Source organism: Erpetoichthys calabaricus, chromosome 11 (assembly GCF_900747795.2).
Source record: "Erpetoichthys calabaricus chromosome 11, fErpCal1.3, whole genome shotgun sequence".
In the NCBI taxonomy this organism is placed as follows: Eukaryota; Metazoa; Chordata; class Cladistia; order Polypteriformes; family Polypteridae; genus Erpetoichthys; species Erpetoichthys calabaricus.
The window spans coordinates 77,459,301-77,603,479 of NC_041404.2; the positions used below are offsets into that span (position 1 = coordinate 77,459,301).

General features: G+C 38.3%; 2 protein-coding genes across 2 annotated transcripts; both read left to right on the forward strand.

Moving 5' to 3' along the window:
- The first annotated feature begins 9,351 nt into the window (after nucleotides 1–9,351).
- LOC114644787 (scavenger receptor cysteine-rich type 1 protein M130) lies at nucleotides 9,352–90,258 on the forward strand. Its single transcript, XM_051934306.1, has 12 exons — nucleotides 9,352–9,429; nucleotides 10,218–10,247; nucleotides 35,280–35,600; nucleotides 35,805–35,906; nucleotides 36,258–36,461; nucleotides 50,362–50,556; nucleotides 52,298–52,600; nucleotides 56,787–57,065; nucleotides 57,477–57,776; nucleotides 60,528–60,833; nucleotides 85,606–85,902; nucleotides 89,791–90,258. Exons 1-12 carry the CDS (start codon nucleotides 9,387–9,389, stop codon nucleotides 90,120–90,122), a joined length of 2,712 nt encoding a protein of 903 aa, XP_051790266.1. The 5' UTR covers nucleotides 9,352–9,386; the 3' UTR covers nucleotides 90,123–90,258.
- A 7,686-nt stretch (nucleotides 90,259–97,944) lies between these two features.
- On the forward strand, nucleotides 97,945–111,483 carry LOC127529621 (uncharacterized). Its single transcript, XM_051933797.1, has 6 exons — nucleotides 97,945–98,213; nucleotides 99,874–100,005; nucleotides 103,693–103,797; nucleotides 104,172–104,243; nucleotides 107,683–107,805; nucleotides 110,041–111,483. Exons 1-6 carry the CDS (start codon nucleotides 98,072–98,074, stop codon nucleotides 110,166–110,168), a joined length of 702 nt encoding a protein of 233 aa, XP_051789757.1. The 5' UTR covers nucleotides 97,945–98,071; the 3' UTR covers nucleotides 110,169–111,483.
- Nucleotides 111,484–144,179: the final 32,696 nt, after the last annotated feature.

The following is a 144,179-nucleotide window of genomic DNA, read 5'->3' on the forward strand; positions in this document are numbered from 1 at the left end:
CATTTGTGTTTCATGGGTGCCTCCATTTTGTATGTTCATTTTCAAGGACGCCACCATTTTGGAGATTCAGCTTCTGTGATGTGTAGTACGTGATATGGTGACATCATGATGGCTACTCTGTCAAAGATGGTTGCACACATTATACATAATCCGAACTTTAAACAATCAATTTAAATTTAGATTGCCGGTTTTGGTATAGTCTTGTTCTTCAATTACAACTTTAGTGTAGCTCTTTGTACTTTGGTAATCAATCTAATGTTAAGGCTAAAACCTTTCCAAACAAACTAACTTGATTTATTTCATTCTAAAATTCTTAATATTCCAAGAGGACTGTATTTTAGTTCTCTTTAAACTTGACAAAGGGCTCTCATGCTAGCAGAACTTTGAAAAGATAACAATGAACTGAATTATAAAAGATAACAATGAACTGAATTATCGGAAGTATGCAGACTTGTGAAAAAATATAGCGGCTGGTTTTAAAGAGTAATGCATTTGTCACATACATGTAGTAACAGCTGTACAATAAAACATTTCTAAGCAAGCATTAAAACATTTTTTGGAAGTAATGTAAGAGTTGAATAAGCATTATCTGTCACCTTGATTAATATGCGAGAATCAACCAGGAAACAGAAATCATGAAAAGGAAATCTCACAGTTAATTCTTGGGATTTTTTTAGTGGTTCTGAAATGAAGTTAGTTTTCAGAAGTTAGTCAAGAACAGATTGTTCTGAACAGAATCACTTGATACAGGGTATGGTGAGGATAACTGGTTAGGCTGAAAACTTTTGCTTATTAATATGTCTTATTTTATATAACGAGGGACATTCAAAAAGTTTTTTGACTCTATTTATTAAGAATTTCAAAAACAAATTACATCACTTTTCTATTTTATCATGTTCGTGCGCTTTAGCTCACCAAATTCTTGTACTGGATAACTGGAGAATATTTATCTAGACCTCAGCACTCATGTTATGGGAGGTCATTTTCTCTATAAAAGGAAATGAAAATTGCAAATGGTGATATTTAATTTTACTTTTAACTTTTGCAACATCCTTGTGTGTAGACTTTAAAAAATAAATGATAAAAGAGAGATTGCGTTTTTCATTTTATAATTTTCATTTTCATTTCCTTTTTTGCATAAAATACCTGCCATACTCATGTTGGCTGACTTTTATATGCTTTGGTTATCATCTGCAATGCCTGAATACTATTGGTTTGCAGTATGAATTTGGTTCTATTTAATCTTGCTGCCCTAAATGGTAAAACAGGCAACACTATGTGACATATCAGAGTGTTAAAATTTTACATAGTATAAAAATATATGTTGCTTATTCGTGAAAATTCAGCACTTCTAGACAAACTTCAAAGATACATTGATATGTTATTTTTTCTGCTTACATTTAGCTTGTGGTTTTCTGAAGATAAGTAGACTTTTTCCTGCTTCTTTCCATTTTGGCCTCATCAGTAAGTATTATTTTGCATTTACTTCATTATATAGCCCTGATTACACAAATACTTGTTTTAAACTGTCATGTATGTTTTTTATTAAATGTCATAATTTCAGTTAATTAAAACAGAAAAGAGTAGTACATAGCATTAACTAGTAGGAATTTTTAAAAACAAGTGCAATGCCTTGAGTCCAATTACCTGTTTAGTTAAATTCCATTTTTGTGTTGTTTGTTTTATTCTAGAATAAACATTTTACCTTTTTTAACACAACATATTATTTTTAAGCCCAGGTAATCAATTTAGAGTCCTGTGGGCCAGAGGCTATTCCGTCTGAATTGAGTCCAAGCCAGGAATCAACCGAGGTTGGGACACTCATTGAACAACTTACTTACTTACACACACACACACTCACTCACACAGGGCCATTTATAGGAACTATTTATCCAGTTTCTACACTTACCTTATCATTATAGGACTGCAGGGAGTGAATCACAGAGCTTAAGGCAGAAACCTACTTTGGCTGCAATGGCAGTTTATCACATGACACACTCACTCATTTTTGGATTATTTTTTGCTGACACACACATCTTTGGTAAGTGGTTAGATACTGGAGCAACCACAGAAAGCTAACACTGTCACAGGTAGAGCATAAAAGCTCCACATATAGTAAGATGTGACTGGTAATTAAAACTTGGTCCCTGCTGGTGAGATGTAGCTGCTAGAGCACTGCATTACTGTGCTTCTCAAGGTTTAAATCAATGCCTTTTTGAATGATATTCAAGATGTAATTAAAGCATTGTAACAGTTTTTGGGGGGTGTTATTTTTCTTGAGGACTCTCAGGAAATAAAGTCTCTGCTGAGCCTTCTTCGCCAGCTCAGCTCTGTTCACACCCCAGGACAGGTCTTCCATGATGTGGACTCCCAGGAAGCAGAAGTCTGACACCTTCTCCACACAGACCCCTCCTATGTAGAGTGGTTTGATAAAGCTAGTGGCAGACGTCTGATGTGACAAAGAGCCTCTGAGACCAGTCACAATTCAGTGGGGGACGTGGAAGTGGTGCAGAGCTATAAGTACCTAGGGGTCCATATAATAATACTAATTATTATTATTATTTATATTTACATAGCACCTTATCATACATTTACATGCAACTCAAGATATACCATATTTACTTGGATTATTATCATTAATTAATACTATGATAATATCTAATAAATGTAAGAATACTAAATACAAAATCAACTAGGTATTGTTAATCAAAATTTAACCACTAAAGTACAAATCAAACCTTCACTCTTATCAGAAAAAGGTTTTCAAATTAAAATAGTTACACATTATGGTTAACAATAATAGAACAACCAGATATAATTAATAAATATATAAAAATAAATATATAGGCCTACAGTATATCTACATTTTACCTAGGCACATGGCAACCCATAGAGTAGAAACAGTTTAATGATATTAAAGTCAATGAAAAGATGCAAAAGCAAATAAAACAGTCCATAGTGGTTTCGGTTGATTTAAGATGTAGATGTTTTTTTTTTTTTTGATTCCTGGATGTAATTAGTTGACCAGCTGACATAGAGATCATAAAAATAAAAAACTCCTAGAGTGGGCCATAGGAGAAAAATAAACCTCTGGAGGGCCACGGTCAAAAGACAGAAGCGAGCAAATCAAATAGTCTGGTCTGACGGTAATCAGTTTATGCATTATGAAAGTCAGAATGACCTAGGCCAGCAGGTCACCCACCCTCCACTGGGCACAGTTGATACAGTTAACACAGTCGATAATAAAAGTATCCAAGCCCTCCTCGTTTCCTCCAGTATCCCAGGTGACTGCAGAATAGGGCACTTTGAGTAGGTGTGGGTGGTGCATAGCGCCACCACACAGGATGGGAGGCAAAAAAATAAATAAAAAAAGGAATGGATTAATGCTGGGTACTTATTAACACATCAAAGAGCTTATAATCAGATCACTATAGTATGATATCATTACTGGAAAGCCAGATTAAAAAACAAGGTTTTTAAAAGTTTTTTTAAATGTTCCATAGATTTAGCCTGGTGTATTTCTATTGGTAAATTATTCAAATTTTAGGTGCACAAGAACAGAATGCTGCATCACTGTTTCTTTTATGCTTAGATCTAGGAATAACAAGCAAACCAGAATTTGCAGATCTAAGATAATGATTTGGTACATAAGGAAACCAGCATTCTGAGATGTAGGGTGGGGTTTGGGGGGACGGGACAAGATTGTTTAAAGCCTTATATACAAGTAGAAGTATTTTGAGATTGAATGTAAACGACACTGACAGCCAATGTAAAGATATTAATATTGAGGATATATGCTGCTATTTTTTTCATTTTTGTTAAAATTCTTGCAAGAAACTGGACTGGTCTGACAGTGGCTCTGTATAATAAGGGTCACAGCAGCCTGTACTTGTTGAGGAGACGCAGGTCTTTTGATGTGTGCAGCAAGCTACTGGAAATGTGCTATCAGTCCATAGTAGCCACTGTGGCGTTCCACGCTGTGGTCTCCAGGGGAAGCAAACCGAGCTCAAAAGAAGCACAATGGCTGAATAAACTTCAGGAAAGCCTGCTCCAAAACAGGGCGAACCATGGACACACTGGAAGCTATTGTAGAAAAGAGGATGTTGGCAAAATTGAATACCATCATGAAAAATACATTCCATCATCTCCAGGGGGCACTCTCTTGGACCTCATTTAGCCAAAGGCTTATTCCACCACAGTGTGCAAAGAAATGCCTCTGGGGATCTTTTCTGCCCACTGCTATCAGGCATTTCAATGCTTCCTCCCATGGCATTCGTTAAGCTTATTTTGAAATATCATTTTGACATATCTGAAAAAAATCAATTTATTTATTTATACTTTTTTATTTGTTTTTATTTACATATCATTTGATTGATTGATTGATTGCTTGGCTTTTGTCTGCCCTTGTTTTTATGTTTCTGCTGCTGTATGCATTTGAATTTCCTCTTGGGATTAATAAAGTTTATCTAATCTAATTTTATCTAAATTAACCACTCTGAAAAGAGAGACAATAATGTATTTTGCTGGGTCTTGAGAAACATTGAAATTGTCATATTTAAAGGATTCATGGAGATCCAATGAACAAGTTAACATAATATTAGTCTAAATCAAGGCAAGGTCAAAATTAGGAAATCTGCTAATGAAGATGTATTTATCTATATACACCAAACAGTATCTGAAGCGGTATTTTGTTACAATTGCCTAACTGCATAGTTCTTTACAATTGAGTTGGAGTATTCTTTCTGTGACTTCCGAAGATCTATTGACTAACTACGGAGAGCACTTTCGTTTAAAATTTATCTGCAAACTTTTATAGAACCAGGAAGATGACATCAAACTCATCACTTCCGGAAATGACGTGTTAACATTAGAAACTCTCAAAATGGCAGCTGCTGTGCCAAAATAGTGTCGTAATAGGAAAAATATTTTCCTATAGAAAATTAAACCAAAGCTAAAAAATAATAAAAAAGAAAAGAATATGGTTCAAAACAAAGAAAGATGAAAATAAAGAATATTTGCAAATCTAAGTGTTAAAATGATAATTCCTGTCATGTCATATACGTTATGACATATTTAGCTTGAAAATCATTGTTCTCACTTCATCTACTGAGTATTTCTAAATTTATTATGGTCAGGAATTTCTTTAAATTGTTAAATTAACCTATTGTATGTATGCTTTTGTTATTTTATTCATTAATTTACATTTTATTCTCTCAGGCTGAATTGTAGTAGTTGCTTTCAGAAAATGCATTGTTGGATGGATAAACGGATTAGATGCTCATGGAGTTACTGTTTTTAAGACTGAAGAGACTGAGTATCCTCATTCTTTGAAAGTAGTATATAATTTATGCAGTGTGCTTAGAAGCTCTACTTGGTGTGTTTTTATTACAGCTGTGAGTTTTTCTGTATTTACCAAAATTAAGCAAAATGCTTTAGATGCAGTCTTTCTAATTCATTCAATGGGACATACCAATTTATGATTTTTTTTATCTACTTGTTTAACAAAATATATGGTCTAATATTTTACTAGCCTTTTTAATTGTATTTGCTCACTACACAGAGAATTCAAACACAATGTAATGGCAAATGAAACTTTTTTTTTTTAATAAATGAAAGCTCATCTTCACCAGTTGTGCATATATTAGAGGACCAAGTTATGTATGTGTATAGCTCCTTAAACATATTATTGTACTGGGGTGTTTTTATATCGTTATTTGCTACATTTAACTTTTTCAACTTCGTACAGTATATGTTCTTCAACATTTACATTTACAGGTACATTTATTTGATTAGCAGATGCTTTTATCCAAATCAAGTGTGGAACAAATGTTACAGGATAAAGTTACAAAATTGATTAACTCAAATGAAGAGCTCAAAACAAAATGCAAGTTAATTACACTTTTTTAGTTATAAGAACTTATCAAAGCCATTATCATTTATACATAAACTCACAGAACAAGAAAGTCTTCAAAAATATTTTGGTATGTCAGCAGTTCAAATAGAGGCAAGCAGCTCATTGCACCATTTCCCCATTTGGAGCTACACTTGAAAAGAGTCTGGATTGAGATTTGATGCCACACAGATATGGCTTAATCAGATGCTATTCATCAGCACATCTGAGTGGTCCAGAAGGGGCAAAGGAGCTCATAAGTGTCTCTATTTACATAGATGCTGAACTATTGACTATTCTGTAGGCATGAATCAATGATCTGAACCTAATGCGTGCTGCTATAGGGAGCCAATGTAATGATCACTAAAGAGAAGTGGTATGTGCCTACCTTGGCTGGTTGAACACCAGAGTTGCTGTTGCCTTCTGAACCATCTGCAGTGGCATGCTGCAGAAAGCTGCAGTAGTCTAGATGTGATAAAACCAAAGTCTGTACCACAACTTGTGCTGTATACTCCATCAGATGCACACTTTTAGATATTGTATAGAGTGAATCTAGAAAACTGAGAGACAGGTGTAACCCCAAGATAGGTACTGACTTGACAGGTGTTTGCAATAGTGAGCAAAGCTAAACAGAGATGGGATAAAAATGAGGTCTGTCTTTGCCTGGCTGAGCTGGAGATGGTACTCCTTCATCTAGGTTGCAATATTAGTTAAATGTGTAGAGATTCTATCTGATACACATTGGTACAACTACATATCATTGTCATAACACTGATATGAGAAACAATGGGACTGGATGATAGGGCCTAGTGAGGTGGTGTATAGAAAGAAGAAGAGAGGACCCAACACCAATCCTTGGGGCACCCCCATGCTTGCCTGATACACCATTGATATCGCTCCTTGTCAGGATACATGGTTTGATCTGCCCAAGAGGTAGGACTAAAACCACCTATAGGTGGTCACACTGATGCCAAGATCAAAATGTTAATCTAATGTTACTGAATTAAAATTATTCAATCAGTTTCAGTTTATTGCTATATAGAGGACTTTTCAACCCAGCAACATGGGATGCATTAACCAGTGTGTTTCTTTGTGCCAGTCCAATGCCCTGATAAATAGGGAGGGTTACGTCAGGAAGGGCATCCGGTGTAAAATTTTGCCAGGTCAACATGTGGACAACAATACAGATTTCCATACCGGATTAGCCAACAGGGTGCTGGCGGAAATTGGGCTGCTGTTGGCCAGAGAAGGAGAAGAAGAGGGGGAAGATGTGTCTGGAGGAAAGAGGAGAGGAGGAAGGTAAAGAGAGTGGAACTGAGGGTAGGAACTTTGAATGTTGGCAGTATGACTGGTAAAGGGAGAGAGTTAGCCGATATGATGGAGAGAAGGAAGGTTGATATATTATCCGTGCAAGAGACTAAATGGAAGGAGAGTAAGGCCAGGTGGATCGGAGATGGATTCAAATTGTTCTGTCATGGTGTGGAAAGGAGGAGTGAGTTGGATGAAGTAATGGACAGTGTACTGAAGGGATAGAAAGTGGTGATTAAAAGAAAGAGCACCACAGATGCGATGTTTGCTCTGAGGGTGTTGATGGAGAAGTATAGAGAAGGCCAGAAGGAGTTGCAGGGTGCCTCGAGAGGAGGTTTGGTATTGTATGAGGAAGTCGGGAGTGGCAGAGAACTACGTAAGAGTTGTAAAGGATATGTATGAGGGAAGTGTGATAGTGGTGAGATCTGCGGTAGGAGTGATGGATGCATTCAATGTGGAGGTGGGATTACATCAGGGATCGGCTCTGAGCCCTTTCTTATTTGCAATGATGATGGACAGGTTGACAGATGAGATTAGACAGGAGTCCCCTTGGACTATGATGTTTGCAGATGACATTGTGATCTGTAGCGAGAGTAGGGAGCAGGTTGAGGAGACCCTGAAGAGGTGGAGATATGCACTAGAGAGGAGAGCAATGAAGGTCAATAGGAACAAGACAGAATACATGTGTGTGAATGAGAGGATGGCTAGTAGAATGGTGAGGATGCAGGGAGTAGAGTTGGCGAAGGTGGATGAGTTTAAATACTTGGGTTTAACAGTACAGAGTAATGGGGATTGTGGAAGAGAGGTGAAAAAGAGAGTGCAGACAGGGTGGAATGGGTAGAGAAAAGTGTCAGGAGTAATTTGTGACAGATGGTTATCAGCAAAAGTGAAAGGGAAGGTCTACAGGATGGTAGTGAGACCAGCTTTGTTATATGGGTTGGAGACGGTGGCACTGACCAGAAAGCAGGAGACAGAGCTGGAGGTGGCAGAGTTAAAGATGCAGAGATTTGCATTGGGTGTGACGCGGATGTACAGGATTAGAAATGAGTACATTAGAGGGTCAGCTCAGGTTGGACAGTTGGAAGACAAAGTCAGAGAGGAGAGATTGAGTTGGTTTGGACATGTGCAGAGGAGACAGGCTGGGTATATTGGGAAAAGGATGCTAAGAATAGAGCTGCCAGGCAAGAGGAAAAGAGGAAGGAGTAAGAGAAGGTTTATAAATGTGGTGAGAGAAGACATAGAGGTGATGGGTGTGACAGAGCAAGATGTAGAGGACTGGAAGATATGGAACAAGATGATCCACTGTGACAACCCCCAATGGGAGCAGCCGAAAAAGGAAGAACAAAAACAAGTTATACAGGACACTTTTCAGAGGAGAGATTCAGAGTGCTTTAAAAAAATAAACCAGTATCATAAAAACACCAAAAAGCTTGTTACATTACTTCAGAAGAAGTACGCATGCCTATTTTAACATATCGTAATATGGAAAACAAAAAAATGTTTTTTTTTTTGTATTAGCTGCTTCCAGTGGCCAAACTTAAAATTTCAGTTTAGTAAATAAGTACAATTTTGAAATATAAAAGAATTTAATGTGACAGAAAATTATTGGGATAGAGTAGGTGAAATCAAAACCTCCATCTGATAATGCTGGATTAAATAAATTATGATGGTTTGGTGTAAGAAAAGTATTTGACTGTATCATTTATACTAGAGGTTGTCAACCATTTTGATGTTTAGTTTGATGGGAAGGAACAGTTGCACCAAGATGATCAAAAGAGTCTGTTGCTCCAAATATGGTAACAGGGATATTCTGGAATGACAAAGCAAAGAGAGAGACAGATTGACTAAGTTTCTGGCTGTGACATGTGTAAATAACAGGTTTAACCATAATCTAAATGTAATTGTAGTACATGAATATAACTTTTTATCAAGAACTTGCCACTCAGGCTGGCTGATTGTTGCATGATAGAGCTCTAGGATAGAAATTTATGATCATAGCATGCATTGCAAGACTCTTATTGGTGTAGCATGTGATTATACTTAATCTTTCTACCTTAAATGGTAAAGAGAGCACCACAGGAAATTACAATTAGTGACACATCAGAATATTAGCATCTCAGTCAGTGCAAAATGTTATGTTTTATTCTCACTCAAAAACACATCAATGTCTGACTGATAAGAAACTGAAATGTTGCTTTTTCAACTTACATTTAGCATGTGGCTTACTAACGGTAAGAAGGCCTTTTATGCACTTTTTTAACCACTGTTCAAATATTTTCTTCTCAATCTACCAATTAATAAAAAGAGAACTTGATTTAGACAGTCAGATACATATTTGATGATTAAAATGTAATTTTCAGTTTCTACAACTTGCAATTATTATAATGAAATAGACTAATGAATAATATCATAGATTATTGTGTTTATAAAGACTAGTGAATAATTCCTTTGAAAATATGTATTTTCTCTTTCAAATTACTTGTTAATCTAAGTAAAGTCCCTGCTAATTCTCTAACCTTTACTTTTTCTGATTTGTTTCAGTCAGATTGGATAAATGTCTCAAATTTTACTTGCTGTTCTACACAATTATTTTCTGACCCACTTTTTCCATTAAATTATAAAATTGAATTATGACAAAAATGAAATTAAATTAAACATGATCTATATTAAATACATTAGCATTTATTTGTATTTTGATCATAAGAAGATTTAGGATTTTTTAAAAGTTGTTATATTCATATTGTTCTTTAAACTAGAACATTTCTCCCCTGTGTTCATTTTTATTATACCCATTAATATACAACGCATCTCATATTTATATTTCAGTATTAGGGAAAATATATTATCCATTATGCCACTGTACCTATAAATCCATTAAAATGAATGTATTCTCCTTAGGCAATGAATTTTTATTAAAACTAGTAACTACTATTCTTTATAATCTGCGGAAACTATAGTGCTGCATGGGGTCAATTATGTCAGTATATTTCATTTTGTCATTTGTTTTTATCACTTTTAGGTCCTGCAGTGGTAGATTCTCAGAAGCAGGGTAAGTCCCAAAACATAATTTTCAGACAATAAATTGGCAATAATCCAATACATATTTGCATATTTATTAATTTAAAATGAATGTATTGTACTTAGGCCATTGCACGTTTAATAAAATCAGTAACTGTAGTTTTCTTTAAATATATATGCTATGCTAACATTTTTATAATAAGTACACTCATATAGCACTGTTTCCGTACAGCATCTGAGCCTAGTTTTAATATCTTGACTTTAGTTCTGTTTGTGTGGAATGTGTTCTCCACGTCTCTTCATAGGTTGTCTAAAGGTACTGCCTGTACATCCCAGAGATACAAATGTTAGGCCGACTTTCTAGCGTATCTCTGAGTGAGTGTATTCTGCAATGAACTTCTCACTGTCTAAAGCAGGGGTTTTTAATGTCAGTCCTGGATGGCCACAGTGGGTGCAGCGTTTTGCTTCTCCCAGTTTTATAATTATAAGCCAGAACAAGTAGATAACATTTTTTATTTAATTAAATGGTCTCTCTCAAAAACATTTTTATCACATTGTAGACTTTTCACTTTCTGAGAACATCCTTTCTGAGAACATCTTGTGGTCCAAAACAAATTTTTAACTCTTGGCCATTCCCTTTTCTCTCATTTATTTCAAAGTATTTTATTAACACAGATATTTAATTATTCATATACCCAGGTTTAATGGAGAGCTGGTGGGTCCTTTCTCATTTGCACCACATTATTAACTGGCAGAAAACAAGCAGCAATTAAAACCTTAATACAACTGCTAAAACTAAAATAGGCAATAAGATTTCTGAATCATAACAAGCAAGTTAACTAAAACAAAGTCCAATTAGTAGTAAATAAACAGTTTCTAATTAAGAAATGGGCTTAAGCAAAAACCTGCAGCCTCTGTAGCCCTCCATGATGCAATTGAGGAGATCTGGTCTAAAGGTTCATTCCTGACTTGTGGCCAAAGCTGCTGGGATGTGCTGCAGAATTCCCCCATACCCATCTTTTTACGAATAAATGTTCTTTAAAAATCTGTTTTTCAGGTAACATGTGTGCATATATAAAGTTTTCTAAAGTGACAAAATTATCTGTGTATTGTAGTATCATTTTCTGTCTTTAAGCAGTAGCAACATTTTCTGACAAGGTGATAATTTATCTATATATTTATTTACTTTACTAAATACCGTAGTTGTGTATATGTAATAGGGGATTCAACTTCTAGGTTGTATACCCACAATCATGCCGTATTTTCTAATAGGATAAGTGAGTAGTATGTTCAAATAATACACTGCAGCAAATTGATAATGGGAAAGACTCAAGCTTTACCTACAGCCATGCACAAAGAGTGTTGCCTTCCAGTAATTATTTTAGGATATTATTTTGTCAGATAAAAGCAGAGAATTAATACTGCATCTATATGAATACTTTGACATAACACACTCAGAGTGAACGGTCTTATTTCTATGGGAATCAGTCCTAAAACCTTACAATCCGCAATATCCAAACATTTAAAAAAAATCTATCGTATTGTTTAATCATTCTGCGGAAGTACACATTTATATATCAATTAACGGACAAAAGAGTCCTTTACTTAAGAAATATGCGTGGTTGTTATCAACTTTTTAAGAACAGATTATGCCCACATGTGGTTTTAGCCATTTAGAACTGAAATATCTGTGCATTTGTATCAATTGATGCCAAAGATTTCTCAATTAAATGCTGAAACTGGTGACCCATCAGTCAAATATTTGGGGCAATGTGGCTAAAGGCTTTCCATCTACACTAGGTTTATTTCTCTTTGGATTTGCTAAAATGTCTGTGTACTGCAATTATGGTGAATGCTCTGGAGTGTACGCATTGATAAGTTAACTTTAGCCAAAAAGCCATTTATAAGTTAGAAATCAAATTGAGACTTAACAAGAATCCAACATATACTACAGTGTTAAGAACAGGAGCTATATTGTCAAAGTGTATGTCCCATTTCTACTAACAATATACAGTATGTGTCAGAATCTAAAATTAACTGCAGACTGATGATCAAATGATTTAAACAGTATGTGAGTAAAGTATTACAGTAGCAAATTCTGCTTAAAAACTAATGTATTAATTAAGTTTTTTGTGTCTTGAATAATGATAAACCATCTTAGTTTTCTTCTGGAAAAAGAATTGAGTGCTAGAGCAGGGGTAGGCAAGTCGGTCCTGGATTGCCACAGTATGTGCAGGTTTTTGTTCCAACCCAGTTCCTTAACGTGAACTCAATTATTGCTGATGAAGCACATATTGCTTAAGTGACATTTTAATGCTTCATTTTAGTGGTCTCGCTTGTTAAGGTTCTCCAACCTTAATTGCTTATTTCAATCTTAAACTGCTGCATTCAGTGTTTTAATTGCTCCTTATTAGCAATAAGATGTAAAAGACAAAGCAGCCAGCAGTTCTCCAGCTAGCTTGTTTCCAATTACATCTGTGTGTGTTCATCATGCACGGTTTGATTTAATCAAACACTTAATAGAAAAATGTGACAGACTGAAAATGATCTGTTTTAGGCTTCAAATCATTTGGATGATATCCTTGGAAAGGAAAAAAATCTACGATATAAAAGCCTTACATTGCACAGACTAACAAGCTATAAAATTAAATAAGGTCTGAGATTGGCAATGATTGGTTTCTAATTAAGCAATTGGGTTGAATGAAAACCTGTAGCCACTGCGGCTCACCAGGACCGACATTGCCTACCCCTGTTTTACATCTTATTGCTAATAAGGAGCAATTAAAACACTGAATGCAGCAGTTTAAGATTGAAATAAGCAATTAAGGTTGGAGAACCTTAACAAGCGAGACCACTAAAATGAAGCATTAAAATGTCACTTAAGCAATATGTGCTTCATCAGCAATAATTGAGTTCTCGTTAAGGAACTGGGTTGGAACAAAAACCTGCACATACTGTGGCACTCCAGGACTGACGTTGCCTACCCCTGTGCTAGAGGATAGATCGGTGTTAAATATGCACAGGTTAAGTAAAGTTTAAAAATTGACAGCATCTTGTTAAATTTGCACACATTCTGTCCACAAATAAATGATAGTGTTGTTTTGAGTGTTAAGGATAATTGATGACTCATCTACTGTTGTAAGCCATAGCAATACAGGATTTAACTAATGTCTCATTAAGTAAAAAATGATTACATTTTACTAATCATGCTTTAATGTTTTATATAGCTGAAAGTACCTACAGTAATCAGAAATACGTTTGTCTTATTTTTTTCTTTTTTACCTGATTAAAACTTGAATAGTAGGACAGCATTTATTTTGACCTAAAGGGACTGTCAAAATGCTGAGGAAGGACTAAACCTTTGATATAATGGTGGGGAGATTCATCTATCCATCCATCTTTCATCCATCAGAGTCATAAGGAAGCTGGAGTCTATCCCAGCAAGACTTGGGCACAAGACAGGAACAACCCCCCGATAGGACTGTAGCCTGTTGGAGGGTGAACACACATGCATGCACCTTGGGGCCCGATCCACCTGACCTGCATGTCTTTTGCTAGTTGGTGGAAGCTCACATGGACATGGGAAAAACACCCAGAGTATCACCCAGATCTTAAAGTCTAGTCTTCTTGTTGCAAGGCAGCTACCACGCTAAAATCAAAAATTATTTAATAGGTTCTTTAACAGTAATAGTGTGGTTCCTTGATAATAAGGACCTGGGGCCTCATGTATAACGCCGTGCGTAGAACTCACACTATAACATGGCGTAAGCACAAAAGCGGGATTGTGCGTACGCACAGAAAAATCCAGATGCAGGAATCTGTGCGCACGCATACTTTCACGTTCTTCCACTATATAAATCCCGATTTGCGTGAAAAGTAACGCACGTGCACGCGCCTTCTGTCCCGCCCCAACTCCTCCCAGAATTACGCCTCTTTGAATATGCAAATCAATATAAATAGCCTTCTGAGAAAAGACAATGTGAAAAGCACAGGGGAAAATATAAGAATTTCAGCGAATACCAAGTGGAGGCAAAGGAAAAACGTACTATTTGTTGGTTTAAACAGTGGTATAATCAACAAAAGAAAGTTGATCGAGTGACAGAGTGTCGGAAAAACTCGAAAGATCAAATTCACAAAGTCGCACAGTGCCCGAAATAAAAAAGAAATCACATATCAAAGTCGCTGTGAAAAGGCGAGTTGTAGCCCACCGTCTGAGTGTCATATGAAAGCGTATTAGGGTACAAACAAAAAACATAGGCACACAGTGGGAAAAAAGCACGAAATGTCAACTTTAATCTCGAAATTTCTTAAAATCGTTTATTTTACTACCGTAGTTTCTCAAGTAGCATGTTAAATGCTTTTTTCTGTGTTTGATCTTCTATGTGCTCTATGTGTGTGAATCACTACGTGCTTCCGTTCTTTCTCTTTCTCCGACAGGACACAGAATGCATTACATTCGAGATATTACAGCTCTCTGAATAATTAAAATACTGAGATGTATACGTGATATCATTTTCATGATGATAGGAATGAAAGCATGTTATTAAACATGGGAACACGGTGGCGCAGTGATTGTTCATATCTCACGCAAGAGGCTTGTTGCACCATGTGTGACCTTCGATGAAATAATTTATTACAGAAGTACTGTCTCTTTCAAACGTACTAACCTCCAATTCCTGTCCATACTTTTCTTTCTCCAATCGCCACACAATCAGCTCTGTAATAGACGTGAAGCCATTTGTAAGCTTAGAACGCCGATTCTTCAAAACTTTTAAGGAACATTGAAATATCTTCGTAGTACATGTTTAATTATTCTATTCGTCTATCCTTCCAGTGTCGCGTCAGCACCAGCAAGAATACAGCGCAAGGCAGGAGCTATCCGTGAACTAGCTAGCGCTGCGGCACCGTGTCCTCACATGTTTAATTATTAGCAATACAGATTATTTAAATGAAGTTAAAGTTTTATCTGTATACTATAAGCAACATATTTTGCTGCATTTCATCTTAAAAATGATATTGTCATCATACGCGCTTTATAAAGTAGCGCAGGTTGTGCAATATTATAACTGTAGTGCAAGTTTACAGTGAGGTGATTGAGTGCGTTTATAGTTCTTGGGATGAAACTGTTTCTGAAACGCGAGGTCCGTACAGGAAAGGGTTTGACGCTTTTTGCCGTGGTTGAGGTAGTATGTACTTGAAACTGTATACCGATAATTCTCTTTCCGATCATCTGCTGCTGTGATTCACACTCAGATACAGTGATATAAATACTCCGAGTGGTGCAGTGAGAGTAATATGGAAAAAAATGATCCGCAGTGGCAACCCTTAACGGGAACAGCAAAATGAAGAACAAGATGCAGTGAGCGTAACAACGCTAAAGCAGTTCTGGTATTTGGAATACTATGGCTATTCCCTGGCCCATTATATTGAAGCAGGTTAATTACAATCAGATGTATTACACTAATAAACAATATGCAGTTAATTTCAGTGTATTTATAAAGCCGCGTCAGGAATGTGGAGCTAAGAAAGAAAGGATGAGCACACAGGAACAGTAGTTTGACCATTCTGTGGACCATTATATTGTTACAGGTTAATTACAATCAGATGCATTAAATTTATGAACGATATGCGGTTAATTTCAGTGTATTTGATAAAGCCGCCGCCGTGGATGTGGATCTAAGAAAGGGTAACCACACAGGAACAGTAGCACTGCTTTGACACTGGGTGCCGCCAGTCTGCAAAACCGGGCGGATAAATTGCGTACGCCAAGGAATGAGTTACCGTGGAAATGTGCGTGGCTTTACGCCAAGTTTAGGTTTTATACATCGCGATTTGAGCGTGGAAAGGTTTGTACGCAACATTTCTGTGCGTACGCACCGTTTATACATGAGGCCCCTGGAGTCTAAACCACATGGCTGATGTTTCCATTCCCAGTGTTAGCCACCTATGTGATTCTGAGCTAGTCTCTTAAACTGTTTTTCAAAATTAAAAAAGATGTATCTACAGTTATTCGAGATATTGCTATTAGTAATAGTCTTTGTTACAGAAAGGTGCTGTTTAAAATAAATAGTATTTCCTATTTTTGGAAGTTCTATTATTAGACATACACAATACAATGCTCCTGTATACCATGGCAGCAGATTTGTACAGACATGTGTGAGTGCTAACATCAAAGCTATGGTATTTGATAGTATCAGACTATTACTCCTGCTGCTTACAAATACTATATACACTACAGTAGTTGCAACAACAGGGCAACACATAACTAATCTGAAAATAATAGCAAACCACATAAATTAAAATTGTGATAAATTAAAGGAAAATTTATCACAATTTACTACTGACATGTGGACATTGTTTAGCAAATGCTTAACTTCAAGCAAATTACTAGTCGTCAAAGTCAATAATATAATAGATGTGAAAAGAAAGCTATTTACATGATGAAGTGAATCCTGAGGTTTTAGTGACATTGCATTTTTTTTATAATCATAAATTTTAAATTCTCCTGACTACACACCAGCTAAGCAGATATTATTATACATATTCTTTGTTTCTCATATTTTTCTTGCAGTTGTGAATAATTTATTAATGTATCTTTATGATAACTAAAGCAAGTGTGAGAAATAGTTAGAAACATACTAATACACATCGGTAAATATTATGATAGCTATAGTGAACATCTGCTATGTGTATATATATATAATCTGTCTTTCCTTTTTATCATGTGTTGTGTGTTCACATCTTCCATGTTTATGCAATTATGCACACATTTTCCATATAGGTTCCTTGAATTTTTTTTGTTTGGGTGACCAGTTTGTGCATTTTAAAGATTATACTGTAGTTGGTCCAATTTGAGTAAATTTGTATGATTTTGGTCCATAGAGAACTACAGTCCTTAGAAAACCTTCCTTTTTAAAGTTTAAATAAAATGAATTTTAAATTTCAGTTTTTAAGATATATAAGTTTTACACCTTATATACTGTTTGCAATAGAATCCAACTCTTCCAAGATATTGCTTTTGCATTCCTACAAATATTGTGCAGAATATGGAAAAAACAACAAATTATGCCAGTGTGAAATAGCAATTTAACTCTTACAATGTCTTTAAGTGCTGACTCAATGCTGATATTTACAGTTCTTTTTGATCCAGCTCTGATTGCCCATATTATATATCCCAATGATCCTATGTTTTTCAGTTGAACAGATGATATTTATGTGGTTTTACAGGTTATGAACAAGCAAGCTATTGTAAATGGAGGGCAAAATATACTTTAGTATATAGTGGGTCAAAACTGACACTAAGGGCTTTTTTTTAATTTTTGTGAAGTTTGGGCACTTTACAAAAATACTTCACATTTCCATGCTGAAAAGATGACATTTAAAATACTTTTTATAGGATGTGAGCAAACAATGCAGTAAAAAATCCATCAAAATGAATAATGGGTCAAAACTGACTCGAAAAAAGAGAAAAATCCCCAAGTTTCATCCTGATTACATTTAGGCTGCTTTTACTGATTTCAGAAACAAAAACAGGTTAAATTTGGCCCAAGGATGTTGTAAGGGTTAAGAAGAGAATCATTTTAATCTAACTTAAACTGTTATTTAATATTTATAAAACAACACAACTTTCATGAGGTGCATGTTATGAAAATGCTACAGTATATAAAAGTCTGATGAGTAAACTTCATCAAGCTTGTCTATTGGCCATATAAATGTAGTTTGTTTAATTTAACTTGTGAATGCTTATTTCTTGTCTTTAAATATAAAACTTGGTTAAGAATAAGTGCATTTTTAAAAATATGAATATGTACATTTGAAGATGGCAACCTTGCTCTACTGCCAAATTTTATTTAGAAGCAGTCATAAAAGTGTTGATTGTCTCTTTTGATGTCATGTTATTCAGTAAAAATGTTTTTTTCTGTCTCTTTAAATTGTAATTCTTTCAACATTGAAGGTTAAAATTTTAATATTTATAGGTTTAGGGATTTATAAGGTTATTGTTACATGTAAAGAGTATAGAGCATGTGCTTATTTGCATGTGCTAATCAACACAAAACATACATGCAGCACACCTGGAAACTGTCGTATACGTCAATTTAAAAATAGAGCACATTAATTTGTTATCAGTCCAATGAATGGACACTGTCAGTTGGTCCAGAATTACATTATCAAGCTTTTCCCAGTGTTTTGAAGAATGATAACAAATCTCACAAGAAATAACATTTACAGCTTGGCTTGCTGCAATATGGGCATGAAAAAGCACCATTCACTCAGTACGTACATACATGGAAGGTTTATAAAAATCAAAGTTAAAATAGAATGTTTTCTGTTTTAATAAAAACAATTTTGGCTCAGATAAATATTTTTTATAATACTAAGCCTGTAAAGATGATGTTTGGTGCTGTGTGGATTTTCATGTCGTTAGTCTGAGTTTTACTGAAAAATTTTGTGTTGAAAGGCACTTGTTGTCTCCCTACATGGTCTTTCGTACCTATGGTATAATGCCGTCTTCCTCAAATTACTGTTAAGCTCTTTAAATTAATTCTTTACAGCTTCATAGGTAAAAGCGTTATCTTTCTGCAGAAGAGTTTAAGAGTGATGTTTCCTTCATGAAGTAATGCTGCTTCTTAGTCGCCCAAATTGGGCATAATCACTGACATAAAGCTTAAGCTTGTTAAAGTGCATCTCAGAACTAGTTAACAGTGTGTTGACAAGGATATTACAGTGTCCTGAGAAGAAAATGTGTCAACTACCAACTTTATTGCAGGCCACACTCTAAGCAATAGGGTGTTCTGCTAAAGATAAGAAGCAGAACCCGGGCTTAGCTGATGTAGAGGTAAAAACAGAGAGCTAGTGCTAATGTTGAGTTGCAAAGGTACAGGTGCAGTTTGCCATTGTTTCTTGGATGTGCCGATGCCCAACGTTTTGGATGTAACTGATGCAAAGTTTTGTCTATGAAGGTTGGTAATGGCTGAAAAATAGTCGTTAGTGCCTGAACAGGGCACCTTTTTTCCTGTAGAAGCCTATGCAGAACTATCAGCTCATCATTGATGAACACCAGTTTTTCAGATGAAACTGAAAATACTGGTAGAGCTTACAGTTCCACTTTGGGACCGGTCATTTGGCTGTATGTCAGACTGAACGTACACATATCGGTTACAAATTGTACAGGTCATTGCAACTGAGGATCTGAGGGCCAGGTGTTGGTCATAGGTAGGCATACTTTAACTGCCAGTATGGAGTAGCACAAACTGATCCTCAAGTGTTGGTGTCCACATGCCTGTGTAAGGCAGTGTTTCTCAACCACTTGGTCTTGCCACAGGTGGGTCATGGGTTGCTGTCATTGTTTTGCGAGTGGGTTGTGGTGACTTGCCTAAGCCAGTGTTTCTCAACCACTGGATTATGACCTGGGTTGCTGCCAATGGGTCACAGGTTGTCATTGTTGGTTTGTGAGTGGGTCACGGTAGACCATGGTGGGTCAGAAAGAGATAGGCAGCATGGCATGATATGCTTTGCAGTGTCTAAGTGAGCTTGTTTCATCAAGGGGGATCCCAATTGCACTTGTTTCACTATATGCAATAGTTGCTACTGGGGTTGTCATTGAGTTTAAAAAGGAAAAACTACTGTAACTTGCGGGTCCATAAAGGTTGAGAAACACTAGTGTAAGGAAGACAATGCAAGCAGAATGCTTAAGAATTAGCTGTGCAGAGCAGCAAAGATGAAAATAAACCTTAAAGGACCCTCCAAGAATCAGAAAAATATATGAGATCCCATGAAATAATAATAGTAATAAAGAAAGAGTTATTACTGCATCTAGTTTTGGCAATTTCTGGAAAATTATTACTCTCCTATGACACTTGGCTGTGTGGAAAGTGATGCATGACTGTTTTCATTGTTGGTTTTTGTGACTAGCTCATCTCACATAGCATCAACTGTGTGCCTGAATCTTCTCTCTCTGAGAATTGTGTCTGTTCTGTTACCCCATGCATTCAAACAGCTGCATGGAAAACTACTATGGATTACTCATTCTGATCCTGGCAAATCCATCTAATAATCTGAGTTTCCTCAGATTTTAAGGTGCTTTGTCAACCTATGCTTTCTCCAACACATTTCTGCTTATCTCCAGCTTTGTTTGTTAATTTCTGGATAAGGCATCCTGCTTGTTTCTTGATATTGATTCTGTTCAGAGATTACTTACTTAACCTTCCCCCTTGTAAAAAAATATGATCCAGCATCCAAAATCCTTTTTCATCTGCACATTTGTGTAGAAAGTGTTTTTGTTATTTGAGGACAGTATGTTTTCAAATGTATAGACTGCTGTAGTGTACTATTTTATTTCTCTAGAACATTAGTTTCAACACTAACATGTTTATTTGTTTATCTGAAATTCTCCATCTCTCTGTATTGGTTTTCTCCAGGTTTTTCAATTTTGACCCAAAAATGCACATGTTGGGTTAATTGGAAAATGTATTAGTGTTAATTTTAGTAAGTGTAGGTGTATGCATGAATGTAACCTTTGTATGCTCCCTGCCCAGGAGCCAAACCTGTCAAAATAGGTCAGCACCCACCAAAAGACTTAACTAGGAGCTAGTGGATTAGAAAATGGGTGGATAGAAAATGGCGGTAGCAGAACAAATACAGCACTTGAATATTGCTGTTAACAGAAGCAGGTTAAGTGACTTGTTTAGAGTCACCTAGTGAGTTTTCTGGTGGTGTCTTGCTGGAAAGCCCCTATATCTCTTTCTCTGCTGTGTCCTGAGTATCTTCTTTTTATACTCTGATTCCCCTTTAACTCTTGGCATTAAGGATCAATGGTGCATTTGTGTTCAACATCAGGAAATAGCTTTCAGTCTCCAGTGTTGTGGGTGGCTGGATGTCAGGTGGTTGATGACGGTGGGAACTCAAACCCTTCTTTTCCTTTTCTATTTTGGTGTCTTTGTGGACTGCTGCCCTCTTTGGTTAATCGTGTTGGCTTTTTATAGTCATTTATTCTGTCCTTGCATAATATTCTTTACAGATAGGGGAGGGTCCCAGTGATTGGGTGATTTTATCCTTTAATTAAATATATCCAGTTTCCTAATGCTTTTCATTTTATTCTGTTTGATAGAAATTTGCACTGTATCAATGCATGCTCCCAACCTCTCTTTCTCAATCTCTCCCTCTGTAAATTCTAGAGATGGTTGTCTGTGAATCAGATCAGCAGTTTCTGGAATACTCAGACCAGCCTTTCTGGCAACAACAACCATCAAATCACTTAATCAAGTAAAAATTAATTAAATCAAAGTCACTTAAATCATCTTTCTTCCCCATTCTGATGCTCATTTTGAACGTCAGCAGGTCATCTTGACCATGTCTACATCCCTAAATGCATTGAGTTGCTACCATGTGATTGGCTGATAAGACATTTCAATTTCAATTCTTTATTGCCATGTGTACATGTACCATGTACAATGAAATGCTTGCTTCCATGTGCCCCTGCAGACAGTGAACATAGACAAAAAAAAACCCCACACACAATAAATAAATAAATGAATATAAATAAGTAAATAAATAAAACCAGAATCCTAGGAATAAATAGAGACAGTGGCAGAAGTATATGTGCAGGTAGCAGTGGAAGTGACACAAGGTTACTGATTGTTCATGAGCCTGATTGCAGTTGGGTAGAAACTGTTCCTGAACCTGGAAGTGCATGTCCGAATGGACTTTAGTCGCTTCCCAGATGGGAGGAGGGTGAAAAGTGACAGTGCAGGGTGGCTGGGGTCCCGCCTGATACGGTTCACTTTCCTGAGACAGCGTGTAGTGTGGATGTCATGGATCGCAGGGAGCTGTGTGCACGTGATCTGCTGTGCTGTGTTCACCACATGTTGCAGAGCTCTGCAGTCCTGAACTGAGCAGTTGCTGTACCAGGATGTGATGCATCCTGTCAGGATGGATTCCACAGTACACCTGTAGAATCTGCACAGGGTTGTGGGGGTCATCCGGGCTTTACTCAGTCTCCTGAGGAAGTAGAGGCATTGTTGGGCTTTCTTGACTACTGCCGCAGTGTGACTTGACCATTTAAGGTCATCGGTGAGGGTGACTCTGAGGAACCTAAACCTGCAGCCTCACCTCCGAAATCCACAATCATCTCCTTAGTTTTGCTAACGTTGAGGGTGAGGTTGTTGTCCTGACACCATTCTGACAGGAGTCTGACCTCCTCCTTGTAGGCCGTCTCATCGTCCTCATTGATCAGACCTATTACAGTGGTATCGTCAGCAAACTTGAGGATGGTGTTAGAGCTGTACTTAGCTATGCAGTCATGGGTGTAGAGAGAGTAAAGCAGGGGGCTCAGCACGCTGCCCTGTGGGGTGCCAGTGTTGATGGTGATGATAGAGGAGGTTTTTCCACCAATATGCACTTGCTGAGGTCTGCCAGTGAGGAAGTCCAGTACCCAGTTGCACAGTGAAGAGCTAAGCCCCAGATCCAGGAGTTTAGTGATGAACTGGGATGGAGTGACGGTGTTAAATGCAGAGCTGTAGTCCACAAACAGCAGCCTGGCATAACAGTTCTTGTTCTCCAGATGTGACAGGGTGGTGTGAAGTGTTATGGAGATGGCATCCTCAGTGGACCTGTTGCAACTGTAGGCAAACTGGAGGGGGTCCAGACTGTCAGGGATGATGTCCTTGATGTGTTCTAGCACCAGCCTCTCAAAGCACTTCACGGCTATGGGAGTAAATGCTACTGGGCGGTAATCATTAGGGCAGTCTACTTTATTTTTGTTTGGGACAGGGATGATGGCTGTGTGCTTGAAGCAGGTGGGGACAGATTTAACTCTCAGAGATGTGATAAAAAACATCCGTAAAGACAGCAGCTAGCTAGTAGCAACATGTTTTTAAAACGCAACCTGAGACTCCATCTGGGCCAGGTGCTTTGCGGATGCTGAGTCGGGAAAAAGTCTTCCTCACGTCATCCTTGGAGAGCCTCAGGCTGGAGTCTTGTGGCTCTACGGGTGGTCGCACGGGTCTGTCCGTGTTAACGAACTCGAAGCGAGTGAAAAACACTTTAAACTCATCCGGGAGTGAAGCGCTGGTAGCTGTGGCCGTGTGTGTCCGGGGTTTGTAGTCTGTGATCAGCTGAATACCCTGCCACATCTGCTGTGCTATTAAACTGAGAGTCCAGTTTGTGGGCATACTGATACTTTGCATATTTAGTGGCTTTACGGAGATCATACCTGCTCTTTTTGTATGCCTGTGTATCTCCGGAGTGAAATGCACTGCTGCGCTCACGGATCCGCCGGCGTACTTCAGCATACATCCAGGGCTTCTGGTTGGGAAATACGCGTACAGACTTTGTGGGTACGCTGTCATCCACACATTTCCCGATGAAGCCTGTGACAACTGTGGCATACTCATCCAGATTCTCAGAGGACTCTTTGAAAACATCCCAATCCACCGATTCAAAGCAGTCCCTAAGTTTCTTCTCAGCTTCCGGGGTCCAATAGTCGTCTGCGCGCGTCAACTGCTGCTTGTAACAGGGAGGAGCAGCACAGAGCAGTGGTCTGACTGCCCAAGGTTCGGCCGCGGGAGAAAGCGATACGTGTTTTTGTGTGCGGTGTAGCAGTGGTCCAACGTATTAGCACCCCTGGTGGGACAGAAGACGTGTTGGTAGTATTTGGGGTAAACAGACCTGAAGCTTGCTTTGTTGAAATCCCCAGCGATGATAACCAGACCTTCTGGGTGTGTGTTTTCACAGTCCGTAATGAGGCCGTACAGTTCCTTAAGTGCAGTGTTGGTGTTTGCTTGCGGGGGATGTAAATAGCTGCCATGTGTACAGCTGTAAATTCCCTAGGCAGGTAAAGCGGCCGGCACTTGATGATCAGACACTCCAGGTATGATGAACAGCTTTGTGAAATGACTTCCATATCCATACACTATGCATTGAGGAAACATATCCTGCCACCTCTCTTTTTCCCGGAGGAGACCGACCGATCAGCGCAGTGGATAGAGAAGCCATCTGGCTGGGCATCCGAATCCGGTGTGCAGGTGGTGAGCCATGTTTCGGAGAGGCAGAAAACACAACAGTCACGCAGATCTAGCTGAAAACGAAGTCTACCATGGAGATTGTCTAGTAACTAGACTCTAGTTTGTTGTACAGAGACTGGGCATTGGCCAGGAAAATGCTAGGCAGGGGAAGTCGCAGTCCTCGGTGCTTCATCCTTGCTTGGATCCCGGCACGCTGGCCACTTTTTCTCCTCCAGGTGTAGTCGGGTGGGTCACATCTGCCACCATGGTCTCGAGTTATTGTGGCGAACAGCCCCTGGTCGATAACTACAAAAGTAGCGACTTATGCCTTTGTTGCTCCGATGTTTACCAATGCTGTACAGTCACACTTAATAAAACAGTGAACATGCAGTACAAACAGCGACAATAACAAAAATACAGACACAAAAAATAGAAAAGTCTGCGAGGAGCAGCACGCAACATGTCGCCTCTCTCCGGCGCCATGTTATAATAATTTAATAGGGACATTTGTGTTAACAAGCATTTGAATAGGTGTACCTAATAAAGTGCCCAGTGAGTGTACATAAATATTTCCATACACATGTTTAACATTTTGGAAATTCAATTCCAGAATAATAAATAATAAAGCTATATTTTTGTGCTGATGTAACCAAGCTTGACGCTGATGATAATCATTTAAAAATATTTTGAGAATGAAGTAAAGAAACAAAAGAACCAAAGAGATCTGGATGGAAGAGAATGTGGTGTATTTATGGAAGTGTTATCTAAAAATGATACTAGTGTTAAGCTATAAAATTTAAATAAATTATTAGCTATGCAACGTCAGTTAAATACTTCAAATGGTGGAGAAAATGTATTTAGTACTAAGCATTACCACTAGAGGAATGGACAAGTTCCAGAGAAACCTGTGTATCACTGTATTTTTAGCTGTTTAGTGCTTATCTATAAAAGATAAGAAATGTAAGCAAAAAAATTCCAAAAACAAGATAATGATCTCAGCAGATCTTTCATAAGTAAAACTCAAAGCTTAAAAAAATACATACTGTCCAATTCCACCACGACTGTCGTTTAATGCATTTGCTTTTTAATATTTGTTTTGATCACCATGAAGAACAAGTACCATACTACACAAATTACTTTTATATCCAAATGTTATTATAAAAAGGCAATTTAAAAAGAAATGAGAGAAACTCTTGTTTTGTAAAGGAAGAAATTGTGCTTTCTTTTCTCTTGTTTTCAAACTTTTCAGGTTTATAGGGTCATTATTATCAGATGTATAGATTACAGTAAAACTCTTACTTACACATGCCAATCAACATGTAGCATACTGTGCTGTTGCTCTCTTGCACCATGATTTATGAGCAAAAAAACCCTGCTATTCTAAGAATCCACCACAAGATCTTTTATTTTCTTGGTATTGAATTCCAGATTATTTAATCTGTTTCATTTGACTAATTCAAAAGATGAATAAAAGTGAGTTGGGTTTCTTTTATTTCCTCCCTCTCTATTTATGTGTCTGACCAGTCTGTCTTCCCAGTTGTTGTGACAAAGAGACCTTATTATGGGTGACCATATGGGCGAAGTAAGAGCAGAATTTTAAAAATGTTTTGTGCTGTGGCAACTTTTGTTTGGTGTTTTACATATTTTTACATAACCCTTTCATAATGTTCACAGCTTTTTGAGCTGCCTCATATTTCTTCATGTACCAAGGTGCACTAAGACAAATGCAGTATTTTTTAAAAATGTAAATCCATTGTAAAATTGTTAAAGATAACCATATGCCTATCATACATAAACATCTCTATTTCTTCATACCTAGAAGTGTTGAAAATATGGCAATTCACAAATCATAGGGTTCATATTTAAAACTGCTAGCCTTACCTTTTTATAAAAGTTCTTTAAGTTCTCATTTAATAAAGTAACACAACTTATATTTTCATTGTGTATATATTCATGTGACGGTGCAGGTTGGCTTCCAGGATCTTCTTGAACTCACTACCGCCAATAATGTACCTGAGGATACTCATTCAAAGCAAGAGTTAGGTACAAAAGTGAACAGTGTTTTTATTAAAATCATGAAAAACAAATAGTGTCCAAAAAGTACAGTGCTCTCTTCAATAAATAAATAATCCTTAAAAACAGGTAACAATCAGTGAGATTAAAATTCACAATTAAAAACCAGAGCAAACCAACAGGTCCTTCATGCTCTGTCAGACGAGCCCAGTGCAACTCCCTCTTCATTTCCCCAGCTTACCCATTGCTCTCTCAGTTGGCGGAGGCACTAGCAGCTGTGGTCCACACCTTCCAACCCCCATCTTAGCTACCTCGGGTGGCATCAGCCAGACTGGTCAGGGTCGGTTGTCCTCCCGTCGGTCTTCTCACTCCCCTGGTGTACCTCAGATCCCTGGAGTATAACTCCCTTTCACACCCACTCCTCACCAATACAGTATTCAGTTAGGACAATCCGCCCCTAAAGCGTCAATCCTTCACTCCTTCGCGGGGCTCACACCTGTGCTGCCCTTCACTCCACAGGCTGGCTGGCTTACTCATCCTGCTTCTCCCCCACCATGCTTTTCTCATAGTTCTCTGTACTATTCTCTCAGTTTTTTTTTCCTTTTTTTTCGTTCCTCATTCCCCTTTTTCTGCTGTGCCAGCTCCCTTTTATCTTCTGGGAGTGATGTATATTTTAAGCATTTAGTAATTCACACTGCTATAGTCAAGGAAATCAACTAATATCTTAAATATTGTAGCTTACTGATATCCTAATGTTTTGGTCCTAAAATACATTTGAACTTTTTCTAATATTTTGTGCCCATAATATACATTTTTGCAGTACCTCAATTATCAAGGTTTGCTTGGGTTTAAGCCTTTTTATTAAAATAATTTTCTATAAGCTATCAACGAAATATAACTGTTTTACTCATTGTTTTTTGCTTTGTGTCCTCCCCACCATAACCTATCCTCTATGGGGGAGTAGCGAAAGCTTTAGATTCGTCAAAAATTTTGATCTCCAGTTTTCAATGGATCTCAATGTTTTAGGGTCCCCTGATACCAAAAACATTGGTATCTTGATGATGGGTGTGTGTCTCTCTGTGTGTCACAGTTTCTTGAGGACGGTTTAGAGATAAAACTGCTGGACCGAAAAATACCAAGTTCAAAACTTAAGCCTGTTATGAAATAAAGATATGGTGATTAGTTTTTGAGCCAAATCATGCAAAAGAAAGAGGCACTCTAGACTGGAGGAACCCTCAAATACCGTAATTCTGCAATTACTTATGAATTCTTCTCGTCACTTGCTATATTGCTATGTAATGATCTATTTTATAGATAGATAGATAGATAGATAGATAGATAGATAGATAGATAGATAGATAGATAGATAGATAGATAGATAGATAGATAGATAGATAGATAGATAGATAGATAGATAGATACTTTATTAATCCCAATGGGAAATTCACATATACTTATAATACTTATAATCAGAAAGATCAGCATCAGAGTGGTAAATGATTACTAAAATGTTATAGAATAGTTTGGGTAACTTGGTTCCAAGGACATAAAGCCTATTGATGCTCACATCTGAGTTTTTATTTATTTATTTATTTTAATTGTGCTTTGGTGCTGGAAATCTTGTAAAAATATACCAGTAATATGTATTTCTATGAAAATAAATATTAATTATTTAATTTTATATTATATTAAATATTATTATTTAATTATAATGTGAATTTCCCCTTAGGATTAATAAAGTATCTATCTATCTATCTATCTATCTATCTATCTATCTATCTATCTATCTATCTATCTATCTATCTATCTATCTATCTATCTATCTATCTATCTATCTATCTGATTAGTCACACTAGACATGTGAAAGGACTGAGAAGAAACTGGGGCAGGTACATATTCATAGTCACCCATATTAATAATGCCAAAATTTATTGCCCAGTTGTCCCATCCATCTTATAGTCACATAATTATATTTTAGAAAGCTCTCATTATTCCTTATTAGGTTAAATTTGGTAATGAATAATCTCAGCAACAATGAGTAAAATCACAAAAATAAAAAAAATTGCAGGAAGTTGCACTTTGCCCGTTGTCCTTCATCCTTCCAGAACATAAACATTCAATTGTTTGTGAACAATGCCTCTGTAACTAAGTGACATCTAAACATGGCAACAATATCTTGTTGTCATATACAATATCTTCTTCCAGTGCAGCTGTACAATGTTTAATAGCATAATGGATAGAAGTACAACTTTATAGCTTCCCCAACAACAAGCATGCACTGACAAGCACATATTACTGAGTCAGTAAGTTTTCAGTTAGTGAAAGGAGACAAATTGCAGAAGACAGCATGTGGTGTAAAACCCCAGCATGTCACATCACTAGCCTTATGAAGAAAGCTGAAGGGCAGAGCTGTGTAGAGCATATGCCTATTTTAATTAACACCTAATGGATGTAAACACCTCCCTATTGAAAGAGCCTTAAAACAAGAAACAAAACAAAGCTGCACAAAACAAAGAAAAAATATGTAAATATATATAAGAGGAAATTGAAAGGTGTTTTAAAATACTTAGTTAAATAAACATTAGTAGCAGGATTCGCCAAAAAAACACAAAAATTGACAATATGAACATGTTCCATGTTCGCTTTCATATTGTCACAAAACAACCATTGCAATCTTGTGTCCACACCCTGTACTATTATGAGTCCACCACAACATTATAAGATGGTGGCCTTCTTGGATAGCTAGAATCTAAGAAAGTTATCAACAAAGCTAGCAGCTCTAACACTGTGGCCTCTGTAACATTTCTGATCCAATCATCCATGTTGAATTAGCACTCTCTGTATGTGTTTGCTTGGCCTTTTGAGTTCCTTCACATTTCAATTTATATTGACGCAAACCATACTTTTGCAATGCTTGTAAATCAAATATAAACTGATCACTCCTAATGTATTAAAGTATTGAAAGAGATATAAATCAAATGCAATAATTAAGGTAAAAAAATCCCTGAAACTAAAAATAAATCCCCTGGAGTATGTAATAATGATTACAATCACCTGTTAACATCACCTATTTGAAATCACATCATTGTTTAATTTTTCTACCTCCTTACTGGCCCTAATTTGCCCCATCCCAACTTTTTTTTTGGAATGTGTTGCAGGCCTGATATGCAAGAATGGATGTATAGTAACAAATTAAATGAAGTTGACCAGACAGAACATGAAATATCTTGGGTTCATACTGTCTGCAATGAAATAAACATTAAGGTAAATTTAACAATCACTGCATTTTTTTTATACTGTATATGCGTTTTCCATACTTCCCCAACATTATTTTTTATTTGGGGTTGTATATGGAATCTTTCCCATGCTCAAAGCACTTCACAGAAAATCCTAAAAAAAACAGGGCATATACAATACTGGATGCAAAAATATCTGTATGAATACCAAATAAAGATAAATACAGGATATATAAAGCATTTATATAGAAATCGAAACAATAAACCAGAATAAAATACAAAAACATAAAGAGTACAAGAAAAACCAGAACAGATAATATAATTTGTGATACAAACATAAATCATCTTGGACATCTGAACAGAGTGGTTAAACTAAAAGAAATGTCAGAATATCATAAAGTTAAATGCTTCCCTGAGCAAATAAGTTTTAGGTTGTTATTTGAAAGCATTGGTCAGATGACAACCTAAAACTAAAATGCGGTGGGTTGCGGGTTGGATAATGGATGGATGGATGGATGGATGGTCAGATGATAGTCAGCTGATCTCATTAATTTATAGAGGTTATTCCAAAGTCTGGGTGGTGTAGAATTGAAGACTCTGTCACCCATAGAACAGCAGATTAGTCGGGGGCACAATGAGATTGCCAGAATCGGTTGGTGTTAGTGGTCAGACAGGACCATAGTGATGGAGGAAGTTATTAATGTACTCTGGTGCAAGGCCATTTAAAACTTTATAGGTTATTAGAATTTTATACTCAACCCTATACGACACAGGGAACCATTAAAGTGGAGCAGAAAGGGTGTTATATGTTCGCTGCTGTGGGTTTCTTTTAGCAGAGTTCTGAACCAACTGAAACTGCGAGAACAGATTAGAATAGATGCCTGCCAGTAGCTAATAAAGCATGGACAAGTTACTCAGCATTGGAAAATTAGAGTAATGAATGAACATGGGATATGTTATGAATGTGGAAATAAGAAAGTTTCTTAATGTAATGTAATGAATGTCAGTCAAATAAGAAAAGGAGGAATCAATAAAGACATTAAGATTACTGGCAGAAGAAGAAGGTCTGATAACATCATCAGTAAGGGTGGTTAAGAAGGAGCTCATGTTCTTAAATTGAGCATTGATGCCGATTAGCAGGACTTCGCTTTTGTTACAATTTAATTTTAAAGAGTTATATTCCATCCATGTTTTAATTTCTTTTAATTTCACTGAGGCAAGTTGTGAGGTGAGAAAGCCCTGATGAACTTTCACTTTTAACACTGCAATAGATCTGAGTGTCATCTGCATATGAATGATAACCTACTCTAAAGCTATGACTTCAATGAGTTGCTGAGTCAGCAACAATTTTAACAGCGTTAGTAGTAAAACAAAAAAACCCTGCCTCTCCAAGGATATACAGTAAATTAAGAAGATCTCAAGGATTTGCCTGTCTCACTGGTCCCAAATAAGCCAGTTGTGACTGCCTGCCTATCCTTATCTAACTCTGACTATATTTTCTATTTATTTATTACTAGCCAAAGTACCCAGTGTTGCCTGGGTATATTTGTAAAACGGGCTAAGGAAAGAGTGCAAGGTTTATGTGTTTTTTTTAATGGTGACCCTGTTGTTATTGCTAGCTGTCATCTTGTTGCTCTCATAAGTCAGGAATTTTTCTTTTTTTTTTGGGTATGACTGGATTCCAGAATTGCAGTAACTCTTAGCTGGACTGACTTAGTTCAAGGTGGACTAATTCATAGTGCTGAAATTATGAAGAAAATCTGACAAAGCAGGAGTTAAACAAGAACCCTTTGATTTTCCTTTGTGTTGAGGTGCACCTCCAGTCTTGATCAAGCGTCGCCCAACACCCCACTGCAAAAGCACTCTTTTTTATATTACAGTAAATAGAAGAACTACGCAGCATTTCAAGAATTTGTTCTTTTTGGATCTGATTGGATTCCAGAATTGCAGTAACTAGTTGCTGGGTTGCAACCATGAATGCTATAATGTCAGACTTGTCCTTTTAGTTGAAGGTGGACAGTTCATAGTAGAGTTTATGATACTTAAATTATAAACTGCACTTACGCTTTCAATCAAGCATGACCCAACACCTCCAAGCAAAAATATAGTAGATAGAAGCAACACTTGGTGTACCCCGTTTACATAATGTTAAGCTCTTGTCATTTTAGCTACAGTCTGTTCAGGTGTTTCACTTACTCTGAGCCAGCAGGTGACAGTTTGTGTGGAAAGTTTAGCACACAAAAAAATAATATTTCTACTGAGACCCCCAGGGTCAAAATGTTGGGTTTCAATATAGTCTGTCTGGTTATGTATGGTCATAGAAAGCAACTATGCAAAATTTGGTTGAGATTGGTCAAAGAGTATAGGATTGTAAGGGGAACATACAGACAGACATTCTATTTTATACACAGGATATATATATATATTGTGATGGACAGCCGGTGATTCAGTCCTGCCTGGATGTCCCTGAAAGAAAAGAATGGAAGAAGGCAGCCTTTTCAGGAGACTGCCTCCCCCAGGATGCTAGGTGGCAGCTCCCCTGGACGGTAACGGTTCCTCGATTTCCCTCAGGGCATCCTGGAACATGGAGTTTGTTTCCTCACCCCTGTTGGGTGCCGTGGGTGCCACCAGGTGGAGCTCACAAAGAACCTGGGGACTCCTACTGTTACAACAACCCTGAAGTACTTTGGAGTCACGAGGATGGAAGCCCGCAGTACTTCCGGGCTACTTGAGAACGGATGATGTGGCGTTTAACTCAGGAGGAATACTTCCGGGTCATGGACTATTTAAAGGACTGCTGAAGACCCAGCAAGAGAGCCGGAGTTGGGTGGTAGAGTGACGGAGCTGCTGGGAGGAGTGGAGGATTGTGATTATTGATTATTGTTTATTATTATTGTATTATTGGAGAATTGTGGAATGTGTGGTGCTTTGTGCACTGTATTAGAAGAAAATTATTAAAGATTCTTCTTGGTGCTTTTACAAGTGTGTCCTGGACGTCTGTCTGGTGGGTTTCATGGGGCAACAGTGTCTCTAGCGTCCACTATATATATATGTTGTTATGTTACAGCCTTATTCCAAAATGGATTAAATTCATTTTTTTCCTCAGAATTCTACACACAACACCCCATAATGACAATGTGAAAAAAGTTTACTTGAGGTTTTTGCAAATTTATTAAAAATAAAAAAAGTGAGAAATCACATGTACATAAGTATTCACAGCCTTTGCTCAATACTTTGTCGATGCACCTTTGGCAGCAATTACAGCCTCAAGTCTTGTTGAATATGATGCCACAAGCTTGGCACACCTATCCTTGGCCAGTTTTGCCCATTCCTCTTTGCAGCACCTCTCAAGCTCCATCAGGTTGGATGGGTAGCGTCAGTGCACAGCCATTTTAAGATCTCTCCAGAGATGTTCAATCAGATTCAAGTCTGGGCTCTGGCTGGGCCACTCAAGGACATTCACAGAGTTGTCCTGAAGCCACTCCTTTGATATCTTGGCTGTGTGCTTAGGGTTGTTGTCCTGCTGAAAGATGAACCGTCGCCCCAGTCTGAGGTCAAGAGTGCACTGCAGCAGGTTTTCATCCAGGATGTCTCTGTACATTGCTGCAGTCATCTTTCCCTTTATCCTGACTAGTCTCCCAGTCCCTGCCGCTGAAATACATCCCCACAGCATGATGCTGCCACCACCATGCTTCACTGTAGGGATGGTATATTGGCCTGGTGATGAGCGGTGCCTGGTTTCCTCCAAACGTGACGCCTGGCATTCACACCAAAGAGTCTCATCAGACCAGAGAATTTTCTTTCTCATGGTCTGAGAATCCTTCAGGTGCCTTTTGGCAAACTCCAGGCGGGCTGCCAAGTGCCTTTTACTAAGGAGTGGCTTCCGTCTGGCCACTCTACCATACAGGCCTGATTGGTGGATTGCTGCAGAGATGGTTGTCCTTCTGGAAGGTTCTTCTCTCTCCACAGAGGACCTCTGGAGATCTGACAGAGTGACCATCGGGTTCTTGGTCACCTCCCTGACTAAGGCCCTTCTCCCCCGATCGCTCAGTTTAGATGGACGGCCAGCTCTAGGAAGAGTCCTGGTGGTTTCGAACTTCTTCCACTTACAGATGATGGAGGCCACTGTGCTCATTGGGACCTTCCAAGCAGCAGAAATTTTTCTGTAACCTTCCCCAGATATGTGCCTCGAGACAATCCTGTCTTGGAGGTCTACAGACAATTCCTTTGACTTCATGCTTGGTTTGTGCTCTGACATGAACTGTCAACTGTGGGACCTTATATAGACAGGTGTGTGCCTTTCCAAATCATGTCCAATCAACTGAATTTACCACAGGTGGACTCCAGTTAAGCTGCAGAAACATCTCAAGGATGATCAGGGGAAACAGGATGCACCTGAGCTCAATTTCGAGCTTCACGGCAAAGGCTGTGAATACTTATGTACATGTGCTTTCTCAATTTTTTTATTTTTAATAAATTTGCAAAAACCTCAAGTAAACTTTTTCACGTTGTCATTATGGGGTGTTGTGTGTAGAATTCTGAGGAAAAAAATGAATTTAATCCATTTTGGAATAAGGCTGTAACATAACAAAATGTGGAAAAACTGATGCGCTGTGAATACTTTCTGGATGTACTATTTATATATATATATTGTCAGAAAAACAACCAAAAGACATCGAGAAGGTTTGGGGCAGCCACCCATTTAATCGATTACGGCTGCAAAAGTTTTCAAAAAACAGAGACATGCTCATTCAACCAAGTCCAAAACAGAACTGATCTCCAGGTAGCAAGATGGCAGCTTTAAAGGCCAGTAGCGGAAGTGATGTCATCCAGACCGGAACCAGAAGTGACGCCAGTGGCTGCCCCAGAGCCGGGTGGGATTTCCCTAGAATGGTCTGCAAAAGATCGAGAGGGAAAATTAGTGCACTCCGCCACCCCCCTGGTCTGGCATGGAACTACCTGTATTTAAGCCCTTTAGCTGCCTCCTAAACACACGTGTGTGACAATATATATATATATATATATATATATATATATATATATAGTGATTTTATTGCCTAATATACTAATATACTCTTAATATGTAGTGTACTACACTTTGCTGTACAAAATGAAGAATGCCTGTCATTTTGCTGTAGCCTTTAGCAATGTGTGTTTCTGTGCAGGGCATGTACTCTCTTAAAAATAAAGGTGCCAGAGCTCCCAGAAAGAACCTTTATTTAGATTCATAACAGGTTCTATAATTTTTTGAATAGATGATAACAGATGTGTGAAATACCAATGTTCCACACAGTTTTCAAACCACAAAGAACAAACATCATATGCAAAGAACCTTTCTCAGAATTAAATGATTCTTTCTCAAGCAATGGTTCTGCAAAGAACCACATGACCCTGTAAGGAACTATATAGTGCCATTAATTTTAAGAGTTTAGCTGTGCGGTATTTTATTGCTTTGATAAGCATAAGAATGAAACCAAAAAATTAACATCAAAATTTAAATATTTCATTATGAACAGATGCAAGTCATTTACAATAGATGCATAGACTAGGAAAATTAAGAATTTTGGGTATTTCTTTATAGTTTTAAAGAGGCAATGGAGTAAATGGTTCAAGGGTAATTTAATTCAAATGACTTTTTGTGTTTGAAAGAAATATGATTTTTGGCACCCTGTCCAGGGATTGCTATTGCCTTGTTCCTGATGATTGATGAGATGAGGCCCTGCGACCCTGCCCTGGATATATGAATGGAAAAAAAGATAATTGAAAGAATGGATGAAGTAATTTCAGTTTTGCTTCTTTTATATGTCTTCACAGGGCCTGAAAAACTTCGTTTAAAAAACAGTAACAACCCATGTTCTGGAAGATTAGAGGTATTGTATAATGGCCAGTGGGGACTCGTTTTCCACAGTAAATGGAGGCAAACAAACAGTGAAGTTGTCTGTAGACAGCTGAGATGTGGTAGTGAAGTAACAACACAGTTTGGTCTCAACTTTGATTCTGAATTGCCAAATAAAATCTTTGAATCGGATGTCTTCTGCAATGGTGATGAAGAATCCCTTTCCAGATGCTACAAAAATAACTGGGAAATCAAAACAAATATTTCCATCTTTAATCATGTTAACATAAAGTGCTCAGGTAATATATTCTCTGTTTTTTCTGTTGTTATTGCAGCATCCTTATTATGATATTTGTTAATTTTTTACTAATTATCATTTCTTTTTATATTACATACAATATTGTAGGATCTTTATAAAATGTTTAGACATTTAATCATTGTTCTCTAAATCTCTTATGATTTAAATTACATTAATATAACTAATGTAACTTTGCTTATTACAGAACAAGTGTCCTTAAGTCTTTCTGGTGGTGATCATCCCTGTGAAGGACGAGTGGAGATCACATACAAAGAGAAGAAAGGAATCATTTGTGACAATAATTGGGGTAAGGGGTTGATTAGAATCACTTGAGTGTTAAATTGTTCAAAATACAATAAATATCAGACGTTTACAGAGGAAAATAAATAAATAAATAACATTTAGGTCTTTGTAATGGAAAAGAAATATTTGCTGAATAGATATCATTCAAGGTCTGACTTAAAAGGAGGAAAGGGTTGTGAAGTTGCGGAGAGATTGAGGAAGAGTGTTCCACAGTTTGGGAGCAACCACACTAAATGATGCTGCTCCAACGGTAGCTTCTGTGGCCCTGAATTGGAAGTAGGCAAGTTTGAAAATGTAATATTATGTACATTTGATTTTTTGTGCACAATATTATTTTGGGCATTTTTTATTGCAGGTATAAATGAAGCAAATATTGTATGTAAGGAATTGCAGTGTGGAACTGCAGCATATGCTTACAAAGGTGGAGAATATGGCAAAGGTCCAGATAAGGTTTGGATTAATACATTAAACTGCAGTGGAAATGAAGATTTTATTTGGCATTGTGGCAATAAAGAACAGAAAATATGTCAGTCTAATGATGTCAGTGTGGTTTGCAATGGTAAGATATTAATTGAAATACTAATAGCCAAGTAAATTATAGAGTCCAGAATACTTTTTAGAGATAATAAATAGAAATGATATCAAATACAATGACTTTAGGGTTTCCAAAGTAATTTTGTAAATATATTTTAAAAATCTACAAGTGAAATATTAACTACAACATATTTACTAAAATCACTGGCTTTCATTATGGAACTTTATTTTAAATATTTTTTGAACACTTTTATTTCATACATTTTAGCTTTTGTACATACACTGTATATATTTTATTTAATGAATAATTTGCAAAGCAAATATTTGATAAATGTTCTGCAACTGAGGAGGCCCAGTTTAGGGATAAGTCCTGTCTTTTGCTGTGGTTTCCTGCAACACTAAGCTGGATTGAGCAGACTGAGTAATTGAATAACAGAAAAAGAAAAATGATAGAAATATCATGTATGTTGTAGTAACTACAATTTAATTTTAATACAGTGAAATGATAATCCAGGGAATATTTTTCATAAACCTGCCAGGTATAATTCTGTTAAACTTCCTAAGTGACAAGGTAAGTACTTAGCAATTTACCTCATTTCTTTATAAAAAAAAGTGATGATAAGTATATAAAAGCAGTAATAGATTTACTGAAGCTGGAGCATTGTTAATATTTTTATTTACTTCAGACCCATACACATTTTTAATTAAATATTTTATAGTGGGGGCTGTATGTGTGATGTGTGATAGAGATTTTCTTAGACAGCTGACCCTGTGTGCACGGGCATGAATCTTCTACCATTTCAATAGATTGTACTGACTGCTAAGGATATGTTTGCCGACTGGAGCTGCTATCACAAGTGTAGAACAGGAAAATGCTATATATAAAATATACAAGTTGAAATAACCTCTTCCAAGAGAACTTTGAGACACTAATCGATAACTTAAATTTTACAGACTGTTTCTCTGTGTCTGACCAATCACTCAAACCAAGTCTTTCTGTGAGCAGGCACTTGTTAATATAAACTAGCCGATACCCACCGTAGCATACGGCGGTGTAAGAATAGGAACGGAAAATGGTGAGAAAGGAATTCAGAAATCAAGAAGAAATAAATATTTCTCAAAAGATGCAGTGTGCATATAGAATTTCCGGCTAAGCAGGATTACATGTGAAAGTGATAAATAAATCAGGCTTTCCGAATTTATGTACTATGGCCATGGCATCCTGATAGTTTTGTTGCGTGTATCTTGGACTTCCTGGAAATGTGGACGGTAATATGATCATTTTGCCTACACATATATTGTTATTTTCAGCGTTTCCTTGCAGTGCGTCTGATAGTTCGACGCGCAGATCTTGTTGATGTAATCCGAGATAGTTGAGATGCGCGCCCTCTGTTTTAACATATGCATCTACGACGTACTGTTGGAATAGTTTGCCGCTGGAGTGCAAAATACTAAATGTATCCCTCATTGCTAATCTGTACGCGTAAAATTGGCATTGAGTAAGCCTTATTCGCTTGATGGTTCTTTTATCGGGAACATGTAAATCTTTGTGCCACCCAATGTCTCCGTAAGGGAATAAAAGTGGGTAAACCACAGGATCACAATTCATATTGAGCATGGAAATATGTTTACAGAAGTTGCCTCTGGGATAGATGCAAATGTCCCTTTCGGCAGGCTTTTCACCATCTTCTCTGACGAAATTCACTGCAACATCGGTGTGACTTGTCGGGGCATTGTATCATCGTAAATCCTGCCTAGGGGTTTCCTTGAAAACCATTCGTACAGATGCTGTTGGATTGGACCAACAACATCTGTACGATTGGATTTCATGCATGTGTTTGTATGATTTAGCGAAGGGGTTGATGGTTCTGAGCATGGAATCTAGCTGGAGAAGTACATTTTCGCTGCATGCAGAATTTGCTTTATTTTGTAAGCGTACTTTAGTAGCTTGCACTGTGTCAAAAACATACAACTGTCCATATCCTGGGGCCTCATGCATAACACCGTGCATAAAATTCACACTGTAACATGACATAAGCACAAAAGCCGAAATGTGTTTACGCACAGAAAATATCCAGATGCAGGAATCTGTGCGTTCGCCAACTTCCGCATTCTTCCGCTACATAAATCCCGCTCAGCATGGAAATAAACACACGTGCACGCGCTTGCTGTCCCACCCCAACTCCTCCCAGAATTACGCCTCTTTGAATATACAAATCAATATAAATAGCCCTTAAGCCCAGCGTTCTGTGAAAAGGCAATGGCAAAAGTACGAGGAAAAATAGAAGAATTTCAGCAAATACCAAATGGAGGCAACGAAAAACATACTATTTGTTGGTTTAAACAGTTATATAAGCAACAAAAGGAAGTTGATCGAGTGACATAGCGTGTCGGAGAAACTCGAAAGCTGAAGTTCAAAAAGTCGCACAGTGCCCGAAATAAAAAAGTTGTCACATATCAAAGTTTCGCGTGAAAAGGTGACTCGTAGCCCACTGTCTGAGTGTCATATAAAAGCTTATTAGGGTACAGTGAAAAAAAAAGGCACACAATGTGAAAAAGCACGAAATGTCAACTTTAATCTCGAAATTTCCACTTTAATCACGTAGTTTATTTTGTCATTAAAGTAGAATATCATAAACTTCATCTTAAAATCATTTAATTTACTAGTTTATCAAATCCCATCGTAACTAAAGTAGCATGTTAAATGCTTTGTTGTGTATTTGATCTTATTTGTGCTCTATATGCCTGAATCACTACGTGCTCTTCCTCCGACAGGACACAGAATCCATTACGTTCGTAATATTACAGCTCTCTGAATAATTAAAATACTGAGAAGTATACATGATATCATTTTCATGATGATATGAGTTAAAGCATGTTATTAAACATGGGAACACGGTGGCGCAGTGATTGTTCATGTCTTACAGCAAGATGCTTGCTGCACCATGCGTGACCTTCAATGAAATGCTTTATTACAGAAGTACTGTATTCCTGTTCTTACTTTTCTTTCTCCAAATACCCAATCGCCACACAATCAGCTCTGTAATAGACATTAAGCCATCTGTAAGCTTAGAACGCCGATTCTTCAAAACTTTTAAGGAACATCGAAATATCTTCATAATGTTTAATTATTCTATCCTTCTATCCTTCCAGTGTCACGCCAGCCACAGCATGAATGCAGAGCGAGGTAGGAACAAACCGTGAACGAAACTCAAGCTCGCTAGTGCTGCGGCACCGTGTAGTTAAAGTTTTATCTGTATAATATAATCAACATAAATTGCTGCATTTCATCTTAAAAATGATATCGTCATCATATGTAAATACACGCTTTATAACATGGCTCAGGTTGTGCAATATTATAACTGTATCATAAGTACAATTACCTCACTGTAACTTGCAAGTACAAACAGTTCTACAAGGAGCACTTGATGGACTGATTGAGTGAGTGTATAGTTCTTGGGATGAAACTGTTTGTGAATCACGAGGTCCGAACAGGAAAGGCTGTGAAGCATTGGTCGGATGAGAGCAGTTCAAATAGTGAATGGCTGAGGCAGCGAGTGCTTGATGCTGCATACCGATAATTCTCTTTCCAATCGATGTAGATCTGTGATTCACACTCAGATACAGTGATATAAATACTCCAAGTGGTACAGTGAGAGTAATATGGAAAAAGGTGATCCGCTGTGGCAACCCCTAACAGAAGCAGCTGACAGAAGAAGAAAAAGAAGGTGCAGTGAGAGTAATAACGCTAAAGCAGTTATGGTATTTAGAATAGTTTGACCATTCTGTGGACCATTATATTGTTACAGGTTAATTACAATCAGATGCATTACATTTATGAACGATATGCGGTTAATTTCACTGTATTTGATAAAGCCGCCATCGTGGATGTGGATCTAACAAAGGGTAACCACACAGGAACAGTAGCACTGCTTTGACACTGGGTGCCGCCAGTCTGCAAAACCGAGCGGAGAACTTGCGTACGACAGGGTATGAGGTACCGTGGAAATGTGCGTGGCTTTACGCCAAGTGTAGGTTTTATACATCGCGATTTGAATGTGAAAACGTTCTTATGCAACATTTCTGTGCATACGTACCATTTATACATGAGGCCCCTGGAGAGGTAGAAGTGTTTAGCGTATAGTGGAGAGCTCTGGTGATAAATTTGCCCGTGTATTTTAAAACAGTATGGTCCGTGGCCAAGAGATTGAGTTATCTGTGCACCCATGGAAGCAAACCCTAGAGAAGAGTTGTATTCTCGAATTTGTTCACGATAATTTTTAGCTTCTGATGTTTGCTGTGTAAGAAGCTGTTGTAAAGACACAGGTGTCTCCCGCAAGGGTGGTAAAGCTACTTTACCGTTGTGACAGCACCTTGAGTACTTGTTGGTACTTGTTACGCTCAGCAGGCCAGTATAGTGCATGACATGGAAGATGACGAATAGGAATCAAGAAATGCTGTGTCGGCTGCGTGTGGGCGGGACTGGTTTTGAAGTGGAAGCAGGACCAACCAAAAGAGAAATATTTTCAGTTTAAAATCAAATTCTTATTGTTTCCTTAAGAGGCATTAGCTCTCTGGAAATGTGTTCTTTTCAATTGCAGCGTTTTAATTAACCTGAATTTAAATAATTATAAATTAAAAAGGTTTTATTCCCCCCCAGCATGCAATATGACGGTTACAAGATTACATGAGAAGTATAAGGATAATTTAGCTCACTTTACTGACGGGTTCACGCGGTTTTACAGATGGGAAGCTTATGACAGACTCTATCAAGCATGTGGGGGTCTTGACCTACGCAGTCTGCCATCTTTCGTCGCCACGCTGAAAGGATTTTCTGGACGGAGGTCATAATCTTCCGCCCGTTAGCTTCAAAGTGTGTTGGCCATAGGTCCATCCTTATATACTGGTTGCTCCACGTGCAGGCTCCTTCTCTGGATCCAAACAAGGACAGGAAAGGACTCAAACCCCACCTTCAAAAATACAGGAATAGCACAATGCCTACATGCAGTTCTCATTCTCCCAACAAGGAAAGAGGATTTTGTGCTGACAGAAGACAGAAATATACTAGTCTGTCTTTAGGCTGACTATTCAATTATCCGGTTGTCTTTGGCTCTCTAGTCCTGTGCTTGGCTCGGTAAATCTAAATGCTGATGCTGAGCCCCTGCGTACCATGCTTGGTCTGCCTGTATGAATGAGTCCATAACAGTGGGCAGAGAGAAAAGTGACATCAAACTTAATAACAAAACATATTATAACACTTATTTATGTCTTGGTTATGAGAAATATTTTAATAAAGCATTAATGTAAAAATATGTAAATGAAATAAATGGTAGCAACACACTAGATTAAAGAGAAGTCACAGACACTATGGGCAAACAGATGAACTAATAACTAGAATTAACCAAAGAACTGCATAAAAAAACAACCAGACAATAAAAGCAATAACAGTTTTGAACACCATAGTGGATTTTGTAGGCATGATATAAAAATATATTAATCAACTATTGTATTAAAATAATGCCATAATCTATAATAATGATGCATTCCACACCCGAATAGAGCATCACTAGGACAGATAAAACACGCACATACAGTAGAACCAGCACAGACACTACTGTGGGTACAGGACGCGTACATACACATGCAGCAACACAGAGAGAGAGGAAAATGATAACTCACCATGTGTTGGACTCCCTCAGCATGTACTCAGTATAACTTGTTTAGGATTGTCTACACCTACGTCATTCATAGTGAACAAACTTCACAATTGTAAGTTAATACTAGCAAAGCCCTCTCCCTGCCATAAATGTGAGGTCCTTTTTCAGATAACAGATTGGGAGGCAGGATCTTTTACAGTTTTGTCTGTAATAAACGTTGTGGGAGTGCTTCTATGCACTCTTAAATTATATTATTTTTTTTTAAATGTTTGCCCTCTGAATGAAAACTCCTGGGAATAGGAGTGTGGACCATTACTCTGACTCCAATTTATTTTGGTCAAAAATACAAATTTTATCATTATGATATAAATTAGTTACAGTATAATTGAGTTAGCTTGACTTTATATTGCTTGTATGGTTTTCGTTTATATATCCATAAAAAGAAATACAAAATAGACACTTTTTATCTGTAACTTCAAAGATTAATGCTTTTATACTAACATGTTCTTTTATAATAATACCCCAGGGGCTAAGTATCGATCTTAGAGTGTGTTGTATAAATAATAATTCATATACAACCTCAGAGGCTCAGAGCCATTCTTTGGCTTGTGTTTCAGCATAAAACCTCAGAGGCTAGTTAACTTAATGTATGTTACATGTAATTCAGCACATAACTTTTAAGGAGTACTCACCAAACAGGAATATTCAGAATGCAAAGCTGAGAGGCTATGTTCCAGCTTGTGTTCTTAGTAAAAGAGATATAGAGAGTATAACTTTTTAGCATTAATTGCAATGATAGCAGTCAGATAAACTGACAATTTATACCAAACTCAAAATTATATATATTAACAAAGTATAATACAATAGCTTGCAACATATTGCGTATATAATTGTATACAACACATATTTGCTAAGATTTCTTTACATAAATATATATAGTGTATATTAGAACAATGACGTGAGACCCCTGCACTTTCTTCACATTTTTCAGCCTTATGCTAAAATCTTTTTTAAAATTTTTTCCCCCACCTCGCACCCTCCATAATGCTGGAAAAAATACTGCTCAATTTCGAGGAATTAAACACCATTTCCGCATTATATAAAATCCTATTAGAGTCCCTACCTTTCAAAGATCCAAGAGGACATTGGGAAAAAGATCTCTTAATCAATATATCAGAAAAGGAGTGGAAGGTAGCAAAGCAGAGAATTCACTTGAGCTCCATATGCGCAAAGCATAGAATTATTCAACTAAAAATTATATATCGAGCTCATCTGTCTCGCTTAAAACTGTCCAAAATGTTTCCAGGGCAAGATCCAACCTGCGAACGCTGCAACCAAGCTCCTGCCTCACTGGGTCACATGTTCTGGGTCTGCACCAAATTAACATCATTCTGGACCAAAATTTTTGAGTGCTTTCAAACAGCCTTGGGGTCACAATCCCTCCTAACCCACTAACAGCTGTGTTTGGTGTTCTTCCAGACGGACTTGAAGTGGAAAAGGACAATCAAACGGTGATTGTATTCACTACACTTTTGGCACGCAGACTTATTCTGTTAAATTGGAAGAATCCTAACTCTCCCCTGATAAGTCAGTGGGAAACCGATGTTTTATATTATTTGAGATTGGAAAAAATCAAATTCTCAGTTAGAGGATCTGTACAAAATTTTTTCAAAACCTGGCAGGATCTGATCAATATTATTTTAGAATAAGAGAAATAACTATAACCGCATTTAATTCCCTTCTCCATCTCTTATTTACATATATATTTATTTCTCCCTTTCTTTTGCTTATTGTTGTCTTATTAAAAAGCCCTAAGCAATTCTCCTTTAGCTAAGCTCTCCTTCTCAGGGGTGGGGTTTGATTTGTCTTCAATTTGTTTGGTTATAAATTGATCTATTTGTATGGAATTATTACAATAAAAATTAATTTAAAAAAAAAAAATCTTTTAAATAATTTTTTTCCTTACATCAAGGATCACTCATTGTCCCAGAATGACAAAGCATGAACAGGGCTTTAGAAATTTTTGAAATTCTTTTTAAAAATAAAAAACTGAAAAATAACCCTTTAACACATGTACTAAGACCCTTTACTTTACTCAGCTGAAGCACCCTTGGGAGTGATTATAGTCTGGAGTCTTCTTGAGCATGATGCAACAAATTTCACACACCTGGATTTAGGGTTTTCTGGCATTATTCACTGCAAATTCTATTAAAATCTTTCACGTTGCATGGAGACCACTGGTGGACAGCTATTTTCTGGTTTCTCCAGAGACGTTCAATTTGGTTCAATTCCAGTCACTGAATGGGCAACTCTGTTGTTAACTGGACACTAACAGATGGTTGAAAGGGGTCTAAGGTCTTCAGAAAACAGCATAACGCAGGCTAGGGCCTCCACTAGTCAGCCCAGAAGAGACTCACCCACAGAGCAGCCTGCCCCAGAAATATAACAGCACACTGGAACCTGGCTAGGCCCAAAGTGTGGAAAACTGGCTTAAAAGTTCAATATACTGTAAGTCTAAAGAGTCCCAAAATGTCTCTGAAGGAGGAGAAAACCTAAAAACCAGCTTGTGGCCAAAGGGCAACAAGTATTAGTAGTAAAAGGGAAATATTTTATTAAATAACCACTGTCACAAAACTCACAATGAGACATAGCAAGGTTTGGGGCAGCCACCTGTATAATATGGTATCCTGGCTGCAAATCGTTTTTTAAGTTGATAGCACTGCTGTGCACAAAACTGAGTCCAATACAGAACTGAGGGAATAGGGAAAAGGTGGAGGCTTTTAAAGGGGAAGACAGGATGTGAAGTCAAATGGGTCGGGCTCATGTAGGTCTTCTGTCATTGGTGCGAGCCCTGATGTGACATCACAGGGTCCGGAGCCGGCAAGGTCTCCTTCCATTGGCTCGGTCCCGGAAGTGACGTCAAGAGGACCAGGTGGAATTTCCCGTGAATGGTCTGCAGGCAAGGGAGAAAAAGAGTCAGTGCACTCTGCCACAACCCGGTATGTCTCTGAACTGTCCTTACTCAAGCCCTTTAGCTGCCTCCCATGCGCACATGTGTGACACCACATATTGTCAAAAAAGGTGCTCAAATGGACAATAAGGAGTTTGCTGAAAGGCAAACATCAAGCAAGCAGGTCCCAATCTAGGAAACAGAATTCAATAAACAGAGCAAAATGATTATCCAGCCATACTCCTACAGCGACTTCAATGATTAGCAGCTACAACTCCTGGTAAAAGCAAGAGGGATGCTCAGGAGTGATATCAAGCTGGCCTCGCCTCTTGGGAATCACCCACACAGTTTAAAGAAGTAAGGCACAGTGCAAAGTGCAGTAAATAATAATAGAAATAATAGAATACACACAAAAATATGACACATAACTCCAAAACAATAAAAACATACATTTTGACTGATACATAATAAACTCAGGGACTCTCTCACAGATTCTTCCTGTGTTGTCTTTGCTTTGTGCTTAGTATAATTGTCTTGTTGGTACCTTTGTCTCAGTTTGAGAATGCTCTGGAGTAGGTTTTCATTAAGGACATCTTTGTACTTTGCTCCATTAAGCTTTCCCTCAATTCAGGTATATCCTCCTAGTACCTGCAGTGGTAAAACAACCATTCAGCATGATGCTACCACCACTATGCTTCACTGTTGGAATGGTATTGCACAGTGGATGAGCAGTGCCTAGTTTCTTCCAGACATGATACTAATCTTGGTAATTTATCATACCACAGAATATTGCTTCTCACAGTCCTTTAGGTGACTTTTTACAAACTCCAAGCAGACTTCCATGTGTGTTTTACTGAGGAGAGGCTTCTTCTGGCCACTCTGTCATAAAGCCCAGATCAGTAGAATGTTTCAATGGTGGTTTTCCTTCTGGAAGTTTCTCCCATTTCCACACAGGTTCTCAGAACCTCTACCAGAGTATCCATAGATCGTGTTCTTGGTCATTTTTCCTACCATGACCGTTCTCCCACAATTGCTCAGATTATCCGGATGGCCAACTCTAGGAAGAGTTGTGTTTGCTTCAAACTTCTTTCAATAAAGAATTATGAAGTAAACTGTGCTTTTGGGAACCTTCAATACTGCAGGAATTTTTTTGTAGCCTTCCATAGATCTGTGCCTCAACCCAATCCTTACTCTAAGCTCTGAAGGCAATTCCTTTGACCTCATGGCTTAGTTTTTGCTTTGATACAAATTTTCAACTGTGGGTCCTTACATAGATAGGTATGAGCCTTTCCCAATCATGTCCAATCAATTGAATTGACCACAGGTTGGCACCAAACAAGGTATAGTAGCATCTCAGCAATGATCATTGGTGGACTAAAAAGGAGTATTGCTCAGTTTTGTAAGGGTTGTTGGATAAGATTTCATAGACAGTTCAAGTAAGTGCAGCACAACACAAAGGGAAATAAAAGGCTTGGACTGTTTTGTTTGGCTTCTCCTCATAATAATAATTAATTTAATAATTAATGTAATAATTTTGTCTTGTTTGTCTAATTTTGAATAATTACATTTCCATGTTAGTGATTCTGAATTAGGATGAATGGCTGCATAATTTATTGAAAATTGCATAAAAAAGATGCTTTCTAATAATAAATGGACAAAACAAGTGTAGAGTAAATTTTAAAAAAATGATGTTCCATATATATTTCAAATGATGGTTCTCTGGTTAGTAAAGTCAGTGATTATTTTTATAGCTATTATGAAATAACACAATTAGTGCCACATTTACCATCTTGAAATAAAATATACATACAGTAAATGTGTGTATATGTGTGTGTGTATTGTAAAAAGGCGCTATATAGGTGCCCGACACAGACGCACACCAGAGGCACGTATAAAAATAAAGAAACTTTTTATTTTCTTTACCTGTAGGGCACGTCTTCCCCGTATTCCCCACAGGCACAACACAGTCCCCAGTACAAATACACACAAGCACTCTTCTCCTTTGCACCACCACTCCTTCTTCAAGTGTAGTCCTCCAACTCTGGCCATTGAGTGGTGGTTGCTGGGCCCTTTAATAGTCCACCCAGAAATGCTCCAGGTGGTTGATCTCCGAGTTCCGGCTGCACTTCCGCGTGTGGCAAATACGCTGCCCATATGGGCTCAGGAGATCCAGCTGCAGCACCCCCTGGCGGTGCCTGCGGGACCCAACAGGGCTGCACCCAACTCCAATTCCCATAGAGCCCTGCGGGAAACCAAGGCACCGCTTCAACCCAGGGGGGTGGCCATCTAGCATCCAGGGGGAAGTATTGCACTGTCCAGGGCTGCTCCCCCTGAATATAGAGTGAAGGGGCCTCTGGCTGTCTACCACAGTATATATATATATATATATATATATATATATATACATATATATATATATTTGCAGCTGGAGAGCCACAAAGGGAGAAAAATGAATCACGTATCATAAAGTAATTTTTATTCCTGAGCTTTCAACCCCTGCCAGGGGTCTTCATCAGAGGATAATGCTTAAACTTACAAGAATCAAAAGGCAATATATAGCAAAAAATTATGTGGAGGGTGTGGCTAAGTCAGTGTGATCGGGGGTTGTACAATTTATTTATTATGAACATGTTCTTCTTAAGTTTGCATATGCTGGATTTATGTCCAAGTGTCTGTTGGTGGCGTTCTCATTTGATAGCCAAGATTCAGCCAGCTCTCTGGCACTTTTAGTACTGGCCTTAAATTTAACATTGTCCCAGTTAAATGTATGTCCTGTTGATTTAGTATGTGTATAGTTCAATGAAAGTGAGTCCTTTCTTCTGACGGCGTTGCAATGTTCCTGTATACGTGTTGTGATTCTTGGTGAAGTTTGTCCTATGTATACCGCTGAGCAAGAACTGCATGGAATGCTATAAACTGCGTTTCGTGTTTCTGCTGTCGATTTCTTGTTTTTAGCATTAAAGAGGGCCGTGCGCAAATTGTTTGTGGGTTTGTGTGCTATTCTGACGCCTGACTTGGCCAGGATGCACGCTGTACATTCAGACACCTTGTGGTGATAAGGGAGTGAGTGCCAGGTGGGGTGGGGGTTCTGATTCAAGTCAATTGTTTGCTGAGTTTTTTGCCGTCTTCTGTGTAAGCTCCGATTAATGAATGTTTTTGAGTATCCGTTTGAAGTGAAAAGATGGAAGAGATAGCGTCTCTCATTCATTTTTGTTTCATTCGTATTACAATGGGTGTGGACTCTTCTGAATAGAGTTTTAACACAGCTCCGTTTATGAGATACCTGGCGGTTGCTGGTGAAGTGTAATATCTTGTCTGTGTAGCATTCTTTACGGTAAACACTTGTGGTCAGGGTGGTGTCATTATTTCTTTTGATGTAGATGTCCAGGAAGCTGATGTGTCGGTTCATTTCTTTTTCCATTGTGAATTGGATTGCAGGGAATATTGTGTTGATGTGATTGTAGAATTCATTCAGCTGGTCATTTTTTAGTATGACGAATGTGTCGTCTACATAGCGTATCCAAATTTTGGGTGTAAACTGGGATAGAGCCATGTTTTCAAATCTCTGCATTACCAGTTCTGCTAGAAGTCCTGATAATGGCGATCCCATTGGCATGTCTTCTTTCTGAGTGTAGTATTTGCCGTTGAAATGAAAGTGAGTTCAAACTTAAGAAGAACATGTTCATAATAAATAAACTGTGCACCCCCACCTCCTGATTACACTGACATAGCCACCTCCCACCCACCGCCACCCCCTCCATGTAATTTTTTGCTATATATTGCCTTTTGATTCTTGTAAGTCTAAGCATTACCCTCTGATGAAGACCCATGGTAGGGGTTGAAAGCTCAGGAATAAAAACTACTTTATGATACGTGATTCATTTTTCTCCCTTTGTGGATCTCCAGCTGCAAATATGCAAACCGTATCACAGACCTTCTCTTCCATATATATATATATATATATATATATATATATATATATATATATATATATATATATATATATATACATATATATATGTATATATATATATAGTAGCAGTAGAGGCGTGGAGCCACCTCTAACACCCTCAGGTACCACTCCAGACACTGGATAAAAGTCCAAGACTTCTTTATTTTATAATTAAATAGTGCACAAAGCACCCTCCACTCCACACTCATAAACTACAATAAACTCTTTTCAAATCACTAACAATACCAATCCTCCTCGCCCAGACACTTCGGCACCCTACCTCCCAGCTCAGCTCAATGTCTGGGCTTTCCCACAATCCTTTTATACACCCTGACCCGGAGGTGTTCCTGCCCAATCAGTCCACAGTTCCTTTTCCCTTCCGGGTCAGGGTAAACAGTCCTTTTCTTCAACCCGGGAGCACGTCGTTTCTTCCTGTCACGTGACCGTGACGTACTCCTGGGTTATAGGGCGCATAAGAGTCCACAAGCCCCCCTACAGCGACTCCCGGTGGCCCCCCAGGTATCCAGCAGGGCTGTGTATAAAAACTACATAGTCCATGAGGCCCTGCTGGAACTTGGGGCACGTCCACGCTGCTGGGAGAGCTCCTCCTGGCGGCCTGGGGGTGAGGGCCGGAGTAAAAAGCCGGCAATCCTTCACAATATATATATATATATACTGCTCAAAAATAGCATCAAGTTAATGAAACTTTTGGGATATTGATCTGGTCATTTAAGTAGCAGAGGGAGTTGTTAATCAGTTTCAGCTGCTTTGGTGTTAATGAAATTAACAACAGGTGCACTAGAGGGGCAACAATGAGACGACCCCCAAAACAGGAATGGTTTAACAGGTGGAGGCCACTTACATTTTACCCTCCTCATCTTTTCTGTTTTTCACTAGTTTTACATTTGGCTACGGTCAGTGTCACTACTAGTAGCATGAGGCGATACCTGGACACTACAGAGGTTGCACAGGTAGTCCAACTTCTCCAGGATGGCACGTCAATACGTGTCATTGCCAGAAGGTTTGCTGTGTCTCCCAGCACAGTCTCAAGGGCATGGAGGAGATTCAGGGAGACAGGCAGTTACTGTAGAAGAGCTGGACAGGGCCGTAGAAGGTCCTTAACCCATCAGCAGGACTGGGATCTGCTCCTTTGGGCAAGGAGGAACATTTGAAATATAAATGGAACATCATTTTTTAAAATTTGATATTTACATATATATATATATATATATATATATATATATATATATATATATATATATATATATATATATATATATATATATATATATAAACAGAACAAAAATGATCATTTAATTAAATGTCATAAACAGAAAAACATAAAATGTTATGTCTTAAATATCAGGCATGACGAAGGTGATGTTGGATGGGGATAACACAAACTGTACTGGGACACTGACAGTTTTGGAAGATGGTAAATGGAAGCCATTGAGTACTGCTAAGTACACCTTTAAAGATCAATCTACTAATTGTTCACAGAAGAAATGTAAGGTTGTAAGTAAGAACAGCAGCTTGGAGTCTGTCAGTCTTACATGCTCAGGTAAGTAATATAAGAAAAATAATAAAAGCATTTGATGAATATTGGCCTACAGTTGTGTGTCAGATCCTATTGATTTATGATCAGAAGTTTACAGGGTCATTATAATTTGATCAGTAGCCTCTCACTAGCTGGTTTATGAAAGGTGTTTTGAAAAATCAGAATAAATAATATTATATTATCATCATGAAATTCAAAAATGTTATTCAAAATTGATGTTCCCACCACTGTTGAGTGGTAGCATCGCTGCCTCATAGTAAGGAGACCTGGGTTTGCTTCCCGGGTCCTCCCTGCATGGAGTTTGCATGTTCTCCCCATGTCTGTGTGGGTTTCCTCCGGGTGCTCCGGTTTCCTCCCACAGTCCAAAGACATGCAGGTTAGGTGCATTGGCGATCCAAAATTGTCCCTAGTGCGATGGGCTGGCACCCTGCCCGTGATTTATTCCTGCCTTATGCCCTGTGCTGGCTGGGATTGGCTCCAGCAAACCCCCTTGACCCTGTGTTAGGATATAGCGGGTTGGTAAATGACTGACTGACTGACCACTGTTGAGAAAAGAAAGTTTTGAGTTTGTGCACAGTTCACAGTCATGATTGTCACTCTGTCTGTACATTACAAAGAACAGGTATGGGCTATACAAGGGTGGATATTTCAGATTGAATCTTAAAATTATCTTCAAACTTTGCTGAAGTGGAAGCATTTGTGGAACATCCCTTTCAGCCACAGAAAGAGTGGGAAGAATCTCAACGAACAGGGCTTGGTTGGGGTGGCAACCTATATCTAAGAACAGGATGTTTCCATAAATTTCAGTGTTTTGGGGTTGTTCAATAAGTAAAGGTACAGATTTCTTATAATTACATAATAAGGCAGTTTTGTTTGACATTATAATTGCTGTAATAATAATATTGGATTATTTCTAGGTATGTTATTTAAACCTTTTGTGTGTTTTTGCCTTATTTTTGATTGAAAGCAGTGAGTCAACTGTCCTGCTGTCTGTGACAGCTTTGGCTACAAGACAAACACTCCTTCTCCACTTATCTTATATTGTGTTCTCTTGTACACCTCATCCTGCATCATGTGATGTCATCAATGCATTACCTCTGGGAAGTGCTTTTAATATATGTACCTGTATGTATTTTTACAATAACTGAGGGATAATTAGTTAGAATTGTTTACTAGCTCTAGGTAAAAGTGAAAAGCTTTTAAGGGCCAAAAAAAAAAATAAACAAGTTGGGCCACAATGATGCACCTTCCTCAGTGGTCTTCCACTACTGATTCCATATTGTTCTTGTATCTATTATGTATCTTGGACTTGTCAGAAGAGGTGGGTTTAGGCTGTCTGGGATGAGGTCAGTATTCTTCTTCTAGGTCACAGTCTTCTTGGCTGTGGGTGGAAAACAAAAACAGGTAACCCTTCCATGATGTACCCCCTAATTCAGTCTATGCAAAAGGGGCTCACTTGAAAGTATGTAAGAAACCTCTTTATATTCCCTTAATACTGTCATCAAGTAACATTAATGGACAAGAACCTTAGCAGTGGAGCACATGGGAATTACTGAATATTATTTCATTTAATAATGTTTAATAATATTCTACTGAGAACTTAATATAAGATAATATAGTAAACAAAAGAAGACTCTAGAGAGTGAAAGTAAATTGTATGAATAATTCTGAAATACAGTACCTTTTAAACACATATCTTAAGGAGCACCTGTACTATTTCTCATTTTTCTTTCTTTCTTGTTAGAAAAATTGAAAGTGTCTTTATGGAATGAACGGGACACTACCAAGGAGTGCTATGGCACAGTTTATGCATCGACCAATCATACAACAATGCCAGTTTGTTCCAACAAATGGGACGAACTTGATGCAAAAGTAGTTTGTAAGGAGCTTGAATGTGGCACGGTTATTTCTTTTGGCCTAGCCCTAAGAGAGGAAAATGGAATACGTGACTACTTTCGCTGCACTGGCAATGAGTCAGGTCTGTGGGAGTGTGGTTCCCAGCCTGCACCGAAAGAGCCTTGCAGACCAGCCACTGTGGTGTGCAAAGGTAAATACTGATTCACCACTGTAGTTCTGGCAAACCTATAGGTATAGTGGTAAATAAATGAATATATCTAATGTAGTGGCTGTGTGATATCAATTCCAAAGCAAAGGACATCAATTAAATATCTAAGGAGGTCTTGATGTCGCAGAGGTGGTGGTATGGTCACTATTTGAGGCTCAACAAAAGGATTGCAGGTTATCCTTCTTCTTTAACCCATGTTATTGACATTCCATGCTAAAAATATAATGGCTTTGTCCACATTTGAAAATTTTATAAGCATGCAGACACTTCAGAGGTTACCAGCCATGGCTTATTAAGCAACCAAACTTTATTTGAAGCTAATGGTTTAGATGCAGCTCTTTAAGTAATTAGAGGGTTCTGTCAATGGGAACCACATACAAGTTATTTTGTAAATGTTTTGTAGAACTAAGAAAAATGTTCAAAAGTAGAAATAATGTACAAGGAACAATAATGTTATTTAAAAATGTATTATTATTTCAAAATATAAAAATGCTAATGAAATGTGAGAGATTCATTTATTAACTGTAATTACAATTAAGTGTCAGAAAAATCCCATTACCAAAGTTAATACTTGCTCTACAGATACAGCCAAAATTATTGGTACTCTTTCGACAGTATATAAAAAAAATCACCATTTTCTGTGAAGTCAGTTTAAACTGACACCCAGCTGAATGGGCAGCCAACATTTTTTATTCTATATTTCATAGAGCAAGTAATTTTCTTTTGGACTTGAATTATTTTGAAAATTAAAAAAAATGAAAATGGCATGGGAAACATTATTGGAGTACCTAACCTAATATTTTGTAGTACATGTTTTTGGGACAATAACTGCATTTCAATTTCTTTCTGTAGCTCTGAATGAGACTTCTGCACCTCTCAACTGGCAATTGGGCCCGTTCCTCTTGACCATAGTGCTCCAGTTCTCTCATCTTTGATGGGTTTCTTCTCTCAACTGCAGATTTCAGAACATTTCAGTGTCTCCCTAATGCCCCAGCCAGATTGTTATCCTACTGGAGGACCTATGACCTGCAACTAACAACTAACACAGAACTGTCAGAAAGTTTTTCCCACTGTCACTTTCGAGATGAAAAAAGCAAACCACAGACTGTGCCGCTGGGTAAACATTTCACAAATACGAACATGAGAACACATGATGGTAAAGTCAGAGCAATGCCTTGAATGTGAACGCATTTTTAGGGCAGTTTTGTTCAGTACTCTTCACTTGTAACCTCCAGAACCTAAGTGAACTGCAGGACAAATGCCACATTTTATATTTTTAGCCAAAAAGTATTTTTAATTTGGTTAGTTTTTAGTATTTATTTTTTGTTATGTAAAACACATGTGTTAAAATGTTTATACAAATATAAAATAAAAAATAAATGAGCTATATAAATGGGCATATAAAATAAAAAATATATGGGCTATCACTTGGAATGATCATCCATGCTCTGTTTTGTAGCATGGTAATATATCAAATGTACAGTCTCATAAAAGTGATCCACTAGACACCTGCTCTGATCATGCCCTGCCCACTACACTTTTTGTTTTAAATGCTTTTATTTAGGTTTGATTGGACAGGCTTATAATCATGCAATTGAAGTAGAGGATGGAGGGTTTTGGAAAGTGTGTTGTTGCGACTGTCTGTCAATGAAAACCTGAGCTTTTCCTGTTAGTAGGCCTTTTTTTTTCTTGCACATGCAAAGACCATTGTTCATTTAGGACCCTCACCTGTGTCACCCTAATGGTAGATCCGACCATGACTCTATTACATGGATGTCACTTTTAAGTAGGCTGTTTTATGCACTACTTTGAAATAAATATTTTGAAGTCACTTTGCAAAGGGCTAGGGTATATGTATATATTTATTGTAATTCAATTGATTTCTTGGAGAACAGCAAGTGAATTGTCCATTCTACTTTAGCCACTCTAACTAGACAAAGAAGTTCCTAGTCCTATATAAACATACTGCAGATATGAAGGACAGCTAACAAGTAGTAAATTATTCTATAGACTGTGGAATGTTAATAGGAAAGTTAGAATAATAGCAATATGTATGAGTATACATATGTATAAAAGTATTATATATATATATACAGAGAGAGAGAGAGAGAAAGATAGTTATGTACATTATAGTAATATATATAGTTATAGAAGACAGGGGTTGGATGGCACCATAGCCAGGATAGATGGTTCCTTACCTGGCCTTGGAGCCATGAAACTGAAGTGGATGAACTCAAAACAAAAAAAAAAGGTCGGCGTGGTGGCTCTGAGGCTAAGGATCTGTGCTGGTATCCAGAAGGTTGCTGGTTCGAATCCCTGTCAATGCCAAAAAGAAATCCTACTCTGCTGGGCCCTTGAGCAAGGCCCTTAAAGCTTCAATTGCTCCAGGGGTGCTGTACAATGACTGACCCTGCGCTCTGACCCCAAGGGGTATGCGAAAACTAACAAATTCCTAATACAAGAAATTGTATAAGGCGAAATAAAGAACAAAAAAAAAAAAAAAACAGGCATTCTGACCAGGTTGGTTAGTGCCTTATTTCCCAGTCATAAGGCAATTACAAGGGAAGAACAGAGGGAGACTGCCTCCCAGGGCTGTGTGTTTCCCCATTACAAAGGGTGGCAGTATTCCTCTGGTATGGCCCCTGTTTGGACACCCGCAATGCTGCATGGGAGTTGTAGTTTTGCTGGACAGCTCTTTTGGGATGCTCAGGTACTGCTAGGCAGACCTGTTGGGAGCAGACTCCCCTGTTATGGAGAGATTCCACCAGAAGTTCTTCTAAGTGCCAATCCTTTTGCAACAGAAGTACTCTAAGTTTCATGTTGAAAAGCAGCAACTCTGCCTCATCCGAAAGTCAGAGTTGGGAGGAGGTGGACAAGGTTTGCTCAGAGGACAGTGGAGGTGGAAAGGGAAAGAAAGGGAATTGTGACTGATTTACCAGGTGATCAAAACCTGTAAAAGGTATTTTGTTCCTTAAAATGATCTTTTCTTGAAACTGTGTGGTTTGGTTGTGTCATACATATATATATATGTATGTGTGTGTGTGTAAATATATATATATATATATATATATATATATTGTAATAGATAGCCCGGCCACAGACAGATACAACACCACAATGTCGACCACACACACGTTTAATTACAACACACTATATACAATATTTACAAATTGCTCAGACTTTGGTCCTCCACTCCTGTCTCGCAAGCTCCGTCCTCTTCCACCCGACTCCGGCTCCCCAAATGGAGTGAGGCGGCCCCTTTTACCCTGCGCCAGATGTTCTACAAGTGCACGATGATGAATTTCTGGCCGCACTCCCTAGTGTGGTGGAAGTGCTGCCCTTGCATCCGGAAGCACTCCGGCATACACTATCCCTGGTCCAGCAGCACTTCCTGGTGTGGCAGAAGTTCTTTCCTCCAGGGCCCTAGGACTGTCCAGATGTCCAGGGAAGAGAAGTGCCGCTCTCCCGGTCCATCCTTCCTCCAGGCATCCCGGTGGGGCAGGGTTCCTGGCCGTCTATCACAATATATATAAATAAATAATTTTCTTAATTATTTACCCCCTAATTAATCTCAAAAGATGGCACCTATGTTAACTACAATACATCATTTATGTCTCTTAACTTTTAAGGTGTTCCAATAATTTTGTCCATGCCATTTTCATTTTATTTTTAAAACAATATGTTAAGTCCTGAATCAAAAGCAAAAAGTCTGCTGTATGGAATATGAAATAAAGAATGGGAGATGCTAATTACTTTTGTCCGTTTCAACTTTTTTCACAGAAAATTGTGATTCCTCTGTAAATAGTAGTAGGGTACCAATATTTTAGCCCTTTCTGTACTATAAGAATGCAGCAACATGGAAGTTACTCATTCACTGTGGAGGCAACTTATGCAGCAGATTGCTGCTTTTTTCCTCGAAATTAACACTAGGATTTAAAATCTGGTTGTAACATGGCCCAGGTTTTAATCAATAAACAAACCTTGACACCAGTTGTGTAGGAACACCTAGGTTGGGCTAATCAGACTTTCACCATTTCATCTACAGTAGGTTAGGATCCAGCTCCCAGCAATCCTGAGTTGAATACATGACTTCATAAAAATGTAATGCTAAATGTATACAGAAGTGTCTACAAAGAGTGACTAGATTCAGTTTTTATTTCTCATACAGAAAGTGTGAAGTTACGCTTTGCTAAAGGAGATGCCTGGACATGTGCTGGAAGAATAGAGGTGTCTGTGAAGGGTAACTGGGAATCAGTATGTAACGATAAGCTTAATCTTATTAAGCTGTGCAAAACACTGGAATGTGGCAATGAAATTAAAAAAAAGGATGTATTTGGAAAAGGTGCAAGAACAAATCAGGATATCTGTACCTTTATACCAGAGCTGTGTGAAAAAGACCCGAAGATGTTGTACAATAGCGATGAAGACATTGGCATCATTTGTCAAAGTAAGGCTATTATGTCTTATTAGTTTTATGTTGTGTAAAAGATTTAAGATTTACACACAAAGTCTTTTCTCTGTCATGGTTCAGACACTTCATTGGTAAATGGATGTATAGCCAGAGAAAATGGTAAGTGTGCGTAATCTACATTTATTAATTTCTTGGGAAAAATCTTGTGCCCCTGCAATTTATTGAATAATTTGTTTTACATTTGATTTAAGTTAGGAGCATTCAAATTGTAACTTTTATTTTTTGCCACATATACAAGGATGGCTATACCTTATTGCTTGTTCAACTAAATGTAAAAACTACTCAGTCATTATTCTTTTTCATAATATGTCATTTAAAGTTAACTTACATGCAATAAAACAGCTACTATATTTTATATACTAACTATTTTTCTGAAATCAAATATAGAGCACAAGAGGCTACAACTGTCTGAAGGCAACAGCTCTTGCTCTGGCCTTGTTGAGATCTTTCAGGATGACAAATGGAAAAGACTGAAAGGAGATCTATGGGACCTTTCAGCTGCCACAGCTGTATGTCGGCAGCTGCAATGTGGAACAGCCCTGAGTATAGAAAGAAAGGAAGAAAATAGCACAGTGCCATTCTGGAATGAGACCTTCAGATGTACTTCTAATGAAAAATCTTTATTTGATTGTCAAGTAATACAAAATCATCTTAAACAAAATATGTCTGCTTCAGTGACATGTTCAGGTATGACAATTTATTTGTATTATATGATCAAGGGCATTATTAAAAGAATAGACAGAGAGAGAGAGGTTGGGAGCATGCGCTGGTTACAGCGCGTTGCTACACCAACCACATGGCGAACCACCTGGATTGAGATCCAAGTGCAGCCATGCAACAGGTGACACCTCAGCACCACACTGGAACAGTGTGAGGGTTTTTAAAAGAAGGATCATTAAGAAAAAGGCTACCCTATCTTTAATTCTTTAACATGTGTGGTATTCACACCCTAGAAAACATAAAAAATATCTCAGAATGAATGTCAGAGAATTAGGACCTGAACCCTGTTTCTTGTTATAAAGGGCTTAAGGTAAGGCATATGTTCCAGCACAATGTCAACATTTTTTTGCAATATTTTTGTTAATCTGTTTGTCTCTGTACAAATCTGTCCCTGCTACCTCACAAGTCAACATCCATAAAGTTGTTTCAGTGGTTCAGGTCAGGTTGGTGCTTTCCTTTGCTCCTTCCTTCCCTCCCTCAGGTTAGATGTGTGGATTAGGCAGAGAACTGTTATCCTTCTGGTTTACGACCTCTCCCTATAATGTGTCTCCTTTAATGGAGTTCATATAAAGATGTAAAAACTTATTACTACACCACAAAACGAAAATTAATCTGTCAAGTTGTGTTTTTCTTTAATTATATTTTTTTATCATCCTGTTAACGGTCAGAACGTTTCCGTTGTGCTCTGTAAATGCAACCAACAATTTTATCATTCTGCTCCATAAAAGCAATCGACAGTTTTATCATGAAATATCCATAGTATCATTTGTTTGTCATTTAATGTTTGTTTTTGTTAAAATCTTGCGGTCTTGTATATATGTTATCATCCAGTTGACGCTGGATGCTCCGTAATAGCAACCAACAGTTTTATCATGAAAAATCCGTAGTATTATTTGTTTTTCATTTAATATTTGTTTTTCTTAACTATATTTTCATCTTGCATTATTCTTATTCTGCGGTGGGTTGGCACCCTGCCCGGGATTGGTTCCTGCCTTGTGCCCTGTGTTGGCTGGGATTGGCTCCAGCAGACCCCCGTGACCCTGTGTTCGGATTCAGCGGGTTGGAAAATGGCTGGATGGAGGTTATGTTGCAAAACTGTTTTCCACAAGTGAAATGCTTAAAACAAAATATAAGCAACTGTGGAAAACAGAGGCATTCCGGCCACCCCAACTCCGGCACAGACAGGCAGAGGCACGAGTTCCAACACAGCATCTGTTTATTTATAAGTGAGGAAGTGCTTTTCCCTCACTCCCCATAATAGCACAGTACAACAGAGCACCAAATAAGCAGTCCCTACTGCTCTTCTTTTCCTCTCCTTTCTGCCTTCATTCCTCCACGGTCAAGCTTCATCTCTCTTCCTCCTGACTCTGGCTCTTCGAATGGAGTGAGGCGGTTCCTTTTATGTTACAGCTGGGAGTGCTCCAGATGACACATCAGGATTAACTAGAACTACTCCCAGGTGTAAATAAAACCCAAAGTAGGGTTCTACAGCTCCCTCTCACGCCCCCTACAGAACAGGTCTGTGCCAAACTCCAACTCCCAGCATGTCCTTTGGGAATCCATGGTGCCAGAGCTACCCTGGAGGGCTGTCCTCTAGCGTCCTTGGGAAGGTAGTGCCTTGTGGATGCTCTCTCCCCCGGTCCTTCCATCTAGCTGGCATCCCAGCTGGGTAACAAAACCTAACAGCTATCAGTTAGACAGAAATTCAACAAATAAGAGAGTCTTCAAACGCTTCCTGAACCCATTGAGGGAGTTATGAATGGAGATGTGTTGCTCTTTCCACAAGTCAGGAGCTACACATGAAAAGAATCTGAACTGAGAACAATCCTAATCATTCACATCTGTCATGCAACCCATTTTTCATGGAAAGAACCAAACGCACATGGCACACCCCTACTGCTTTTCATTCTATGAATCCTATAGAACATAAGACAGCTATTTATAGAATGGATGTCTGAACATAACCTCTTACATGGGTGGTGACTAATTCTTTTGTACAGTGAGCTTTTTTAATACTATTATTTTTTATTTAATTTTAATATCTAATTAATAATCACCTGAAGGAACTACTGATATCGGAACACTTTTTTTGTTTATCATTACTGAAAGGAAGGAGTATACTAACGCTTCCACTTTCTTGCCTTCTTGTAAATAAGCTTTTTTTTATATACTGATAAGAGAAACACAATGACAACAATAAACAGCTGGGGTATATCAGACTTGTAACCCTGTATAATTGAATTGCAAAGCAAAAGAAAACCATGCAATAATTTCAGAAATATTACTGACGTGAGCTCAGAATAGAACTTACAAAAATGGCAGAGCTTCCAGAGTTCAGTCCTTCTGGCAGGAAGAGGCAGATCCAGCTGGACAGACGCCGGAAATTACATCAGACATATTACTGCTATCATTCATCCAGTTTGCAGAGGGAGGAAGAAAAAAAGGCATCCCCTTTAGCAGTGGTAGAACTGCAATCACTAGAACTCTTCAGCTGTCCCCTATGTGCATGCACATGACATGTATTTTTTACAGAAAGTAAGATTAGAAAAACATTATAATGGAGTAAATTATGACAGGCTTTTGAAGTCATTTTAAAAATACCATATTCGTTAAATAACTAATCTTTTGAATGTGTTCTGTTGATTGTAAACAAATTTCTTTTGAATTATGGCCACATATTCATGTTCCCTAATTTTGTTATATACATTTATGTTGTAGGTACAGTGTCAGTGAGACTTGATGGAACAATGAGTAACTGCTACGGATATGTGGAGGTGTGCTTTGGATCAACTTGTCACCCTCTTTGTTCAGACAGCTGGAGTAAAGCAGAAAGTCAAGTGATATGTCGAGAACTGAAATGTGGTGATCCAGTAGAGGTGAACACATACACAGAAACTGCCCAAAAGGGGCAATCTTTGAAATCTGTCCACTGTAACGGCGATGAGAGGTTTTTTGGTCATTGTCTCTTTATGGATAATGCTACAAAATGCCAAAAAAATAATAAGGCATATGTAGTTTGCACAGGTAATAGTAGTACTGGTGAGACCTTTTACTATAATGTATGTTATTGGTAAATACTAGTTTTTATAGTCAATATAAAAAATGTATTAATTAAGTGCATGGAAAAGAAAATAAGCTGATCAGAAGTTGTAATGATACTCAGTCATGTTTAAAGTGTTGAAATATATCTTAATGTCCAAACTAAGGGAATTGCATTCCCTCCCATGCATTTTTTAAAGCTTGCATTTTAGTAGCTGTTTTACTGCAATAATGCCCATCTATCATGGCTTATGCTAAAGCTAATTTTAAAATAAGCACTATGAAAGCTTCTCTTAACAGCAGAATAAAACTCACATATTGTAACTGTATCCTGTGTACCTGTGTTAATGGAGAAATGGAGCTCAGAAGAATGTTTAAGCACAGTAAAGATGTTGCAAGGACTTCTTAACATTAATTCCTGATTACGATATCATCGTTGGCTAATGTCAAATGATGCATAAAATTATACCTTACTATAATTAATTGGACTGTTTACCTGTGATCAGCAGTTTGAAGTAGTTTGATAAGGATCTAAATTATTACCTTTAACTTTTGTTTTAAGTAAATGTCACAGAAGCTAAATGATACCAGCGCCAAGTCTTAGTAAAACTGGTGTTGTAGCAAACAATCCTTATACAGTACACTTTCTTGGTTATTCAGTGAGGTTCTATTACATTGTCGCACAACTTTAGAAATCATTCCTGCAAAGTCACAATCATCACATTTCCAATGGAGTTAAAAACTGAACACGCTAGTCCGCAGAGTGAGAAAATGGTTCACTAGGTCTTGAAGCAAAACCTTTACATTAACCGTTTAACCCTAACCACAATCCTAACCCTTAATACTTCTTGCATCAGAATGTATTTTAAAACAAGCTCACTAATTGGATATGCTTATATTGCACATAATTAAAAATAGCTCTGCTATCTATAAAGTAGAAAAGTGCACTTTTAGTTTACCAAGAGGTTAAAAGTGGATCTTTTTCATTTTTCTTGTCATTGGCCGCACACTGAAAAACCCAGCCACAGGAGATGCACAAACCAGTGTGTTTCTTCGTGCTGGTCCCAAGCCTGGATAAATGGAAAGGGTTATGTCAGGAAGGGCATCCGATGTAAAATTTAGCCAAATCAATATGCGGACAACAATACAAATTTCCATACTGGATTGGTCGAGCCCCGGGTTAACAACGACCACCACCAGTACCGTTAGCTGGCGGAAATTGGGCTACTGTTGGCTGAAGGAGAAGAAGAGGGGGGAGACGTGTCCAGAGACAGGAGGAGAGGAGGAAAGTAAAGTAAAGTAAAGGGTAAAGTAAAGGGTAGGAACTTTGAATGTTGGCAGTATGACTGGTAAGGGGAGAGAGTTAGCCGATATGATGGAGAGAAGGAAGGTTGATATATTGTGCATGCAAGAGACTAAATGGAAGGGGAGTAAGGCCAGGTGGATTGGAGGTGGTTTCAAATGGTTCTATCACAGTGTGGAAGGGAGGAAAAATGGGGTAGGAGTTATTCTGAAGGAACAGTATGTCAAGAGTGTTTTGGAGGTGAAAAGAGTGTCAGGCAGAGTAATGATTATGAAGTTGGAAATTGGAGGTGTGATGATGAATGTTGTTAGTGCATATGCACCACATGTTGGGCATGCAATGGGTGAGAAAGAAGATTTTTGGAGTGAGTTGGATGAAGTGATGAACAGTGTACCTATGGGACAGAAAGTGGTGATTGGAGCGGATTTCAACGGGCATGTTGGTGAAGGGAACATTGGAGACGAGGAGGTGATGGGTAGGTATGGTGTCAAGGACAGGAATGAAGAAGGTCAGAGGATAGTGCATTTTGACAAAAGTATGGACATGGCTGTGGTGAATACGTATTTTAAGAAGAGGGAGGAACATAGGGTTATGTACAAGAGTGGAGGAAGATGCACACAGGTAGATTACATCCTATGCAGAAGAGTTGATCTGAAGGAGATTGAAGACTGCAAAGTGGTGGCAGGGGAAAGTGTAGTTAAGCAGCATAGGATGGTGGTCTGTAGGATGACATTGGAGATCAAGAAGAGGAAGAGAGTGAGAGCAGAGCCAAGGATCAAATGGTGGAAGTTGAAAAAGAAAGACTGCAAGGTTGAGTTTAGGGAGGAGGTGAGACAGGCACTGGGTTGCAGTGAAGAGTTACCAGACAGCTGGGAAACTACAGCAGATGTTGTAAGGGTGACAGCAAGAACGGTGCTTGGCGTGACATTTGGAAAGAGGAAGGAGGAAAAGGAAACCTGGTGGTGGAATAAGGAAATACAGGAGAATATACCGAGGAAGAGGATGGCAAAGAAGAAGTGGGATAGTCAGAGAGATGCAGAAAGTAGACAAGAGTACAAGGAGATAAGGCACAAGGTGAAGAGAGAGGTGGTGAAGGCCAAAGAAAAGGTGTATGATGAGCTGTATGAGAGGCTGGACACTAAGGAAGGAGAAAAGGACCTGTACTGATTGGCAAGACAGAGGGTCCGAGCTGGGAAAGATATGCAGCAGGTTAGGGTGATAAAGGATAAAGATGGAAGTGTACTCACAAGCGAGGAGAGTGTGTTGAGCAGATGGAAAGAGTACTTTGAGAGGCTGATGAATGAAGAGAATGAAAGAGAGAAGAGGTTGGATGATGTGGAGATAGTGAATTAGGAAGTGCAATGGATTAGCAAGGAGGAAGTAAGGACAGCTATGAAGAGGATGAAAAATGGAAAGGCTGTTGGTCCAGATGACATACCTATGGAAGCATGGAGGTGTTTAGGAGAGATGGCAGTGGAGTTTTTAACCAGATTGTTTAATGGAATCTTGGAAAGTGAGAGGATACCTGAGGAGTGGAGAAGAAGTGTACTGGTGCTGATATGTAAAACTAAGGGGGATGTGCAGGACTGCAGTAACTACAGGGGAATAAAATTGATGAGCCACAGCATGAAGTTATGGGAAAGAGTAGTGGAAGCTAGGTTAAGAAGGGAGGTGATGATTAGTGAGCAGCAGTTTGGTTTCATGCCAAGAAAGAGCACCACAGATGCAATGTTTGCTCTGAGGATGTTGATGGAGAAGTTTAGAGAAGGCCAGAAGGAGTTGCATTGAGTCTTTGTGGACCTGGAGAAAGCATATGACAGGCTGCCTCAAGAGGAGCTGTGGTATTGTATGAGGAAGTTGGGAGTGGCAGAGAAGTACGTAAAAGTTGTACAGGATATGTACGAGGGAAGTGTGACAGTGGTGAGGTCTGCGATAGGAGTGACGGATGCATTCAACGTGGAGATGAGATTACATCAGGGATCTGCTCTGAGCCCTTTCTTATTTGCAATGGTGATGGACAGGTCGACAGACGAGATTAGACAGGAGTCTCCATTGACTATGATGTTTACTTGATGACATTGTGATCTGTAGCAAGAGTAGGGAGCAGGTTGAGGAGACCCTGGAGAGATGGAGATATGCTCTAGAGAGGAGAGGAATGAAGGTCAGTAGGAACAAGACAGAATACATGTGTGTAAATAAGAGGGAGGTCAGTGGAAAGGTGAGGATGCAGTGAGTAGAGTTGGCGAAGGTGGATGAGTTTAAATACTTGGGATCAACAGTACAGAGTAATGGGGATTGTAGAAGAGAGGTGAAAAAGAGAGTGCAGGCAGGGTGGAATGGGTGGAGAAGAGTGTCAGAAGTAATTTGTGACAGATGGGTATCAGCAAGAGTGAAAGGGAAGGTCTACAGGACGGTAGTGAGACCAGCTTTGTTATATAGGTTGGAGACGGTGGCACTGACCAGAAAGCAGGAGACAGAGCTGGAGGCAGCAGAGTTAAAGATGCTGGGTGTGACGAGGATGGATAGGATCAGAAATGAGTACATTAGAGGGTCAGCTCAAGTTGGACAGTTGGGAGACAAAGTCAGAGGCGAGATTTTGTTGGTTTGGACATGTGCAGAGGAGAGATGCTGAGTATATTGGGAGAAGGACGCTAAGGATAGAGCTGCCAGGGAAGAGGAAAAGAGGAAGGCCTAAGCAAAGGTTTATGGATGTGGTGAGAGAGGACATGCAGGTGATTGGTGTGACAGAACAAGATGCAGAGGACAGAAAGATATGGAAGAAGATGATCTGCTGTGGCAACCTGTAACAGGAGTAGCCGCAAGAAGAAGAAAGATTGGCCGCACACTGAAAACATAATTTCTAAAAAAAAAAGATTATAAAATGAATATCTTCAATCTCCAGTAAGAACAACTACAAAAATGTAAACAATTAACATGAAAATAAGTTAACATAATAAAGAGTCAGAAAGATTCCCATCAATATGGAATTTTATAGTCATTTTTATTCAAAAAACAACACAAGGCCAAAATACAAAAAAAAAAAATTGTTCTGCATGTCTATGCAATGGTGTTTTCTATTTTCTTTTACAGTTACAAAACCAAGGCCAAAGGAAAGCCAAAGGAAAGCCAAAGGAGAAAAGATTTAAAAATTAAACTGTGAATACATTCTAAAATGTTTAACCATTCTTCCAGTGACTAATCTTTACAATCAATAGCAAGCTTGTAGAAATGGGAGATTGAGAGTTCAGTATGACATATGGTCACTGCATGAGATATTCACCTATGAGATGGTTATACTGGCTGCTCTTGATTAGGTTAATTATGGAAAGGCCAGATTCACACAAATAGGTCAATATACACATTGTCAGCAAAGAAGGACAAATCTGCAAGTTTATGTCCCTGAATCTCATTTTTAAGATGTGAGGTCTTGATCTTATCTGAGATCTCTGTCTGAAATCTGGCTTTATTGAAGGCAGGCAAAACTCTCTTGGATTTAACAGAGTGCGGATCTTTGACTTTGGAATCTTCAAATCACCAAAATGTTTACGCAAGATTTTGACTTCAGGAAGTTTTCTCACTAATCTGTGCCTTTTTGAGTGCACACGTTCAATGGCTTCCATGTCACAAAGTTTTGGAAATGATAGCTTTTGACTTGCTAAATCAATGAACATCAATTGACTTGTTAAATGGCCAGTTTTTTATTGTCATGCTAGGAGAGAGACATTTTACTGGCTGTCTGTGTAAACACTCATCCTAGTATAATCTCCCCAGTATATTATTGTTGTTCTCTAAATCTTTCTAATGTTGGTCACATATCTAATGCCTACATGGTTTCTCTCCTCACTTGCATGCTTGAAGTCTCTCCCCTACATCTTAGTACTGAGTAGGGTTAAGCTGTAAAAATTCATCGGGTTCACCAGCAACCTTGTTTGCCAAATTATTTCCTTTTGAATGTCACCAGGAAAGAGAGGTCACACATCAAACATGTTGGCTTCTCTGCACTGGCTCCCCTTGAGGTACAGGGTGGATTTTAAAGTTGTATTGCTAGTCCTTAGGTCTTAGGTCTTCTGACCAACTATCTGTTCAACAAACTTGTCTAAAGCTATGCTCCTGAACAGCTTATTACTTGCAATAAGATCAACTTTAAATCCTAGTTTAAAACCTATTTTTATTCACTTTTAGATCATATTGAATTTTGTCAATTTGATCTCCATTTTTATGGCCACTTTTATTATTGTACATTTGCAGGCATACTATTTGGTCTGTATTGATTATATTTTTATTTATATAAAATTTATATTCTTTTATTTTAATGTATTATGTTCTAATCTTCTGTTTTGCTGCCTGCTTTTACTGTTATAAAGCATGTTGGTCAACTTTTAATGAAATTTGCCATATAAATAAAGATGAATTATCTTGATAAGTGGTACAGTGATGCTTAAAAATGACTTAGCTACAACAAAATAAATTGCATCTAAAATCTATATGGGATAACAGTAGTTATATGACTACACCTTCTGTCAAAAAAATGATTGATGAGTTAAGCCCCGCCCCTTTTGGATTGACATCATAAACTCCCGCCCCCTTCCGGTTTTCCCGGCCGGAAGTCTGTCACTTCCGTGACCTTCGCCCTTCCTGTTTTTACCCCAGGAAACGGCCAAGATCCGTTTGGCGGATGTCCGGTCCTTCCTTGAACCCTCCCATCCTGTTTTTAAACCAGGAAACACCTGTCCCTTCCTTGAACCCTCCCATCCTGTTTTTACCCCGGGAAATGGCCAAGACTTTATTTGATGGATGGGTGCCCCCTCCTTGAACCCGCCCCCAATTCTCCCGATGACAAGTTCAGGCAAGTCTGTAGCAGACCCTGCCGTCCGCACCTCTTGGTGGTCGCAGGTCTTCTGACTTAAGAGTTTCCTGCCCACAGTCGGTTAACCCTGAGGACGCCCCCTTCCGCTTCCCCGCCCCTAGAGGAAGAGACTGCCCACACACACACACACACACACACACACGCACACACACACCGGATGGCCATCATAGTCATTTTGACTCTAAGTCCAGCCCCAGGCCAGTCCTTGATCATTTCTCCCCGAGGAGAGACAAACACACACACATGTTTCAGCCTGTCCATTCTGCCTTATAGCCATTCCTGACTCTAGTGCTTTGGGTAAGAAAATCTCTGTATCTATTATTTAAAATATCTAACCTTTTATTTAAGTCAAAATGATTTTCTTCAACTCACAGACGCTCTCTAAGCTGAAAAAGCCATTACTTCACCCCAGCCGGGTGCTGTCCGGCTCTCTGTCTCGGAGCAGGAGGCCTCTGCCTGTAGCCCGAGGAGAGATCGCCTCCACACACACACGCACACGCACCCCAACATGTTAAGGAAGGGCCCCTACCATCCAAGCCTCTTGGGTCCATTCCTGTCTCTAGTGCTTTGGGCAAGAAACTCTATGATTTAAAATATCTATTCCTTTATCTAAGTAAATGATTTCTTCACCTCACAGACCGTCTCTAAGCTGAAAAAGCCTTTACTTCACCCCGTAGGGTGCTGTCCGGCTGTCTGTCTCGGAGAAGATTGCCTGTAGTTTCCAAACACAAGCTGCCCGGTTCTCTCCGTCTACTGTTGGAGCAGACCGCTGCGCGTGCACGCAGAGCAGGCAAACTTTCTGACCGCACAGCCCCAGGAAACTGACAGACCCACAGGATGCGTCCTTCGCGCAGAGTGGTTTAGACCCTACCCCCAAGGCTACGAGCCTCAGGCGCTGCGTTCTCAGCGCATGCGTATCAGGAGCTAACCCCCACGAAATGTAAAAGTTTTTAATGATAACGAGATCGATATAAGATCTGTAAAATAATAGGCAACAGGATCCTTTTAAATAACGTTTGAGACGTATAAATTTTACCCCCAGGAGTTATATATTTAAAAAATCCCTGCCAAGTGAAATTGTCTTAAGCACCTCAGCAAGACTCAGATCGCTCGGGGGCAGTGTAAAAATGGTCTCACCTTGTGATATTAAAAGATTTCGAATGCTTACAAAGTTGACTTTTCAACCCGAACAATACACGGATGTTCACGGTCATCAGCTCTGACATCCTGAAGCTAAGGGGGTTGTGGGGTGTAGCTATTAGGACGGATCAATCCTTATACCGACACAAAAGATGTTCACACATAATTACTTTAACATAAGGTTCAGTTTGAAACACACTTAAAGTGAGGCCACACATTTGCTAAAATAAATCTATGCATAACGAAGGACCTTTTTTTAAAAATACAGGACTTTTCGGTGTCTGGCCATCTGCACAGGGCACCGACAGTCAATATAACGGTAAGAACCGTTCAGGATTATTATAAGTGTTAAACGAGCATGTTTTAAAACGGAGGGATGAATCCTTATATTTTATACTTAATATTTTCCAAGTTGATTCTCCGGTAATTCCATTTTAAAAATATTTGTTTAAAGTGTGCAGGAATTATCAGCATGTTAATTTACACACAGCGCATGTGTAGGAGCGTGAGCGCGCTCGTGTGTATATAAATTGTAGCATTTTATATTTCTGTCTCTCTATCTACGTGTACGACGATTAATGTTCATAGGACTGAAGCAAGCAATATTAGGTTTTTTTTTTCTCTTACCGAAACGGGCTTTACAATCCGTAAAGTTTTGTCTCGGCGTCTGAAATTCAAACAGGTTCTCTCCTCTGAGAATATTCAGGCCTGGTTTAAAAGAGCAGGCCGGGTGTGTGTAATAGCTCGGACATAAGACGTCAGTATTCTGAACTATGTGCTCGGTTATTTTATGTACGGAGCCGCCTGTTTTAAAAGTCTGATAACGAAACATTTATGCTTTATAAAAATTCTCATTTGGACAGCCGGCTGGAGACAGATTGACTGAACCCTGAACACGGACCCAAGAATTTATATCTTAATACACGGGGGCTCCGAGATCAGGCTGTCTGTTTTTATTTAAGTCTTTAGATTTTAAAAAGTTTGCTTGCGAGTGTATTCATATTTATACCCGTGATCCTATTAAACTAGTAATGAAAGGAATGGACGCGTTTAATAGGGGTCCGAGAAAACCCTCCCTTCTGATTTAAAAGGGTTTTTAACGGTAATTTTCTATCGCAGAGTTTTTAAACGGTGCAACGAGCCATCTTCAGCAGAGGGTTGAGTGCGTGTGTTACTGGGATATGTTTTAAGATACTTTACCAGGCACAGAGTATCCAATATATTAACACGGTACTAGTCAGGATTTCACTATGTTTTTTAATCTTGTGCATTGTTCAGTAAACCTTATTTTGGTGGATCAGAACATTTTGCTTACACCCCAATCATTATTCTCTTTAGGTTTTTAACTGTTATACCTACATTTTATAAGTTTCAGCAGTCCTTGTTTCTGTGACAGTAACTTAATCATATGGTGTAAAAATCCAGACTATTCACTTTTTAAAAGCTCTGAATTTACCAATTCAATCAATATGTCAGCTTTGGATCCATTTCACCAAGGCAATTGGGGGCTTCCTCTTTGTAGATTTTAGTTTGAAGGGACAGCATTTCTCAACCTTTAAAACTGTGTTATGAAAACTTGGGTCGCAAATACGTAATCGTGTCCCCCTAACGTTTTTCTTTTTTTTGAAAGGAGCCCCTAATACCAATTTGTTCTTTTTAAGTAATGATATAACATAGAGGCACGTTTTATTATACCTACTTAACTTTTAGCGACATTTATCTAACTCTATATTTATTTTTCTAGCATCAGAATGTAGTTTGAGTTAATTTGTTATGGTTTCAATAGATGTATTTTTCATATTTTCGATTCTTGTTTTCTTTTTGTTACGTCGCGCCCCCTCCCCCTAGGGGGACAGCCCCACAGTTTGGGAATCACTGTGTAGGGGATAATTTGTAAAACACTCTGCTTCACTTCAAGTTAAAGTAGATTTGCTCGGTTATTCAGCTGTCCATCGGTGTTCCATTTTTGTTATAAATTGTATTTAGTCTCTCTTTATTTACTAAACGTTTTATATGTTGAATAGAAAACAGTTATCTTGTTCAGGTTTTAACTTAAAACAGCATTTTCATCATCAGGCTATGAGCACTTTGATACTCAGGGTGCTTTGTATAATACAAAGTTTTAGAAATTCTCTTACTGCTTGGTAATAGCCTTCCATTTTATCGCAGTTATAAGCCCCTGAAAAATAAGAGTGGCTGTAGTACGTTATATAAGCCTATGCACTACAGGGCTGATCAGGCTTATTTTGGACATGTTAGGCAAATCAGGAAGGAAAATGTTTTAGTGAATAGTTACATAATATCTATTACCAGTAACGGCGTACTGCACGATAACGTGCAGTGAATACACTTGACTTGAGCATTCATATTATTCCTCCTCTTTCTCTGGACGTGTAGCATTCGTTTGCTCAGAGGATGAGGGGTTTGCTGCTTCCTGAGCAGCTCTTTTTTTTCTTCTCCACCCTAGAGGCCCCCTGCTTCTCACGCATGCGCAGCACGGCCGCCCTGCTGCGCGGTGCCGAGAGTTGATTCAACAATAAAAAGAGTAATAAAATCATCACCCGAAAGCGGATAGTAGCCGTCACGTAGTATATGTGTAACAAATTTCAAATCAATAGGTTTGCGAGCTGCAGGTGATGTAAAATCCTGGACAGCTACGTTAGCTTATTATAGAAGAAGATATGTGTTAGCACAAGGATTACAAGTTTACTAAAACTGTGAGGTTTATTCTTTCTTTTAGGTAGTCCAAGTTACATAGGACATCTAGCCTTGAAAACGGCTTTTTCCCCCATCTGTTTGTGAAAAAAAAAAACATCCTTTGTTTGAGTCGCATTCAGGGTGAAGGGGATGTAAGTTTGAACTGTGATTCCAAGAGTCAAGAAGTGGTTGCATTCTTCTTGATTACGAGTCAAAGGCCCCGGGGTTTGTGCGGTGATCATGGTCAAGGGCAGAGTTAAGCTAGACATTATTATTATTATTATTCCAAAATGAAACATTGACTCGCCCATATCCACATCAAGCAAGTATCACAAATACAAGACAGTAAAAAACTAAATTTACAAACAATAAGTCACAGAGGAAATTAAAAAACATATTAAGAACGGATCAACAGGGGATCAACCCAAACTCACAGCACACTGCAACTGAACCTACGTGTTTTGCAGTATATTGTTAGTAGCTAAACGGGCATCTATTTAGCCCGTTCCTCGGATTTGCAATGAGTTGGGTAAAACATTATTTAACATCTGAGAGTATGAGGCTAATTAACATTAGACTGGTATTGTTAGGACCTTATCCGGCACTAAAATTTGGGTTCCTCCAGAGTCAGGAAGAACATGAAAAAGTGGAGTTATAAAGGAGTTATTACAATTTGAAAAATTGTCATAAGGTATAAAAAACATTGATATGGGGACAAAACCAGCATGAAAAGAAACCTTTTTGAAATAAATAATAAGCTTTTTTGACGTGAACAGTCTGGAATAGTCTGAAGATGTCTTAAAGAGTTCATTTTTAAATAAAGCTTGCAAAAGTAATATTAAAAATATTAAAACTAAATAAAAACATAGAAGTACCATTTAATGATATCAACTAGTGTTAAGTATATTATCAAGCACTGGGCGCTGTTTATAAGGTTTAATTAATTTTGAAATTAACCATAGTTTGATACAGCTTTAAGAATGAGAATGCAAGACAAACCTATACATTAGAACACTCTAGACGAGAACAGGCCATTCAGCCCAACAAAGATCGCCAGTACTATCCACTTATTTGCACTTAATAACAAATGTTGCTGTTTCAATTAGGGGTATCTTGGATCTGTGTTTTATTTTAACCTTTTGACAAGAAACCCCTGGTCAGCGAAATATACCCCATATATTGAAAATGAACCGCGTCGACATGCTAACTAAATAGATATAAGATATTTTAGAATATGGACCTGGGCTCTACCCAGATGATTCTGACAAACTAAGGGGTCTCCGCTTCATTGCCAAACTTTCTGCGGGTGCTACGGATCTTGTAATGGAGAATGCAAAAGATTCTATAATCTTTAAGGGGCATGTGTCCACAGTGTTAACCAACCATAGTACGTGATGTTCAAAATTCAACTAGTGTTTTTCAGAAGAGATAGGACAAGTGCGGCGTGTGTTCTGTATTCTCTTTTCTGTATTAACAATTCACAATGACCAGACTCCCGAGACCTTACGTTTTTTTTTTTTTTTTATGTAGAAGTACATTTCACAAACATGAATAAGAGACAATCCATCAAACCGCTCTTGACCCAAAACAGGACCAAGCAGGGGGTGGGACCGACATCCCTCAAAATGCTTTTGACACAAAGAAGGGCCAATCAGGCGGGTGGGGTGGGACAGTCTTTTCAAAGAGTCTTTGGCCGCCCCCAAGCGGACAGGATTTGCCGGGCTATAAAACAACTTTTTCAACGATGTGTTTTGAACGGTTAACAATCAGCACCACTAAGGCTATGCTCCTGATCAGGCATGATGGTCTACAGGCCAGACGGGTCCCTACGATGACCTGTTTTGACGTGAGGCTATCGTGCCCGACTCCGAGGACTCTGCGCCTAACAGCTAGCCTCCAGACCAGCCTTTTTGGCTGTTCCTTCTTATGTCTTCAACTGACCAGATCTAGGAGCCTGAGCCTCCATTACCTGCCCCTGGTGATATGTCTGGGTCGGATAGTTTCCTGGAGAACCGCGCAGTACCTGACATTTTTGTACCTGCTAATGATGTTTCGGGGAGCCTAGCAGGGGCTGAGGAGATAGCCATTCAGGCCATGCTGTGTACAACCTGGTAGAGGCTCCGGCCTCTTGAAAAATATCAACCAAGGATGCGGATTATGCGGGCATGACCCTTGAAAAAACTGACGGCCCCTGGATGAAACATTTCCAAAGGCTCTGAAGCTGGGCCAGAGTTGGATGGCGGCTCTGCCGGATATAATAATGGATCGGTACCTAAAAGTACCTGTCAAGGATGTTGAATAGACCAATCCGGCCAGACATGGACTATGTGTCTGTTTGAGACTGACCGGTTCAGCAGCTGCTGTCTGTTTTCCGCAAACCGTGGCTCAGGAGCCTGGTCATCAAGACTCTGGACTGTTTCAACATCTTTCGGCCGTTTCACCAGATTCATGCCTTTGTACAAAATGCTGCTGACGAACTGAAAAATGAACATTCTATTAAGGAGTCGATTGTACAACGTACAAGACTTTTATAACACGGACGAAGCCTCTTACTCAAAAATACGGTAAATAGCCGATGCTTTCTCTAAACAACATTTTTTCTGTACCGGATAGTTCTGATGGACCTTTAGGGTTTTACGGGGTAAATGACATGGAAAATCAGATGAAGTGTCTGAACAGAATGTACCAGTGATATCACAGGCTTTTAAACAGGCTGTTCAGTTGTAATATTGTTTTGAAGTGGTTGGTAAAACCTTTCTGAATTTTAGTATTGTTTTTGAAAATGACCAATAAAGTAACATTTGATTTTTAAACCTTAACCCTAATTTCTTTCACCGTCAAGGATGGAGTGTCGTTGAAAAAGTTGTTTTATAGCCCAGCAAATCCTGTCCGCTTGGGGGCGGCCAAAGACTCTTTGAAAAGACTGTCCCACCCCACCCGCCTGATTGGCCCTTCTTTGTGTCAAAAGCATTTTGAGGGAAGTCGGTCCCACCCCCTGCTTGGTCCTGTTTTGGGTCATGAGCAGTTTGATGGATTGTCTCTTATTCATGTTTGTGAAATGTACTTCTACATAAAAAAAAAAAAAAAACGTAAGGTCTCGGGAGTCTGGTCATTGTGAATTGTTAATACAGAAAAGAGAATACAGAACACACGCCGCACTTGTCCTATCTCTTCTGAAAAACACTAGTTGAATTTTGAACATCACGTACTATGGTTGGTTAACACTGTGGACACATGCCCCTTAAAGATTATAGAATCTTTTGCATTCTCCATTACAAGATCCGTAGCACCCGCAGAAAGTTTGGCAATGAAGCGGAGACCCCTTAGTTTGTCAGAATCATCTGGGTAGAGCCCAGGTCCATATTCTAAAATATCTTATATCTATTTAGTTAGCATGTCGACGCGGTTCATTTTCAATATATGGGGTATATTTCGCTGACCAGGGGTTTCTTGTCAAAAGGTTAAAATAAAACACAGATCCAAGATACCCCTAATCGAAACGGCAACATTTGTTATTAAGTGCAAATAAGTGGATAGTACTGGCGATCTTTGTTGGGCTGAATGGCCTGTTCTCGTCTAGAGTGTTCTAATGTATAGGTTTGTCTTGCATTCTCATTCTTAAAGCTGTATCAAACTATGGTTAATTTCAAAATTAATTAAACCTTATAAACAGCGCCCAGTGCTTGATAATATACTTAACACTAGTTGATATCATTAAATGGTACTTCTATGTTTTTATTTAGTTTTAATATTACTTTTGCAAGCTTTATTTAAAAATGAACTCTTTAAGACATCTTCAGACTATTCCAGACTGTTCACGTCAAAAAAGCTTATTATTTATTTCAAAAAGGTTTCTTTTCATGCTGGTTTTGTCCCCATATCAATGTTTTTTATACCTTATGACAATTTTTCAAATTTTAATAACTCCTTTATAACTCCACTTTTTCATGTTCTTCCTGACTCTGGAGGAACCCAAATTTTAGTGCCGGATAAGGTCCTAACAATACCAGTCTAATGTTAATTAGCCTCATAGTCTCAGATGTTAAATAATGTTTTACCCAACTCATTGCAAATCCAAGGAACGGGCTAAATAGATGCCCGTTTAGCTACTAACAATATACTGCAAAACACGTAGGTTCAGTTGCAGTGTGCTGTGAGTTTGGGTTGTTCCCCTGTTGATCCGTTCTTAATATGTTTTTTAATTTCCTCTGTGACTTATTGTTTGTAAATTTAGTTTTTTACTGTCTTGTATTTGTGATACTTGCTTGATGTGGATATGGGCGAGTCAATGTTTCATTTTGGAATAATAATAATAATAATGTCTAGCTTAACTCTGCCCTTGACCATGATCACCGCACAAACCCTGGGGCCTTTGACTCGTAATCAAGAAGAATGCAACCACTTCTTGACTCTTGGAATCACAGTTCAAACTTACATCCCCTTCACCCTGAATGCGACTCAAACAAAGGATGTTTTTTTTTTTCACAAACAGATGGGGGAAAAAGCCGTTTTCAAGGCTAGATGTCCTATGTAACTTGGACTACCTAAAAGAAAGAATAAACCTCACAGTTTTAGTAAACTTGTAATCCTTGTGCTAACACATATCTTCTTCTATAATAAGCTAACGTAGCTGTCCAGGATTTTACATCACCTGCAGCTCGCAAACCTATTGATTTGAAATTTGTTACACATATACTACGTGACGGCTACTATCCGCTTTCGGGTGATGATTTTATTACTCTTTTTATTGTTGAATCAACTCTCGGCACCGCGCAGCAGGGCGGCCGTGCTGCGCATGCGTGAGAAGCAGGGGGCCTCTAGGGTGGAGAAGAAAAAAAAGAGCTGCTCAGGAAGCAGCAAACCCCTCATCCTCTGAGCAAACGAATGCTACACGTCCAGAGAAAGAGGAGGAATAATATGAATGCTCAAGTCAAGTGTATTCACTGCACGTTATCGTGCAGTACGCCGTTACTGGTAATAGATATTATGTAACTATTCACTAAAACATTTTCCTTCCTGATTTGCCTAACATGTCCAAAATAAGCCTGATCAGCCCTGTAGTGCATAGGCTTATATAACGTACTACAGCCACTCTTATTTTTCAGGGGCTTATAACTGCGATAAAATGGAAGGCTATTACCAAGCAGTAAGAGAATTTCTAAAACTTTGTATTATACAAAGCACCCTGAGTATCAAAGTGCTCATAGCCTGATGATGAAAATGCTGTTTTAGTTAAAACCTGAACAAGATAACTGTTTTCTATTCAACATATAAAACGTTTAGTAAATAAAGAGAGACTAAATACAATTTATAACAAAAATGGAACACCGATGGACAGCTGAATAACCGAGCAAATCTACTTTAACTTGAAGTGAAGCAGAGTGTTTTACAAATCATCCCCTACACAGTGATTCCCAAACTGTGGGGCTGTCCCCCTAGGGGGAGGGGGCGCGACGTAACAAAAAGAAAACAAGAATCGAAAATATGAAAAATACATCTATTGAAACCATAACAAATTAACTCAAACTACATTCTGATGCTAGAAAAATAAATATAGAGTTAGATAAATGTCGCTAAAAGTTAAGTAGGTATAATAAAACGTGCCTCTATGTTATATCATTACTTAAAAAGAACAAATTGGTATTAGGGGCTCCTTTCAAAAAAAAGAAAAACGTTAGGGGGACACGATTACGTATTTGCGACCCAAGTTTTCATAACACAGTTTTAAAGGTTGAGAAATGCTGTCCCTTCAAACTAAAATCTACAAAGAGGAAGCCCCCAATTGCCTTGGTGAAATGGATCCAAAGCTGACATATTGATTGAATTGGTAAATTCAGAGCTTTTAAAAAGTGAATAGTCTGGATTTTTACACCATATGATTAAGTTACTGTCACAGAAACAAGGACTGCTGAAACTTATAAAATGTAGGTATAACAGTTAAAAACCTAAAGAGAATAATGATTGGGGTGTAAGCAAAATGTTCTGATCCACCAAAATAAGGTTTACTGAACAATGCACAAGATTAAAAAACATAGTGAAATCCTGACTAGTATTGGTAAATTCAGAGCTTTTAAAAAGTGAATAGTCTGGATTTTTACACCATATGATTAAGTTACTGTCACAGAAACAAGGACTGCTGAAACTTATAAAATGTAGGTATAACAGTTAAAAACCTAAAGAGAATAATGATTGGGGTGTAAGCAAAATGTTCTGATCCACCAAAATAAGGTTTACTGAACAATGCACAAGATTAAAAAACATAGTGAAATCCTGACTAGTACCGTGTTAATATATTGGATACTCTGTGCCTGGTAAAGTATCTTAAAACATATCCCAGTAACACACGCACTCAACCCTCTGCTGAAGATGGCTCGTTGCACCGTTTAAAAACTCTGCGATAGAAAATTACCGTTAAAAACCCTTTTAAATCAGAAGGGAGGGTTTTCTCGGACCCCTATTAAACGCGTCCATTCCTTTCATTACTAGTTTAATAGGATCACGGGTATAAATATGAATACACTCGCAAGCAAACTTTTTAAAATCTAAAGACTTAAATAAAAACAGACAGCCTGATCTCGGAGCCCCCGTGTATTAAGATATAAATTCTTGGGTCCGTGTTCAGGGTTCAGTCAATCTGTCTCCAGCCGGCTGTCCAAATGAGAATTTTTATAAAGCATAAATGTTTCGTTATCAGACTTTTAAAACAGGCGGCTCCGTACATAAAATAACCGAGCACATAGTTCAGAATACTGACGTCTTATGTCCGAGCTATTACACACACCCGGCCTGCTCTTTTAAACCAGGCCTGAATATTCTCAGAGGAGAGAACCTGTTTGAATTTCAGACGCCGAGACAAAACTTAACGGATTGTAAAGCCCGTTTCGGTAAGAGAAAAAAAAAACCTAATATTGCTTGCTTCAGTCCTATGAACATTAATCGTCGTACACGTAGATAGAGAGATAGAAATATAAAATGCTACAATTTATATGCACACGAGCGCGCTCACGCTCCTACACATGCGCTGTGTAAATTAACATGCTGATAATTCCTGCACACTTTAAACAAATATTTTTAAAATGGAATTACCGGAGAATCAACTTGGAAAATATTAAGTATAAAATATAAGGATTCATCCCTCCGTTTTAAAACATGCTCGTTTAACACTTATAATAATCCTGAACGGTTCTTACCGTTATATTGACTGTCGGTGCCCTGTGCAGATGGCCAGACACCGAAAAGTCCTGTATTTTTTAAAAAAGGTCCTTCGTTATGCATAGATTTATTTTAGCAAATGTGTGGCCTCACTTTAAGTGTGTTTCAAACTGAACCTTATGTTAAAGTAATTATGTGTGAACATCTTTTGTGTCGGTATAAGGATTGATCCGTCCTAATAGCTACACCCCACAACCCCCTTAGCTTCAGGATGTCAGAGCTGATGACCGTGAACATCCGTGTATTGTTCGGGTTGAAAAGTCAACTTTGTAAGCATTCGAAATCTTTTAATATCACAAGGTGAGACCATTTTTACACTGCCCCCGAGCGATCTGAGTCTTGCTGAGGTGCTTAAGACAATTTCACTTGGCAGGGATTTTTTAAATATATAACTCCTGGGGGTAAAATTTATACGTCTCAAACGTTATTTAAAAGGATCCTGTTGCCTATTACTTTACAGATCTTATATCGATCTCGTTATCATTAAAAACTTTTACATTTCGTGGGGGTTAGCTCCTGATACGCATGCGCTGAGAACGCAGCGCCTGAGGCTCGTAGCCTTGGGGGTAGGGTCTAAACCACTCTGCGCGAAGGACGCATCCTGTGGGTCTGTCAGTTTCCTGGGGCTGTGCGGTCAGAAAGTTTGCCTGCTCTGCGTGCACGCGCAGCGGTCTGCTCCAACAGTAGACGGAGAGAACCGGGCAGCTTGTGTTTGGAAACTACAGGCAATCTTCTCCGAGACAGACAGCCGGACAGCACCCTACGGGGTGAAGTAAAGGCTTTTTCAGCTTAGAGACGGTCTGTGAGGTGAAGAAATCATTTACTTAGATAAAGGAATAGATATTTTAAATCATAGAGTTTCTTGCCCAAAGCACTAGAGACAGGAATGGACCCAAGAGGCTTGGATGGTAGGGGCCCTTCCTTAACATGTTGGGGTGCGTGTGCGTGTGGAGGCGATCTCTCCTCGGGCTACAGGCAGAGGCCTCCTGCTCCGAGACAGAGAGCCGGACAGCACCCGGCTGGGGTGAAGTAATGGCTTTTTCAGCTTAGAGAGCGTCTGTGAGTTGAAGAAAATCATTTTGACTTAAGAGATTTTCTTACCCAAAGCACTAGAATCAGGAATGGCTATAAGGCAGAATGGACAGGCTGAAACATGTGTGTGTGTTTGTCTCTCCTCGGGGAGAAATGATCAAGGACTGGCCTGGGGCTGGACTTAGAGTCAAAATGACTATGATGGCCATCCGGTGTGTGTGTGCGTGTGTGTGTGTGTGTGTGGGCAGTCTCTTCCTCTAGGGGCGGGGAAGCGGAAGGGGGCGTCCTCAGGGTTAACCGACTGTGGGCAGGAAACTCTTAAGTCAGAAGACCTGCGACCACCAAGAGGTGCGGATGGCAGGGTCTGCTACAGACTTGCCTGAACTTGTCCTCGGGAGAATTGGGGGCGGGTTCAAGGAGGGGGCACCCATCCATCAAATAAAGTCTTGGCCATTTCCCGGGGTAAAAACAGGATGGGAGGGTTCAAGGAAGGGACAGGTGTTTCCTGGTTTAAAAACAGGATGGGAGGGTTCAAGGAAGGACCGGACATCCGCCAAACGGATCTTGGCCGTTTCCTGGGGTAAAAACAGGAAGGGCGAAGGTCACGGAAGTGACAGACTTCCGGCCGGGAAAACCGGAAGGGGGCGGGAGTTTATGATGTCAATCCAAAAGGGGCGGGGCTTAACTCATCAATCATTTTTTGACATTTTGACAGAAGGTGTAGTCATATAACTACTGATAACCATACAATTCAAAGCTGTTGTTCATGTTCATGTCCTCCCTGCGGGGAGTTTGCATGTTCTCCCCGTGTCTGCTTGGGTTTCCTCCGGGTACTCTGGTTTCCTCCCACAGTCCAAAGACATACAGATTAGGTCCATTGGTGCTTCTAAATTGTCCGTAGTGTGTGCTTGGTGTGTGGGTGTGTGTGTGTGTGTATGTGTGTGCATGCCCTGCAGTGGGCTGGCGCCCTGCCCAGTGTTTGTTTCTTGCCTTGCGCCCTGTGTTGGCTGGGTTTGGCTCTAGCAGATCCCAGTGACCCTGTGGTTAGGATATAGCGGGTTGGATGGATGTTCATGTATCTATTCTTTGTGAACCTCAGATTTCTTCATCTGTTCAAAATGTGTTGAAACATTAATCAGTGACGTAGACAACTTGTAGGTAAATACCTTCCTGCTGGTTTACAGTGGCTGCAGATTTTTGTTCTAGCCAATCTATCAGTATTGTGAACATGTTGAGAAGCTCAAGGAAGAATATTAACTAAAAAAATGAAAATGTACTTTGAGTTGGATCTAGAGAATATTTGAGATTCATAGCAAAGGTCTAAACCAGGAACAGCTAAAGAAAGCATTTGTAACAAAATGCATTCTCAGAAAACAAAAAGGCCATAAAGCCTTAACGTCCCTTTCTGAAATAATGAACACACCAAGCAAAGCTTTGAGGTTTTAGAGTTTTATTCATTAAATTGGACAGTGCACCTCCATCTATTACAGGTGCACATCCTCAATGAACATGGTTACCACAAACAATACAGCTACAACCATGAAAAAAGGCTCCAAAATGGTGGTAGCAAATATTATGAAATGACCCTAGAATAACATTACAAAAGAAATGATAAAAAATAATAACAGAGCACATAAAAAAACTTAGAATTAACCAAAACAAATTGTAGATGTCCCAAACTTATGATTCATTTTTTATTTTAATATAGAGTGCTACTGTGGCACAGTGGTAGTGCTGCTGCCTTGCAGTAAAGAGACCAGAGTTTATGTCCCAGGTCCTCCCTGCATGGAGTTTGCATGTTCTCCCCATGTCTGTGTGGACTTCCTCTGGGTGCTCCGATTTCCTCCATAGTCCAAAGTTAGGTGGATTGGTTACACTAAATTGACCCTAGTGTGTGATAGGGGTGTGTGTGTATGTGTGTGTGTTCGCCCTGCGATGGACTAATGCCCTGTCCATTGTTTGTTCCTGCCTTGCGCCCTGTGCTAGCTGGGATAGGATCCAGCAGACCCCCATGTGCCCTGTTCAGGACTAAGCAGGCTAGAAAATGACTGACTGACTGACTGGTTTTGATATACTTTGTTAATCCCTGAAGGCAAATTGTCTTATCACATTACCTTTCGGGGTTAGAGTGCAGGGTTAGCCATTGTACAGTGCCCTGGAGCAATTTTCAGGTTATGGGCATTGCTCATTACAATCAGCTATTCTATGACAGCATCAATTTTTCCTTTGGGGCTTGTGTTAAAAAATCAAATTATGCATACATTTTGCTGGTTTTCCATATTAATGAATGCAGACATTGGGCAAAGGCAAGCAGGTCCATCATTTTTTATGCAGCTTCTGATTGTCAGAAGAACTGCAACAAAACCCTGCAGCCACTTGGACCTTACCATGCGTCTTTGGGATTTAGGGCTTGGAATGGCTCATTGGATACCTCATGATCCAAGAGACACAACTTTTATGCCTTCTGTCAAATACCATCCATCCATCCATTATCCAACCCGCTATATCCTAACTACAGGGTCATGGGGGTCTGCTGGAGCCAATCCCAGCCAACACATGGGACAAGGCAGGAAACAAACCCCGGGCAGGGCGCTAGCCCACCACAGGGCACACACACACACACACCCACACACCAAGCACACACTAGGGTCAATTTAGGATCGCCAATCCACCTAACCTGCATGTCTTTGGACTGTGGGAGGAAACCGGAGTACCTGGAGGAAACCCTTTCTGCGGAGAACATGCAAACTCCACGCAGGGAGGACCCGGAAAGTGAACCTGGGTCTCCTAACTGCGAGGCAGCAGCGCTACAACTGTGCCACCGTGCCCTGTCAAATACACCCTTTACGTTTTTCTGATTAGAACAATTATGTCAATGTAGCACCCTTTTGATAATTTCTTTGAAAGGGGCTTCCTGAATTCCCTTAATATATTAATAATACTGTATATCTGAAATTAGGTTGTTGTACTAGTAACTAACTCCCGAGTCCTAAGGAAAAAAATTAAACATTCAATTAAGTACAAAATATTATTCAAATACAACACAAATTAAAACTACTTACAGAGCTTTACTAGACAAAAAAAGAAGACATTCTTAAACTTTATTATGAAACAATAATATAGAAATTTTAATGGTCCTTTCCAATTATTTGAACAGTTATTATATTATAAAATGCAATGTACATTTAAAACAATTATGTTCTACCATTGCAGGCCTGAGATGACTCTTGCGTGTGGTGTGGCAAAATTCATTTAACAATGTCTCTTTTCTTTACATAAAAAATGAAGAGGGAAAAGCATCTTCACTAAAAAACATTTGCTATGACTTCTTTTAGTAAAGAGAGTAAAGCTGTGCACAGTTCTCCAGATTCTACCTCACAAATATATTATAATACTGCCCCTTGCTATGCTCTCTAGCAATATTTCTTCTTATCCCCATTGCAGCCAATCCAAAAAAAATCTGCTAGTGTTCTTGTCTCCTTTCTCTCGGCATTCTCAGCCATGCCCCTGTGTTTCCACTCCCATACTAAAGTGATTTCTTTCTCGTACCTTTTTATTCTACCAGTATTTTATTACAATGAGAGCACTAATAAAACTAAGAAATCACTATTACCTCAAGACATCCCTGTCTTTTTCTCTCTCCATTCAAATATTTACCACGGGCTACAACAATAACAGACCATTCAGCCCAACATAACTCATTATTCTCTATTCTCTTAACCCCTGCAAAAAAATCAAGAAGAGTTTTGAAAGTGATTCATGTACTACTGTTAAAACATAACTTGGTAGCTTAACCATATAATTATGATTCTCTGTATGAAGGCACAATTTATAACGTTTGCATAAAAATTTATCCATGACCAGTTTCTATATGTTTTGGCATATTCTTGCTGAAGCACGCATTTCATAGTAACAACTAAGATCCACCATGATGATTTCATTCATGCCTTTAAAAAACATGTCACTATCTAATATCTGTTTGCTCAAACTGAAAAAGGTTAAACTCTTTCAGTCTCTCCTCATAGCTCATACACTGCAGACCTCTAATCAGTCTAGGGAAAAGTCTTTATGGAATTTATCTACATTTTCTATGACTTCTTTGCAGTATGAAGAGTAAAGCTGCGCACAGTTCTCCAGATTCTACCTCACAAATATGTTATATAATTTCAGCAAAACCTTCAAGATTTGTAAATTTACACATATAACACCGAAATCCAATTAGCCCTTCTAATCACTTCCATACATTGCCTGAATGGGGACACAGAGACGTATGTGACACCTAAGTCCTTTTGAATAAACTGTACTGCAAGTTTCAGACTACCCCTTTGTGTACTCAAATTAAACATTTTTACTTCTTGTGTGTAATACTTTTCACTTGTTTATGTTAAATTTCACCTGTCATGATTAGAAAAATTTGTAAATATTGAACTTTTTAGATTCCATGCACTTCACTATTATTGTTTTAAAAGGAATGTCAGTTCTACATTTCATGTACTGTTAATTACAAAAACATATTGCTAATCTTAACAGGATTACATAATGACAAGCTTTGACTAAAGATGAGATTACCATTTTACAGCAGCACTATCAATATTTCCATTTTTAGAAGCAGAATTTCTGTTATTTATATTCAGTGGCATTTCTGACATGAAAATATGGGTGGGGCCACACATCCTGACAGAGAGAGACACACACACTCACACACCTTGTCACAAGAGGTGGAGCCAGAAGCAGTGCAGATAGTGTGTGTTAGGGAGTAAGTTATGCTGTTCAAGGACTTAAAAATCACAACCTACAAGACCTGCACCATTGGTCTGAGTGCATGGATCCTGGAAATCTCTGGAAGGATCCTGACTTGAATTAGCTTGCAGAGTTGGGATAAATGAGTGAAGATGGTGTTGCCTCTGATCCCAAATGATTAGTGTGAGGTGGAGTCAATGATGTGGATTATCAGGCAGAAAAAAAGGTCAATAGAACCACACAGAAGGAGTTGTGAAAAATTCAAAGAGGTGGCAGCAGTGTTGGAGAACTGCCAGCAAACCTCATGTGAGGGAGCAAGTAAGAGACACTGCATTTCGCAATGTATTGGGCTACCAGCACAAATGGTGAGAACATGTCAGCTGAATAATGCTATAAAAATATCACACATGATTAACATCAATCAACGTATTGTTTTGTCATACAGTACAGCCACCAAAAGACAATATTAAAATATATCTCCACATCAATGTCAAATATTCAACACTAAGACAGAAATGCAAATGAATATTCATAAATTGCCCATGTTTTTCAATGCACAATGTTCTGAATTATAATGTACATAGGTAACTGATATGACTTATTTTAATGGTAACAGGTACACCGCAATAGCAAGCTGTACCAAAAGTGTCGCAAAAAATCAACCAGTGTCACAGTTTAGAAGGCTGTTGCCTTCATGGCCCAAGGTGTATATAAAAAGTTCAGCGTGCACATGTGTGTGTTTAATACACTGCAGGGTCAAATGGCCTGTCCAAGCAACTCGGATCCAGGCTACCAGCCTCAGTCAAAAAGAAAATTTCACATGCTTCACAAAGAAATGTTTTTTGGGTAATAAAAAAACATTGCATTGAGCAAATGATTGAATATTGGAAAAAAAATGATTATGACAACCAACTTGATTTTACTATAAACTAGCTTGGCTGATTAATCATTGTTAACGTGTGTGATCAACACGTTAAAAATTTCTGCGATTACATTTTTTAACACAACCCCTAAATGCATTAATTTGATCTGGTCACTTTGACTGTGCTTCACACTTAATGAGACCTTTTTTGCTATTTATAATCTATACATATTTTCAGTCTAATACATGATTTCTCCTCTCTAGGTAACAGCTGTTGTATCATGCAGTTCAGCATGACATGAGCTATAACAGTGCTGATTATGCACAAAAGCTGAACAATAATTTTATATTTCTGCTGTTTAGTATTTTTTTGAGTAATAATAACTACTTTGATATGTTGTCTTGCACTTGCAGAAATTAATCACTGAGTTATTGTTGCTTTAAGAAAAATATTAATATGCATGGAGGAAATACAAAAATTGCAATTAATAAGCAGTTAATTTCAATTAAAAATTTTAATTATTCAGTTAATTGAGATTACATTTTTAATCGAACAGCAGCCCTACTATAAAAACTTGAACATTATATTTTTGAAGCGACTGTTCTACGTATTTCATTTTTACAGAACATCACCATCTCCTGGTAGATTCAGGACAGTGCCCCACTTTTCACTAATTTAGAGACATCACTGTTTATATTTTACTTAATGTTGTGACTTTAACTGTGGTATTAATAGACATAATTGCATGGTTGATTAACATGATAATAAAATTATTTTTTTAATCCTTCATTTATTTGTTTCCAGTACCTCCCCCACAATTGGTACATGTGTTTCATTGGTATTCTGTACTGTACATGCAATTATAGAAATCTTATTGCATCACATTTCTGATCTGTATTGCAGAGAGTGTGAAGCCTCGATTGGTGGATGGTGAACACCGCTGTTCTGGAAGAGTGGAACTCTTTTACTCTGGAACCTGGCAGTCAGTGTGTAGTAAACACTTTAATACACAGTTCGGAAATGCATCATGCAAGCAGTTAAGATGTGGTGAATATGATCAGCATTTTACTTATGTCACCAACAAAGAAAAAAGTGCATTACAAATTAAAGACTGTGCTGAGGACGTTAAAACACTCTCTGACTGCTTACAGATGAGCCAGCAGTCCTGTGGTGCCCCCAATCTTGGTCTACAGTGTTCTGGTATATAAATTCAATTTATTGTTCTATTTTGTAATACTTTATGGGTACAGTAGCTACATAGTTGTCATCTTGTGGAATTTTGTTTGTTCCTCTCTGTAGCAAATGATCTCACATATAGTCCACCTTGCAAATAGCACATAAGAAATGATAAAATATGTACTAAATTGTAAGACAAACATAGATGAAAGGCATGGTAAAACATAGTAGTTGACCAGTTTTTGAAAGCTTGATAAACACATTGTGCTGTAGTTGCTCCAGCAGTTTGAAAATGTTCTTAAGTTGTTGTGGTGCATTAGCCTTATTACATTATTGATTACAGTGACATTAACATTCTTTTACTTCAATTTGAACTTTAGAGTTATATCTCTTCTCAGGGGACAGAATCGTGCAGCTCTGATCAGACTGCCAATTGTTGATCACAGAGACATATATTACTCCCAAGATAAGACATCTTACTTGGTTTCCCCATCACCATTCCTGTATGCTCTTTCATCTGCATGGTGATCTCTGCCAAGTTTCTACATTAGGCCATCTACCTCAGTGCAGTAAATCAAGGATCCATCTTTCTTGAAATAGGCTGCAAACACTTCTTCTCTGTTTCCATACCAATTAAAAATTATATCTGAATGTAATAAATTTTAATCTCATTTATTCTTTTACATTTTATTTTGTTTGAATAAAATAATATTGCAAACAATCAATTTAAACATATACAACAAATGACTTCATAGTGAAGACATGAACACAAGAAAGCTAAAACTAGAAAAACAAAAATTACAAAAAAAAGAAACACTATCAAAGTTAAAAAAAGGAAAACAGCAAAACTGAATCCAAAACCCACCAGATAACAAATGCATTTTCATCTTTTAACTGGGACCCCAAGTGCTCTGCATCATCTTTGGGGAGGCCTTGTTCTCTTACTAAATCATGAAGTTCATTTGGAGTGAGCGGTTGTTGCTCATTGCTTGAACATGTGCTAGGACAAATTCTTCACTTGAAGTACTTTCTTCCTCAGTGGAAGTTTTTACAGATTCAGGACTGTCAGGTGGAGCAGGAATTGGTACATCATGTCTTATTGCTGATGGAAAATTAGGATAAAATTTTTCTTTCTGATTCTTTTTATTGGTTTACTCTTGAATTTTGCAAGAACAGAAGTAACAATTGTCACAGTGATTCTGGGTTTCTTTCATATCACCAGAGTACCAAAAGCAAGTGCTCCACTTTTTGTCCATTGTCTTAATTCCTCAACACACACACAACAGACACTGTGGGCCCCTTGTCACCAACTTTTCTTTCAAAGTAGGAGTAAATTTTTTTTTTTACACAAACTCTGTTATGCTCTGTCTGTGGTTTTTCACTACAAACTTTCTACCAGTGTAGCAAAAAACATTGAGATTATTCACACAACAACTAGAGACCATACTATGAATACAACTAAAAAAACTAAACTCTTCACTGATTATTTACAAATGCAGTGATCAACTGACTGAATCACACTGCGGTTTGTTTGCCCTCACTGGTGAGGGATGGACCGGTCCAGATACAATACGTCTCTAATGGCTTCACATGCTGGTTGTACCTGCTTAGATGATTCATCACTCAGGTTCAGTTTCAGTCATACTCGGATTTTATTATTGAATAATAATGTTTTGCTTTAAACATAGGTTTTAATATTAGACAAAATTAATTTTTTTACTTTATTTTAATGATAGTTTGTTTGAATTCAATAAATTACCGTGCAAAAACTATAATTGACAGGTAAAAAATGTGTTTTTTGAAAAAATGCTATGTAAATGAGAAAAATGGTTTTCATTTTTAAATTCAGCACCCAAAAGATACAAACATCACATGAAATAATCACCACAATTTTTTTAATATATACCTGTGATATTAATTAGGTCTAGATCAGTATTGAGCAACGGTGGTCCAGGAGAGACGCAGTGGCTGCAGGTTTTTGTTCCAACCCAGTTGCTTAATGAAAAGTCAATTATTGCTGGTAAAGCAGTTATTGCTCAAGTGACATTTTTCTGCTTCTTTTAGTTGTCTCGCATGTTAAGGTTTTGAACCCTTAACTGCTTATTTTAATCTTAAACAGCTACATTCATTGATTTAATTGCTTCTTATTAGCAATAATATGCAAATGACCAAGGAGCCAGCAGTTCTCCATCTAGCTTGTTTCTATTTACACTACTCCTATGTGTGTTTATCGTGCACTGTTTAGTTAAATGAGATACTTTAAAGGAAACTGAACAGAAAAAAGAGAAGAACTTAAAATTACTCATCTGTTTTATGGTTCAAATCATTTGGACAATATCCTTGCAAAGGAAAAAAATGTACGATACTGTATAAGAATGACCTGACATTGCAGAGTTAAAGCACTAACAAGGTACTTAATCAAATAAGACCTGTTATTGGCAAGGATCATTTACTGAAAACCTGCAGCCACTGCAGCCCTCCAGGACTGACATTGCTTAACCCTGGTCTAGATCATTACATTTACTGATCTCATAGGATCAGACAGGGGCTTGTCAACTTAGGGGTTTCATTGCAGGATTAGGGATGTTCAGTTCAGGTCTGTGAGACAACTGTTTACAAATGGTAAACAAACCTGTTAAAGTTTCAACACCAGGTGCTAGGACCAGAGATCTGAAACTGCAGGGTGAAGGTTAATGGCCCTAAGGTCACTAATAAAGTATCTATCTATCTATCTATCTATCTATCTATCTATCTATCTATCTATCTATCTATCTATCTGTCTGTCTGTCTGTCTGTCTGTCTGTCTGTCTGTCTGTCTGTCTGTCTGTCTGTCTGTCTGTCTGTCTGTCTGTCTGTCTGTTTCCCCCACATCAGTCGTACCTTAGCCTGGGAAAGAGAAATCAATAACCTGTGTATCCCTCCAGGCCGGGACCTAGAAAATGGAAAATAAAATACACTTGCTTGTTATTAATTTCAAATCCTGATATCTTGTGGGCGACACAGTGGCGCAGTGGTAGCGCTGCTGCCTCGCAGTAAGGAGACCTGCGTTCGCTTCCTGGGTCCTCCCTGTGTGGAGTTTGCATGTTCTGCCCGTGTCTGTGTGGGTTTCCTCCCACAGTCCCAAGACATGCAGGTTAGGTGCATTGGCGAGCCTAAATTGTCCCTAGTATGTGCTTGGTGTGTGTGTACCCTGCAGTGGGCTGGTGCCCTACCCAGGATTTGTTTCTGCCTTGTGCCCTGTGTTGGGTGGGATTGGCTCCCGTGACCCTGTGTTAGGATATAGGAGAATGGATGGTTGGATGAAATCTTGTGAAATTCATACACTTTATTTTTCACTTATGTACCTGATGAATCTGGCTCTGTGGTTATTATTTTTTCCAATCAATTTTTTATTTAACATATTCACAAGGAATGGACTGGAAATCATGAAAACATTTTTTGACCTTATTTAGACAGGGGAAAAAAATGAAAACTGACAAAAAGCCAATGAAACAAAGAAGCTGTAACAAGCTATGGATTTTCCCATGATCCAGAACAGTGCAGGAGAGTGTTTTCTTTTGTTACTGTGGTGATTTACTTCTTCCACGTGGATTAAAATTAAGAACTCTTGATTTTGACTATTATTTTTGCAAATTTGTGAGGTCAATTAAAATCTTCTCTTCTTATGACATGATTAAATCTTTAGTATGGAAAAATGTTATGTGAGGGATATCAGTAAAATGAGGTGGACTGTTAACAGAGCATTGGTAATGATAACAATACTGGACTTTGCCTATTTCCCCATTGATTAAAGTGTCCATCTTCTTATTATGTTTTTTCTAAACATGAAACTATTGCAAAAAAAAAAAAATAAAAGCTAAATCTCAGAGATGTATTCAGCACTTAAATTATGCATTTGTTTATCTTTAACAGAAAATATGGACATAATTCTTCAGGACTCAAGTGGCAATAACCCCTGCTCTGGAAGAGTGATGATAAGGTATCAAAAAAGACTGAAGCCAGTGGTCAGTATGGGATGGACAATATCAGAAGCAACAGTTCTTTGCCGACAGCTGCATTGTGGAAAGCTATTAGATGTGAAAGAGGAAACTGAGAACTTTCACAATTATAAAAACTGGATGGAATTTCAGTTTAAATGTAATGGCAATGAAAGCAGTATCTGGGATTGCCAAACTTATACTCAGAATCTCATCTTTAATACGCCTGTCTATGTGACTTGTACAGGTAGAGAATATTTTTATTAATATGCCAAAGGAGTTAATATTTAAAAAAACTGTACCACTTTAAACAATTGGTATATCTTTATTAAAGCAGGAACAATGTTGATTCATGTTATGCATTTTCAAAATCTTCTAATATTAAGTCAAATACAGAACACATTCACTGACATTTTGAACTGTGAGCACAATGTTAAAATAAGTCTTTTCCTGAAAATATTGCACATATCATATGAACATGTAAGGGAAAGAATGAGTTTTAGTATATTTCTTATCAAACAAAAGTGTGAATATGTAAATTTAAACAGTGTTGAAACTGAAATAAATCTGCAAAGACACTGTAAACGTACTTTTAGAAAACTAAAAATATTTTAAAATAATCTGTACCTTTGTGAATTTATAGGTAGATTTTTACTTAGTATTTCTTTTAAGAGCATGTAGTTATTAGATATTTAATAATGCATGTAAACCCTATTACTGCTTTGAACCCTAAAATGTTCTGAAGTGTTTTTTATTACATGATTATAGTATTTAAGACAAAAATAAGTTGTTCAGGTGGTCATTTGCACACTAGAAACAGCAAGGTTTATATATTATGCTTCTAACGTTTGTAAATATCACATACTGTAGAAGAGTGCAATAAACAGAAAAACAGACAATAAGTTAAATAATCAAAATACAAATAATTTCAAAATTCATAGCACACAGCAGTACTTAGGCCTGCCATATCACAGGCCCATTGTCCTATGTTCAAATCCCACGCCCAGCCATTGTCTGTATTGAGTTGAATGTTCTTCCAATGTCTTTTTGGGTGATTTTTTCCTACCACATCCCCAAAGGACATTCAGCTAAAGTTAACTGCCAACTCTAAATTAGCCTTGTGGACAACAAAATGGACAGTGTTGAATTTTCACATGAAGGAGTATACATGAAAATAATACATAAACTTTAAAGATAACAGCATGAAAAATGGGCATTGAATTCCAAGGACAATTAATTTTCTGTCTCACTTTTCTGAAACTTATATTTCAATTTTACAGTCAAAATGAGATGGGTTCTGTCTTGGTAGCATGAGACACAAGGCTGGGATTAACCCCAGACAGGGCGCCAGTTCATTGTTGGCTACACTTGTGATCACATACTCTCTTACTTGTGCTCAACCATTTACATTTTTGAAAAGTGAGTGGAAGCTTTACTATCAAGAGAAAACCTACACAGACATGAGAGGAAAAACAATCTCCATACAGATGGGATAGTAGCTGATATTCGAATCCAGTCTCTTGAAGTTTCACAACGGGATTATTACCCATTCTTACCGCTCTTCTGCTCCAATTAATAGTGAAATATTAATTTAATCACTGTTTACAAAGTTCCCATTGTTAAATGACTTATGGATTGAAGATAAATTGGTTGAAGACTGAATATTTGAGATTTAATTATGATCAGGATTCAGAAATTAGCCTGCAGGAAGACCTGATGAAAAAGGTGGACAAGTTTAAATAGTGGAATAATCAGTGAAAGCCCGAGATGGAGAACTGGTTGCAGAGATAACCTATAGAGTGCGATGTGGTTGGAACAATTGGGAGAAGTTATAAGGTGTATTGTGCGATGGAAGAGTCAAAGTGAGGGTTAAAGGTAAGGTTTTTAAAACAATCATAAGACTAGCAATGATGTATGGAACTTAGATATGGACAGTAAAGGGACTGCAGGAGAAGAGGTTAGATGTGGCAGAAATGAGAATGTTGAGATGGTTGTGTGGCATTAAAAAGAAGGACAGAATAAGACATGAGACAATCAGAGGTACAACAAAAGTAAGAGAGATACCTAAGAAAGTAGCGGAAAGTAGATTGAAGTGGTATAAACATGTAAGGAGGAGAGACAATTATTATATGTAGACAAAAGAGTAATGGAAATGGAAGTACAGGGGAAAATAAAGTAAAAGATGATTTAAAGGAACAGGGTCTGACTGGAGAGGAGGTGCAGGATCATGTTGTATGGAGAAGGTTGGTCGGCACATTGGCTTCACATACAAGTAGGAAGAGTTGAAAAGGAAGAAAGAGCCTATTCACTGTTTACCCTGATTAAACAATTAATTAAGGATTTACTGTATTAGATCAATGGTTTTCTATAAGTAACTTCCTGGGGCTTCCCGTGAATGCAGACCTTTACAATCAGTCTGTCATTTTTACCATTAATTGTTCTCATTGTTCCATGAGCGATCTTTTGAACCTTCTCTTTATTTTGCATTCACAAAGGTGCAGTAATGGATATTTACATTTATAAGAAACTATATTACCCGGCTTCAATAGGGACATTTTCTAAGTCATTGGGCCTAAGTTATGATGCCATTGGTTAATCGGATGTATCAGAAGTACTATTTAAATAACTAAGTACTTTTCTATATGCAATAGTTGATGCTTTTTTTTAACCAGGGACTCCTACTGGATCAGTTGTGCAAAACTGACTGTGCTCGCAGCCACAGTGCCTAGCAAGCACTTGCTAAACTAATCTTTTTTGAGCTTTGATAAGCCTTCCTTCTTTCACTTTGCTCCTTTGAATGAACTGGCACAATCCATTACTCTATGCAATCACAGTCAGTGCTGTGGCTAGAGCTTTATTAACAACAAATGTCAACAAATAATGAGGACGGAAGTACTTATTGAACTGAAGACCAATGAATAAGGGAAAGAGGTAGATCTTCAATTCAAAAAGTCCTTCACATGAGGTTTTAGGTTTCCTGTTTATGTTGTCCACTGATAATTACAGAAGTAACTATTTAACAATATTTTAGCAAAAAAAAAGCATTCGTTTTCCATGTTTTACCCTATGACTGGACAGTGGTGTTGGGAGGGAGACCTTCAAGGACCTTCAAGGACTCAAGCCCCTGAACTACGGTGCCCTACCCCAGATGTTTTTCTCCATCATATATATGACACATTGCACCCAGCCCTTGATTGTTTTATGTACCACGTATAATGAAGCCCCTGATCAAAGTTACCCTAGCATACAAATTCACACCAATACCCCAAGCAACACATGGACCCTGTTCCTCAATACCATATGCATGTCTGTGTCAGAAACCCCAATGGGGACGCCCTTCTTTTTTGTTAATGTGAGTATGAGTGAGTGTGGGCCCAAACCCCACTCACCAATTTATTCGCACTTCTTTTCTTTTTTCCATGAATATTTTTCAAATTATTTGACATTGTACAACTTTATTCACTGTTGGCTTCTATTATGTCGTATATTTCTTTCTCTTCATTCTGCCTGAAAACATGAAAGTAATTTTTTTTCTTGGCCACCACGACAAATTTCATGTGGCAAATAGTGTAGCAATGAATACATACACAAAGAAAAAATATTCAAATCTAAACCGAATCTTGCAACACTCCATTATAGATAGTTTTGACCCCGTAAGGGAAGTTTACTCACTTTATTATTACTTATTAATACCCCAGATAAAATTGAAAGATCACTGTAATACTATATCTTGAAATACTGAAACAACTAACTACAAAGCATGTATACCGCATCAAAACTGTATTGGTTCTAAGCTTTTGCCCTCAAGGATTTTATCCTGAAAGGTGTAATTATGGCCATTTGCTTTGTGATAGAGTTGGCATTAATGGTTCTTCTCATTTTCAAAGCTACAGTTCTTAAATGATGTATGGGTATGTTGTGGCAAGAGTGAAGCTTTAAGCTTTGTAGTAATCATATATCAATAGTACAGTTTGGGTTGAGTTTTCTATTCATTTACCAATCCTGCATTGCTGCATTTTTCTAGTAAACTATTATAGCTATTTTTGTATACATGTTCAATATTTAGGATCAAGAATATTTTAAAAAATAGATCAATATTCCTATACAAAGATAATCCTAAACAACCTTAAAATATCTTTTTATTCCCCACTAGATGAAGTCAAAATAACACTAAAGGATCAATACAACGAAGACGCATGCTCAGGCTTTCTGCACATTACCAAAAATGGTACTCAGGTCAGATTGAGGGGTGAAGGCCTACAAGAACAAGAGGCAAATGTGTTATGCAAAGAATTGAATTGTGGATCAGTTCTTACAATGAAAACTAGCAATTCACCAATGCCGATTCATTCAGACCAAGAGGAAATGGTTATGGACCATATTAAGTGTTTAAACAATGAATATAACTTGTGGCAGTGTGGCAAAACTTTATCTGGAAACTTCAGTCGTAACACGCCAACAATGGAAACCACGGTTTTGTGTGAAGGTAAAATATTTAATCTATCTTTCTATCCTTGCATTCATTCATTGTGAATCATCTTCTGAATTTGCTTTTTTCAAATAAACAGGGAGTTGAGGTCTTTCTTAAAGCCAATCCCAGGCAAAGAGCACACTGGACCACTTTAGATTTGATGGGTAAATTAATAGTATCTCCTTGGTAACTGGAATCCCAGGGTGAATCCCAGGAAAATCTAGAAAGATATTGGAAGATGAACACAGAGATTACCTCAGTCAGAAATCAAAGAAGACACCAAATGCTGGGGTATAATGATGTCACCCACTTTAGCCTTGCTATAGGCCAAGTAACATTTTAATTGCTGACGCCTGTCTCAAATGAAACACTCTGCCTTCAGTATTAAAGAGCATATCTAGGTTTTATTACAAAGATACAAGGCCAAATCAGACATAGTGTACAGTTAAGTTCTATTGGTGTGAAAAGGAAAGTATTGCAGCATGCAAGTAAACATCAGTTACATTTTACATGGTTTACATAGTTTTGAATAGGCTGAGCTGAATTTAACAAAATTAATTTAATATTACTCTTTATTGTACTGTATTTTCACTTGCCAAAAATCAAGAAAATTTGTTCAAGATTTTTTTATTCACAGTTTTTGCTCTCAGAGACTTCAAAATTGATTTTAAAAGAATGTCTAATTTCTTTGTGACTCTGAACTGGAGAATGTGAGAAGAATGGATCTCTAATTCTTATAAGAAATGTAGATGTAGGGATAAATAACAAATTCCAATCTAAAGCTTCCAATTTTTATTTGTCATTTTTCTCTTGTGTCCTGGGGAGTGTTACTGTATTACTTGGTTAAACACACCAGAGCAGACTTCCTTTACATGCGAAGAATGTGCTCAGCTGTTTTGAGCAGAATTCATGTTTCAGTAGCTGCATTCTTATTACCTTAGTTGTAGCTTGTGATCATAGGTGATGGTAGGAATGTAGGTTGATTGGGGTGCTTCACCTGAGACCGTAGTTCCTGCTTCCTAACAAAGCCTGCCATTCTCAAAACTCCACCAAACCATGGGGCAATCTGCCCTAGCTTCAACGCTGTTTTAAACACCAACAGCTTCACAGTCAACTGTAAACTGATACAGTGAATATCACACATTACATTTATTTTACTTTAGAAAGGCAACGAAATCATAAACAACAATGCATTCCTCAGACCTGAACAATATGTATGTTCCAAACCTCAGCTGAACTTTCAAATCTAGTCCAGAAAAATCCTAATAGATAGGAAAAGAAATTGGCCAACTTAAACAGATATAAATTAATGTTGGTAAAGTGAATACACAAAACACACTGAATAGTACAAGGTGGAGCACTGGAATTCCAAGCATTTGTAGCATTTTAGATTAGAACATTAGAACAATCTAGACAAGAACAGGCCATTCAGCCCCACAAAGCTCGCCATACTTGTCCATTTATTCCCTCGAAAATAACATCAAGTCTAATTTTGACAGTCCCTAAAATCCTGTGTGAAATTTACCCTTAAGAAATTGCCAATTGTGTCCCAGTGTTCTTGATGAGTTCATTTTAAAATAACAGTCTCAATCCACTGTACTAATTGCTTTCATAATTTTAAACACGTTTAATCTTTCTTTATAATTCATCCCCTGCAGTCCTGGAATCAGCCTAGTTGCTCTTTTCTGGACTTTTCCTAGATCTGCTATGTGATTTTTATAGCCTGGAGACCAAAACTGCACACAGTACCCCACAACAGGCCTCACCATAGCGTTATAAAGCTTATGCATAACCTTCTTGAACTTGTACTCTACATATCATGCTGTATAACCTAACCGGTTAGGTTCTTCAAGACATTACGTGGCACTCTTGCAGCAGAACTTTGGATTAATTGGAAGCTGTATAAGAACAATTTGAATATCCAGTGAACACCACATTGCAGTAGTCAATCCTACTAGAGATAAATGCATGAATTAATTTCTCAGAATCCCACTTATTTAGAAAATGCCTTATTTTCCCAAGATGGAAGAAACATGTTTTGGACAATTTTGTGATGTGCGCTTTAAATGACATGCTAGAATTAAAGATAACATCGAGATTGCAGACTGGTTCAGCAAAATTAATGGTGATTCCAACTGAGTTAAAAGATGAAAAAAACATTGTTGCAATCAGCATCATTCCCTCCAATAATTAACATCTCTGTTTTATCTGTGTTTAAAGACAAATAGTTCTCATCCATCTGCTCCTTTAATTCACTAACACAACTAATTAAAGACAACATTAGATAAAACTTCATTTGGTCTAAAAGAAAGGTATAACTGGGTGTCATCTGTGTACAAGTGAAAACTGACATTATGTTTTCTAATGATAGATCCCAGTGGAAGCATGTAAAGTGAAAACAGTAAAGGTCCCAGTACTGATCCTTGCAGTACACCATATCTCTCTTCTGTGTATAATGATGGAGTACTATCAGCACATTTCAATTTGATAAATAAGAACTAAACCAGGCAGGAACATTCCCTGTAAGCCCAATGTCTTTTTCCAGCCTGTGTAGTAAAATAGAATGGTCAATGGTATCAAACGCTGCACTTAAGTCTAACAATATAATTACAGTGGAGTTTCCTTCATCAGAGGATACAAGAATGTCGTTTACAACACACGTTAGTGCTGTTTCTGTACTATGACCAGTGCAGAAGCCAGACTGGAATTTCTTATATAAATTGCATAAGGTGTGACTGAAGCTGATTGGTGACTACTTTTTGAAGTACTTTACAGAGAAAGGGTAAATTTGATATGGGTCTATAATTATAAATATGTGTGGGTCTAGGTCTGACTTTTTAAGTACTGGTCTGATAGCTAACATTTTAGTGCATCAGGAAATGCGTTATGCAATAATGAGCTATTAATAATGCTAAATGTAGGTGCTGCAAGAACATCCTTTGCACTTTTTATTAGTTTTGTTGGCACTGGATTTGGGGAACAAGTAGTAGGTTTCATTTTAGAAATTAAAGTCACCAATTCATTTTCCTGGCTTAAAGAGACCTGACAAAGGAAGGGAAGGGGATGTTCTTATTCAATTTTTTATGTGTATAAAAGAAGAAGAAATAGGTAACTACACTGAGACGTTCATCTTTTTGTCATCTATTCCTTATAATGACATCTCTGCATTTTCAGGAAGTGCACTTGAAAATAGGTTTGAAATATGAACATATCTTTGGTTAACATTAATTGTATAACTTCACTCTCTAATTAAAGATTACAAGATTCAAACATTATGTACAAAATATTTTGCAGGGTCAAATGTACTTTTTCAGTGGTATCAGTTAGCAAAACAGGGCACTTCATACTAAGCTAAGGCATCTGAAATTCTTACCTTTGAAATTAAGTGAGGCAATAGCAATTCCACTGTTACATGGAACAGAATCTTCATATTTATTCCAGTGTTGTATTGATTCATCTATCCATTTTCTACAACTGGTCTTGATCACAGTTAAGCACATACCAGTCATCAGGCCAAAACAGAATACATTTTTAAAAAAACTTTCAAATTCTAATATTTTTAAATTGAAATTTTCAGCTACTTTACCATTTTAACATGTACCTTTCAATTTCAGAGGGATTTGAATTACACCTTTTACATTGTGGAGGCAAGCTGACAATAAGTGAACACCCAAATGGTGTGTGTCCTGAAGGGTTTACAAAGAAGGAAGGTGATAAGGTGTGCCAGAGACTACACTGTGGAAGTATGATGTCCTTCAGTACAGAAGATGTTTCTCCTCAAGAAAAACCACAAGTACTTCTAAACTGTAATCGTGAAAAGGAACTCCCAAAGTGCCTTAAACTCAAGGAATGCCCTAACAATAAATATATTACGCTCTTCTGCACATGTAAGGCAAAATTATACACAATGGTGCTCATACTTGCTCTTTATCCTTTAGCGTATTATTTTGCAAAAGGATTCCATTATTTTGAAAGATATTGTCTGGTGAGGTCAGCATGATTGTGCACACTTGTGCTGCAGACGTCCTGTGATGGCTAGTGAGGGATAGATAAAGGATGTGCATAGCAAGCAAACATTAGGCAAGAACTGAACCAAAATCACAGGTATACATTTTAAACCTGCATGTGCTGAGTAGTAAATTTAATCTGCCCAGTTTCGGGTCATAGGGAGCAAGTGATTATGATAGCATCAATGGGTGTTAGACAAGAAGCAACCTGCTGCTGCCCATAACATATGGCATATGCATGGAAATAGAGGTTAAGCATGAACACAGCTTGCAATCAATAAATGAACAAATGTTTTAGGTAATCATTTAGTTTTATTCTGTTTAAAGTTTAGTAAGCTAGTACAGATGTTTCAACATAGGCAGACTGGTAACACAGAGCTAGCATTCCTGACTCACGGCACTAGGTCTTCATGGAGTTTGCAGGTTCTCCCTCTGCAAGTTCATTGCATTCTATGTGTGCTTAATCTCTCCTTCCAAGTGCGTGCATGCAGCAGCAGGCAAGGTCTTTGAATGCTGGAAATGTGCTAGTAATACTTCTAAATTAACAAAACATACTTAATTCTTCATGTGACGTGAAGTAAAATTACATCTATCCCCTTTTCCCATGTCCAATAAGAGCCCCTGAACAGTAAAATAACTACCCCTCTAGAGTGAATAATTACTTTAAAACTAAAATGATACTTTATTGATAGGTCTCTATTAGTAGATTGCAGGCAACATGATTGTTTCTGCTTGGCTTTGTAATTGAGCCTTGCAAAGGACTGGTGTACAATCTACCATATCTGCTTCTTGCTTTATACCCAGTTCTGCTGCGATAATCACTGGCTCTCAGTTACCCTAAACTCGGCAGAATGAATTTACTCCTCAGCATATGCAAGATTAAATGTATATCTTTGACTTTTGTTCAGTTCTTGTCACTTGACTGTATGTATGCTCTTAATCTGTCCCTCACTAACCATCACAAGACGTCCGGAGCATGCACAGGATATCAACTGCACCAAGCAATATCTTTATGAAATAAAACAATAATTATTGCCAGATAATGCAATACTTTTGTAAAATAACTCAATACCTTTTTAAAATAATGCAATTTATTATTATTTTTATTTTTTTATGTGGCAGGAATAAGCTTCTGTACAATAACATAAAGCATAACATACGAAAGAAAAGGGGAACAAACTGACACACATATAAACTATTAAGTGCAGTTCCAGGATGTTCAGGAAACTTACCGGAATCTTACTGTGAACTGTAGTTATCTTACAAGTATAGAAGGCCAACCTAGCCACATAATTATCACAAAATTCAAAGCACAAAAGATTTAATCGATTACATTTATTAAATCAAATTCTTACACAAAAATTAAATCATACTCATGTGTACTATGAACTGCAAAAGTAAGCATTAGCAAACCTGTAAACTCATAAAAAGTGGACAAGTGCTTACATTTCTCTCAGAACAGACCAACAAAAGTTGTGAATCCAGTGACAAAGCTAAAAGTTGAATCCCCTGTGTGAATTTTTTTCTGTGTTGATTACAGATTACCAAACTATAAACACGGGAGTACCAGTGCTACTTACTACAGCTCTCTCGATTGGCCCCATCCTGCTCCTTGCAGGCATTGTACTCCTTGTGCTTTGGCTAAGGAGACGTAGAAAGCAGAAACAACCAGGTAACATGCTCTGTGGTTTTTTCTTTATTGTCCAATGAATACATTTGTTTTTAATAAATATTGAAACTCCTTTTGTTAAACAACTATTGAAATTAACCAGACACTGTGTAAGATTTTTAAAGATGTGTATGCTTAATTTAAATTCCTCGGTATGAAATATACACATTACACTTAATGTATTTTTCCTGAAAAACAGGTTGTTCTTTTGACACCCTACTATTAGTGCACACATTTAAAAGAGCAAGCAAAAAAAATATAATTTGAACATTAAAGAGAATAAGCGCTTAGCTTGATTTTTAATTATACCATAACTCTAAATGGTCCATTGTTTTGCTGCATTAGCCTGTAACTAGAAAATATACTTTATTGCTATAACAACATCAGTTGCATGGTAATTTATACGGTTTTGTCATACAAACAAAACATTACTACAAAAATACAACAAAAAGAAAACCGTTATCATTATTCTCAAACAATTTAATATTCATTTAATTGCCAATAGAAGACAGTAAAGGCCAAGATAGTTAAGCTCATACATCTACAACATAAGGATAAATCCTGCTCTTGATTAAACAAAGATGTTTACCAGATGTGGTATGTGATCTGAATGGCTTTACATTTCAGAGTGCAAAAGCTGAATAAATTCAAACTGGAGAGATGGCAGCTAATTATTTTAGAAACGATGCACACCACTATCTATAGGTGCTTCATGGTCTGGTCAAAAAGATAGCCAAAACACTTTCAGTAATGCACTTGTAGGAAGTGGTCAATGCCTCTTATGACACTACAAATTTATTTACTTATTTAGGGAAGAACAACCCATAGTGAGTTTTTTTACCCTTAACAGATCCCTCATGTTAGACTACTGGAAATTCTGGCAAGTTCTTGCTTATGTAGAAAACTTCATGCCTGACTTTTCTCATTCTCTCTTCCTTTTGTTCTCTAAAAACCTGCCTTGGGATGTTTGCACTTGAAAAAGATTTTTTTTAATCTTTGAAAGCATTCTCATATAGCATCTGAGATTAAATAAATCACTTTTCCTAACATAACGTTCTTAAGTTTAAGGAGGTTGTAGTCTGTCCTGGCATAGATCACATGACAAGAACCATTCCTGGATTTTGTGCTATCCCTGGGCCTGTCCATGCATGCACATGAACACTCAGACAGGATCAATTTGGAATTCACAATTAGACTAACAAACATTAAACAAGTTTAGGGATTTATGAAGGAAAACCAGAATGTTTAGAGGAACATCCATGCAGACATACAGACAATGTGGAAATTCTGCACAGGCAACAACCAGCCATTTGATCTAAAAACATGGTCCTGGATCTGTGTGGCAGTAACACTAACCACTCTGTTGTTTTTTTGCAATACAAGAGTTTACTTTTTTATATGTTTATATATATGAGGTAAATATGTAAGAAAATGTAAATATAGCTCAAACTAATCCATCCACTCATAAAATCACAGTGATCTATGGATTACTGATTACTTTAAAGCAGCTTTAGTTTTCAAAGAGCACTGCAAAGGAGGGAGAGAGAAAAAATATTTTTGGGGACAGGAATATGTGGAAACAAAAGAGACCACCAGGGGACCGTAAACCTTGTATTTATAGGGTAGTAGAACAAATCCAGAAAGAGAGAGAGGACCATCAGAAGAAGTTCCACACATGGTATTACAGAAACAACAGTCCTCTAGTGGTGTTAAACCCAGCATGTGCATTGGCTTCGCCAGAAGCGCTTTAGACAGAGGTTCCAGCCCAAGGGTGGGTGAAAGTACAGTATATCATGACAGCTATGAGGCAAGTGACTTATAACAAGACACGTGAAAAACTCACAGAGAAAGAGAGAGAAAGAGATGGCGATAGAAATACTAATTCTAGGAAGGGAAAGTTATACCCTAACACCACCAAAGCTGAGATCTGTTGGTTTCATTTATCAAATCAGCAAGCAAATGACACTGTTGAAGTAGCTTTCTGTGGCAAGGCTGTAAAATATAACAACATTTCCAGGTACCTAGGTGTAACACTTGATAGAGCTTTAATGTTCAAACAACATCTTATGGATGTAGGCAGGAATCTGAGAGCACACAATAATATCATGATGAAATTTGCCAGGACATCATGGGGTGTGACAACTCTCCATGGTGGAGTACTACACACCTGTTTGGACATATACTGCATATGTTAGGAAAGTTGATGCTCAGTTACACCAAAGGATGGAACAAATAAGAGGAAATATATAGAAAACACCCATCTGGTGGCTTCCGGTATTAGTTAATATTCTACCACCAGATCTTCAACACTCTGCTGTTCTAGGTAAAGAATATAATAAAATCCTAATAAATGAGAAGTTACCAGTCCATCAGGTTATTCCACGTATCACACAAGAGTATCAAAGCTAAAATCAAAACAATCTGCCATCAAGTCTGCAAAGGAAATAGTAGAGGAATGGATCATATTTGAATATCCTACTCAACACGTGGATTTGGTGGCTTTAATCTCTTACAAAAATAAAATACATTTAAAATTGTTTTTCTTCAAAATATATTGCTGCCATTATGCATATATTTTAAAATATGTTACAATATACAGTACTTCAAGGATAAATATATTGCAATATATCACAGTATACTGAAATATATTGCAAAACATGTATATTATTTTTATATATTTCAATATTTTTTCAAAATTTTAAATATATATTTCTCAATACATTTAAAGTAGTAGGAATAAAACAGTGTGAAGCATATAATTTACAACATTTTTTTAAATATACTATGAATTCTGTTTATAATACACTATACTATACACTATAATACACTATATACACAGTATATAGGTTTGAGCTATTTTATGTAGTATATAGTTATAAACCATTCATCCATCCATCCATTATCTAACCTGCTATATCCTAACTACAGGGTCACGGGGGTCTGCTGGAGTCAATCTCAGCAAACACAGGGCGCAAGGCAGGAAACAAACCCCAGGCAGGGCACCAGCCCACCGCAGGGTGCACACACACACACACACACACACACACACACACGCACGCACGCACACACACACACACACACACACACACACACACACACACACACACACACGCACGCACACCAGGGCCAATTTAGAATCGCCAATACACCTTTCCTGCATGTCTTTGGACTATGGGAGGAAACCGGAGCACCCGGAGGAAACCCACACAGACACAGGGAGAACATGCAAACTCCACGCAGGGAGGATCCGGGAAGCGAACCCGGGTCTCCTAACTGCGAGGAAGCAGTGCTACCACTGTGCCACCGTGCCACCCCATTTATGGCATCTTTGATTTCTTTGATGATTCAGCTTTTGGCAATTTGCATAATTTGTGATACTTTTTACACATTCATCAAACTAATGCTATTACTGTTCAAAATTAAAAAATATTTTAAGATTATATAAATGAACAGTTTAATTTCTATCTTCAGTCTGTCTTGGTTATATGTTACTCATAGAGCTAGTTTTAGAAGGCATCATGTGAAGCTCATAGTCTGACTCACTATAGCATCCATCTTATCTGAAGAAATAGAGGCATTCAAAGAAATTATACAAGGATTCAAAAAGACCACTTCATATATTTAGGCAGAAACTTCTCTTTGACTAAATATCTACTATCATCTTTTAATGTATGTTTCTTATGTCAGCAGAAAATACAGATAAAAGGTTTTCAATACAAAATGGTAGTTTATCTGACTATGAAGATATTGAAGATGGCTTTCCTGATGAACTTCCTATGGTGCGGCAAGGATTAGGTAGGTGGCACCTTTGCTCTGTTAAGCATTTCAATGATAAGTTTTTTAAAAAAATATACCAAATATATTGTATAAGAAGTAAGCATTTTAGTTGTTTTTCACTATTATCCTTTTAGGACAAGCGCAGTATAAAACACACACACTGTAATATTTGAGATCCCCTCAAACATAACAGACTATTTCAGTTTTACACAGCATAGGAGTCAAAAGGTGTTTAAAGAGTTAAAAAGTGCAAAACCTTTGGTTTATATCGTTAATTAAATTTTCCTCTGGTCTTGTGTGATTAGAGAGTGCCGTCTTTTATGTAAGCAATTTTTCAACCCTTTATATATATATATATATTTTTTTTTTTTTTGTTTTTAAAGATTCTGTAGAGAATCAGCCAGATTTAACACAGAAAGAGAAACTTGAAAAATCAAGCCTCAGTGCCAACGGCTCATACTTGTGTAAGTTTTTTTATGACCTCTACATGTTTTTTCTTAATGGCTTTTCCACAGATTCAATTATTGTATGTGCTTATATAGTCATTGCAATCAATCTATTAATGATAGGAAAAAGTAAATTTTTTTTCACTAAGTAGGTTTTCTGTTTTGGAAACAATAGACTTTTTTAAAAGTGATTTTTATTTAGCTTGAACTGGTGATATAAGTATTGTTTACTAGGTATGCTGCTCTTTAGATCAGTTGTATACATCTGTGAATAGATAAAGTAGAAAAGAGAAGCTAAGGAATTCATGGCAGAGTTTAGTATGAATAAAACACTGTAAGAGAAACAAAGGACAATTTTAAAGAGTTTGGGGTACCAGCCTGCTAACCCTTTATAACTGGATTGTAAAACAAAAAGAAAATATGCAATAATTGTGGAGACACCTTTCCAGAGCTTCCGGTTTTCAGTCCTTTCGGCAGAAAGAGGCGGGTTCAAGTGGATGGCACCGGAAGTGATGTCAGTTACAGCTATCAATCATACGGTCTACAAAGGGAAGAAAAGAGAAAGGCATTAGGACACAGCGTCAACCCCTGGTGTGGTGGTAGAATTACCATGACCAGAACCCTTCAGCTGTTCTCTATGGGCATGCGTGTGACAAAACTAAAAAAAAGCCCTCTAGACCATGCATACAATACACTTTAAGCCTACATCATGACTAACCACTCCTAGCTTGATAACTTTATTATTATTGTTAATTTATTAGAACAAATCCATGTTATATGTTTTAAATGGTTATTTCTACTGTGAAATCCATGATAAGAGTATTAGAACAATTTAGATGAGAACTGACCATTCCATCCAAAAAGTTTGTCAATCCTATTCACCTAATTTCTCCAAAATGACACTAAACAAAGTTTTTTAGGTGCCCAAAGGGTTAAAAGTGAGTTCCATTCCTGTCTTAATGCAGTTTTGTGTGTAAGTGGGATCTTGCACTGAAAATGGCAGTATTATCGATCCATCCATCTAATTTCAAACCTGCTTATCCTGAACAGGGCCGTGGGGACAATTGAACCCATCCCAGGAAGCATCAACCTCCAAGCAGGAGAAGCAAAATTACTGTATTTTAAATTACAAAACACAAAAGGTTTAAACTAAAATGAACCATAGATATGTATAGTATGTTGTCCTTATGCTTAAACATCCTAAAGTTTTTGATTGAGACAGAGAACCTCATAGAGTTGAAAAAGGCATAATGATGGCATGAAAACCCACCATTTACTGATGACTGATCCCTCAGCAGGGATGTGCTATCTTTATTAAAGGATCGCTAAAGGGGTCAATTTGTTTCTCCCTGAAATGGCAAAGCTTGAATGTGTATTTTAAATGCAGAGAATTACCTACAACACGTTCTGCCTCTCTTTGGCTAAACAGAAAGCTGCCTATCCAGATGCTTACCTATGAGCTTATTGTGCATCTTTGCATGTTACTGGACACATTCAGTGACACATGCTGACTTTGCTGAGAGATTTCTGAGTGTCACCTCCCCTCCCAGCAGCAAATACCCCCTGAAACAGCACAGCTGGGACTCGTATTTAGGACACTGAGAATTACAAGCAGTGAACTTTACTCATCCAGCTACATAGCCAGCTTTTTACCTGTGACTGAGCTAACTGCTGGTACTGACAATTTAATTTTAGTAGCACAAGTGCACAAAATTATATAATGGTTGAAAATGCTAACAAAGTCTGCATCATGCAGTACTGTTCCTCACAATTAGTGATGACTGTTAGTATCCATCCATGTGAAAAATTGTCTTTTGTAAGTAAAAAAATGGAGTGTCATAGATGAATATTAATTGAATTCTACACTGTAGTATTCTGAGTCCATAACATCTGTTCAGAAACACACACTGAATCAACAAACTAATTAAGAATGCAGACACAATTTTGGGATGCACATTTGACCCACTGGTCGAGTAGTAGTGAAGATAAGAATAGAGTCAAAATGGATGGCTATTATAAGCAATGCCCTAGAGCTTCTGTAATACCAAAATTTTCCATTGGCACAAATAGAGTACAATCTATTGTAAAGGACAATTTTGTTGCTTTGTGTACTCATTTGTATCTTGCCATAAACCAAGACCTGCTTGTGCATTACTGGGTAACTTTTCTATAATTCTCTTTGTGAAGAAAATCTTTCTGATATTAGTGAGAAATCTGCCTTTAACAAGTTTCCATTTGTGTTTCTCTGTTCTTGTTTGAGAATGTATCTTTAAGAAACAGCTGGGATCTACCATAATAAATCCCTTCATAATATTAAACAATTCAGTCATGTCTCCTCTTACTCTCCCCTTGTTTAAACCAAAGCATTTCAGTTTCTTCCGTCTTTTCTCATTATTCATACCTTGCAGTCCTAGAGTCAATCCAGTCACAACTCTGGACTTTCTCTAGCACTGCCTTGTCTGTTTTGTAATTTGGAGAGCAAAATGCACCTCTCCGATTGTATGCTGTTGTTGGTTCCTCACAGAATTTCAACACATTATTGAAACACAATCTCCATGTCTAAATTCAAGCTAACTCTAAAACACAATACTCTAGCTGAAGCCTCACACGTGTGTTGTACAGCTTAATCATAGCCTCCCTTGACTTGCACTCAATGACCTAAGCCTACAGTGTATAATTTAACTTTCTATTAACCTTCTTAATTGCTTCTGTGTGCTTCCTGGAAGTAGAAAATGAAGAGTTCACTATGACTCTTTGGTCCTTCTCATATGGTGTTCTTTGAAGTTCTGAACCTTCCATTCTGTATTCAGATCTAACATTCCTACTTTCTACAAGTAATACTTTACATTCATTACATAATGTTTCATTTGCCACTACTCTGCCCAAGATGTATTTAGACTAGATCCCTCTGTAATTATTTGGCTGACCCTTTATTACTTGGTTTTCTGCCTATTTTAAGTGCTATATGTACATTTATGTACATTTAACCAGTTGGTGATTTATATTCTTAGCAAAATCATTTATGTACTGTATATTAAAAAGAGTAGTGACACAAGAACTAATCCTGTGGGACACAACTTTAATGTTACCTAACTCAGAAAAAGTTCCTCATTCCATAACTCCCCACCTTCAGTTCCAACTGTTTTATTTTTATCCTTAACCTTTCCTGTGGGAAATTATAAATATTTGCTGAAAATCAATATAAATAATATCACATGCACCTCTCTGATTGTATGCTGTTGTTGGTTCCTCACGGAATTTAAACACATCATTGAAACACAATCTCCATGTTTAAAACTATTCACTAATACACCAGTTTTTGCCTTGTGATGCGTGATCTTTGCCTTAATAATTGCTTCCATTAATTTATCCATGATGAATACTCCGCCTTTCAAAAACTTAAGGCCAGAAAACTTATTTTGACATGTTGTCTCTTGTGTTCTGACATTTTGCTCAGTGTTTGACACTGATGGGGAAATGGAGAAGAGAGTGGAACAGAAGGATACTGCAAAGGGGTCTCAGGAATATATTGCTATGAATGAGACAGCTTTTGACCAGGAAACACAGTTAGATGAGGATGGTAAGTAATCCACCACCATAGAGAGCAAAGGTTATTTACAAGGAGTATTAAACAATGTGGTTATTTTCTTTATGACATCAAGAAATATGTTTTGCTGTTTAAAAAAAAAACTTGTTACATGCTGAAATGTTATCTTTATATATAATATGCTACCATGGCTGTCTGTTTGTCTGTCCAGGATTTTAAATCACCTGTAGCTCCCAAACCATTTGACCTATTGACCTGAAATTTGGTACACATATACTATGTGACCTCTACTATCCGCTTTCAGGGTGATGATTGACCTCCAAGGTTATTCCTCTTTTTATTTTTATTTTATTTTATTTTATTGTAGAATCAACTCTCGACAGCAGCCAACAGGGCTGCCATGCGGCACATGCATACGGGCGCAGTTCTCATCCATACCACCTTCGCCGTCACTTCCCCTACCTCTTCATATCTTAAATCATTCTTAAGGCAGATTGAAGACTTAAGTGCCATCTTAAGTGAAAAATTAAGGAAAATGTACTAAGTAATTGCAACACAAACACTGACTTAATCGGTTTTAACATGAAAAGATGCTGATAAAAGAAGAGAAGAAGCGGGGCGCTAGGGTGGAGAAATGAAGAGCTGCTCAGAAAGCAGCAAGCGCATCAACCTCTAAGCAAAGGAATGCTAAACATACAGAGAAAGAAAGAGGATGAAAACTATGTATGTTCAAGTCAAGTGTATTCACTGCACGTTATTGTGCAGTGCGCCGTTACTTTTATATGAATAATGATGAAGCTGACGTTACTTTGCAAATCAGCTTTCCAGTGTAATCTTACATAAACACTAAATATACACACTCAAATACAAACTTGGATGTGTTTACAAAGTGGTACCAGACATTCATCATGATTCTTTTCAAATGAGAAAGAGGATTTCCTTACACGTGACATGCTAATAAACACTTCACGCGTTCTAAAATTATTATAGCCATGTTAACAAATCAGTCAAACTAAATTTGTTGGTATGTATCATTTCTCAGACTGAATCAAACTATTTGAACAGTAACCTTAATAACAGTAATTCTAACCCTAACAATGAAATAAACTGAAACAAAACAAAATTATTAAACGAAACAATTTCACTGTTGCCGAAGATACTTTGTATTGTACAGCCTTGTATTATTGTGAAATTTGTGACACTTTCCAGGAATATTTTTTGGGGTCATCTACTCCCGCTATTGAAGATTAGCATACACATACACAGAGATCCTATCCAGGCAAACTCTTTTGGTTATTTATATACCACTAACCAACCAAATAATGTTTTACTTTTACTGCAGTAGTTCTAATTATTGAAGAGCAACCTCAATAGAAATTGATAAAACCTGTGGGCAAAAAAAGTGGCAGTTTTGCCCACACTTGGTGCCCTTTTATTATTTCAATCATTCTAGATAAAAGACAAACTGTAGAGAATATAAAACCAACATGGTTTTTATTAATGTGCAATAATACCAAAGAGAAAAAAAATACATAATAAAACATATAGCAAAGTCTAGTTGTACATTTAGAAAATCTTACTGTGACACAACAGTATTGCGCACTGTGTACACAATCATAAATGTCAATAGGTATATGTTGTCCTGGGTGGCTTTTGCTTTAGTGATCAGTGTTATTCATAGTTTATGTTTTCTGACATCCAAATCAGATGGTCTTACGCCTCTAGATCTCTGACGTCACTTCATATGTTGCCTTTTTGGTCATTTTCTTCTGTTTTGGTCCTTCGAATGAGCCATTTTTAGGTTAAAATGCACACACTGGGTTTTGGGACATTTAACACATCTGATTGGCTATATTGCTGTTGTGAGAAATATCTCTGATCAAAGTGTTTGATCTTTGAAGTACCTTTGCATTTCTTCTGTTTTCAAGCTGTAAACTAATTCTCTAATTTCTAGTGCTATGGTGTGAATCCTTTTGCTGATTACAATTTAATTAAAACAGATTTTGTGGCATCTGTACTTATTTCCTATTCCCGAGTCATAAATTAATTCGAAAAGAAACCAACTGGAGTAAATGCATAAATTACTAGTATGAAGCAAATTAATATTTAAAATGCCTGTAAATAATGTCCTGTAAATTTTGTTCATCCTGGTTCATTTGAGCAAAATAATTACAACTTAATATACACAGTGTGCAATTCAGAAATTGAAGATTTTCCACATTAGGACAGGCATCTTTATACATTTTTGTGTGTACTGCTGTCTAATAGGTGACAACCAGATGTCTTTGGAGTTGCAGTTACAGGATGATTATGATGATGTGGACTGCATCAACATTTCGGAGCAAAACCGTTCCTCACCACAGTTGATTGATGGAAATGAAGAAGGGGAGCAATAAATTCAGACAAATTACAGGGAAAAAGAAGATCAAGGTGGGAATCAATTGGCTCTTCTTAATGTCTAGCAGTTGAGCCAGATACAACGTTGAAAGGCAACAGAAAACCAGCTGAACACAGAGATACTGGATGAATGCAAGCAGAAAATGTTGAGCTATGCAAATATGTGAAATTTATTGCTCCATACTATAGTCAAATTTGCTTATTCCATTTCACTGTAAAATATACATTATATCTGTAAAATATTTTAGGAGGAATAGCATTTTTTATAAAAGTTAACCATTTTTTTGGTGTATAATGTCTTTGTGAAACTCATCAAATATAACAATCTGGATGTCAATATCTTTTAAATAATATTTATATACAATAGATGCTTTTGAATTTTTACAGTAAAAAGTTTACAGTATCTGATTTCAACATGAGAGACTGAATGTGTAGCACCACAACAATTTCTCTCTGTGAATCAGAAAACATTTATTTTATACACCTATAGCAATATAGCTTTGATTGTAACTTGAAGCAAATTTGATTGTATTTGTTAAAGCTTATAAAATCTCAAGGACAGTGAGCTTGCTTTTTTAAGTTGGTTTTTGAATAATTTCAAATCAGGATGTAATAAATTGCCATTGTATAAAAATCTAAAATCTACATCAAAATCTACACCCATTTCTTCAGCCTTGCCTTCCCAGTTCAGCAAGATGCTGACTGCAAGGCTTACTGTATCATCATCCTGCCTTTGTCTGCACCTCTCACTTTGATTTGTTTCAAAACAATCACATTGAAAAGGTTGTGATACAGTATATCAGTATTTTGGCTTTCATTCACAACTTGTTCACTGAGTCTCTTGAGACTGAGTTCATTTGGTTTTCTGCAGCAGAATTGTCTTACTTTTGGTTAGTATTTTAACCTTTCTACAGTTTTCTCTCTCACCGTTATGAATTTTGACCAGTGCATAATTGAGTGCTGGTTACCATTTTGTTCATGTTTGCTTAATTTAGTTATTCATCTGCTTTTGATTATGTTTTTCTGTCTTTCATTTTTTTTCAAGTTTCACATTTTTAATTCTTGATGACTATGACTCCATGCTCTTTAGCAGTTGGAATCATATTGACAGAGTCTCTTTTTAACTTTATTGCCCTTTTGAAAGATTGAGTTGAATCCACAGTTTCAGGCAAAAATCTCCACAGTCTGGAAAGGAACTGTAGACCATGACTGGAGACTATCAGTTTTGTTAGGCCATGCATATCAAATAGATAGTCATAGATTCCTTGTTCAAAGAAAGTTTTTTTAGGAGCACAAAGTCTTTGAAAAACAGTTAACAATACTATAATACATGTGAAAAAACCAAGGCCTACTAGGTGAAGGAATGGCTGTAATAGGCCTAACAGACAACCAGAGGCTGGTTTAATCTACTACAGACTTAAGAAGCATACAGGTAGTTTCAATTTCTCTGGACAAACTATGTTAGGCTACTAAAATGACTCTTAATAAACTCTTGAGTATGTGAGATACCTGGATGACCAAGGTATAAAGAGTCATGGCCCCAAAATAGTACTTATTTTTTACAGTCCCCTGGGACAAATATAACTCCTGGGGGTTTATACTTGGAGACAGTAATTTGTGAGGTTTCACAAACATATGGTTCTTTGAGAGTCTCTGATTCCTCAGTCATATTAATGCCTAAAAACTTATTTTCAGAAGAATAAAATGCTGTTCTCAACCTGGTTCATCAAACTGTTGTGAAAGGACATCTGTCTTTTGAGTTTTGTCTTTTTCTCTATAAGAAATTATAAAATTAAACTACAAAAGTATGCCCCTTAGCCCTATATTTGAAGCATCTACTTCTACAATAAATGGTAAAGACACATCTGGATGTTTAAGAATATGGGCTGTGGTAAATGCTTCTTTTCAGCTTTTCAAATGCCATTTGAGAATCTTTTTTCCAACAGAATCTGAATGTACTTTTCATAAAAAAATCACTAAAATGCTTAATTACAATTGTTTGTGAATCCTATGACTCTCTGAACCTATTTGACTAAGACAGACACCTTGCACTGCATGATTGCTTTAATTTTAGGATTGTCCATACTTACCCCTAAATGAGAAATATGGTATCCCAGGAAAAGAACACAGCATTTTTGAAATTTGCATTTCCATAATTTTGCAAACAAATCATTCTCGCCAAGATGATTAAAAAACCTACAGAATGTGTAAAATGTGGGTTTCCAATACCTTTTAAAAAAATTGAGATAACATCAATGTACACTAAAACATTAATACTCACTAGATTAAGGATAATACCTGTCATGAAATCTTGAAAAGCTGTGGGAGCATTAATCAATCCATAAGTCATTCCAAAGTTAGTCTCTTGTGAGCTAAACGTATAATGCATACATATGGAGACAACCATGAATGAATTTTTCTTAAAACAGTTCTGTGAACAATTGGACTTCTCACTGAGGGTCACATTTCTATACCAATCCAATGCCTTATGAAGGCAGTGTTCAAAGTAGGGTGGTGATTTTGAACTGCAACGATCAGAGGTGCTCTTTTTAACCTTGTCCAACAGAGAGCAAGCTTCTGATTATGATAAACTGTCCAACAACTCTCCTAAAAAGACCCCTATTAAACATATAAATGTGTGTTACAAGTGCAGAGAGCACACTGCACAAGCTAAAAATAAATATAACCTGTTAGAGGTTAGGAGAGGTTAGGAGCATGCGCTGATACAGCACGTTGCCTCACCCACCACATGACAAACCACCTCAGGATCCCCGTTTAGGACCTGTTGCAAGGGAGAAATCTTTCTGTTCGCTCTTATACATTGTAATTCAAAGACAACAATGGACTAGTAGTAGAAGTGAATGATCTGTTATTGCAAGCATTGTGTGTTCAACTACGATGATAGTCTAGATAGATAGATAGATAGATAGATAGATAGATAGATAGATAGATAGATAGATAGATAGATAGATAGATAGATAGATAGATAGATAGATAGATAGATAGATAGATAGATAGATAGATAGATAGATACTTTATTAATCCCAAGGGGAAATTCACATACTGCAGCAGCATACTTATACAAAAAGGAGTCAATTGAAAGAACTGGCTGCTATATTCTTCTATGTTTTTGAAAATATGGCTCACAAAATGTGCATTTATTGTAAACAATGTGTTACATCCATTCTAAAGGCAGTGAACAGGATTGCTATTAAGAGAGTTGATAATGAAGTGCAACAAGAGATGCAGATTTGCTGCACAGCATCTACTTTATGAATGCACATTTAAATGAATAACTAAAGAAAGTTAACATTGCAATCTAATTGGAAATGCAAACATGCAATGCCAGAACAGCTGCAGCGTTTTAACACTTAGTATTTCCATAGACCATAATACTTATCTAGACTCTCTTCACTGTTGTGACATATGCAATAATCAAAATGACTGAAGGACATTGTAGCATACAGAAGCACTTCTCAAAGCGTAGAGCCAACTAGCTGTAGTGGTCTTCTCTGTTACAATGCTCATTAAAATACACAGATTAATCATTAAGCTTCAGCTACCTTGTGCTACTGAGCTTCTTATTTCTCTCAGCATCAAGTCTTTTGTTCAGTTCTTCTTACTCTCTTTCTGAACCTCAGAAGTTAAAAAGTGCATGAACTGGAGAAATTAGGGGGAGTGAGTTTTAGGAAGAAGCTCTGTTGGCATAGCTTTTGCAATTCTGGATTTCTCCACTGTTCATTACAAACATTTTAACAAATTGTCCCTAGATGTGCATTCTGTTCTAGAATTACGTTTGGTCCCACAAGATTATTATTAAGTATACATAATGCCCATTTGTGGTGCTAAACACAAATTTTCATTTGTCACCTGTACAGATACAAATTAGATAATAAGGTGATTCTTAAATCTACCTTAGTAAATACTATTGAGCATCTGATCTGATTTAACAGTTGGATATATATGGGTAATTATTCTTTAATGTGATTTTTTATGCTTCCTTACAAAGTCTTAGTAAATTATCTTTATTCTACACAAATAAAAAGTTAGCCTAAATGGGGCTAGAAGACAGCCTAATAAATGTGTTGTCTAAGATGTCCTTGGTGTACTTCTCCATTTCTTGAGTTTCTGTGTGATAATGCATACATTGTTCCTTTTGGGGGCGCCACGGTGGTGCAGTGGGTAGCACTGCTGCCTCGCAGTTGGGAGACCTGGGGACCTGGGTTCGCTTCCCGGGTTCTTCCTACGTGGAGTTTGCATGTCTCCCTGTGCGTGGGTTTCCTCTGGGTGCTCCGGTTTCCTCCCACAGTCCAAAGACATGGATTGGCGATTCTAAATTGGCCCTAGTGTGTGCATGGTGTGTGGGTGTGTTTGTGTGTGTCCTGCAGTGGGTTGGCACCCTGCCCGGGATTGGTTCCTGCCTTGTGCCCTGTGTTTGCTGGAATTGTCTCCAGCAGACCCCCGTGACCCTGTGTTTGGATTCAGCGGGTTGGAAGATGGATGGATGTTCCTTTTGGTGAGGGTGCATCTGGTAATAATTCTGTTTACTGAAGATATCTTTAAAATCTGTATATTCAAAACACAGGGTTTTAATGACATAAATATATTCAGATTGTGACTTAATACATGTAAGTGATTTCTGAAAACCAAGCTTCTAGATATTCTGATACCTAATTTATGTATAGGTAGGTCAAATATATTATTGCTTTAAATGCATGACTAAAGAAATGTAATGTTGAGGAGTATAGGCAATTAAAAAATGCAGCATACGACCGTTCATGTAGCTTGCCCGAGAGTAAAGAAATAATAAAGGCAATTTTTGCCTAATCATTTTATAAGTTAATGGTTGCTAGGAAAACACTAAATGGCACTAATTGAGGAAACCCCTATAGAAATCTGGGTGTAATAAAGCAAGTTCTGTAAATGAAGCACTTACTTCATGGGGAGCTTGTCCTAAACTTTCCATTTGTTGTAATAAGGTACCAAACTACAAAATAAGTTGTTGACCAGTAGAAGAAAGTTCATGTAGTTGTCTTTACAGTGCTTTCTGGTCATACTGAATTGCTTAATTTTGGCAAACTCAGGGTCACTCATTTTATTTATAATCCAGCCTTTTAGTTTGCTTAGGTAGATAACTTAAACCCAAGCCAGACAAAAATTTATTATAATCATTTTGAGATAATGGATCAGGAGGAAGAACAAGCAAGGAAAAATAGTAGTCTGCAAACAAAAATCAAGTGACCAAAACAAAAGACACCAATTGTGAGTCAAAGAACAACAACTAGACTTGTTCCCTAATACTCTTTCAGAAACTGACAAAGTTTAGTTTAGTCTTTTATATTAATTCCAAAGCTTGGATAGAGGGTGCAACACATTTCCATCTTTTATAAGAAATGGTAAATGATGTTGTGAATTACAATGGCAGAGATCGTGAGACTGGCAACAGTTCTGTCTCCATAAATAAAAGTTGGTGCGGCACCATGAAACATACACAAAATGGTAGCATCTGTGTTCAGAATAACAAATTGTGGTGAGGAGATGTTATTAAAAGTATCATTAAAATGAACCAAATGTCCCAAAACAAAATAATTCTTGGTAACTAAACTATTGTCATGCTCCAAATTTAAATAAATGAGACTTATAACAGGGTTGCTAATATAAAACTGGCTAATCAATGCTGAGTAGAGTTCTAGCTTTTGGTCTGAGAAGACTATAGTTTAAAGGTTATCCCACAATTTAAAGTCACTCAGAGTATATTTTCATTAGATATGTGTGATATTATTTTGCATTCTTCTTTAAACATTACAAAGGTTTTGATGTGAGATTGTTACTACAAGATATGTTAATGACAATCACAAGACATTCCACATCTAATTCATTAGATGCAAGTGTGATTATGTAGCCAAAAGCTTGGTGGACCTACTGACCATTTAATGTGGAAGCCTCTGGAACAAGAAATTTTAAGACAAACTTATTGAATAAATGTGCCTGCAGATTTCAGGTCATTGTACATAAAGCTTTATCATTTCATACTAATGTTCATATTTTGAAATATTTTAACAAAGTAAATGTGGTAGTTTTATGCATGTAAAATGCTGGGTTGTAACTGATACTAAAATAAATTTCTTAATCACAATTGTCAAAGATCTTGAGTTTGAATACGCTGGTTTGTCATATGAATTGGTGTGTAATTACAAATTATTTGAAAAGAATAAGATAAAGGCATTGTGAATCTATATTAAATATACTGCTTGTAAATTGAGGTGATGAAGCTTTAAACATATGTAACAATGTAACAAAATAATTTAATCACAGCAGAATGTCTTTGGACTGTCATAAAGACTTTGATGAAGTAATGCATGAGAGGCTAATCAAGGGGTGAGCTTTTGGAAAGATGTGAGCACATGGGTTCAAAATGCAATTGTTAATAATGAAAGGAACTTATACTGAATTAATGAAAATGGTGTCCCTTGTGGGTCTGTGTAGGGACAGTTTTTTTGTATGAAAAATATTCATTTTAGCTTATTGTGTTATGTACAGCGGTACAATTAAATCATTACCTGCATGGTCACTCTCAAATAAAAATATACAATCTCTCTATATATAAAAAATCCAACGTCTGTCTGTCTGTTTGTCTGTATGTCCGCTTTTCACAAAAGAACTACTTAATAGATTCAGATCGGGTTTTTTTCTATAATTTGCTTGAACATTCCGGTACATTTTGCGACTTCTCTCATTGTATTATAGTTTATAGTTCGGTTGCAGCACCGATTTATTTGTGCAAATCTGAGAGAAAGACTGCGGGCCGAGTGGAGGCGGAGGCAGGGCCCTCCTCACTCACTCACCAGCCTCCGTTCGAGTCGCTCTACCTCTCACCACATTTGGAGTGTACCTGGCCTCGGCTTAGCTAGCGATACTTGCTTGTTCAGCAGACATTATCATCTAGAGATTGTTAAAGAGTAATGTTTGACGTTTTTGAGAGAGAAATCACAGCTATGTGTGTTTTAGAGGGTACCTGCTCATTGGCAGAGATATCACGGCCACGTGTTTTCTCCCCACATGGGGGATGCTCTCCTATTAGAGCTGAACACGATCAGATACAGTGGCAACGTTTGACATAGGAGATTACCTATCTAACGTCTGGCCAGAGATACCTTGCAATCTTTTTAAATTTTTGGCAAAGAGATCACAGCTACATTCTCACCTCTGATAGCAAAACCAAAAATATTGTATATCAAGAAGCCCTCAGATACGAAAGCTATCAATACAACTTCTTCTTAATACAAATTAATACATTTTTTAAAAAAATTTTTATTGATTTTTAAAGTTTGTCCTGTTTCAGTACTATGCGGGCAGAGCCACAGGGGAGACCTAGTCTTAAATAAAAAAAGCAGGAATAGCCTACTAAGAGCATCATACCCCTTTACAAATGTAAAGGTATAATGTAAGCATTTCAACCAATCATAGAAAGCCATTGTTCAAAAGTTATTACATAAAACTAAAAGTTGTTTAAGTCTGCAAGATATTTCAATATGCAACATATAGAAACACTTGGAGATGATGCACATCTGGGTGAATTATTATATATGCTGGAGTAAGCAAAATTATGACAAATGACTTGCAATAAATTAAGATAAGACATTTGAGTGATGAAACTAATTGTGAGTAAATATTGCATATAGAAAATGGAAAAGCTGCATTAAATATAATTGCATAGAGATCAAAAGTATGACTTACTAGAAAGACTTAGGAGACCTCAAATTCTCATCACTACCAATAGTCAATTTATGAAATTTTACAGAATGATGTGGTGTCAGAATGTCCTTTTTTCACTGTCAAGAAGCATCAGAACCCACCTGAGTAATTTCTTAACTGTGTCCCATCTACAGTATCTATTGTTTGTCTCTGTTACTATGTATCAAGAAAAAAAATAAATGCAGCAGTTTAGTAATTCCAAGTTACCTAACAATCATATTAATTAAAATTTAGAAGTAAAACACTGCCTAAACTAAAAACCAAGCAGAATCTAATGTAATGAATACAATAAAATACCTTTCTAAGTTAATAAAAGTGGTAAATTAAATTTTGAAAATATGTAAAGTGCCTAAGGAATGTAAAACTCAAGAGGCTTGAAAAGTAAACTCTGTCCTTAGTAACTTAAGCTGCTTTAAAATTTCAAAGAGATGAAACATTCTGGTGGATATTCAGAATCATACATACTAATCTTTTCCAATGGATCTTCCTTTATGGTCTTGTTTCACCTATTTATTTTATCAAATTGATGCACTTCTGACCTTCTGTGTAATTTTAGATGAATCATCTTCAGATCTGAAGAAAGTGGTCAATGGGACATAAAAACCAGTGAATTGTTTAATTCACATTTTAAAAGAGGATTGTTTTGAATTTTGAATTTCTCCTTGGGATTAATAAAGTATCTATCTATCTATCTATCTATCTATCTATCTATCTATCTATCTATCTATCTATCTATCTATCTATCTATCTATCTATCTATCTATCTATCTATCTATCTATCTATCTATCTATCTATCTATCTTTTAAACAGAAGAAGAATCTCTTTACAGTATTTAATACGGTTTTCATCATAGTAATGATCAGCTTAATTCTTTTTCCATCTCAAATGATGAGAATACAAGTAAAAACCTCTGAAGTGCTAAAGTTTAGATACATTATGGAGGTCTCAGGTCTGTGTGTGACATTCCCTCTTTGGTCAAATGCCAATGTATGCAGAGATCTAAAAAAGGAATGCACTGTGATTTCAGAAGAACCAGTTGGCGATACATGGAAAGTGCTTTTGCTGCTGTTCATCAAACTTTGATTTGTACAAATATAGTTTGATTTACAGCACGAGAAGCCCTTTTCAACTGTCAAGAAGCCTCACGTCAAAGAATACCAACTTGTCTGTGTGTGCTAGAGAGAGTGTTACAATGCCCATTTTTAGGGTTGCCCAGATGACAGCTGGATGTTAAGGTTATAAATGGCAATTACAGTTACACAGGATGGGGACTGAAGAGAATAAAGGAATGTCCAAACTGATAACTATAGTGCAAATCAGATGGGGGCAGCTGGGGTCAGTTAGCCCTTTAGGTTCTATCAGTGCCTCAGAACTAACTGGGTATACCCCAGCAAATGAGAAGCCCTTGAGCACTATTGGGCTTCAGTGGAACTCTTCAAGACCAGCAGGTGGCAAGTTAAATAGTTTGCCTCCCAATACAGGAGGCCAAGAGAGCAGATGACACAATGTAGACCTGGTTCTTCAAGGGTTCAAGTGGGCAAATATCCTGTGTGCTGTTAAAGAGCAGTGCAGGGTAGTGGAATCAGATTTTTTAGGCCCTCTTTGATACCAGAAGTGAAAATGAGAAATTTTCAGAAGAAAACTTTTGTAAAAGTTGAAGACCATTCTCTACTATATCACTACTGGGCCAAGAGTCTGAATAAGCAAGTTAGTAAAGGCTCATGGGTAGAAAAGAATTGAGGCCAGAAGAGACAAAATAGAAAGAGAAAAGAGGGAGGGGAGTGGAGGCAGCATTTCTTTTCTGATTTTATCAGGTTTGAAAATGGAGAAGCCATCCCTTCTAGTAACCATGAAGCCTTGTGAAAGGGAGGCCCAGAAGGTACGTAACATTTTATTTTAGTTTCCGTTTAATTTATTTGTGTTGTCACTTCTTAATTGATCCATTGATATTACTTTAACTAAACCTTTTATGTTACACATATCAGTGACTTTCAAACTTCATTCTAGTCAGAGAGAACTCTAATATTAAAAGTAACATGTATGTTAGTGCACTTATGACTTATTTAATAGGGAGCTCCTATCCAATCATAAACCTTATGTCATAATATAGCTTTTTTTTGCCAAACTATGTGCCTGTTCTTAAACACATTGATAAATTCCTTCTTCTGTATTGTTCTCCAAAGACTAGAGCTTCAGTTCAGTATTGTGGAAGTTTATGTGACTTCCGACAAGACAGTATAGTAGGTTCCAAGTAAGTTACACAATTAGTAAAAATGCAATAAAAATATATGTGTTTATAAAATAATTAAGTAATGTATTGTTTTCAGTAGTGTCCACATAACACTGTAAATTCTGTCCTTGTATGGCAATCTGAATGTTAAATATGAAGCAAAAAAATAGATTTTTTTACAAGATGTGTTGAAACATAATGTCTTAACACGATGAATAATCCCTAAATGCACACTAAGAGAAAAGGACATTGACACAGATACTGTGGTCTTGGAACAGTTAGAAGACCTGTTTCAGGGGATCTCAGCTTCAAACAAGTCAACTTGTGTTTTGCATAAGTAGCACAGGCAAGAAGTCTGAGGTTTGCAATATAAAGTATTATATAAGCAACACATGAATCTGCTTAACTTCTAATTAGTTTCAGTAAATCATTATTCCATGATAACAAGACAATCACGAGGCCAGTCCAGATTCTTCTAAGAAATAACAGACTTAAAGCGAACAGTGAGGCTATCAAAGCTGAGGGATGTCAAGAGTGATCTACAAAAACAGTGTTTTCAGTAAACACATGCGCCATGAGTTTGTTATACTCTTTGCCTCTTTTTAAAGTAACAAAATGTCTTTAAGACAGTTTATTGCCTGCACATTCATTACAATCAGAATTTGACCAAGCTGCACCTGTCCTAGGGCCATCTCTTGATCTTATTGTGTTCTCCTGTGCTTTTCATGCCTTTTATATTGTAGTGACGGATGACACTGACGTCCCAGGAGGCTCTGCGGTGCTACAGCTAAAATTAAACAGTTAATTATGATTTAATTTATGTTGTATATTAAAATAGTTCTTGTGTTTAATGTTGGGTTGTAGCTTTTGGTAACGTGAGTGTTTTATTAAAGTTTAAAGGGGAGGTTGGAGTTTGCCTACCACCACTTATCAATGCTGCCTGGTGTATGAGTCCGGGTATCGGGACTAAAGAGGTGATGCTGAAGTTGAGTATTGCCATTTTGTAGTGATCACGTTACTTGAATGTACAACTCTACCAGTATTAAAAGAAAACTTGTTTTTTTATACATTGAGTGCGTCCATGTGTCGCAAAACCTTTCACCTTGAGCTTGATTTCCCAGCTCCAGTTTCTAATGCTAATGACATGAACTCCAGCCTTTGAAATAAAAGTTGCAATCCAACTCCTTTCTGCCTTTTTGGGAAGATTATTTTGTTTGGTTTGTGGAAAACCTTTTCTGTTTCTATGAATTATCCCACATGTACCCCCTTTTTATCTTTGCAAAGAGATGGACTTGTGTAGAAGTTGTCAAATTATTTTCTTCCAAGTAATAGGAAGTCCAACAGTGACATTACTGAGTCATAACTTAGTCAATTTCTTGTTAAAAGGTCACTTTTACCTTCATAAACAAAAATGTTCCAAGTATAACCTCAAGAGTATCTGCAACTAAAACACTTTATAGTCCCATTTTTTGGGTTTCTCTTCCATGGCATTTGAAGCAACCATTCTCTCATCAGTTGAGATTAGTCTCTTCCAGGTTGGATGGATGTTGTATGTGACTGAAGAATCTGTTAGCAAAGAAACGTTATCTTGAAGAGATAATCATACCTCTTTGTTCACTTCCCTCTTGCATTTTCCTCATCTTCATCATGATCACAAAGGTGAAGGCTCCAAGATTTTGTCATAAACCTGTTCCTTTTCCTGGCTAATTAAGGAAAATGGTAAATTATAACCTAGCGTTTTGCTCTAGTAGTCAGATACTTGCTTTAATTTGATGATGCCCATATACAAAACAGTTGTAATTGGTTGGAATTTATTTATTTTTTTCATATAATATGCATTTTTTGTGCAGAATTATTTGTGTTAACTACAATAGTGTTGACAGCAGTAAAAGTAAAGAATAGCTGGAAAAGCTGAAGTGGAGAGTACAGGTATGATTGGTCATCAGAAGCTATAGACCTGGGATAAAGTCCTTTTATAGTTCACTCGGAAGTGCTCCAGGTGCTTGATTACTGAGTTCCGGCTGCACTTCCGGGTGTGATGAATATGCTGCCCACCTGGACTCAGGAGTCCCAAACACAGCACCTCCTGGCGGTGCCTGTGGGACCCAACAGGGCTGCACCCAACTCCAATTCCCATGGAGCCCTGTGGGAAACCGAGGCACCGCTCCAACCCAGGGGGGGAAGCCATCTAGCGTTCAGGGGGAGGTATTGCACTGTCCAGGGCTGTTCCCCCTGAATACAGTGTGCAGGGGCATCCCGGCTGGGCATGGACCCCAGCCGGCTGCCACACTGGAACAATAAAGGCACTCCTATATTAACAAAGCTCCGATACAAAATCCAAGGTGAAGTCAAAATAAAGAGCAAAGTGGTCAAATATCCAGCAAAACACAAAAACAACAAGGCACATTAAAATCACAAGAAATACTCACCATTCCCTAGCACTGATGAACCACAAGGAATTCTGAGTTGCCCCACCTTTTTAGGCTGAGACCAGTACATTGCAATGATGGGCAAGTGGCCTTACAGCTTGGGGGACCAGCTACAAAACACATTGGATATACAGTAACACAGGCATAAATGGCAAAGCAGTTAATTAACAAAAGTATAAGCATAAATAAACAACACACAAAAATGAAAAAAGGGCATGAAAAAAAGAAACTGAACCCAAGCAAGAGGAGCAGCCATGGCAGAATTATAACGGGGAGCCATGATGCTAATATCAGCTGTAAAAGGTGCTATATAGCACCCGACCCGGCACAGACTTTTTATTTATCTTCAGCCGTGGGGCACGCCTTCCCCGTGTCCCACTGGCCCAACACAGTCCCACAAGCACTTAAATTGCACACAAACCACACTACTTTTCACCTCAGCACCACCACTCCTCCTTAGGCTTAGTCCTCTTCCTCCCGACTCTGGCTCTCTCGAGTGGTGGTGGCTGGCCTTTTTATACCCCACCCGGATGTAGTCCAGGTGCTTGGTCACCTGGGCCTAATTGCATTTCCGGGTGGGGCTGAGGAATTGACCAGCCAGGCTGGTAAGTCCACGCAGCTCCCCCTGGCGGCCATCCAAGCCCCCAACCAGGCTCTGGAGGACTCCATGTCCCATGGAGCCTTGCGCCAGGTTGGGGAATCATCCACCAGGGAGGCTGCCACCAAGCGTCCCGGGGGAGGTACTGAGCTGCCCATGCTGGCTCCCCCGGAATGGATGCAGTAGGGGCGTCCCTGCCGGGCATGGGACCCGGCTGTCCTTCACACAGCTTTTAAGTTAGCATTCTTGCTACTGAATTTTAAACAAGCTACAGTCAATTTAAAGCTCTTCTTGGTAATCATAATAGAGGTGCATTACAATAATCTAGTAAGTTAAAAAAACAAATGCATGTGTTAATAGTTTTAGCATCTTGGAATGTAATAAAAAATAAAATATATACTATATTTCTTAAATGAAAAAAGGCAGTTTTGGTAATATGGTTATTATGTCATCCAAAAAATTAGCTCCAAATTCATGATAACACCTACCTGTTTTTCTTCTAACTTGACCTACAAGGCAAGGGGCCTCATGTATAACAGCATGCATAGAATTCACACTAAAACAAGGCGTACGTACAAAAGTGTAAATGTGCGTATGCACAAAAAAACTTCCACACCCTTCCACTCCATAAATCTTGTTGAGTACGAAATGTAATGCACGTGCATGCTCCTGCCGCCCCACCCTGACTCCTCCCAGAATTTTGTATATTTTAATATCCATCCATCCATCCATTTTCCAACCCGCTGAATCCGAACACAGGGTCACGGGGGTCTGCTGGAGCCAATCCCAGCCAACACAGGGCACAAGGCAGGAAACAATCCTGGGCAGGGTGCCAACCCACCGCAGGACACACACAAACACACCCACACACCAAGCACACACTAGGGCCAATTTAGAATCACCAATCCACCTAACCTGCATGTCTTTGGACTGTGAGAGGAAACCGGAGCGCCCGGAGGAAACCCACGCAGACACGGGGAGAACATGCAAACTCCACGCAGGGAGGACCCGGGAATCGAACCCAGGTCCCCAGATCTCCCAACTGCGAGGCAGCAGCGCTACCCACTGCGCCACCGTGCCGCCCATATTTTAATATGCAAATCAATATAAATATCACCTTCTGTTCAGTGTTTGGTTAAATGTCAAATGCAAAAGCACATGAAAAAAAATGAATTTCAGCGAATGCAAAGTGGAGGCAAGGAAAAACGTGTTGGCTTACGCAGTAATATTAGCAACAAAAACGTGTCAGAGACACTCGAAAGTTCAAGTTCCTGAAAGTCGCACAGTGCCCGAAATAAAAAAAGAAGTGGTCAGATATAACAGTCAATGTGAAAAGGCGAGTTGCAGCCCACCGTCTGTTTATTCTGTTTCAGACAATATTACAAAAGCTGACCCTCGTGCGATGGTCAGGCGATAATGGTGATGCTGTGCCAAGCACATCTTCAGGTGCTGGTTACACACACACACCTCTGCTTCGGAAGTTACCGGGCAACCATCTGGCTGTGTGCAGAACATAGCGGAACATAGACCACTATAAAAACAATCATTTTCAGTGGACAAATATTCCCATGTAACAGATAAAATCAGTGTTTTGTTGTACCAGTGTAGGGTTTTATGAAAGATTTAACATGCCCAGCATACTGTGGGCATGCACTTATTTTTCTCTCATGTTTTCTTACCATTGAATTAATAGCACATATAAAATTTTGACCTCACCAATTTAATAATACAAAAATGTGGGATGGCAAATTGCCATTAAATAACATATGACCTTCAAGCAAAAAAAAAAAGTTACAACTGTTTAATTTAGGCACAAGTTCTAATTAAGAACAGTGCCCTCCGTAGTGTTTGGAATCAAGACATGTTTTTCCTTGATTTACTCCTCTGCTCCACAGTTTAAAATTACAAATTTAACAATTCAGATTGCACATGGTACACTTTCATTTAAGGGTATTTGCATACATTTCAGTCACACCATGTAGAAATTACATTTTTATACATGGTCCTCCTATTTCAAGACACCATTAAGAGGGTCTTGTGGACAGACAAGACAAAGATGAACCTGTATGAAAGTGATGGAAAGAGCTGAATGTGGAGACGAAAAGGAAATGCCCAAGATCCAACAAAATGATGGCTTGGGTATCTATTGCTGCCACAGGTACTGGCACACTTGTCTTCATTGTCTGACAACATGGACTCAACACAATACGGCCAAAAATCACTGTTTATATAATCATTTCTTATCATCCTGACCTTGCTCAAACCAGCTCATTTGCTGTTCCCTTCTGACTCCCTCCTGCACCTGGCTAGCTGTCTTCTCTTCATGGGAACCATTATTATCTCCTGACTTCCTTCTGCAGCTGGCCACTGGTATTTTTACTGTCTATTGTTCATCTTTATTTTCTGCTTTGCTTATTTTTGGTTGGCCTTGGGCAGGCAGATGTTCCTTCTCTTCCATTCTTGAGCTTTCTCTATCTTATCATTTCCTTTCCTTGCCTTCAAGTTAGTTTATACAAAGGGGCTCCGCCCCCTGCTCGCTTCGCTCGCCTACCCCCGGTGTTGGGTAACCCGAAATACATTGATGAATGTATGAGATATATTGGAGAGTAAAGGTGTAGATGACGAACAAAGGACGTATATTCATTAATCCTAATGAATGTTCACTAATAGTGGACTCATTACAGAATGCGTTGTCAGCTAATTGACGGAATTGTTTAGCGGCCGTCTGTTGTTCCTTTCTTTGCCGTTTATCTATTGACTCCGCTGTTTGAGAGGCGCGTTGTAGGCGCCAACGTTCATTAGTCGAGCACTGTCGTTTTGAACCCGTGCCTGCTTTGCTTCCACGGTTTGAGACGCACATTGTAGGCGTCTACGTTCATTGTATCTGTCCATGCGGGCCCGTGTTTGTAGCTCCGTTAGTCGAGCTGTTTGGTTTTGGAGCCAATACAGGTTTGCTTCCACGGTTTCAGACACGCTTTTTGTAGCTCCGTTAGTGGAGCTGTATAGTTTTGGAGCCATGATCGTGACTCCATTAGTTCTCCGTTGTTTACCGTTAGTAATATGAATAATTGCACTTACTGTTAATACGGAGCATTTTCTGTGGTTGTACTGTTAATATTGCATCACTGTAATGTGATTCACTTATGCTGTATAGTTTGGACGTGTGAGGATGACGTACGTTCAATACGGAGCGTTCGTTTATTCTTATTACAGTTTGGTCGTGTGAGGATGACGCACGTTTAAAATGGAGCGTTCGTTTATTCTTATTACGCGTTGTAGGCGCCTTCGGCTTTCGTACTAACTCGCGCCTTCCGTACTATGATGCTGTGTATGGTGGACCTTTGTGGACTCCATACTTTTTCCCGTTTCATTCTGGGGCGGGGGGCTGAATCCTCTTTTTTGTGTGGCTGTGTCGTTACCTATGGGCACGTTGCCTCATTTCTTATTTATGTTAGTTGAGCTCCTTTGTTTTTGAGCTGTGACGCGTTTTAGGCGCTTATTTACGTTAGTTGAGCTAATATTATACCTCTGGTGCCGTGTGTGTGTTTCATGTGGTAGTCATTGTAGGCGCATGCACCCTCCGTACTATCTCGGGTTTGACTATGCTGTGTTTTGTGGACATTTGGGGACACCATACTCTCTCCGGTTTGATTGTGGGGCGGGACGCCGAAGCCTGTTGTGTTTGTTTTGTCGGTGAGTACTCATATTATTGTATTACTGTAATGTGATGATTCACATATGCTGTGGAATCCGTATCTCTGGGGCTTCTGTACCATCTCAGGGGTCTGCCTGCGGTGTGTTAGACGCACGTTGTAGGCGCACGCACCTTCCGTACTATGTCGGGTTTGACTATGCTGTGTAGTGTGGACGGTTAGGGTTCCGTATTGTCTGTGCTCATTGCTTTATTTCGTATTTCCGTTAGTTGAGCTGTCGGCGCCTGCACACTATGTCTCCTGCGTCCATGGGCATGCCATGTAGCTGCATCCATATCCGGTTTATTCTCGGTTAGTAATATGGATTGGTGGCCAAAGCTAAGCTTTAATTAGAAAGAAATATGGCATGTGCCTTTATTTAACCATTTACTTGGCAGGCCTGACTTGTATTAATATCTGCACTAAGGTTAATGCTTATATATTTTTCTATATTTATTTATTCTTATACATGAATATACTAATTCATCTTGACCTCATTAGTAACAATGCCTTTGCTGTCTATTCTGACTCACAACTCCAGCTGGCTTCTCACGTGCCTACCATGAACATCAACATTTTCTGTATTTCGTCATTGGTATCATTCCTTGCTTCCTGGCCTTCAGACAACAGGTGTTCTTCTTATTCCCCCTTCTTTTGTCCTCAAGTAGTTTCTGTATGTCATTCTCTTCCTGCTCCATCTTTCTAAGTTTCCCAATATTGGTAATTTTGCTTCAAGCTTAACTAAAAAATGCAATATGACTAATGTCTTTATTTAACTATTTGCTTGACATATCTTATTTGCTTGACATGTCTAATTTATGCTAAATCTAATGCTTCAGAAGTTGTTAATTACTTTTATGTCTATTTATGGTAATACATAAATTATTATTTTCCATAGGGATATGCAACAAACTATGACTACTTTTAGATACCTGCCATTGCTATGTCCAAAATGCTATGGTGTCCTGAAATGGGGGGGCCACATATAATAGGTGTTGTCATTTCTACATAGTGTAACTGAAATGTATGCAAATAATCTTAAATTAAAGTCTATAATGGGCACTTTAGTCACATCTGAATTGTATGATTTGCAGTTTTAAACAGTGGAGCAGAGGAGTACATCAATAAAAATGTGTCTTTGTCCAAAACATCATGGAGGGCAGTACAACACTGTTGATTGGACTACAATATATAAAACATTAATGTCACATTGTTTAGAAAGAATTCAAGTTTAAGGATAGAGGGAAAAATGCAAAAAAAAAAAAACAAGAAGAAAACACTATAATAACTAAAGATATCTCACATCCTCATTATTACTGTAGTTTGTCTTTCACCATTCTTTTTAACTACACTGTAAAAAAACATTTTTTGCAGGAAACTGTACAATATTTTCCTGTTGTTCCAAATAACTGATATCCATCCATCTTCTAACCCGCTGAATCCGAACACAGGGTCACAGGAGCCAATCCCAGCCAACACAGGGCACAAGGCAGGAAACAATCCTGGGCAGGGTGCCAACCCACCACAGGACACACACAAACACACACTAGGGCCAATTCGCCAATCCACCTAACCTGCATGTCTTTGGACTGTGGGAGGAAACCGGAGCACCCAGAGGAAACCCACACAGACACGGGGAGAACATGCAAACTCCACGCAGGGCGGACTTGGGAAGCGAACCCGGGTCTCCTAACTGCGAGGCAGCAGCGCTACCACTGCGCCACCGTGCCGCCCAGTAACTGATATGTTCTTGTATTAAAACAGTATTGAAATGCAGTTTAAAATTTCCTTTGTTATTTAACAGATTTGGTCTGTCACAATAAAATACAAAGATATCTGACAATCATTTTCTATATTTAAAAAAAAAACATGAAATACCTCTAAAATCAAAGTATTTCTAATTACATCTTTAAGTGGCGAAAGACTGTTAATTCACAGATACTCCTTGTATTTGCAAAGTAAAGTCCTGTTGAGAAAACATGTTTTACACATATTAACAGCTTTTAAAAACTTCAAATCAGTACTGAAACCCTAAAAGCAGGCAGATATCTCATAAAGATGTCACTTACATTCTCCCATCATCACCCAGCTGAACACTTTTGCCAGACCACAGAGAGCATAAAAGGTTCTTTTTACTAGTGTGTTTCTGTTTACAATTTTTTCATATTAAGTTTCATGTTTGTCTTCACCTTAGTTCATTCTCGCCAAGTTCCACATGATTCCAAATCAATGAATAGAATGCATTTCAAATATCAAAAGATCCAGCAGTGGGAAGCGTAAACTGGAACATCTTGTAAAGCTGTGCATTGCTATAATTGTGAAAAAGAAAGTTTTCAATGAATGTGTATCAATTTCAATGACCTGTTTCTTATTTTTTTTTTATTAAGAATGTTTAGAATTTGGCTTGGGAAAAATAATAAAAAATAATATGCAATCCATTAAAACTTATTTGTGTTCTTTAACATGCAAGATGCATGCATTTGAAATTAAAAACAAAAAAAAAATAATAAGATTAGCAATGTGGAAACTTGGGTTTGTGTCCCGGGCATTCCCTGCATAGAGTTAGCATGTCCGTGTGGGTTTCCTCCAGGTGCTTTACCTTGAACCTGATACTTGATGCTCATGGTATTGTACAGAGACAATAAAGGTATCTTGCATCTTGATGGGATAGACTCCAGGATTCCTGCTTAGGTTAAGTGACATGTCATTTTCTAACCTACTTAATCCAAACCAGGGTTGATTGGAGGTGGCATTGGCCTATCTAGGCTAACAGGCAGGAACAAACCCTGGACAGAGTGCCAGTTGATCACAAGGATGAAAAAATTACTCACCAAACCCAGACAAGGGCCAATTTAGTGTCGCCAGTTCACCTGACCTCATCTCCTTGTGCTGTAACCTTGTCGTGGTGGAGAGGCTTACGTGCTTCCAAGACCCTAAGAGCAATGCTGGGAGGAGCCTTGGCTCCTAGTAGGTCCAACCTTACCAGATTGGTCTTAGGCAAGTAGCCAGACAGCACACTGGTCCTCCAGGTTGGGGGTTGGGCGTGGCACTAACAATGCCACACTGTAAAATAGTTACAGTTACAGAAACTACAATGAGCAAATCCATCGACAGCAGGCCCATAACAGTTCTCCACCACTATGGCAGTATGACCACCCCTGATGAAAGCTGAAAGGAAGTCTGGGGTGCAATGGGAGGATTTCTTGAGCCGAAGACCAAGATCCGCCTGGGAGCATGGAATGTCCGAACCTTGTTCGAGACCTCCAAGGCAGCACAAGTCCTCAATGAAATGAAGAGATACTACCTGGACATCCTGGGGATTAGTGAAAGTCACTGGAAGGGCTCCAAACGCCAAGCCATGAGAGCGCCCATACACATGGAGTAGCCATCATAATCTCCAAAGAGAAAGCTAAAACCCTGCTGGAGTGGGAACCAGTAAGTGAAAGGCTGATCAGAGTGCACCTCAACTCCAAGTTCTGCAAATTCACCATCTTGCAGTGCTATGCACCAACAAATGAGGCGGAGGAGAGGCCAAAGAGGACTGGTATGAACAGCTCCAAATGGTGGTCTCTAAGGTACCCCAACACGACATACTCTTGATAACTGGCGACATGAATGCCAAAGTGGGAACCGACAATTCCAACTATGAGAGGGCAATGGGGAAACATGGGCATGGCACTAGAAACAACAATGGTGAACGCCTTGTTGATTTCTGTTTGAACAACAACCTTGTTATTGGTGGAACTATTTTTCCACACAATAACATCCATAATCTCACATGGAAGTCACTTGATGGAAGAACTACCAACCAGATTGACCACATTATAATCAATGGAAAGTGGCGCAGGTCATTACAAGACGTGAGAGCATATTGAGGTGCAGATGCCTACAGTGATCACTACCTGCTTGTTGCCACCATCAAGCTCAAGCTGAAGAGGTCGACACCACAAGGCCAACGGCAGAAGGTGTTAGATATTGTAAAGCTCCATTATCCAAAGGAAAATAAGGAATTCGTGCTGGAACTGAGGAACTGTTTTAGCACATTAGATGCTACCCTTGCAACAGAAGAGCCCTCTGTAAATCACAAATGGAACATCATTAAAAACATATACTTTGAAACAGCAGAAAAAGTCTTAGGCTATAAACAGAGAGGTGTCAAAGAATGGATATCCGCTAAGACATGGCAGAAAATTGAGGAGAGAAAACAGATAAAAGCAAAGCTATTGAGTCTTAAGTCCCAACAACTCATTGAAAAAGCTGAGCTGTCCTATAAAAACAAGGACAAAGAAGTGAAGAGGAGTGCAAGGAGAGATAAGAGGACCTTTACAGAAAGCCTGGCAAAGGAAGCAGAGAAGGCCGCAGCCTTGGGGAATCTGGGGTCTGTATATAGGATCACCAAACGTCTCTGTGGAAATCACACAAGCCAAAGTACCCACATTAGGGATAAGAACGGCAATATTTGCTCATCAGAGCGAGAGCAAGCAGCCAGATGGGTACAGTGCTCAATCACCCTGAGCCAGAACAACCTGCCAACAACAGACTACATCCTGGATATCAACATCAATCCCCCTGACCTTTCCGACGTTAAAACTGCCATTCTATCCCTAAAGAGTGGCAAGGCATGTGGCTTGGATGCAATCCATGCGGAAATGCTGAAGGCCGATATTTTAACATCAACTAAAGTCCTTACTGATCTCTTCCAAAACATCTGGAACCAAAAACTGTGACAACTGGAGAGGAATCAGCCTTCTGTCCATCCCAAGCAAAGTGTTCTGCAGAGTCCTCCTTAACAGAATGGAGCCAGCTATTGCCTCCAAACTTAGACAAGAACAAGCAGGCTTTAGGAAAAGAAGAGGATGTATAGACCAGATCTTTGCACTGCGAAACATCCTAGAGCAGTGCTTAGAATGGAACACACCCCTGTACATCAACTTTTTTGATTTTAAGAAAGCATTTGATAGTGTCCATCGTAACACTCTTTGGAAGATACTCCAGCACTACGGAATCCCAAATAAGATAATTACAATCATAAAAATCTTCTATGAAAAATTTGAGTGTAGTGTCCTTATGGGCAACACTCTTACTGAATGGTTCCCTGTACAGTCCAGAGTGAGACAAGCGTGCATTATCTCTCGCATCCTCTTCCTATTTGCAATAGACTGGACCACAACCAATACAATAGCAGACAAACCCAGAGGTATCTAATGGACCCTGTCCTCTCAATTGGAAGACCTGGACTTTGCAGATGATGTTGCTCTTCTTTCAACAAACCACTCTAACATGCAATTGAAAACTGACAGGTTTCATAAATATGCCAAACAGGCCGGACTTAATATCAACACCTCCAAAACCCAAGTGATGTGCATAAACTCCATCCCCACAGCACCCATCCAGGTAAATGGAGCACCACTCGAGTTTGTGGAGGACTTTACCTACCTTGGCAGCCTTATCAGCAAGGACAGCGCTGTCCATAAAGACATTAGAGCAAGGCTGGGAAAGGCTCAGGGCGCCTTTTCCCAACTCCGTTCTATCTGGAGGTCTAAACAATACAGCCTAAAAACAAAGATGCTCCTGTACAACAGCAACGTAAAGTCTGTCCTCCTGTATGGTTCAGAGTATTGGCGTGTGGTCAGTACAATACAATACAATACAGTTTATTTTTGTATAGCCCAAAATCACACAGGAAGTGCCGCAATGGGCTTTAACAGGCCCTGCCTCTTGACAGCCCCCCAGCCTTGACTCTCTAAGAAGACAAGGAAAAACTCCCAAAAAAACCTAGTAGGGAAAAATGGAAGAAACCTTGGGAAAGGCAGTTCTAAGAGAGACCCCTTTCCAGGTAAGTTGGACATGCAGTGGATGTCAAAAGAAGGGGGTCAATACAATACAATACACAGAACAGAACAAATCCTCAATAAAAATAAAAAATAAAAATTTTTTAGAAGTACGGAGCAGAATTTAACAGTAGATTATATCACATAGGGCGGCACAGTGGCGCAGTAGGTAGCGCTGCTGCCTCGCAGTTGGGAGACCTGGGTTCACTTCCCGGGTCCTCCCTGCGTGGAGTTTGCATGTTCTCCCCGTGTCTGCGTGGGTTTCCTCCGGGCGCTCCGGTTTCCTCCCACAGTCCAAAGACATGCTGGTTAGGTGGATTGGCGATTCTAAATTGGCCCTAGTGTATGCTTGGTGTGTGGGTGTGTTTGTGTGTGTCCTGCGGTGGGTTGGCACCCTGCCCGGGATTGGTTCCTGCCTTGTGCCCTGTGTTGGCTGGGATTGGCTCCAGCAGACCCCCGTGACCCTGTGTTCGGATTCAGCGGGTTGGAAAATGGATGGATGGATTATATCACATAATAAGATTTGGATAATTTTAGACTCCTGGAGACCTCATCCATCAAGCTGCCTCCCCCATTTGGCCATTCCACGGCTGAAACAGTGTTGGGCCAGCCAATCCGATGAAAGGACCCCTTTTTCTCACGATTCCTGCGATCCTCCTTCAGGGATGACTTTAGCTTAGGCAGGCAAAACAACTTGGCAGGTGGGCCGTGGCACCAAGTGCCACATTTGAGTACCAAGAAGAGAAACAGAATAGGTGAGGGTTAGTATCCAATTCTAACTATCATGTTACTTATGTTTTAGTGCTAATGACTTGTCACAGGTGTCTGGTCACACTTATAGGTAATCTAACTTAGACACCATTAAAATATCCGACTACGCCACCCAGTTTTATTAAGAGACTGGGAACTCCTGAAATTTACCAATAATAGCACACAGGTTTCTTTAAATTGGGTGGTGAGTAAACACACAATGAAAGACACAACAGTAATTTCAGAAAAAAGCAACAGTAAGTTCTATTGTACAAGACAATATAAGGTACATTAAAAAGATAAACGAACATAACAGAACCTAAACATATTAGGAATTAATTTCCTTTTTTTAAAAGGAAAATACACAGTCCACACTCTAAAAGTCCGTAAAAACAAGAATTGGAGGATACAACCTTTAGTGGTGCAGAGTCCAAGTTGCTCACTGTGTTACCCCAACAATTCAACTGTCCATGGATGCACTCTGTTCCCCGGACACTCGTTCCCCTACAGAAGTTGTGTTAAATTGTTGACTCCCTGTCAGCGTCTCTTCGTTGTTCCTTTTTCTTCCACTCTGGGCTCCTTGTATTGCTGGGACCTAGGCACGCCTCATTTCTCGTCTGTCAGCTTTGCTGGGTCCTTTCATGCAGATTCCCTCTCTCGCTGAACCCACATCCGGCGTCTCTTTGTGGAGCTGTCTCTTCTTCCCTGGAAGTGTTGCCGTCCTTGTGCCTCACATCGTGCCAGCCAGGTACCCTTGTCTGCCTGCGAGCCCCTGTGCCCTGTCCGAGTGTCTTGGCAGCGTTTCCTGTGGACTCTCCTTTCTGCCTTCTGCTGGCCAGGAGTTTATATTTACTTCAGACCCTGCTGTTGTCAGTCCTGGACAAACAGTTTAATCAATGGCACATCTAAATTGCCTGGGTTTAACAAATAATAAAAACACAAGTTAACAAAATGTATGGTTACCAAACATTAATAAGTACAGATATGCTGATTAGGAACCAATATTTCCAAGCCAGGTAAATACAAACATTCTCTAAGGCCAGACTTCAAAGCAGTGACTCCCTTGCAAGACAGCAAATACCATTAATAAGTACAGACAGCCTTTTAACTTCTCACCCCCCAGTCCCAACAGTGGGTGCCTAATGGAACCACCCAGTGCACAAAAAAATGTAAAAGTGTCCCCCTCTGACAGACTAACAACAGAGATGCAGTATGTACAGTTAATCAGCAGCTCTAGTCAAGATATGCTAAACTGAAGTAGTGAGTCTTCAGCCAGGATTTAAAAGCTGAGACCGAAGGGGCATCTCTTATAGTAGCAGGCAGACCATTCCACAGTTTAGGGGCCCTGTAACTAAAAGCTTGATCTCCCACTGTTATTTTATTAATCCTTGGAACCATAAGCAGACCAGCATCTTGAGATCTTAATGTGCGCTCTGGTTTGTAAGTCATGGTAAGTTCAAACAAGTAAGCCGGACCTATGGCCATTTAATGCTTTATATATTAAAAGAAGGATTTTGAAATCTGCCCTAAACTTAACCGGGAGCCAGTGTAAGGATTTAAGAACTGGAGTTATGTGTTCGTATTTTCTTGTTCTTGTAATAATTCTTGCAGCCGCATTTTGTATTAACTGGAGGCTGTATAAAGAACAGTTTGAACATCCAGTGAACACCGCATTGCAGTAGTCAATCCTACTAGAGATAAATGCATGAATTCATTTCTCAGAATCCTGATTATTTAGAAAGCGCCTTAATTTCCTAACATTTTTAAGATGGAAGAAGCATGTTTTGGACAACTTTGTAATATGCGCTTTAAATGACATGCTAGAGTCAAAGATAACTCCTAGATTGCGGGCTGATTCAGTAAAATTAATTGAGTTAAATAATGACAAAATATTGTTATGATCAGCGTCATGCCCTCCAACAATTAACATCTCTGTTTTATCTGTATTTAAAGACAAGTAGTTCTCATTCATCCACTCCTTTAATTCGCTAACACAACTAAGTAAAGACAACATCGGAGAAACTTCATCTGATTTAAATGAAAGGTATAACTGGGTGTCATCTGCATGCGAGTGAAAATTAACATTATGTTTCCTAGTGATAGATATCAGTGGAAGCATGTAAAGTGAAAACAGTAAAGGTCCCAGTACTGAGCCCTGCGGGACACCATATTGAACTTCTGTGTATAATGATGGAGTACTGTCAGCACATTTCTGTACATATTGGAATCAATTTGATAAATAAGAACTAAACCAAGCGAGCACGGTGCCTGTAAGCCCAACATCATTTTCTAGCCTGTGTAGTAAAATAGAGTGGTCGATGGTGTCAAATACTGCACTTAAGTCCAACAACATAATTACAGTGGAGTTTCCTTCATCAGAGGATATCAGAATGTCGTTTACAACCCGCGTTAGTGCCATTTCTATACTATGACCAGTGCGAAAACCAGACTGGAATTTCTCAAATAAATTGTAATGCGTAAGGTGTGACTGAAGATGATTGGCGACTACTTTTTATAGTAATTTAGAGGGAAATGGTAGATTTGAAATAGGCCTATAATTATTTAGTATGTGTGGGTCTAGGTCTGACTTTTTAAGTAATGGTTTAATGACTGACACTTTTAGTGTATCAGGTACTGTGCCATGCAATAATGAACTACTGATAATGTTTAGAATAGGCGCTGCAAGAACATTCATTGCACTTTTTACTAGTTTTGTTGGCACTGGATCTAGGGAACAAGTAGTGGGCTTCATTTTAGAAATTAAAGTTAAGAGTACACAATTAAAGTTCAGTACACAACAGATGTCTCAGACGAATCTGCCAGATCTTTTGGCCCAGCAAAATATCAAACCAACAATTATATAAGAAAACAAACAGTTAATGCATCACCAAGGACATTACATTAAGACGCTTAAGATGGCTTGGACATGTGTTAAGGATGGAGCAAAACCGCATCCCAAGAGTTGCCTTAAGATGGACACCACCTGGAAAAAGAAAAACTGGAAGACTCAAAAACACCTGGCATAGAACGGTGGTACAAGAGCTTCAAAAGATGAACCTGTCATGGGGAGAAGCACAACATGCTGCAAAAGACCGCAGGCGATGGAGGGAGCTCATTGAATCCTTATGTCCCACAAAGAACGAAGAAGATTGATTGATTGAGTTCACCTGACCTGCATGTCTTTAGACAGTAGGAGGAAACTGGAACATCCAGAGAATCATGCAAATTTCATGCAGGGAGAAACCGGGATACAACACGCGGCCCCCTTCCTGCAAGGCAGCAGCACTACCACTGCGCCACCATACCATCCTCAGGGTAAGTAGGTTTGGAAAATGAATGGATATAAAAATAAGGAGCATTCCAGAATATCTTTACAATTTTTGATAGTAACGTTACAAGTTTAGAACCTCTTTTTAGCTAATTAAATATGTAGAATTATGAATGGGTTCTGTAAATTGTGGAACATGACCCGGACACAGGCAGGCAGACACGTTAAAGTCACCCAACACACATTTATTTTGGTGCTCCATATTTACAATAAAGTGCTCAAAAGTCCCCAAGTCCTCAAAGTCCTGGCCACAACACAATGTCTTCTCCTTCTTCAGGCTGCCTCCTTTTCTCTGCTCCAGACCTCATCTGTCTTCCACCCGACTCTAATCCTGAATGAAGGGAGGCAGCCCCTTTTATCCTCACCTGGATGTGCTCCAGGTAATTCCCGGCAATCTTCCACCGGCACTCCCCAATGTGACGGAAGTGCCGGCTGCATACCCAGAAGCACTCCGGGTGTCCCTAATCCTCTTCCCCCCAGCACTTCCGGGTGTGGCGGAAGTGCTGAGGCCCAGAGCTCCCAAGGCATTTGAGTGCCCCCTGGTGGTGACAACGGGCCCCTACAGGGATGAGCTTCCATGCTCTGCACCCATGGTCCACATAGCCACCAGGGCGATCGCCCTCACGTGGTCTGAGGAAGGTGTAAGCCGGTCCTTCCGTGATGTCCCGACTGGGTCACCCCTCCAGCCACCTGCGACAAAATATAAATGTATTTTTAATATTTTTACATAGATGTATTATAAATTTATGCTAATAGATTGATATATTTACAAAAGATATGCATTCTTTTAGGATTTCAATACTGAAATATTTCAATACATTGAAATATGTCAAACCTTTTAATATTTGAAAATATAATTTAACAGACATTTATCTTGTGAATGCAAGGAGTATCTGTGAATTAAGTCTTTTTCCACTTAATGATGTAGAAATTACTGTGATTTTAGGGGTATTTTATGTTTAAAAATATTTCAGTATATATACATTTTAATGTTTTTATTTGACACCAATTGCTGCTGCACTTTTTATCATATTTTTAATTTTTAATTTTTTTACAGTGTACTGTATTCCAAATACATCTCATTTCCATGGCATTGTACTGTCAACCAAACTGGACCAGTAGTCTTGACATAAGCCTTGACATTTGCAGGGCTAGTAGTGCATATGCAACTTCCAGATACCAGCTATCATTGTATACTGAATAGAATTTAAATTAGAGATAAAAATCAAAAGTAAAGAATGATATTTTAAAAATGCCTACTTTTTAAATGTCTCAGGAATGGTCTTTAATTCAACATAATCTATCTATCACGCAAGATTCGTACACAGAATCAGCACAATACATGCAAAATTCAGCTTCCACCACTAGGTGGTGAGCATTTCCTTTGTTTCAGACTACAAATTTACTTTATTTTACTTTGAAACAAATTGTTCTTTTGTATTATTGGGATTTTATTTAACCGGTTTTACTTTTCGTTTTAACTAATTATTTGCATTCATTCCATTGTTTCTCTTAAACAATTATGTTTTGTCCAAATGGTAATGAAATGTCCAGAATAAAATTACTTTTTTTATCAGAATCAAAGGGGATACACTTATGTACAAGTTTTGCACAACAAAAGGTAAGCATCTAGTTTTCTTTTATTACAATCATCCCAGAGCTCCTAGATAAAAACTCACACAGTTCAAACTGCCTTTGGATCACAGACTTTCTTACAGATCTGTTAAATAATGAGACTGACACAATAACTCACTTTTATTTATACAGTATAACAATTCTAAGCTTGTCCCTTTCAATATACTCCTCATTCACAATTACAGACCAATGCAGTCTTAGTTTCCACTGGTCGAAGGCGTGGAGCAGATCAGTTGCTGTCAGCTGTTTCAAGATATTTGCTGTTTTCTTCTTTACTTCTTTACTGCATCCATTGACTCAATCCTTTAAGCACTGATTTGAATTTAGGAAAAAAATACGTGCATGAGACATGCAGTCTTCCCCGTAAGTTTCAGTAAGCATTTGAAAAGATTCCATTGGTGTTTTGTTCAATTTTACTAAAAAATTCTAATTGACACATTGCTTAACTTTTAAACTTAGTATGATTCTGGCACACAAGGGGAAACACAACTGCATTAAATGGTGACTGACAATCAACTAAATGGAAGAAAGTGTTGTTGATTGTTGTGCAAGTTTGGACAGGTTTAAACCTGCATGGCAAGTGCTCATAATCAGTTCACACTGCTTTGTTTAAGAGACAGAAACACAGTCTCGTTATTTAATAGACAGACCTCGTATGAGCGGTTGGGCACATACTGACATACATGACTAACTCATTATCCCATTAACCTTTACTACTGGTGTACCGCAGGGATGTGTCCTTTCCCCCACTACTCTACTCTCTTTATACATACTGGCTGTCACTGGTGTCCATGACTCATTCCATATCTTCTTTCATTTTTTTAAGATAACCTTTTTCCTTACTTGGTGGCTTCCCGTTGAGTGACAACTGGTGTGCCACCTCATTAGGTGTTACAGCTGCCATATGTCTGTGAGGTTTCTTATCAGAGTTTAGTTTCCTAATTGTAGCCCAGGCCTTTTTGCTACTACTAGTCATATCAATGTTCACTATGACTTCCTTCCACCAATCTTTCCTTTCCCCACTTAACAAGGTCATTAGGGTTTCCCCGAGCTCTATTGTATTCTCAGCAAAAGTGTCCTCATTATATGCTTGGATGTAATCTCTGTAAAGAACCTTGCTTTCTTCGCTGAGGCCTGGGATGTACTCTTTCCTATAGCCCCTTGGAATGTTACTTTTAGAGCACTTCCAAACAGTATGCTGAAACTGTACGATGGGTCTGATATTTAAGATGTTAGTTTCCAGGTCTGCTGTAAATTTCTCTCAGTTGGCTTTCCAAAAGTTAAACTTTGGTTTTCATTGTGTCTTTCTAGGTCTTATTATGGGCTTGATGTCAATTAGGATCGGTGTTGGGATTTGTGGTGGACTTTTAGAAGTTTGGCTAGTTTCTTGATGAGGCAAAAACCAGGAAGGATGGCCTGTCTTTACCGTTGTAGAGAATTGTGAAGTTATTAGCAAGTGCCATTCTTCCACAGTTTCACCATCTTTATTGGTTTGATTGTATCCCCAGATGGTATTGTGACTATTATAGTCACCTACTATGAGGTGAGCGTTTGGTTCAAGCTGGACTGCCTGAGGCCAATTAAATGGTGTTGGAGGTGACTTATACACTGAGATGATGTTCAGGTGTTCCATTTCTACAGCCAGGATCTCAATCCCCTCGTCTGTAAAATCTGTGCTTGCCAGGATGGTGGATTTGTCCCGGACATATATCGCACTTCCGTGAACCGAGGTTGGATGGAAGATGACAAGGTCCACTCCTGGTATTGTGGGAGGTTCAGAGGTGGGTCTCTTGCAGGCATATAACATCAGCATTGAGTAATTTAAGGAGTTGCGCTTTGTTGGCAGACATGCCTTCAGCATTGAAGGTAACAGCTCTAAACTTGGACATCTTCGGACTGAGGGTTTATCCTTTTAAAACCCCTGGATGAGTGCAGTGGACTGTGTAGTGTGGCAACTAGTTTCTTTGTCTGGTAGGGCAGATTAACAGCAGCACCATGAGAAGGTTTGTTACATGCCCCCAATTCAGAAGATGTACATAGATTTCAAGAAACAGTCACCAGCTCACCTATCACTTGCTATAAATAACTCGGCCATTGGGATGACCGAATCATTTAAGTTTCTGGACACTGTACTATCACAAAACCATAAGTAGGACAATAACATCACATGTATTATTAAGAAAGCCCATCAGAAAATGATATTTTTGCATCAGCTAAGGAAATTCAATCTTCTTCAAGCAATCCTGGTCCAATTCTACAAAGCCATCGTGGAGTCCATTCTGACCTCATATATAACTGATCGGTTTGGTGTTGCCTTTGTTCAGGCTAAGGTCAACCTGCAGCACATCATCAGGACCTGTGAGAAGATTGTAGACTGTAACGTACCTCACATTCAAGTCCTGTATGAGTCCAGGGTAAGGAAGAGGGCTGCAAAGATCATTGCTGATCTGACTCACCCAGGGCATCACCTTTTCTTTTTTTATTGATTTTATTGAAATCACACAACATTCCATACAAATACAGTAATCCCTCCTCCATCGCGGGGGTTGCGTTCCAGAGTCACCCGCGAAATAGGAAAATCCGCGAAGTAGAAACCATATGTTTATATGGTTATTTTTAGAATGTCATGCTTGGGTCACAGATTTGCGCAGAAACACAGGAGGTTGTAGAGAGACAGGAACGTTATTCAAACACTGCAAACAAACATTTGTCTCTTTTTCAAAAGTTTAAACTGTGCTCCATGACAAGACAGAGATGACAGTTCTGTCTCACAATTAAAAGAATGCAAACATATCTTCCTTTTCAAAGGAGTGCAAAGCAAGCAGTCAAAAAAAAAATCAATAGGGCTTTTTGGCTTTTAAGTATGCGAAGCACCGCCGGTACAAAGCTGTTGAAGGCGGCAGCTCACACCCCCTCTGTCAGGAGCAGGAAGAGAGAGAGAGAGAGCCACAGAAAAACAAAGTCAAAAATCAATACGTGCCCTTTGAGCTTTTAAGTATGCGAAGCACCGTGCAGCATGTCCTTCAGGAAGCAGCTGCACACAGCCCCCCTGCTCACACCCCCCTACGTCAGCGCAAGAGAGAGAGAGAGAGAGAGAGAAAGTAAGTTGGGTAGCTTCTCAGCCATCTGCCAATAGCGTCCCTTGTATGAAATCAACTGGGCAAACCAACTGAGGAAGCATGTTCCAGAAATTAAAAGAGCCATTGTCCGCAGAAACCCGCGAAGCAGCGAAAAATCCGCGATATATATTTAAATATGCTTACATATAAAATCCGCGATGGAGTGAAGCCGCGAAAGGCGAAGCGCGATATAGCGAGGGATCACTGTACATCAATTTTACAAGAATAGGATTGAAAACAAATCAACCCCCACCCCTAAGAAAGAGAGTATGGTCAGCAGAATAGAACTTAAACCAAGTAAAAATAAGCAAAAAGATAAATTAATAAGTGAATATAGATAAATAGAGAAGACAAAACAAAAGAATAGGGAGAGAATCTGTTTCCTCAGTGCTTTAAAAGCTTATTCTAAAATGTTATTGATTAGATCCTGCCAGGTTTGGAGAAATTTCTGCACAGATCCTCTAAGTGAGAATTTTATTTTTTCTAATTTCAAATAATATATAACATCAGTTACCAATTGACTTAAAAGGGGAGAATTAGGATTCTTCTAGTTGAGCAAGATAAGTCTCCATGCCAATAGTGTAGTAAAGGCAATTACAGTTTGTTTGTCCTTCTCCACTTTAAGCCCATCTGGAAGAACACCAAACACAGCTGTTAGTGGATTAAGACGGATTGTGACACCAAGGCTGTCTGAAAGGCATTTAAAAATCTTGGTCCAAAATTATGTTAATTTGGTGCAGGCCCAAAACATGTGATCCAGTGAGGCTGGAACTTGATTGCAGCGTTTGCAGGTTGGATCTTGCCCTGGAAACATTTTGGACAATTTTAAATGAGGCAGATGTGCTCAATATATCATTTTTAGTTGAATAATTGTATGCTTTGCACATATGGAACTTGAGTGAATTCTCTGCATTGCTACCTTCCACTCCTTTTCTGAGGTGTTGAGTGAGAGATCCTTTTCCCATTGTCCTCTTGAATCTTTGAAAGGGAGGGACTGTAAAATGGTTTTATATATTGCAGAGATGCTATCTAAGTCCTTGAAACTGATGAATATATTTTCCAGCATAGAGGGAGGTGGGAGATGAGGGAAACTGGGCAGGTTCTATTTAACAAAGTTTCTAATTTGAAGATAGTGAAAGAAATGTGTTGCTGGAAAGTTAAATTTCCAATGTAATTGTTCATAGGATGTAAAGACCTTGTCTATGTACAGATCTCTAAGTGATTTAATCCCAAATGTTTTCCAGACATTAAAAACTGCATATGTTTGCGATGGTTGAAAAAGGTTGTTCTCGTGCAGTGGTGCCACCGATAAAAGATTCTCTATCTTAAAATGTTTCCTACATTGGTTCCATATTCTGAGTGAGTGAAGCACTATTGGGTTATTAGTATATTGGTGATAACTTGCATTTATTGGGGCACAAAGCAAGGAATATAAAGATGAACTGCAGGATTCTATTTCTATTGCAGACCAAGCCTGCATATGTTCATCTATTTGTGTCAATGTCCAGGTTTTTATATGTTGTATGTTTGCTGCCCAGTAGTAAAACTGAAAGTTACTGTAGGTAGAGCCATGCCACCTTCTGACTTTGGCCTTTGTAGGGTCGCTCTTTGGATACGTGGATGTTTTGAATTCCAAATAAATGTGGTTATGGTTGAATCTAATTTCTTAAAGAACAATTTATTGATGTATATTGGAATATTTTGAAATAAGAAGAGAAGCTTAGGGAGGATATTCATCTTAACAATGTGTGGAACGAGCCCCAGGCACAGACAGGCAGACATGTTTTAAGCACCACCACACGTTTATTTACACTGCTAATATTTACAATTGTGCACCACAACCCCAAAATCCCCAAAAGTCCAGGCCAACAGTCCAATGCCTCACTGTCTTCAGGCCGCCTCCTTGCCTCTCCAAGACCTTGTCTTTCTCCTCACCCGACTCCAGCCATCGAATGGAGGGAGGCGGCCCCTTTTATACACACCCGGATGTGCTCCAGGTGTCTTCCGATGAGCTTCTGCCGGCACTCTCCAGTGTGGCGAAAGTACCCGGAAGCACTCCGGGTGTTCCTGATCTTCTTCCCCCCAGCACTTCCGGGTGTGGCGGAAATGCTGAGGTCCAGGGCTCCATAGGCATTGGGGCACCCCCTGGTGGTGACCACGGGCCCCTACAGGGCTGAGCTTCAAAGCTCTGTACCCGTGGTCCCCAAAGCCACCATGGCGGTTGCCCCCTTGTGGTCTGGAGGAGGCGCAAGCCCTCCTCCGGTCCTCCTGGGCATCCCGGCTGGGTAACACCCCCAGCTGCGTGCCACAAATGTTAATTCTTCCAGCTAAAGTGAGATGAAGGGTTGACTATCTATGCAAGTCTTGCTTGATTTTTTCCATACAGACAGCAAAATTTTGTTGATAAAGAGCTGTGTTTACTTGTGATGTTTACCCCTAGATATTTGAACTGATCTGCAATGATAAAAGGGAAGGTGTCCAATCTAATATTGTGTGCTTGAGAATTCACTGGAAAGAGCACACTTTTAGTCAAATTAATTCTGAGACCAGAAATCTTTTGGAATTCTGTTAATGCTGTTAGGACTGTAGGCACAGTATTTTGTGGGTCTGATATATACAGTACTATATCATCTGCATATAAA

What these genes read in the sequence shown, in the direction of transcription:
- LOC127529621 (XM_051933797.1), top strand. Translation starts at nt 98,072, where the DNA reads ATGATGTCCTTCAGTACAGAAGATGTTTCTCCTCAAGAAAAACCACAA. An exon ending in TATTACGCTCTTCTGCACAT is followed by an intron (nt 98,214 to 99,873) that starts GTAAGGCAAAAT and finishes TGTTGATTACAG; the next exon opens with ATTACCAAACTATAAACACG. An exon ending in TATGGTGCGGCAAGGATTAG is followed by an intron (nt 103,798 to 104,171) that starts GTAGGTGGCACC and finishes AAGATTCTGTAG; the next exon opens with AGAATCAGCCAGATTTAACA.
- LOC114644787 (XM_051934306.1), top strand. Translation starts at nt 9,387, where the DNA reads ATGTTGCTTTTTCAACTTACATTTAGCATGTGGCTTACTAACG. An exon ending in CATTGGCATCATTTGTCAAA is followed by an intron (nt 57,066 to 57,476) that starts GTAAGGCTATTA and finishes AATCAAATATAG; the next exon opens with AGCACAAGAGGCTACAACTG. An exon ending in TGCTTCAGTGACATGTTCAG is followed by an intron (nt 57,777 to 60,527) that starts GTATGACAATTT and finishes TTTATGTTGTAG; the next exon opens with GTACAGTGTCAGTGAGACTT.